We start from the raw sequence: 111,370 nt of genomic DNA on the forward strand, positions 1-111,370 counted from the left end.
TTGCGGCCCATAGAGGAGGGCCAGTTTCTCTGCCTGGCCCCCTCCTGCCTCCGTTTTCCTCCAGTCCAGGGTCACTCCTCGGGAACCTCCCCCATACACATTGATGTTGATTTGTGCTTTCAGGGGCCACCCAGGAAGCCAGGTCCCTCCCTGTGCTGTAGCATTTCATCCAAGCCTGGAGGTGGCCAGGCAAGCTGCTGACCCAGAGAGGAAGGAGAGTCCAGGGCACCTGGCTGAGCCTGTCCCAGCAGCAGACGCACTGACCTCTCTTCCTCACAATCACGGTCTCCAGGGTCCTCCTTGGGGGCATCTGTACCCCACCCCCACCCCTCCAGGCCATGTGGAGCTCGCCCTGGACACCTCCTCAGAGAAGCCCTCGCCAACAGCCACGCCGCCACATCCATCCACCCAAACAGGAGTGGGCAGAGGTCAGGGAGAGCCACTCAGCCTGCAGGCCCCACAGCACATTCAATATCTCCTTGACTGATTATGCTGTGACACCTTCTGAAATGTGAATCCCACACGCTGGCTGCAGCCAACCTTTGTGATACTTTCTGCTGAAAACACAGCTGTCTAGCAGAGCAGTATGCCTGTCCACCCCGCAAAGCCTGCCCTGTCCCCACAGCACTGGGGAGTCAGTGACGGCCGCTCCTTCCTCAGACACTGGTTCAACTGTCCTCTGCCCAGGTATGGGTGAGCTGGCCCCAGAGCCCTACCTGTGCCCTACCTCAGCCCTATGTGAGTGTTACCTGGGCCCTACCTGAGTCCCCCTACCTGGGCCCCACCTCAGCCCTATGTGAGTGCTACCTGGGCCCTACCTGAGTCCCCCTACCTGGGCCCCGCCTCAGCCCTACATGAGTGCTACCTGGGCCCTACCTGAGTCCCCCTACCTGGGCCCTACCTCAGCCCTACATGAGTACTACCTGGGCCCTACCTGAGTCCCCCTACCCGGGCCTACCTCAGCCCTATGTGAGCGCTACCTCGGCCCTACCCGAGTCCCCCTACCTGGGCCCTACCTGAGCCCCCCTACCTAGGCCCTACCTGAGCCCCCTTACCTAGGCCCTACCTGGGCCCTACCTGGGCCCTACCTCAGCCCTATGTGAGCACTACCTCGGCCCTACCCGAGTCCCCCCACCTAGGCCCTACCTGAGCCCTAACTGGGCCCTACCTGAGCCCTACCTGAGTCCTATCTGAGTCCTACCTGGACCCTACCTGAGTCCCCCACCTGGGCCCTACCTGAGCCCTAACTGGGCCTTATCTGAGCCCTACCTGAGACCTACCTGTGTTCCCCTACCTGAACCCTACCTGAGACCTACCTGAGTTCTCCTACCTGAGTCCTACCAGAGTCCTACCTGGGCCCTACCTGAGTCCCCCTACATGGGCCCTACCTAAGTCCCCCTACCGAGGCCCTACCTGAGCCCTACCTGAGTTCCCCTGCCTGAGCCCTACCTGAGCCCTTCTGAGCTGGGTACACTGCTTGCCCCTCCCTGGCCTGCTGTCCTGCTCCAGCTGTAAGGCTGCCCCTGGAGACCACATCTCTTGCTCCCTCACCCTTGAGCTTCCAGCTGTGATGGCCCCATGCCCTCCCTGTCCACCTGCTTCCTCCACCTCAGCCCCTCCTTAGCCACACTCCCTCATGTGACGCCAACTCCCTGCCCTCCCTTGACCCTCAGATGAGGGGTGGTCACAGCCTGTGCAGCTCTGAGTGCCCTGGAAATCGACCCTTCACATCTGGGTCCACAGGGCCGGATGCCTAACAAGTGTCAGGCTCCAGAGAGATGAGGTCCACCCAGCCACCTTCAAGGAGTTCCAGCGCAGAGGGCGAGGAAGGCACTAAGAGGAAACAGTCCACAAATGACACCTTGCACTCTGGGGTGAAGATGGGGGCCTGAGGGAGACCAGGGGGTGGTACTCAGGGTGGGGGCCAGGCAGAGGGTCCAGACAGACGGTGGGGAGGGAGCAGACAGGGAGGCGGGGCTGGGATGCAGGTGTCTCCCCAGCGCAGCCAGAAGCTGTTGGAGGGAAGCATTGAGAGCGAGGTGTGTTTCTGTGTGCCACGTGGATTGTGGGCAGGTGGGGGGCTCCAGTGTTCAGGCGAGAGGAGGGTCCCAGCCCAGGGGTGGCAGGGGGGTGAGGCCACCTGGGGGACTGCACTGCAGAGGGGAGCAGACAGGCTCAGATGGTCTGGGGTTGGTGGAGGGAGTGGGAGACAGTGAGAGATGATGTCCATCCTGGCCAGTGTCGTGGAGACAGAAGTCCCAGGCCAGCGGGGAGGAAAGGGCAGGAGGCCTGGGGCCCAGCCAGGCCTTGGGGCAGAGGTGCCGGAAATCAGTGGAGAGAGCCTTGGAGAGCCCCATGCCCCCTCCTCATCAGGGCCTGGTGCCCAGAACAGAGTGGGAGCCTCTGAGGCTCAAAACCAAGAGCAGGGCAGCCACTGGCCCAGAATCATCTGGAAGCCTGTAACACAAACACTGCTGATGGAGGTGGGGGCGAGGCTTTATAGTCATGGGGGGCTTCCCAGGAGTTTAGACACCTGCCCCCTCACCAGGATCCCCTGAGTTCCCACCACCTAGACTATGGGGCCTGAGGCCAGCGTTTTGGACAAGCCAGAAAGGCACCTCGTGTGAGCTCGCGCTGGGGTCTGGAGACCCTGGTGGGTGTCCCCCACATCTGATAGCTAACTATGGGTGTGCTTCTGCCCCCATCAAATGACAGGTGGGCCAATGCCTGTGAGGGTCCCTTTCACAAGAGACTGGGCGTTGTCAGGCCGGTGAGTGAGCCCCAGACCTCTGCGCAGCACCTCGGACAGCTCCCTGCCGGCCGGCCGCCGCCAGCAGGACGCCCCGCCCACCACAGAGCAGGGCGCGGGGTGCGGGCTGCGCCGTCTGGGGTCCTGGCTCCCCCTCCCGCCCCTTGGGGTCCATCAGGTTCTCTCCCTGGGAGGAGTCAGGTTCAGCCAGCGTCCTCAGGAGTGGCTCGACCAGGAGGAAGAAAGCCACCAGCAGCCTTCACTACGGAGGCCCCACCCTAGTCCTCTCGAAATTCGAAATTCGAAGACCACCCTATTGGCCCATTTTGGGCATCTCCTTCCCCCTTGCCTTCCTCCAAGTTCTGGTGGAAACCAGGAGCTCATAGATGAGGTAGGGCCCTTCAAACTGGGAGAAAGTGGGGCTCTGAACAGAGCTTCACAGGACTGTCTTACTTCAAAAGTGTGCATTTTCATTAAAATGTTACTTTTACAAATGAAACAGCTGCTGTATTCTGTCCCTCCCTATATTCTCTCACAGGCTCCAGGAGGCATGGCTGCTAGTGTCCCCATTTCTCAGATGAGGATACTGAGGCCCAAGGGGCTCAGGAGCCCTTGGCAAGAAGGAGCAAAGTGGGACTCACCCAGGCCAGTCTCCTTCTGAAACCCACTCTCAGGCCATGAGGCAGGCCCTGGCTGTGTGTGGACCCCAGTAAAGAGGACCGAGGCCGTCCCAGGGAGAAACTCAGCCCAGCCCATACTGACCCACTTTTGGAGCCACGCCCCTCAGAGGCAGCCAAATTATGGGGGGGGGCAGTGAAGAGCATCTGGGGGGGCAGGGGGGCAAGGCCATCCCTGCAGAAAGGAGCCTGAAGGAGCAAAAGGTATCAGGAGGGTAAGAAGAGAGACAATGCAGGGGCAAAGGGTGGGGAGGGGCAGGGAGGAGGCAGGGAGGGGCAGGCAGGGGCGGGGAGGGGAAGGGACAGGGGAGGGGAGGGAGGAGGAAGGGTGGGGAGGGAAAGGATGGGGTGGGGCGCGGGGAGGGGCAGGGAGGAGCGAGGCCCTGCCACTCCTGTCAGAGGGGCTTAGGGAGGACCAGACAGTCCATGGCAGTGTCCTCACCTCAGCCCCCGGACTCCTGCCTAGCACTCCTTGCTCTGCCCTCAAGTCCCCCACTGGAAATACCCTCTCTCCCTGCCGCCCGGTCTGAGTCTCAGGCTCATATCTGCCTCCTTGGTCACTGAAGGGAGCCTGGGGGGCCTTTGGGGCCCCAGAGGCTCTTGCTCCTGTCTGGGGGACAGGAAAGCTTGCCATTTACTCAGTCCTTTTCGGCAAGGCCAACTCGCAAGCAAGGTGAATAACATCGGAGAGTTTCCTAAGGGGCACCTTCCAACAACACAGGTGGGAGCAGGACACCCAGGGACAGAACAGCATCCTGGAGCTCATGGAATTGAGGCTGTCACCCCACCAGGACAGAGGAATGTGTCTAAGAAGTGGCTGCCTGGAAGGAGCAGCAGCCATCAGTCAAGGACATGGCACCCTGCGAGGAGGGTGTGGGGTGAACACCACCTCACTCTCCCCTCCCCCCTCAGATCTGCTAGTGCCTCCCACAGCCAAGCCAGCTGGGAGCCAGAGGCATGGAGCCCACAGGTGCAGCACACGGCAGCCGCCCAGAGCCCAGAGCAGAGAGGGCGAGACAGCTGCACACTGGAGAAGAAATAGCAAGCCTTAGCAGTCATTCACACCTCAGTGAGAATTAGTGTCTAAGACACTTTCCAAAGGAAGATACAGGGAGAAAAGAAGGCTTGGAGAGACAATGAAAGACAGGGCTTGCACAGAGTGGTCCCAGTGATGGCCAAGGGTGACAGCGACCATCGCACATGCTCAAGTGGACATGCCCATTCTTTGCCTCTGCTCCTGCCCAGTGGGGACATTCAGCTCCATCTCCCTCCTTGCAGGCCCCAAGGTGGGCTCTTGAGCAGCACAGAATGACAGCATGCTCTCCTTTGTCCAGCCTGAGATGCCTCCAATAACAGAGACAAAGGCCCCGGGGAACCCCCGGGTCAGCCCACGCCACTCTACCTCTGGTCACCACCATGGCTGACTCCAGGCAGACCTTCCACCAAGCAAGCTCTTGGTGGGAAACAGTAGAAGTTCAGACGTCAGAAGTCAGGAGGTGAAAGCCAGTGCTTGATACAAGCCTTCTGTGCGGAAACCACAAGACCCCCGGGGCCTGGAGACCCTGCAGCCACCAGGTCCCTGAACCTCCATGTCCCCACACCACCGGGCCACAGAGACCTAGCTGCTGCTCTCCCTGACATCACACCTCTTTCAGTCCCTCTTATGGCAGCCGTCTGTCTTTTAAAGGTATCTTTATCTGGGACTTTAACCCCGCGAGGAACACAGCTAAAGCCAAGCAGCTGGACTCGACTCCCGCACGTCCGTGGCCGCTGAAGGTTTTGACGTGAAGACAAACTGGTGCTACCGAACCCGTTCTCCTTACCCCTCTGAGTGGACAGTCCCCACAGGACCCGGGGACACCCCTATCGAGTCAAGCCCGGGCCCACCAGCACCACGTTCCTGCCTGCAGCCTCCCGCTCTCCTCCCAGAGCCCCCAGGCACCCAGCACAGGCTCGCTGTCTGTCCTCCCCCCAGCAGCAACAGCAGATGCCGCCAGCACAGCCTGGCACCACACGCCGCACAAGTCCCAGACTCTCGTGCCCCTCCCTGGGGTCCACACTGGTCAGACAGGAGGGGTTGATTTTCCTGGGGCCCACTGTCCTGCTCAGCTGCCAGGACACAGGGCTTGTCCCTGCCTGCACTCCCCAGGCCTGGGTCCCTGGAAGGCACAGAGGGGTGTCTCCTTGGGGCAACGGCCTGTGGTGGAGGTTCCAGATATTTGTCCCAGCATGGGACACCCCTATGACATTTGATTTACAGGGTGGGGGCACCCCTGAAGAGGAAGGCAGGAAAGTGCTCTTGTCTCTAAGAGCAGACAAGTCTGAGAAGCCCTGGGCCCTCCTGTGGACCCCCCAGGGACACCCCTTTCCTGCTGGAATCCTCTTGAGAAGCAAACGGCAGATGCCCTGGAGGAAGGTGTGGGCTGGGGAGGAAAAGGGAACCAGAGACTCTCAGAGGTGGAGGCAGGTCTAGGGAACAGAGACGGGGCAGAAGGAAGGAGATGTGGGTAGGGGGAGGGAGAGGAGGGGGAGGGAGAGGAGTGGGAGGGAGAGACGGTGGTGCAGAGACGAGCCAGAACCGAGAAGGGAAGTGTCAGCAACACACAGATCTGTGGGAGAGAGAAATTTGGAGACGGAGAAAAGGAAAGAACAGCCTAGAGGCAGAGGGACAGCTACACCAGGACAAGGGGCAGGGACCTGAACTCGAGGGGGAGAGCCGGGCCTGGCAGGAGGCCACTCTGGTTGCTCACCCTGGTCTTGGCCGCTATGACCAAGGCTGCCAAAGGCCAGGATCTGGCCCCATCAGCCCAGCCAAGGAGGGTCCTGCCCCTCCCTCCCCAAGCCAAGCCATTTCTCGGGACACCCCATCTTCCAGGATCTGCGTCTGGGTCGGCTCAGGCCCCATTGCCACTATGGTGGGACTCTCTCGCTGGGGGCCTGTGCACTGGAGCCTCTGAGAAGCAAGGGAGGAGGAGGCAGCCCTGGGGCCCTGGAGCAGCCACCCCCACCCCCACCTCTGGCTGCAGAGCCCGTCCTGCCTCTGTGATGGGGGGCACTGCTGAAAGGGCTGAGGAAGTGGGGGGCTGTCTGAGGGCCAGGGACCCTGTTCCCCCTGGAAGGGCAGGCTGGCCCCCAGAGGGAAGCCGCCCCTCCTCACCCGCCCTCCTGGGTGGGCAGCCAGAAGCCTGCTCCTCCACCAGGTTGTAAGCCGAGGAGGCAGGGACACCACAGAGCTCGCACCCCATGCAGACTTGGGGACAAAGCGCCTTGGACCTGGGGCCGGGCCAGCCTCACTCCACCTCCACCCTGCCTGGCTCAGGAGATCAATAGCTAGCTGGGGGCCAGGGTTCCATGGAGGGAGACCCCAGGGCCAAGGGGGTCCCTGCCCCCAGCTCTGCAAGGCACAGGATCCAGAAGGAAAGCTCCTCTAAATGGGGTGCTCACCCACAGGGTCCTGCACGCCTGGCTGGGCACACCACCCTGGGAGCTGGGCCTCCACCGCTGAGCAGGAGGGGCTTTCACTGCTCAGTGCTGGCAGGTAGGCTCTGCACCCTGGAGGAAGCCCAGGGCGACCAGCCCCCAGAGCCTGCTCCCACTCCTGCTCCTGCTCCGGCCTCCTCGGTGCTCTATGGAAGGAGTGGTGGGGGCAGGCTCTGGCCTCCACCTGCTCAGAGGTAATTTGCTGACACCAAGACTCCTAGGTGGGGCCAGCAGGGGTCAGCCTGGGTCCCCTCTCCACAACACACCCTCTGGGACCTCAACCGGGCCTGGAGGCAATGGGGGGCTGCTCCAAAGCCAGGACCTAGTCCTGTGGAGGGGGGAGGCTGGCCCTGGGGCAGGGGCTGGGAGGCTGGTGGGGGAGGGCAGCTGATTGTGGTTCTGCTTCCTGGCTGGGTGGTGAAGGAGCCGCCTGGAACCTCGGGAGGCCAGGCGCCTGGGAACAAAAGCTTGTTCCCGCCACTGGCCAGGCACGTGCAGGCGGCCCTTGCTCCAGCCCCGCCTGGGATGGTGCACCAGCCTCAGTGCTCCCTGCCCACCCTACCCAAAGTGTCACTCACCTGGCCTCCTGCAGCGACCCCCCAAGTGCCTGCAGCCCAGCAGCTCCGCTGCCCTCAGGTCCAATGACTAGGACGGGGAGGAGTTGCACCTCTGTGGCTGCTGGCCCTTGGTCCATCTGTCCCTCCTGTGAGGCTGGGCCAGGGCCAGGGAGGAGGGAGCAGGGGGCGGGGGGGGGGGGGGGGGGGGCGGCCGGAAAGGGGCTGCGGCCTCATTTGCATGCTGGGGCCCCTAGCCCCTGAGCAGCTCCCGCCCATTGTGCGCCACTCCAGCTCACAGTTGCTGCCTTTGTGCTGGCCGGCTCTGGCCCCCAGCACTCAGGCACTCAGGCGTGGTGGGGGTCCAGGCCCCCCACCTGCTTCAAAGGGCAAGAGAAGGGACTCCCTCTCAGCATTGGGCCCCATCCAGACCTGAGCCCAAGGGACAGGCAGGAAGGGCCTCTGAGCTTGGCGGAAGGTTTTCCGTGTACTCCCACCCCCCAGTCATGCAGGGGGAAGCACCAGGCAGAGCGTGCCCACGAGGAGGGGCCTGCAGCTGGGTTGGGCAGGCCCTCCCCTCTGGGCATCAGGCACCTGCTCTGCCTCTGCAGCATGGCCCTGCTGTGGGAGGAACAGGGAGGTCCACCCTGCTGGGAGGGGAAGGTTCTGGGTGCTCCCCTTAGGGGAGATGTTTGGAATCACTGGTCTCTGGTGGGAGGGGACCGAGGCCTTGTGAAGAGCAGGTCTGCAGGGGGTCCTCTGAGCTCCCTGGACCACCCAAGCCAGCCCTTGGAAGCTGTGGACCAGTTTGAGGCTACAGGGAACCCAGAGCAGGGGTTGGGCCCGGAGCCCCTGTGCCCAGGACAGCAAACTGTCCCCTCCTCCCTGAGGCTGGATGCCCTCAGCTTCCCGCTCCCCAGACAAACCTGTGTTGCAGGGCCCCTGCCCTGCCCTCCTGCCTCCCCACCTTCTGCGGGTCAAAAGACCCCATCCCCCATTCCTTCCCCACCTTGGAAGGAAGGCAGGGTCAAGGGTTGAGAGGGTGAGCCAGCTGTTCCCAGATGTGGCCACGGCCACGCCCCCTTCTGAAGGAATGACAGACCTCGTGCCCAGGAGCAGCTGCAGTGTGAGGAGGAGGCAGGAGCAGGAAGGGAGGAGATTCTTCACCGTTTCTGTGGGTTTGTTTAATCCCACGCTATTCGCAGGCTTTCACGGTGGCGGAGGGGAGGGAAAGGGGAGGGGGTCTCCTGCGTCCCTCCCTTCCTCCTCCCTCCCCCACCCCGCGAAGCCACCTGACCCGTCTCCAAGTTGTCGGGCCGTGGTGCGCAGGGCCTTTGTGCGCACGGAGGCAGCCGCCTGGAACCTGGAGCCCTGAGCGGCCTGGCTGCGCAGCCTCCCCACGCCCTTCACTCCGAGCGGGGAGTCCCCTGCCCCCATCTGCGGAGCTGGCAAATAAATAAACCCTCAAACAAATTCTCGTGTGCTGGGGAGGAGCGGCGGTGTGGGCAGCGCTGGAGAGAAGGCTCGGGTGCAGCGAGGCTGGGCCCACGGTGCGGGGCGACTGGAGCACAACCTGAGCCGGGCCTGCCAGCAGTAAGTTGACTCTTATGAAACCTTCAGAGGCTCCCAGGCCACCAAGAAGGTCCCCAGTGGGCTGAGGCAGAAGGGCGGACGGGGCGGAGGCTGGAGGTAGGCTCTCTTTCCCACCGGGCACCCCGGTTGACTCCACCCCCACGCCCAGGGCAGCTCTTCCTCCCTCGGGCCAGGGTGGGGGCTGCCAGTCACTGGGAATGCAAGGGGTGAGCCTCGGACCCCATCGGTGCTCAGGACTCGGAGAGGTAAAAATGGCAAGAGGAAATGCCCTCAGGCTGCCCTGGGGATGGCAAAAAGCAAAGGGGCGCAACCAGGCTGCCTGCGATGCTTGTGCAGAGGCCTCCGTGGTGGAGCAAGTCAGAGGGGAGGGGGCGCAAGGGTTGGGACAGGTCTGAGGGGCAGCACCCTCCCCCAGCCCTGGGGGAGCCAGCCCTGGGGGAGGAAAGGGGACTCGGAAAAGGTTTAGCATCTGTAAACCTGAGGATCCGTGCCCCCTAGAATGCAAACAAGCTCTAGGGAGCTGGAGGCCGGAGCCGCCAAGAACCCATCCAGGAAGCCAAGGGTGGGGGCAGGCATCTACCCTCCCGGCCCCACCTGGGCCTCAACTCTTCCTGGGAGAGGACGGACGAAAAGTCTGGAGGCAAGGCCGGAGAAGTCGAGACGGGTTCAGGGTTCAGCTTTAACACCATGGACAGCGGATCCCACTGCTGTGGGGAGCAGCATCAGGCTGAGGGTGGGTGTCCAGCGCCACAGGGCCGGCAGAGGCAGAGGGAGACGCAGTCTCTGATGAAGCTGAAACTGCCAGCTGCCCAGCGTCCTTCACTGTCCACCCCGGCCAGTGAGAGCGCCCGTCGCGAGCTGTGAGCCCCAAAGGTCTGGGGAGGTTTCCTGAGTGTGATGCACTGGGGGTATGCGTGGGGGGGTGGGTGCGTGCCTGCCTTGGGAGAGAGAAGGGTCGGTAAAGGGTGAAGGAATGAGGGCCAGCCCAAACGGTCAGGCTGAAGCTGCACCGAGGGGGAGGGGCAACCTGGCTGGTGGAGGACAAGCAGGTTTGGGGCAGAGCCACCCTGAGTCCCAACACCCTTCCCAGTTGGCTCTCCTTGCCCCGCAGTGCTGGAGAGGCTGAGAGGGAAGGAAGCAGGATGGCACACCCAGGGCAGTGGGGTCAGTAGGTTCTGCTCTAAGGCAGATGGCGCAGGGGCTGGGCTGGCCTGGAGGGAAGGAGAGGGGCAGAGGCCTGCGGCCCACCCTAGGCCTGCAGCTCCCGCACGCTCTGCACCGCAACAAAGACCCATGGGGGAGGCATGAGGCGGTGTGACTTAGGAAAGCCGCTGATCCTTGGCCCTAGAGAGACAGATCAGGGTCAGCCCTCCGAAGGACCCTAAGGGGAGGGCACTCGCCCCGCAGTCAGCCCATGAGGTGTCTGTCGCCTGCGCTTCCGTGGTCTCTGGGGGCAAGAACTCCCCCCGCCTCGCCCCAGTCAGGACACAGTGAGAAAAGGGAGCCGTCTTTGACGAGGGGTCGCTGTCTCTCTCCTCCGCATAACCACCCAGCAAGGCCTGTGCCCCGTGGGCGCTGTGCTCCCTCCGCAAGTCCCTTCCCTTCCTCCGGGGGCTGGAGGGGCTGCTGGGAAATGACGGCGGGAACCTGCGGTGAAGGTCTGAGTTCAGAGGAGCGTCTGCGGGCGCGGCTGGCTGTGTGCGGTCGAGGCGTGGCTGGTGGGTGTCAGTGTGTGCCCAGAGCGGCTGTGGCCGGCGGGCTGCAGGAGGAGCACCCGCGTGGGCGCGGGCGGGGTTGGAGCGTGTGAGAGAGAGAGGTGTTTCCTTGGTCATCCGTGTGGCCACAGGGCGCCGGGCACGGTCCAGGATGCTCGAGGGCGGCGTCCATGTAAGCAGAGGAGCGCGCGGGGCGGGACGCGGCGTGTGCGCGGGAGGCACCGGGCGCGCAGTGCGTGTGTGCGCGTGTGCGCGGCGCGCGTGCCCCGCAGTTCTCAAGGACACCTCGGGGAGGCGGCGGCGGAGCTGGGGCCGGTGACGTCACCGCGCGCCCCAGTGATAATCGCCGGGTGCCCGAGCCGAGCGCGGATACGCGCGGAGGCAGCTGCTGCAGGCGCGGGGACAGTCGTGCCCGTTTCGGTCCGGGGGAGCAGGAGCTGGGCGCCCCGCAGCTGACCCCGCGGACGCTCGGCTCCCAGCCGGCCCGCGGTGCTCCGGAACTTGCCCGGCACCTTTGGCGACGTCCCCGCGCCCTCCTCCCCCAGGCAGCGGCGTGTGGGGCCCGCGGGCACCGAGGAGAAGGCGGGAACGGGCAACGCTGGGGAGCGGAGGCGGAGACGGCGGCGGCCGAGGAGCGGCAGGCGTCGGCGGCAGCTCCCGCCCGGGACGGGTAACTGCGCTCGGGGCCGGGCCGGGGCGAATCCAGTGAGCGGCCTCTCCGGGTCTCGCCGTCTTTCTCCCCGCCAACAGCTCGAACCTTCTCGCCGGGCCCCGGCGCGCGGGGTGGGCGAGCTCGCTGGGCTGTAAAAAGAGACTGGTTTCATCTCTGAGCATCGAGATTCTTTCTTTTAACCGCATCCGTAGCGCACTCGTGGGTCCGGCGGGGAGGGGAGCGCAGCGCGGGGAGGGCGGCGGCGGAGAAGCTCGCGCTGGCCTGTCGGAGCGGGCTCTGCACCTCTCGCGGCCCGCGGGAGGCAGCTAGGCGCGCACACGCTCGCTCGCCTCCTCGCCGCGATTCCGCGGGGCGCCAGTCACCCAGGACGCCCCGAGGGGCTTGCTTGGGGCCCCCTCCCTGCTGCGGAAGGGGGAGAAGAGTGGGCTCCTCAGAGTTGGGGGCGGATCCGGGCTGGAGTCCGAGGAAGCACCGTCGGCGTGGCGCAGCGCCCCCGCCCGCCCGCCCCGCGGCGAAGACGCCGGAGCGTTCGCGCCCTTTGGGCGAGGACCCCACGCGAGCCGGAGCCGCGGCCCCGACCCCGGCCCGGCCGCTCGCCACCCGCCGCAGCCCTGAGGGCCCCTCTACGTGTTCACAGCGGACCTTGATTTAATGTCTATACAATTAAGGCACGCGGTGAATGCCAAGAGAGGCGCCTCCGCCGCTCCTTTCTCATGGAAATGGCCCGCGAGCCCGGCCGGCGCGGCGCCCCTCCCGCGGGAGGAAGGCGAGCCCGGCCCCCGGCGGCCCCTCGCGCCGCGGACAAATCCGACGAACAATGAGCCCGCCCAGAGGGCGGCCCAGCTGCCGGGCCGGGGACCTGGCCGCGGGACACAAAGGGGCCCGCATGTCTCGGGAGTCGCGGGGCGGGTGGAGGCGACCGAGGGGGAAGCCTGCGGCCCGGACGAAGCTGCGGCCACCCGGCCATAGCCCTCGGCCACGTGCGCCCGCAGCACGGAGCGCCAAAGAGCCCAGAGGGTGGCGGGGACCGAGAGGGCATCCGAGGGAGCGCGGGGGCCGGGAGACAAAGGGAGGGTCCGCGGGGAGCGGCGGAGTGGGGGGTGGGAGCCGGCGGGGGGTGGGGGTGCGCCACGCGCCGGGGAATCGGCAGCCGCGGGGGCTCGGTTTGGGGAGGTCCGGCCACCCCGCGGGCGGGTCGGGGCGCTGTCCGCGGTGCTGGCGGCGGGGCGGCCCCTCGGGACAGGAGCCACGGGCGCGGGGCCACCTGCGTCCCGAGGGCCACTCGCCCCAACTGGCAGGCGCTCTGGGCAGTTGCCATGGCAACGAGGGAGGGGGTGGGGTAGGGTCTGAGGTCATTGCAAAGTCTCCCTGCTCAGTCCCCGCGGCGGTGGGGTGGGGGGTGGCCCTTACTGAGCTCCTGGACCTGCCCCCGGGCCTCGAGGAGGAGGAGACTCGAAATGGGGGCGGGGGGAGGGGACACGTCTACACCTGCGTCCAGGGTCCAAACAAGGACAGGTGGATGCGCCGGACCGCAGCCCGCTCCAAACCTCACTCTAGACTGTGTGGGACCCAGGCACGTGAGGCTCTGCAGCCCAGGGGGAGGATGGCAGTCCCTCCCCCACCATCTGCAGCCGCAGTGACACCCACTCAGGTTTGCTGCAGGCATTTTTTTTCTGTCCTCAGGAGCCAGCGCCACCTGCTGGCACCCTGGCCCAAGCTGGGCCGCCACCTCCTCCTGCCTCCCTTCACCAGCCAGGCTCCCCTATCCCCGGGCTCCCCTACCAGCAACAGCGCCTTGGGTCACTCAGCTGCAGGGCTGTGCTGCTCAGGCCGATACAGTGACGGTCAGTGGGGGAGGTGACCACATGTGCCCCCTCCCCCCAGCAAGTCCCTGACCCGGGCTCTGCAGCTGCCAGTCTTTCTTCTTAACTGGGGTGAGGATGAGCCCCTCTGGCGCCGGGCTCCAAGCCTGGGCAAGGGCCTTGGTCTCCCCCAGATTCTCCCAGCCCCGAGGGCCTAGGAGAGAGCAGCAAACAGGACAAAAGGAGCCACTAGGGTTTCAGGCCCTGGCCCCTGCACCCCACTCCCTCCTGCAGCTGCAGGGCAGGGAGCCTACCTCCCATCCTCTCCCAGCTCGGGCCTGCAGTCCCTCCCTGTGACGCATGCTGCAGGCACACACAGAAGCCAGGGGCCTCCGTCTTCCCACCCCTACCCTGAACCGGGGTCACTGCAGAGCCCGAGGCCAGAGTCCTCCAAACCCCCTAGCCCCTGGAGGACAGGGAAGTGCCAGGTGGCTCCAGCGAGGCCCCGCCTGACCACGGCGGCAGAGCTGGCCCCACAGCACTGACCTTGGGCTTCGCAGCCCCTTCTCCTTCCCTCCTCCATGAGGAATGCAGACGGCACGCTCCGGGACACCTCTGGTCCTGGGGGGAAGGGCCCCAGGGCCACTCCAGGACAGCACTCAAGGGACTGGGGAGTCAGCCTGGGTCCGGTGTCCCCGCTGGACATGGGCGGAGTGTGGCCCTGTCCAGCCTCAGCCTTCTCGGGGCTGCTCAGATCCTCCCTGACCTGGCAGTGCAGACCTTGCCCCGAGGGAGGTGCTCCCCTGGCTCTCTGGACGACGATGGGGCCGGGCGCTGTGCTTGCCCACCTCCCTTTCCTGGGGACCTTGTCCTGACCAGAATGCACCCTGAGTGGTCAGCCAGGCGGGGGCGGAGGGGTCACCTAGAGCTGAGGGCTGGCCCTCGGAACCTTCCCTGGGCTAGCTGGCATCTGGTAGGCTCACCCAGGAAGAAATTGGGGAGCTCCGTCCTCCTAAAACCTCCCCTAAGGAGGTCAGTGCACCTGCGCCTCAGGCCCCTGGGTGGTCTGCAGCTCTGAGAGTTCTCAGGGCCGCCACTGGGCAGCCTCAGACGCTGTCGCAGTGCAGGGAGGACCACGTGCCGCAGGACAGAGCCCAGACCTCGGCACTGAGCCCAGATCCTGCACTCTGCACCCAACACAGCCCTCAGTGTCCACGCTCAGCCTCCCCCTCCTCACATGCTGCCACACGTCCTCACACACAGTTACATGCTGTCACACGCTCCCACGCATACCCATGCTCACACAGCCCACTAAACCCACGCCAGCGGAAGAGCTGGGCCCCTGCCTAGTGCTAACGGCCCCAGCTCCTGGCCAGGCCCGACCCACAGGACACTCCCTGCAGAGGTGCTGGGGAGTCATCCTCAGCAAGCTTGGGCAAGTGCTCAGAACATCCTCCGAGGCAGGGTTGGCACCAGCCCCAGAGTGAGGCAAGTGAGGGGACAGGAGCAGAGGCGAGGGACCCCTGCTTGGCCTGCCCAAGGATCCGGCCCTGCGGAGAAGACTTCTCTGCTCTGAGTAAAATCTAAACCACCAAGGTTGGTGCTGCCTGCCCCCAGCCTCCTCCAAAACTCCTCCAGACCTGCCAGCACCGGCCCGCCCCCACGCAGCAGCAGAGAGGGAGGTGCTGCAGGGCCAGGCCGTGGTCAGCGGGGCTGGGGCAGCCACTCCCCTCACACTCCTGGTCCCCTCGGCCCTGCTCTGACCTCACCTCCTAGTCAGGGCCCCCTCAGTCCAGGCTGTGGCCAGGCCTCTGGCCAGTGTGGAGATTGGAGCTGGGCTCTCCAGGCTGCCTGCCCCCGGCTACCTCCAGCCTGGCCCATAAGCCTGGACACTAGTGGTGGGTGACCCCAGAGAGCACAGACCCTCAGCCCCAGGCACACACCCTGGAGCCTCCACAGGGGCCTCTTGGGCAGGCCAGGAAGAGCGCGCCACCCTCGGGAAAGCAGGAGCTCCCCTCGCACGCGGGCCCTGGCGCTGCATATCCGCACCTGCCTGGACTCTGGCCCACCATCCTTCTCAGCATCGTGTTCCCGGTGGACCTTGTCTTCTCCTCTGCACAAACAGAAGAACAAAATCCATGTGTCTCCTAGGGGTGGACGAGAGGCTGCTCCAGGGAGCCGAGCAGGGCATGTCTTAGGAGGAGAAAGGAAAGGACTCATTTGCATGGCCAGGCGTCACCCCTCCCACCTACGTTCCTACCACCATCCTCGCCATCCTCATCCCGGACAGGCACAGACCACCCCGGCTCCCCTGTGGGGAGTCAGCAGCAGCCAAGACAAGAATGGCCACAAAGATGGGCACACACCTGCCCTTGCCAGGTCTACACTCCACCCCAGCTGGCCAGGCTGATCCCCAAATCCTCCCCACCCAAGGAGCGCCCAGCAGGAAGGCAGGGGCTGGGGAACAGGAGCCGGAAGTGCTCAGAAGAGGCCCTCACAGGCCATTTCTGCAGATTCTCTGATAGGGTGGGCCACTAAAAGCCCAGGGTAGCTGAGCCCCCTCCCCTGGCCAGGGGCCAGAAATGGAGCGAGATGGAGACGCACAGCCCCTGGGTAGGTAGCAAGGCTCTGCTCACAGAGGCCAGGCCTCATCTCAGGTCCTCAGCTATGTGCAGCAGGCCGTTTCAGGCTGTGCCAGAGACCTGTGGGCCCCCCCTTGCCCAGCTCCTCACCTCAGGGGACACACTGCCTCCTGGCAGGGCTTGACCTCAAGGTCACCCCTCAGCAGGGGACACCACTCTGGCCCCAGAGTCCAGTGGACTCAGCATTTCAGCCTGGCCCCAGGGCAGTGCCTCCATACAAGTTTATGCCAGGAGCTCTAGAACTCGGGGGGCACCTGGATTGTCACTGGGTGTTGCTACAGACCCTCGTGCTGAGAGCCCCAAGCCAGGACAAGGACCCGTGACCAGCCCAGGGACGTCTAGCCCTGTGAGCAGAGTCTGCACCCCACAGGAATGGATGGCCAACAAGATGAGGCTTGGGACACTCTCAGCCCCAGGCTGTGCCCTGTTACAGCTCTAAAAGTACAGTCAACACTCGGCAGTGGGCATGGTGTCTGTAGGGTCAGGACAGGGCTGCTCCGTGAAGCACATGCACCAAGCTCAGGTAGAAGCTGCAAGTCCAGCCAGGCAGCACAGACCCCCATTCAGGTGCATGCAGGATGCTGCATGCCTCACCCCATGGAGACTTGGAACTGCAGGCCCACGCCCACCACATGAGGCTGTCTCGGAGCCGCTGCAGGATTCTGCACCTCGACAGGCCCGGGAGGGACCTCCAGCACTGCACGGGCAGCAGAGGCCAGCCCTGAAGGCCATCTGCATGCACGCGATGGCAGAGGCAGCCCCCTCCCCACTGGGAGAGAGCCCCCTGCCCCAGCACCTCAGACCAGGGGAGCAAGGACCCCCAGACCCACATGGGGTGAGGCCCCCGCACACCTGGATGCTCTCCATTCATTCCTTCAACACACATTTCCGAGCCCTTCGTAGGGGCTGGGCCACAAATCCTGCCAAAATCTGGGCAACCCTGCAGGGCATGGAACCCTGATGGGCAGGGAGAGTACAGGGTTCCTGCACTCCTCCCAGGAACCCTGCTGGACCTGAGTCTAGGACAGAGCAGGAGCATCTTCATGACAGCAGGCAGGAAGTCTCAGGCCTTACCCAATTCTTTCACCTCTCTGTACCTCTGTTTCTTCTTCTGTGGCTGGAGAGTAAGCTCAGACATGTTCACTCAGTAAACGTGAGCAGTTATCGTCACCATCAGCACCATCATCTCTACCATCATCACCATCATCGTCATCTCCACCATCCTCACCATCACCATCATCACCTCTATCATCTCCATTATCATCATCAACCTCAAGATGGGGCCACTCAAACTCCCTCTAGCTGGTCCTGTTTTCACTTCTTTGAAGCAATGAGGGTAGGCCAGCAGAATGAAGAGGATGCAGACCCCCTGGAACTATGGCCACCCAAAGGTCACTCAAAAGACCCATGTGTTCCTAGGAGGGTGACCGCATGCTAAGGACACAGGAGAGGTAGTGATGGGGTGGGACAAAGAGCTGAGAGTTGAGTGGTAAAGTGTGGGGCACTTAGTGACAGACACTGGGTGTGTGACACTCAGGTCCCCAAGCCCCTGGGAAGACAGCTCTCCTCATGCTACGGAGGCCCCTAGCCATCACTGCCCAAGCAGCCTCAGCTGATCTTTAGGCAGTCTCCAATGTCCCTTACCCACAGTCCTCCAAAATGACAGGGGAAGAACTCTGTCTTGGCACACAGATCGCATCTCCCCAAGCACGTCACACTCAGAGGAGAGCAGGACCCCTAGGGCAAGCAGTCCTGCCTCCCGGCTTAGAAGGCATGGTGCCATCCCTCTCAGAGCCCACCTACCAAAGACTGGAGAGTGTCCCAAGAGCCCCTAGAAAGGCCTGTTTCCAGCCAAACCCCACTTCCCTCACTGGCAGAGCACTGAGGAGGTGCTCTTCCCCTGTACCCAGAAGGAGGAGAAGGCAGGATTGCCCCCAAGGGTCCTTGTTTCTCTTGGACCATTATTATCTTTACAACTGCCAGTGTTACCAGGGCCCGTGTGCGTGTGTGTGTGCGTGTGTTCATGTACGTTTGTGCATACATGTGTACATGGGTTGCATGTGTGCACACAATTGGGTGTTTCTGTATGCTCACGTGTGCATCTGTGCATTTATATGTATGTCAGTGTGCCTGTGCATGTGTGTGTGCATGCACAGAGCACAGAGGGCAGCTGGAGAGGAGAGAAGAACCAGCAACCCCTAGACCTCTGGACTCCCAGCCACTCCAAGCTCCAACTGGAAGGTTCTTCTCCACTCGCCCTGCCCCTCTCCAAACAGCCCTTCCGGCCTCAGCTTGATGTCCACCTTCTGGAGGCTTCCCTGACCACTCCAAGGGCAAGTGTTCCCAGGGCACAGCTCTCCTTGGGGTCATTTCCTTATACCACCTACTCCCTGAAGCTGCCCCAACCTGGAGTCCCTCACTAGCCACCAGGGCTGGTGACCGGCCAGGAGAGGCCGGACCAGAACACATCCCATCAGCTGGGGCTGCTCAAGATCTGCCTTCCTCTCCAGCCAGGTTCTGCCCGCCAGGCGGCGCCCCTCCACAGCCAGTGGGCAGAAAAACTGGACAGAGGCAAGAGCAGAGCTGGCTGCACAGCATGCCCCACCTGGGACCCCAGGCCACTGGGTGTGCACAGGAGCAGGGCCAGCCCCGAGCTTCACTGCCCCCACCCCCGAGCTGCCCTGGAGTCAAGGGATCTACAGGGGACCGTCCCAGTGAGGCTGGGTGGGCCATTTGTCTTCTGGCGGCACCCACATTTACTCCCACCCTCCAGCGCCCCTGGCCTCTGTGCAGCCAGGATCCTGAGCCCCAGGAAGTTCCCCAGAAGGCTGGGGCCCTGCCCCTGGCTCTCGAAGGCAGGCACAGATGCGGAGCCTGCTTGGGGTAGGGCCATGGCTAAAGGAAGGAGCAGCTCTCAGCGGGCAGCTCAGGCACAGCCCCCCAGCCTCTGGCCTCCTCGCCCACTGCCCTGACCATATCCCTCTCAGACCACGCTCCCGTGCCCTCACCCACTCCCAACCTCCAGATGCAGATGCCCGGCTGCCTACTGCTCTCCTGTTGCTTGCAGCCCAGTGCCCTGTCCCCCCGACCTTCCCTTCCCGCCCAGGTATGGGCTCACCCTCCCGGCCCACTGTCCCAGTGCCTAAGCTGCTCCCCCAACCCCCACTCCCGGCTGCCCCTGCCCCGACTCTGGCCCTGCCTCAGGCTCTCAGCAGCCCTGCAGCCTGGCTCCTCCCACATCCTCCCCTTCTCGGGGAGGCCTACCCCGAGCACTGTCCACACCAGCCTTGTCCTTCCTCTCCAGAGATCCTGCAGCAGCAGGCTGCTGTCTGCTCACCCTCAGAATGAGCCCTGTGACCCGTGGGGGTCCTCACCCCCCAGCTGGCCCTGTGGCCCTCAGTGGCAAGGACTGTGTCACCAAGCCCTGTGCCCTTGAAAGCAGACAGTGAGCCGAACCTCAGAGGCTGACTGATTTCCAGGTTCTAGTGACTTTAGGGCTTGGGGGGCTGTGAGAGGCCCTTTGGGTCCCGCTTGAAGGAACAAATCTGCACCGAGTGGTGACAGGACTCACACGGCTGCACCAGGAGCAAACCTGGGCAGGTAGGAACCCAGACATCAGTGCTGTGGAGGGGAGAAGGGCAAAAGATGACATCCAGCCAAGCAAGAAGAGGCAGGCCACAGGAACTGGCCACTCACTGGCCAGCCCGTGAGTTGTGGCTGGAAATCGGCCTCTGACGGGATCGTCCTACGGTGCAGGCATGAGGCACAGAGACCCCGTCCTACCAGGGCCACATCAGAACCTCCACCAGCAGCTGTTCTAACACCTGGGTGCAGTGGTGCTAGCCCCCATGGTGGGGTGCAGATGGCAGCTGGCACTCGGGACACCACTCAGAGGACCGGCCTCCCCAGAGCTGGCAGTCAGTCTCACAGCAAGCAAGGAGACCACCTTGGTTGACCCCCGCAGTGGGAGTGGCCTTGTGGTGCCCGGGCCGCCCAAAGAAGCAGTGACCTGCTGAGCGTCCAGGACGGACGAAAGGGGTGTGTTTCTGGTGTCACCACCTCTGCCTCCAGGCCCGGCCCCAGGACCCCTGACCCTCCTCTGCCGGTGGGCACACCCTCCCTCTTTGTATGGCCCAGGGATTAAACCCGCATCCATGGGCCACTGCCCAGGGTTTCTCCGGCCACAAAGACATGCTCATGGTGCACTGCCCTGGGACAGCAATCACCAGCTATCCTCGATATCCTCCACCTCCAGCAGAGGCCATCAAGAAGCCAGCCACCCAGTGGACCCCGCAGGAAGGGGCAGGAGGGGGTGGCATCAACCCTGGGGCCTCCCCACCAGGCCTGTGAGGAGGTGGGGGAGGGGAGGTCAGTGGAGCATGGACCTTGAGGTTTCCTCAAGACACAGGGTGAGCGGCTGGGCTGAGAAGCCTCCCTCTGCCCCTAAATGCATAAAGGACATTGTCATGTTAATGACCAAACTGGAATCAGATGGCTCGTTGGTAAGTGTCACCATCGTGTCACATTCACTGAAGAGCCTGATGCGCTGTGATCAAATACACGCCAGGGTGTCTGCGTGAGAGATCCACGGCAGACCTCAAATGGTGCAGAAAACACACACACACATGCACACACATATGTAACATGCACACACGCACATGCACACGTGCACACACAGTAAGCAAATGGGGCAAAATTTTAACAAAAGCAAATCTAGAAAAAGGTATTCTCCGTACTATTCTTATTCTTCCAGCTTTTCTGTAAATTTGACACTATTTCCAAATTAAAAGTTTGAGAACAAGGACTGTGCCCTCCTCACCAGCCCCCCTCCTAACCCCCCCCACAACGTGCCTCTGTAGAGCTTCTCCTGACCTCAGGCCAAGCACGCCTCTCCAGGGAACCCAGGACCTCTCCAGAGCGGGGATGTCCACACCGAGTGCAGAGGCTTTGGCTCCCCACCTCCCGGTGCCTCAGCCCCGTCCCCAGGGTGTGCCAGGGCGCCCAAGACAGTCAGGCGGGAGTGAGGCCTCCCCACCGTGGAGCAGCACCCCCCAGGGACCTGGATGTTCTTGGAGCTCATGAAGCCCACCCTCCTGACCTCTCTACCTAGACTGAGAAAAGGTGCCTGCTCCCTTCTCAGGCTCCCACCAAGACACAGTGCCAAGCTGGCCATGCCTGCCAACCCCTCCCGCCAGCCCCTACAGATGCCCATGCCCATCACTAACCCAATCCAAGCAGACTGACAGTTTGGACAGAAGAGACGGCGTCGGGTCTCCTCCTGCCCGACACCTGGGAGGTGGGAGGGCCACTGTCTGGGCTGGATGCCGGACCCAGGACAGATCTCGCCCAGAAGCACTGCGCCCTGGACCTCCATGGTGGCTAAGTCAAGGCCTGGGGAGAGCAGCTCTCCCCTCAACCTACAGAAAGCCCCACATTTCCGAGGCAGTGAAGCAGGGCTGAGGTGACGTGGTGCCCCTGTCCTCATAACAGGGGCCACCCACTGTCCCCTCATCTCCCTCCCCCTCACAGACTCCCAGGGTGCAGAGGGCAGAAATCGCCTCCCAGGTCGTCAGGCGGCAACAGCCCAGAACTGTCCATGGTGAGTGGTTGTGCCATTCCCTACCTGGAGGAGGTTCTCCTGCAGCCTCCCGGCTCCTGCACCCACACCGAGCCAGCACGGCCCTCAGGGCTCCTGCGTTCTACGTCTGTCAGGACGGGTGGCCTGCACCTGGCAGGAATGTCCTCTACCCAGGAGCATGGCACTTGGGTGCTTGGGTCCACCCTTGCATAGGACAACAGCCTCTGGCACCTCTTCGGAGCCTTTCTGCTTACAGCTGCCATGCTGAGCTCCTGAGGCCTCAGAGCCGAGGAGCTGGGGTCAGTCTCACACTGGTAGCACTTGGCATCTGTGTCTGAGTGCCCCGGATGTTGCCCGTGTGCCTGGAGCTCTGGCTAGCTGTTGACAGAGGTTGGTCATCCTTTGATTCCGGGTTGACTGGACATTAGGGGGCGTGACCACAGACACCCCTGTAGGTGATCCAGAGTGCGGTCGTGGGAGGCCTCGTGACCCTGCCAGAGCCAGAGGACTTCAGATTTGTTCTGAGACCTGGACACCTGGTGCCACCACAGGTGCCAACAGGTTAGGGCACCTCTCTGGTCACTCCTGGAGCCGCCCTTCAGGAAGGCCACCTCTCAGAGGTGAAGCCTGGTCCAGCGCTGGCTCTCCCCACTTGAGCAGGAGGCCCTCTGTGCCTGCCGCAGGAAGGAGGCGTCTCAACAGTCACCTCCCAGCGTGCGGCCACTCTCCCTGTCGCGTCTGGACCTGGACCCTCTCCCCAGGGTCCTTTCCAATACAGATGAACTCTGAGAGAAGACACTCCACTGGGTGTTCCTTTAGCTCAAAAAATTTCACCACGTGACTCTCAGTAGAATTACTATAGAAAAATACGATGCAGGATGATTCAAATACCTTTTCTAACACACTGGTTTCAGGAAAAAAAACTGAACACGCAAATCTCAAAAGCAACTCCAGGCTGCAGAAGGAGCAGTTGCACGGGGCAGGTGCACGGAGAGCGGGAAGGGAAGCAGTGAGTTATCCACACACGGCTGGAAAGGCCCAGGCAGACTCCACTGGCAGCCCGCATAGCTCACCAGAACAGGCACGTGGAGCACGCCGCTCTCTGCTGAGGGCCAGGGAACCAGGCTAGTGGCCTGGTCACGGGCCCGGGTCACAGCTGCCCTCGTCCTATCAGAGGAAAGAGGAGTTCCTCAATCCTAGACAGTGGGGAGCCTGTGGGAGCAGATCCCAGCCGAGGGAGAAGCCCCAGGAGCCTCAGCCAGCATTCTCCACACGCTTCTCTCACCGGATAGCTCAACGCCTGGCGCAGAACAGCTGCCTGCAAACCCAGCCAGGGATGCAAGGGCAGCCCACAAGGAGGCTGTTTGCACAACTACAATCAGACCCTCCAAGGAAACTTCTAGAGCCAGAGGGACCTCAAAAAGCACGTCAGACTAACAGAACTCATTATGGAACTAAGAATCCTAACACGGCGTGCTTCGGGTGGGACAGAGGGAAGAGGGAAGAAGGCTGACGCTTTTGGATTTCTGGGGGAAATAATAACAAGCAGCCCTTTAGAAGCAAAGCCTGACACCTGTTAACATTCTGTGAAGTCCCTCTGGTTCTTCCACACCACAACCTAGTCCTCCCTTCCTCACATGCGCTTGGTTCCTTGAGACCAGGCACAGGAGTGCCAGGATGCAAGTAAGGCAGCCCGACTCTGCTCTGAGTTGGCAGGACTGGGAGGACGCATTCAGAGTAGGTGACATTTAACGACTGGGTACAGAGGCCAGTCAGTAACTGATCCCATTGGACAAAATGAGCCGCTGTCCCAGCCTCTGCTCCTTGGTAACGGGCACATGGCCCTTCCCCTCCGCCCCCCATGAAAGCCCTCACCCTGTTGTTCTGACTCACTGAGAGGTGGGACATCCTCTGTATCGTGCACTGCCTCTCAGTGTATGGCTCAGCCGATCATTACAAGCCAGGAATCAATTAGCTCCCAAGGGAGCCCAGAGACCACACACGTGTCAGAAAACTGGCAAACAGGAGGGAATGAACACTCGGGGGCTAAAACGCACTTCCCAAAACAAAATCACAGCAGCCATTTTGAGTAAATGTGGAGCTACATTTTCACCAGCAGAATACCCACCAGAGGGAGGACAAACATCCCTTTGACCTGTTGGAGTATAGGGCATTTTCCTGTTTGTTTTGGCATTTCCTCATACCAAGGCCATGTTCTGGAAGGTGCCTGGGACAGTGCATGAGGGCATCTCCTGGGATGATGCTCATGTTCTATATCTTTATCTGCACCTCAGACTTGTCAAAACTCCGCAGGTGTACACTCAAGGTTTGTGCATGTTTGTAAATTCTACCTCCAAGGGAAAACAAGCCATGAACAAACATTAAACTCTTACTGAATGCACATGGAACTGCTTGGAGGGAGTGTACTGGTCTCTGCAGTGTGAGATAAAATGGACTGAAGAATGGATGGAGGAAGGAGACGGGGGAGAGAGCAAGTCAGGAGCCGGCAGTGCTGGAATCTGGGTGGTAGATGTAAGCCGCTCACAGAATTCTTGCAACTTCGCTGTCTGAAAAGGCCTAAAATGTTGGGGACTATAAATTCTGAGTTATCTAACAGGATTCCTCTAGATAAAAGTTCCTCTATCTTTTCCAGACTATAGCAAGGGGTGAGTGAAGTCACACTATAATATACAGTCTGAGGGCATTGTTGGCTCCCCTGCAGCAGAGACAAGAGGGAGAACCTCAGAGGCTAAGAAACACACTGGTGCTTTTGGACAGTGGCCCTTTAACTGGTTCTACAGTTAAAAACATTAACCTATAAGATAGGGCTGAAGAATGAAACGACACCAGACTTGCTAAATACGTCTTGTTTATTAAGGCTTGTATTCTCCTAGAGGAAAAGTTATCCCATGTCTTCCGTGACTCCACACAGGCAGTAACAGTTCAGAGGAAGAGACACGTTCTAAATACAAGTCTAAGTAATACAGCTTAAACTTTAACTCAGAGGGTCTTTTGGAGTAAATAGTTTTCAGAAGGTATCTGCTCTCTAAACAGTAAGATCCTCTACAATGGGCACGTGCAGATTTGGTGTGCGAGAGCGACAGGCATGAGCACCATTTTCATGCTTAAACTCAGACTCCAGGTGGTGGCGAGTTCTTCAACGGTCCCTCATTCCACAAAACATGACAGCAAATTCAGTTTCTAAAAGGTTTTTTGTTTGTTTTTTGCTTTTTTTTTACCCATTCAACAGGAAAAGGAAATTAGACACACACGGTGAAATTTACAATCGGTGGCATCATCCATCGCACTGTCTGTACTATCAGATCCTACATTAAAGCTCACATTATTGGTATAAAAACTTAAAACGGCATTAGGATTCTCAAGTGAAGGAAAAGGGGGAATTAAAATGATCTGCACACAACAAGGGACACCTGAACACTGACCCCACGCCCTGCGCAGGCTGGGTCCTGTCATCATCCCACCGGATCAAAGGGCAGAGCAGTGAGAGATGAAGCGGCCGCTCTGGATGCTGAGACTGCAGGAGACACGTTCCAAGGAAACAGCATGTTCACCAAATTTGAAACACTAAAATTCTTCTGTCTAGTAGAAAAATCAAACTGGTAGGGTAGCATTTTAGATAACAGATAATAAAAATGGCAAACCAGCCAAACAAGGTGATCCTCAACCTGTTGATTTCAGCATTTTGAAGAGAAGTATTTTAACAGATATGCTACATGACAAAACGACTCATGGTTTATGTTCACTGTAAAGCAAAAAAGGGTGAGAAATGAGAAGTCTCACATAAGGATGTTAAATGACAATATAAGAACATAATTTCTGCCAAAATAAAAACAAAAACTTTGGGATGATTTAGGTTTTTTGTTTTGCTTTTTTTTGTTTGTAAGGATACTATATTTCACATTAGGTCAGTCTGAGTGACAAGCTGACAAAACATACTCCTTTATTAGTGAGTTCTACAATACTATAATACACAGAAAAATACAATGAGTGCAGATCCGTCTGGGCAGAAATGAACTAGAGGTGAAGATGTGCTCGCCGAGCCTGCGCAGGAGGACAGTGCACAGGAGGACAGCTGGGGCCGACGCCAGGAGACAGCACCAAGCACACTGTTCTGAAACTGTTTCTCAGTCAAATGTTAGAACATATAAGAAACTGGTTTGTCCTTATTGTTTGTTTCGATTCTGTCGTTCCTGTAAAAACAAAGAGAAAAAAACTGTAACATGTTGAGTGAACGTGCCTCACAAACTCCCTCAAAGTGAGGTCCCAGGCCGCCCTGTGGGCTGTGGCCGTAGATTTGGACCCCTGCTCCCCAGAGACCGGCCACGCCAGCACGTAGTACTTCCCTCTACCACAGCAGCTCCCAGCTTCAGGGTCTTGGCCACACAGGTCGGCCTCTGACAACCGCCTATTCGCAGCATCCACCTATTTTTAGGCTGGGCTCCTCTGGCCAGGTTTGTTTCCGATCATAAAAAGAACCATCTTTCCCAGAGTATGTCTGACAAGCCTGTGACTCACAGCTGATAATCTCCCCCTGAGTCTGCCTACCTGGCCTCTCACTAGTCGAGTCAGAAGGCATTTCAGTCTTTCTTTACAATGCTGCAACTGAATTCAGCTCGAGACACGGAAACGTCAGTTGTAGAAGGAGCCACACACTGATGAGCATCTCCCTGCACATGCAGCCTCAGCCTACCTGTTTCTACCAAGACGTAGTAAAGGACACCGCCATGCAGGGCTGGTCGATGGCACAATTCCCAAACGGACCAGATTACTAGAGATTTAAAGCATAAGATAACAAATTGAACCCCTCTCTTTTGCTAAAAATGGACTGAATGTGTCTTCTGGTTAATAAAACACACCAGCTCCCTCCCCCAGATCACCCAGGGCAAGGTGCTCCTCCGAAGCACCTATGGTGCTTTTTAAACGGGGCTCCCCATCCTGAAAAAGCTCCAGGGCATCTGGATCAACAAGCTGTGTAGACAGCCACTACTCTGAGCAACATCATCTCTTCCTTACCCCGAGTTCAAAAGCTGGAAAAATTAAGAACTCCGCATTTTGCATTCTCTTAAAAAAAATCACAGGTCCTACTCCTCCCAGAGAGGAGATGCTAATCTTTCCTGAGTTCCAAATGGCTGCTGCTGACGCAACTCAGATGTGGACAGCCGCCCGGCGCCTGGGCTCCCTTCAGCCATTATAAATAACTACTAAGTTCACCACATGCTCTTTAAAAAAATACTATTACTCATGAAACTGTTAAATACTCTCTTCTCAAAAAACAAACCAACTTAAGAAAGGAAGTACAGCTCATTCTTCAGAGCAAACATCCCAGGAAAGGCTGGTTCTTCACATTCTCCCTTTACCCGGTTTTCCGCTGAGCCACGTGTGTCTGTGCAGAGGATGCTGGGCCGCGGCCGGGGCCAGGGCTGAGGCGGCATGAGGAACTCCCCCACTTGACTCTCACTGTCATTCAAAACCTGCACTATTTTAAGCACCCGAAGGAGAGACTATTGCCAGATTAAAACCCACAACCTTAAGGACCTGGTCTGACACGGCTGCTGCTAAGTTAGTGCCTCCTGAGGGAATCAGCACATTCTCAGACTGACAGTGAGGCACATGGCAGTACAGCCATCCTGCAAAATGTCAACCACATTTTACTTTCTAAACACTGACATACTTTTACACTGATCACTTGAAAACAATGGAGTCCAACTCTATAAAGGATAAACCGAAGGTGTGTGTGCTCCCAGGCATCTTGGGAGAGTCTCCCATGCAAGCCGCCCGGGCAGCCTCCCCAGCGAGCTCAAGTTTGTAAAGGAGTCCCTTCCTGACCTCAGCTCTGCACACTTCACTCCTAATACACCAGATCCCTCCCTGCAAATGCTGAGGGAGAAAATACTAGAAACCCCAAGATCCAGATTCCGATTCCTGAATGAACTGACAACCACGGAGCCCAGAGCACTCTGGCGGAAGTTTCTGGGGCCCAGGCCAAGAACCACCTACACTCCTCGCCACAGCCCAGTGCACTCGAAGGAGATCCGAAATCCTAGCGGAACATTAACAAGTCAGTGTTCTTACCTGTCACTTGCAATAACAAGAATTAACATAACCCTGATACATAAGGGCCAAAGGCTTTTCAGATGGCTAACCCGTGGTTTGGGAGTCTGTCCTATGACGCTTGGCCTCACCTCCAGAGCACTCCTCGAGAGGGCAGGAGCAGTGCCCAGAAAAGCATCACAGGAAAGCTCAACTGCAGCTGTTCTGGGAGAACTTCAAAGCTTTTTGAGCTCCCTGGAGGAAGAGCGTGCAGAGCCGAGGGCCCCATGGGTCTGACATGGGCAGGGGCCCCATGGACACCACCACCCGGAGACTCACTTCCCAAAGCCAAACAGCTAACACGGCCACCTAAGGACCTAGTTGCTACAATGCAAGTTTTAGGACACTACAACCTTAACACCAACCAGGTTAGGTGCAGAGATTTATCCTTAAGCTCGTGATAACCTTCGGAACCCAGTGAGCTTAGGAAAAGACCCAGGTATTACTGTACTTAAGAGCAACGACAGACACACACACACACAGCCAGCGACCAGCTTAAAGTCAACTGAAGACCTCAAGTTTCATGACCAATTATCTCTGTTCCAGCCCTGTAAATTCAGCAATTATTTTATTTTATACCTAAGAGAGCTAAAATATAGAATTTCAGTAACTGGAATAAACGACAAGCCCTTCTCTTTTCCACATAAAAGTTAAAGAGAGACAAACTGTTTTCACAGTTGTGCAAACCCTAAGTTGTCACAGTCTATGTAACTTTCATAACTGTTCATAATACTGTGCATTATCTCTGTGCTCCATCTACATGCCTTTCTGCTAAAAATGCTTCAGGACATCTGAAGCTCACAGATGAGTAATGCTATTATTTAATACAGAGGACTGACAAAGCATTAAAAACCCATCTATTATCAACTGACACTTCAGGAAGGGAAGGACATTTTAATACCAAAAGAGCAGGAGAAAATCTCAGGTTGAATTCTCTCGAACCAAGCAGCTTTACAAAGTACATTATACTGTCCTTATTTTTCCCACTTCTGGGCCAGCTTATGGGCACTGGAGCCCCATTCTACAGAGCAGACAGATTCACTCCAGTCTCTGGGAAGCTCTCTGTGGTTTAACAGGAAATTAGGACCCTCTCAAGAGACCAGACTCAAGGTTTTCGCTGTTGGTTCTACGTGCTCATATTTACAGTTACAAAATGTCCGCATTCCAAACCTCCCCCTTCCCCCGGAGCTTCCCACCTGCTGAGGGCAATGCCCTGGGAGGCCCTCGGCGGGTGGGCGCCCCAGCCCCCAGGCCACGGCCTGCAGCTCCAGCAGCCTGGCTTGTCTACCCCAGCGCCATAGGACACTTCTAAATGTTTCTGAGTTGACAAAGACGAGGAAGTACTCTTCTAGGAAAGACCACAATTCACAAAGAAAAAAGAGTAAATTAATTACCCTCAACTTCTTTGAATTTGTGCACTGTGGTCTCATCGTTACGCTTCCTAAAACTTGAAAAGGATCAAAGGCGATGTAGTGATGCCCACTCCAATGTCACCCCTGGTGACCACACTCGGGGAAGCCCAGGTGACACTGCCTGTACCCTCTGTGAGGGGGCCACCCTATCCGCGGCCACTGGGAACTGCGGTCCGGGCCCCAGACAGGGACCACTGGCTTTCGACCGTGGCTCTCGATCCCGGCCAACGCGCCAGTCTCAAGCACATGTCCGGGAAAGGCAGACTCACCTTGCGCACCACTTCCTCCTCCTCCTGGCGCTTCTCATAGTGAGAAAAGTCGTCGAAGATGGAGGTTGTGTGCTTGTAGGAAGCGATGATTTTCAGCACTTGCTTCGCTTTTTCTAAGGGCACCTCCTGGGTGTCCCGGGAGTTTGTGACCGGCTTGTTGTCGTTATTCTCCAGTCTGATGTGCCGCAGCTGGTTATTGGGCACGTCCTTCACAAAAATCCACTTCACGTCAAACTTGCCCTTCCACTTGTCCTGAGACCAGACGCCAGCACTCGTGCCGTAGTCCACAGGCGACTTCATCTCAGCCACCCCGCAGAAGTGCCCGCTCCCATTGACGCTGAAGAGCAGGTAGACAGGCCCCTTGCTGCTCATGGAGCGGAAGGCACCGTCCAGGCGCTTGTTGCCGTGCTCCGTGCTACACCAAATGGAGTACTTAATGGAGCGGTGAATGTCATCCTCGGAGTAGCTCTTTATTATGAACACACGTCCGCTTTTAAGGTTCCAGTCAAACTCTTTAGGATTATAGCTGTGGGCAGCCTTCAGTTTCTCAAGGACGGGGTGGGATTCCACACTCGAGGCAGAATTAGGCTGGGTATTTCCAGGAGAGTTACTATCACCGCCAGTTCCTCCGCTCTGCCCGAACGCCGCGTTTCTGTTGCGAGGGGCGACCCAGCGGGTTTGGGGTGGCTGCTGAGGGCTCTGATACTGTGGCTGGGCCAAAGGGGGAGGCTGAACGGGAAGAGGCTGCACAACCGGCTGGGGCTGTGGGGCAGCCTGGGGGGAAGGCGCCCGCTGGGCAGCTGGGGCCTTGGGCACAGGCCCCTTGTTATCCCACGTGCCAATGTCCATGTTATGCTTTATAGGTGGAGGGGGCAGTGTGCCCCCAATTACAGGTCCACTCTTGGCTTTCATTTTCGGTTGTGGTTTTGCCGGCTTGCTGGCAATGGCAGCCCAAGAGGTTGGCTTTGAAACTGGCATATTTATATTGGTCCCACCATTGCCAGAAAGGACACCAGTCATTGCCACACTGCTGACGACTGACCCTACCGTTTTGACTGCAGAGGTTGTGACATCCCCAATCTTCAGGCCCACCATGCCCTGTTCCAGGCTGTTCATTCCAGGGGCCTTGCTGAGGGTGTCACTGTGAAAGCCCGTCTGCCCGTCCACGATCGTGCCGCCCAGGGAGCTGGGTGGGTAGGTGTAGCTGCTCCCGTAGGCTGAACTCTGAGCCTGCTGCCCCTGAGACCCACTCGTCCCCCAGGCTGAGAAGGCAGGGTTTTCGGGGAAAAAATTAAACCTGTGCTGATAGATGTTGTTCCCCAAGCCCCCAGGCTGCCCAAAAACAGCATCGTGCATAAAATGATGGTCTCCGTTACTGAGCTGTCCGTAGGTGGTGAGGTATGGGATCGGAGGGTCCCCTCCAGTAGACCACGGCGCCTCGTTGAGGGAATAAGGAAATCCAATGGACGGTGGGTAATAACTGGACAGGTAGGGGTCAGCCATGGAGGGGTAACTGTTACTCTGCGGAAACAAGCATGTGATGAGTTAGTTTTCACGACACGGGAATACAATGAAAATGACAACCACCTCCTGCTTAAGTGCAGGGTGATCAGAAACAAGATTTATACAGCACTGGTCATCACGTCCAACAGGAAAGCTAAGATGGCTGAGAACACAGCAAAGTGAGAGAAATTAATAACAAATAAATCCAGGGGGTCATCACCAAACACAAAGCACATCTGCAATGATCCAGACTCAAGCGAAGTGAATGAGCTCAGCCACGCCAGAACTGGCTGGATGGCAACCTACTCAGCAATCCCTTCAAGAAGCCATCCATTTAAAGGAACCCAGGGTGCGGAATGAACCTCTGGTCCCACTGGCAATCATGCTTATGGTGGACATTGACAGCATGGGCAGCACAGTGGAAAATGAGCACAGCTTTAAAGAGGCAGGAAGCTATTTCTAACAGCAAGCTGGGGTGTTCAGGGCTACAGGGTGGTTTGCCCCACAAACTGATTTCAAGCTGATTGCTCACGGACGTCCCACCTCATCAGGAACCCCCTTTTCCACTCTTGACTCACAGGCTTCCATACCACCTGTCAAGAGCCACTTCAGAGGCCCCTTGCACATGCCTTTCCTGACAGCCCACCCCCCCCCACCTCTGAGTCCAAAGGGGTCTTGCTACCTCACATCCCCATGGCATGTGAGCCCCCCATCTCCAGGCTCTAGGAGTAGGCCTCGCAGCGTGGGGGCTCTGGCTGGCTCCACCTCCTTCGCCACGAGTAAGCCTCCCACTCTGCTCTCTGGGCTGGAGGAGCCCTCACTTCAGGCTCCAGCCTCACCTGGGCTCCCTTACTGAGAATACACCTCTCTGTGGTGGCTGGAACCTCAGAGAGAGGGTTTAAAGTGGCTGGACTGCAAGGCAGCAGCACCCGGCAGAGAACACAACTGCAGCAGGGCCTTGTCTAAGGCACCTCCAGAAAGCTGCCCAGGGCGGGAACTGAGTCCCGGGCTCAGGAGTTCTGGGAAGGCGTCTCCTTGCAAAGAGACCTGGGGGTCTGGTCAGAACTGCTACCGTCTGAGGTAACTTAAATGCGCTCCTGGGGAGTGGGAACAGGGTGGGGGGTGCTGAGGAGCAGGAATGTGGGGTGAGGAGGCTTCCCACCCAGGGCAGCTTCTCTGAGAGCAGAAAGGCTGTGAAGACAACCAAGAGTGGGGGCAAACGAGACGTCCTCCAGTCTGGGAGGCCCTTTTCTGATTCCTTCATAGTCCCCATCCTCTCCCTGTCTCCCAGATAACCAGAAAGTTCCACACGGAGAGCAGTGGCTAGAGACCTCCTCCCTGGCTGCAGAGAGTGGCTGGTGTCCTGGGTGCAACCTCTAGTCTCGATACCTGAGAAGGGAACTGGGCTCAAGCAGCCAGGGAGGGTCTGGAAAGCCAGATGACATTGCAGCTGTTTCCCTGGAATGAGATGGGCAGTAACTCTGCGCCCCCCAGAAGACCCAGTGGAGAGCAGGCCGGTCCCTCAGCACATCCCAGCCCAACAAGTGACCACGGGGACAAGGGGGACCCAGCCACCTGGCCACCGGTTTCCACTGCCACATCCTGCCTCCCTGTCCCATCCTAGGATTCTTGGGGCTTCAGGAATCAGATTGCCTTCCTGTTGGCTGCTCCACTAGACAGCAGACTATTCCAGAATCACCTTTTAAAATGCAGAAACAACGCTCCCTACACCAAAAAGTCTTTGACATTCTCAGGGAATTAACAACAAAGACAACAAATGGGTACCATCAATGTTCTCTAAGCATGGGAATGGCTCGAGCTACCTTCCCTTAAAGGATTTCAGTGACTCTGGCCCCTTCAGTGTAACCTCTCCCTCAATTTGCCTCCACCCAATCTGGGCCCTCAGGGCAGCCTCTCCAGTGGGCCAGAGACAGGAGGGAGGGCAAATCAGTGGGAAGTTTGGGCAGAGGACTTGCTCTGCTCTGCAAGGGGCAGCCCCAGGGGCTTAAGCCTCTGACCTTGGTGCCCAACAAGGTTCAAGAGGACAATGGGGATGGTCCTGCCAGAGGGAGGCCAGCCCTCCTTCTCCTGTCAGCTGGTGCACTCTCCTTAGCAAGGCTGTGTTCACATCAAGGCATTCTGCCTCACCCGCAAGGAGGACACATGGGAGAAAAGAAGACCTAAGTGGCTGTGTGGCATTCCAACCACTTGGCCACAAAAACAACCAGAGCAACGGGACGGTGGCCACAGAGCGCTGTGCTCCACACAAGAACCCCCAGGGCCAGCTCCTCACTTTCAACTGACACTTAAGCCTTGATCTTAACAGGACCGAATTTAGGAGATGAGATGACATGCATTATGTTAACCGTTTAACATCCCTCAAAATCCATCTCGAGTACTACTGTTACATGGACAAACCTAGCATCCGAGTAACATGGGCACCACTCTGCGGACGGGCGGTACTCAGCTGCTTCCAGCTAGGACTGCCTGGGGAAAGATGGGGCAACCACGGCATCACCTGGACCTCCACCTCCAGTCACAGGTAAGACCAAGGCCACAGGCGTCTGGGGGAGGCAGGGGCTGGTGGCCTGGCAGTGGCAGCCCTGGGAGGACCTTACCCCTCTCCTCCTGGGATCTGTCAGTGCGGGCAGGTCACTATGAGGTGAGCACTGGGAAAGCTGCAGCTTACTGAAATGTCGTACAACTTAAACACTTAAATCCACACGACAAAAGGAATGGAGACATCTCCCTTCAAGTTCCCAGATGTGCTTTAGGAAGAGCTTCCTCAGAAGTGGCTGCAGGCCTACCAGGGGCTGTCCCCATGTGCACCAGGTCCCACCCCACACTGCCATTCTTGGGGTCCTCCTCAGCACAGGGCTCAGAGTCACCGGAGTCATAACACAGGGAGAGCTGGGCTGTGAACCAGCCCTGCCCAACTCCTCCACACGCTGTCCACCCTCAGTGGGCCACATGGCAGGCTGCGTGTGGTGACCTCGAGTGCAGGGAGCCCGATTTCCATTTTTACCCCGATCTTACTGGCAGCCTATTTCCTACTACATCTGTCATACTTCCTTCAACTCAGAAAGAAAAGCAGCAAATTAATTTGCAAAGCTCTCTGAAATAGTCATTTTGCACAGTAAGAAACCCTGGTGAGGTCACCCCTCTGCGGCTGGGCTGCAGTCTGCACCTCACACCCTCCTTTCTTGTGCTGTGAGGGAAGCGGTTCTGGTCAGCCTGTCGGTCACAGCCTGTTGTGCATGGGGAACTGTTCAGGCCTGAACTCACAGCGCAACTAAAACCAACTTACTTCCAATGTGAACTGCAGTGCAACCCCCAACTGAAGATGCAGAGCCTGGGCTGCCTGTGGAACACAGGGAGCTTCTCAGGACTCTGTCTTCCCTGTACCCTGGGCCGGCAGGCACAGCTCAGCACCCTCACTAAGAACTGCTTTCCAGACCAGAGGCGCTGCAGCCCAAATGCTCCTTGGTGTGGCTCGTGTGACATCAAACAAGCGCCCCAGGTAGTCCCTGTGCAGCCAAGGTGATGACTATGAAAGCTTGCTTACCAGGGATATGGAGGCATAAACCCAAGTGATGAAAATGAATTCTGAGCTCTCTGAGCAGACTAATACCTCTGAGCAGTGAAAGGAGCAGCACAGAGCGAATCCTCTTAAGGACACGGCACTACACCACCCCTGATGAACGCTTGTGCGTGCGAGCCTGCTGATTACAGCCTGCGGCATAACAGAGGGCCTCGGGAGGGCAGGCTCATAGGTCTTCAAGGCAAGATCAGTCCAGTGAGGTTGGAAAAGACATCCCCAAATGCTGGACTCTTAGGGTGCCTCCATGGGACTAAGTTAAAAAGGATCAACAAAGTGAGCGCTGCAAATAAAATCAATGCCAAATGTGAAGTGACCATCATCCCAGGTCATTTTCTTTGAAAAACCAGAGTAAGACACAATAAAGTCATCAATCTATTTAGAATTAAGAGTTTTTCATACTAAAATTTAACCACATAAAAAAAAAAACTCATTCTGAATGATCAGAACCCTTTACTTTAAAGTTGAAATATTTGCTTGCTAATTCGTTTTTGGGAGAAGAAAGGAATCTGAAATTACTCAAATGCTTTAAGTTTCACAAACAATAAAGCGACTCAGCCATTAAAGTGAGTGACCAAGAGAAGGGAGGGAGAAAGCGAAAGGACCCTTCAAAAGCCCAAGGTAAACACAACACTTTTAGAGTATGTTGAGAGGCATTTACTTAAAAAGGGGAAAAAAAAAAAAAGATTAAATGATGTAAAAAGGAAAATGCTGGGGCAATTATGAAAACGGTGACAAAGTGACACAGACTCCTGGGAAACTGGCTCTGAGTCCAGGCCCTCACCACTGTTCCTGGGAGATGCCCTGGGAGATGCAGAGGTAGCTGCCGGCTCTTCACGTGCTCAAGGCTGCGGTTTCAGCCCCTCAGCTGGTGAGGTCATATGCAAGAGCGCAGTTTTTCTAACATCCACAGAATTTCTGCTTTTGTTTCATGCCTCGAGGCTTGTACTTTGAGCAACGTGACAACAAGAAGTATGTTAAGATTCCACTGGGTCTTGCTAGCTGCATTTTGTGATGGCAAGTCCCTACTGAGTGGGCACCATCGCTGTGTTTTAAGGAAGTTCAGTCTCTAGATGCAACTGTAAGAAACCTATGGCAGGCCAATGCCAGTGTTCTTTGCTGACCCCTCAGTTGGCCCCAGGCCCACCAGGACCGCCCAGTGCAGCAATAAGCTATGTGCCGAGTTTCTCCACAGCTCTTTGCACAGAACGGACACCCTGACAAGGCATCAATTTAGCCTGGCTTTTGGCTGGCGGGTGAAAAACCCCAAAGATGACAGAAACACAGGGTGACAGCTGAGCGCAATTTTCAAGACGAGCTGGCCTTTAAACCGAAACATCTCTCGACGCCAGACAGAAGCTCCTTGCAAACAGAGTAAAGAGGTACAAATTTCAACTTAACCACATAAGACAACATTTGAGAAATGGTATACACAAGGTATTCGAAGAGACGGCACTCGAAAGCCCATGGCATCCTAAACTCATAAAACACACCGGTTTTACCGGTCAGCACTTCAAGCGGCTCTGCTCCACGTGGAACGCATTCCTCGTGTCAGAGACCCTGACCAGCAGGCAGCTTTCTGGAAGAACACTTCAGAATAGGCGTAAACGATCAGCACTGGAGCCTGAAACACGAACATTTATAGGTCTTTCTTACAAAGCGGATGCTTCCTATTACACTTTGAACACAACTGAACTATTTAAGAGGAAAAACGAAAGAAGTTTACTTTTATTCCTTTCTGTGCCTGTCAGTTGTGACTGGGCAAAGGGATGAGTCTGGTGACAACTGAGCCCTCCACGTGCAGCCGCAGATGCCCTTGGGGACCTCCCTCAGTGCCCACACCAAACTCAAAGGCTCTGTCCTTGAAACTCTGAGTAGGAACTTCTCTGGGTCATTCAGAAAACAGTGACCCAGGAAAGCAGGAAGGCCCTGAGGGCACAGTCAGGACCGCCAGCCACCAGAGCCACCCAGGGCCCTTACCCAGAACTCTTCACCCAGAGCCCCTCACCCCCCCCATGCTTTCCTTTCCCCCCTCATTCCCAAAAAGCTGACAACTGTGTATTTCGAGTCACAGAGGAAGATCCAGAGCTGCCACACCAGGATCTCCCGGGGTGACCGGGAAGGACCACGCACACCAGAACCGCCCACCCCGAGGGCAAGAGTCCCGCCTGGCACACTACACAAACTAACCTAACGGAAGGGGCTGGAAGGGGCGTGCAGAATGGAGGCCTCACAAAACAGAAAGCCATAGGAGCCTCCGCGCAGCGACTACAAACCACGTCTACGTTAAAAAAACATTTCCACAGGCTGATGGCTCCATCCACCATCCTTTCTGTGGTGATGGCTCACAGGTGTGCATGTGCCCAAGGGACAGTCGCTCAGGAAGCGTCCCACTCAACACATGCAGGTCCCACAGGTCAGCAGCACCTCAGGAAGTACTCAGTGCACTGCCAGACACTGTGCGCTTACTGCTTCCATGCTAATTTACTCACTGGCAGCCTAGCTGGACATCCCGACATGTCCTCAATCTGAGAACTGGGGACCAAAACACAAGAGAGAACCCTCCTAAACAGGAATCTTTGCCAGCAGAGTCCAAATCTAGGAGCAGCAACAATTCCCAGGCCACACTGCACGGTGGCCCACGTGAGGGAACGCGTGACCAGTGCCAGGACAGAAGGAGCCTTGGGGCACGCAGGGGAGAGAAGCACCGCGCCCCGTCAGTCAGGAGCCACAAACTGGCTCCACCTCCCAAACAAGGGCCTCTCTGGTCTTTAGTTTCTTCACTTACAAAACGAAAGGACCAGGGAAGTGAGGACGTGAAAGCTCTCCTGTGTCGCGTTTCCCACACTCTAACATTTGGGCGTTGCTGGAAAACCTGCCCTCAATCAGGAGCAGGAGCTCACGCTCACGCTCACACGCCGGGCTGATTCACCATCATGCAAGGTGAAGGGGCTGTTTAAGGCTGTTCGCTGGCAGCATCAACCGACAACGGTCTTTCCACACGGTTCCCCCTGGACTCCACTGACATCAGATCATCTACTCCATTCTCTGTGAGAAAGATCAGCCCCGAGCTAACGTGAGTACCAATCTTCCCCTACTTTATCCGTGGGACGCCTGCACAGCACGGCTGGTGAGTGGAGCAGGTCCACACCCAGGATCTAAACCTACGAACACCGGGCTGCCGAAGCGGAGCACACAGAAGTTTAACCACTCGGCCACGGGGCCACCCCTTCACCTACTCCATTTTTAAAGAAATCCTCCCGAGTGACACAAAAGCTCCTACTTTATAAAAATATATTTGAAGTGGAGTGAAGCAAACTCCCTTTTTTCGTTAAAATTCAATACACAATACCGCTATATTATTCAAGTCATGTAAGAAAAAACCAGATAGTCAAAAAAATAAGTCCATTTAACGTCCTGCCATCACCTCTGGTGGAAAGGCCATCAGCGAGGCCGGGTCAGCTCTACTCCGCAGCACCTTGTCCTGCCCAGAGGAGGCGCAGAGGTTCAGTGCCCCCTGTACAGGGTCTCCCAGGTCCCTCAGCTTCTCACTTGCCAGAGCAGTAGAAAGAAGGAGAACAGAAAGGTTCTAAGAAACCCTAAGATGCTTTAGAGAAGAACAGATTAGGAAAAAAGGAGGCAGACTAGCTTTACCACCCCCCAGGGAAGCGGCAACGCCTGGTTTCACTCTAGAGCAAACATGCAGAGTGCCTGTTGAGAGGGGTTGAACTGTGCTTGAACCCGAATCCAATGAGCCTCGTGGTTTGAATCAGAGCAGCTCAGTCCCCAGCACACACCTGCCTGGACATTTCTGGTTGTCAGATGGGGGGACAGGGGGTGCAGTTACTAATGGCACCCAGTGGATGAGGGTCAGGAAAGCTGCTAAACATCCTACGACGCACAGGACAGCCACGAAACAAAGAACGTTTCAGTCCAAAAAGCCCATAGTAGCAAGAGAGAGAAACTCTGAAACACCCGAGGAAAACAGCACAGCTGCAACACCCTGTCTCAGATGCCAGCCTCCCAACAATCCTATGAGGAATCACCACCACCTGTTTTACAGAAAAGGAAACTGAGGCACAGAGAGAGCAAGCCAGCTGAGAAAGTGTCACACAGCCAGTGGTGGAGTTAAGATTTGAACTCAAGGCCAGAGTCAGGCTCCAGAGCCCAGCTCCTAGCTGCTCTTCCAGACCACAATTCCAATCGTTCCGAGCTAAAAATAAAGTCACAAATATGGCAGTAGAGGTGTATTAGAAAATTCAACCAAACTAATGCAAAAATACACTTTGAACAATGAACTCACCTGGTTAGATTGTCCAGAAAGGTAGGGCTCAAAGTCATTGTCATGAACCGCGTCCTTCTGATGCAAAGAACCATTTTGTGCTGGAACAAGAAGTTGCAAAACATTAAATTTAAAAAAATTACTTTTAAATATTTTAAGTTTTAATTTGTCACAATTTAATTTAATCATAATCAATTAAGAACCTAAAGTCTATGCCCGCCAATTTCTAGTAAAAACTGCTTTTATTTTAAAGTAGACACAATCAGTATAGAACTGATATTTACACGACTAATCAGAATATCGACGCAAAATCTAGGTTACGTTTTTGGTAAAGATTTAATCATAACTTGGTAAATGTGGACAAAATAAAGGTACAAACACAACGACACGAGGAACTTGTGGCTGGGTTTTGGGGAGGACGATGTGCGCTGGGAAGACCTGTGCCTGCCAATAGAGGGGGGCTCCCCAAGGCAGGACGGCAGCGTGGGGGACAGCGGGCCGGGAAGCTCGGCGCTCAGGGGCCTCCGAGCTCGCCGCCTCCGGCTGCCCACTATCCTCCACTGTCACAGGGCCGGGCCTTCCCCACTCTCAGAACACGGTGAGCCGTCTTCGGCTACACCCGAGTAACACACACGGGTTACAACAGTCCTCCGAGTAAACATGAAGTGTCACCTACGGCTTCTCACAAGAGGGAGTTTTTTGGGTTCACCCCGAGACAACAAGGGCTGCAACCCCCGGGGTGTGGGGCCTGCCCCTCACGCGTGGGCGGACAGGCTGGTCACCAGCCCCGGAGCCTCCTCCCCTTCCCCGCGCAGACCAAGCACGCGGCGGGGGAAGGGCATCGCCCGAACCACCCACTGAGTTACTACTTCTCAAAAGTCCCGTTTCCGACCCGTCAAATCTCCGCAAACATCACAACCCAGGCTTATCTCCAGAAGCCGAGGGAGGAAGTTTCCGCTTCCAGCGGCCGCTTCCTAGACCTTCTCCCCGCCCGGGGGCCGCCGTCCCGGGGCCCCTGCCTCCTCCTCCGCCCCGGGGCCTGCGCGACGCCCCCACTTCACTCACCTTTATTATCCTGTCCTTTTGTTCTCTGCACCGCCGCCGGCCGGGACGCGCGAGCAGACAGACCCGGGGAGAGGGGAGCACAAAGTTAACCACCAGGACGCCTCCCCGGCGGGCGGGCGGGGGCGGCGCCGCCACACGCGACCCCGGCCCTGCCCGCGACCCCGCCCCCCAGCCCCGCGACCCCGGCCCCGTGACCCCGGCCCGCGACCCCGGCCCCGCGACCCCGGCCCGGTCCCTACCTGGGGGTCCACGCTGGTGGCCGACATGCTTCATGAACAGCCCGGCGCGGCGCGGGGCCGGGGCGCCCGGCGGCTCGGGCCTCTCCGCGGCCGGGCCTGTCACCGCGCTCTCGCGGCCCCGGGCCCGCCGCCTCCTCCCCGGGCGCCGGCCGGGCGGCGGCGGCGGCGGCTGCTGGGCGCGCGGGCCGCTCGAGGGCGCGGCGCGGGGGCAGAGCCGAGACGGGACGCACTGACGAGGCGCCGACTCCAATGGCGGCGGCGGCGACGGCGGGGACGAGGCTGCGCGACGTCAGCGCGCGCGGGGCAGGCCGGGAGCGTCGGCGGGCCCACACGCGCCGCGCCTGCGCGCCGCCGCCCGGCGGGACGGATCTCGCGCCCGGGTCCAGGTCTCGCGCGGTGGGGGCGGGGCCGGGGCGAGCCCGGGACGTCACGTGGGCGTGGCCCGCGGCGCCGCAGCGCCGTAGCGTGAAGCGGCGGGCGGGCTGCGGCGGCAGGTGTGCACCTGCTCCGCGGTGCACCTGCCTGGCCTCGCGCCTGCGCCACGGCGGCGGCGGTGATGCTGCAGCCGCGGGTCACAAGGGCGGGCAGGCCCGGGGATCGCGTGCAGGCCCTGGCCGGCCCGGTGTGGGCGCCAACGGCACCCGCGTGCTTATCCCCGACAGGCGAAGAAGCGGAGCAGCCACTCACGCTCAGTGCCCTTCTTTCCCCATTAACCCTTTCTCGGGTCCCCGGTCACCTCGTCAACTAAATCAGGACTCGGCCCTGGTCAGCAGCCTCCTTCCAGAAACCTCCCTCTCTGTGCTTTCTCTGGAGCTGCTTCATCCCCACAAAACCTGCTCGAGTTCTCAGGGCACCTCTTGCTCCCCCTTCCCGCCCCCCCCCCCTCCCCGGAGTAACATTGAAAAGCTTCCTGTGATTCCTATGAGGAGTTTTAAAACCTCTTCTCTTTAAATAAGTCACCGGGTCATTCATTCCGTAAGTGTTAATTGAGCACCTGTTACAAGCCCTGCCTGTGTGGGACACTGGGGGTACAGTCTTGTCCTGTGGAGCTCCCGGTGGCAGGACACCTGCACAGCCTGCACAGTGGCTGGACTGGATCAGCATTCATTGAGCACCCGCTGTGCACCAGAGCCAGGCATGCAGGGTGACAGAGAATGAGCTAGATGCTGCCCGGTGACCTGGTGGGGAGGAAGACAGGGGTAAACACATCACCTTGGATCAGAGCGGAGTCTGTGCCAGGAGGGGTGCTGGCCTGGCCTCGGGAAGGCTCTGAGGCCTGTCCCGAACTGAGGTTCAGGATGGGCAGACGCTCGCCAGCTAGGACCCAGAGCCTGGGCACAGAGGCAGCTGCCCGCACACCGGAAGGGCAACTCCCCACATCTGGGCCTTGCTTGTGTCCACTGCCGAGTGCAGTGCTGAGAAGACAGCTCAGCCTGTGGGAGATGCATGATTTAATAGTAGAGAGCAGACTATTGAGTTAGAAGCCTTTCTGGGTTCCTGGAGCAGCTAAGCCTCCCAGAAGTTAAAGAACTGGTCCAGGCCACAGAGCTAATCCACGGCCAGCTGGAGGACTTGAACCAGCTCCCAGGGCCCAGCAGCCTGCCCCAACCTTGGCGAGCACCCCTCAGCTCTGCCCCCCTGCATGACTTCCGCGAGGGTCCCTGAAGCCCCCCGACCCTCAGATGCTGATCTGCGGCTGGTTGGCTCCCTCCCTGCTTCTCCAGGAGCCACACTTGCAAAGTGTTTTAACTCCACTTTGCCAAGAGCATCTTCTGCCTCAGTAGTGAACCACTGTCTGTCCCCAGAGACAATGCCGGTAGTCCGGGGCCCGGATGTCTCGTGGGTGTGGGAGCAGGACGCGACGCGCCCCGCCTGGTGGCTGATGCAGCAGCAGGGACTGTCGCCCTACAGGGCTGTCCCAACTCAGGTCGTGTCGACCTTGACAATGGGATGATGCAGGCTGCTGCAAAAGCACTCTGTGCTGCTCACATGAGGAGAAGTGCACCTCACTTGGCGACCAAGGGGGCAGCTCCAAGCCCAGGAGGGCCCAGCAGGCCTGGCCCAGTGCTGGCTGAAAATGTAGTGCCTTGTTCAAAAAGCAGGAAGAGGCTTTTTCCTTCCTTCCACTGTCTCTCTCTGGACCTGCCTTTGTGTTTATTATTTGCTATTTAATATCGCACTCCCTCAGGCAGGGGATGCTCACAGTGGAACACAGACCCTCCTAGACACCCTGAGCCCATACCTGCACCTCGCTGCCCCTCCATGTTCACACCCAGGCCCCTGCTGGGGCAAGCGGGGCCGAGATGGCTGGGTGGCCGAGGTCACTGGGCAGGGCATTGGGGAGTGGGCGGCCAAGAATTGGTCCTAGGGGAAGAGGTACAGGGGGGCCCCAGGCCCCCGAGACTTGCCCCATTGTCCTGTTGGATGTCACCTCACAAAACACAAATTCAAAGACAAAAGTGTTGAGAATGTTAGGATGGCGACTGCAGAGCTTTAGACCCTGAGCACCAGCCCATCTGAGTGCATGAGGAATGCCGTGAGGCCAATCCCGGGTCAGGGGCCCCAAGATGCCATAAGGACTCTTCACCAGAAGTTCACAAAGAAGGGGGACCACAGGAGCCACTGTGACCAGAAAAAGAGGGGGCAGCACCAAGGAGGGAGGAGAGGGGTAAATGTGAAAAGGCTGTGCAGAGACACAGCAGGAGCTGCAGGTGGCCCAAAAGAGAGGGGCCTCGATGGCTGGAAAGGTGCTGGGAAGGGCAGGCAGGTGGGGCAGGCGTGAGGGTGAGCAGGACCAGCCCTAGAGAGAGGACTGGCGCCTGCCGGGGCCTGGGAGCCAGTGAGGAGAGTGGTGCTGGACACCACAGCCCTTGTAGATAAGCGGAGCACCTGGGGCCTGGAGCGACTGTCATGGGACCAGGAAGCCTCTCCTGCTGCCCCGATTAGCCACTGGCCTGCTTCTTCTCATGCCAGCATCACCCCATTCTGTAGAGTGACACATCCTGCTATTCTTTCGGGGAGGCCCCCTCAGTCCCTGTGTTTTGAGGGTGGGCCCCTCACCTGGCCTGATCAGAGCCTGTGAGCCCCAGGCAAGGACAGCGGCTGGGTCTCTGGGGATGAGATGCTTCTGGGGACAAGATGCTGCTGTGAGCACAGGAGCTGTCAGCGGCCACCTTGGCCTGGAAACGACGCAGCGAGAGGGCAGACCCAACAAGAGAGAAGTGGGCGGGCCAGCTGAGCCCAAAGCAGTCCACCGCTGTGCTTTCGGTCACATGGACCAACACATTTCATTTTTGCTGAAGCTCTGAGTTTCTGTCATCTGCTACCGAGAGTCCTAAGCGCAACGACGATACATGACCTACAAACCTCAGGCTCAAACTACCCACAGAGGAGGGTATCGGGGGCCCAGGGCGGGTTTGTAAGCCCAGTACTGCTCAGCTAGCACCTCTTGGCCAGCTCCAGGGTCTCCATGACCTGCTCCGTACAGCCCTGCACCTTCATTCACTTCCAGTCCCCACAAGGACCAACACACACGTGTCCCCCTTGCTGTTCCCTCTGCCTGTGACACCCTTCCCCGCTCTCTGCACTGCACACTCAGCTCCTCCTTCGCCTCCTCTCCCAAGCCTCCCCTGAAGGCCCTGGGTAGTCTGTCCCTCCCTCCTGTGGCTCCTCTGAACCTCATGCTCACTGTAGGGGCACTGGGGGCCCAGCCAGGGCATCAGTTGTCTGCAGAACCTATGTCTGACCCAAGCCTGAGACCCCTGCCCCAAACAGTGCTTCCTCATGGGCTTTAAAATCCATGGAATGTGAGGAGAGAGGGGGAGACAGAAAGACAAAGGTTTTGAGCCCCTATAATCTGCTTGCCCTTCAAATTCTGCCTGCATGGAGTTGGGAAATGCAGTACCTGTTTGCCCTTGCAGCCGATAAGGTCTGTTTTCCCTGGAGCATCATGGTTGGTGAGCTCCCTGATCTAGCCCTTCCTGAAGCTGAACCCAACACTACTCTGGATCCCTAGCTGAGATCTGGGGCCAAAGATGGGACCTCTCAAGTTTCCGGTTGGTGCACAGACAGCAGGGCCAGCTTTGGACGTCCAGCCGGTGGGCATCCTGGGCTCAGCAGGGCTGTGAGACCAGAAGGCTGCTGCTCACCCTCCCTCCTCCCTCTTTAAGCCCCACGCCATGACCTGGGTCCACGCCCCAGCCTCCTGGCTCAGCTTTGAGGGGGACCAGGGATGGGGAAGGGGCAGGAAGGAGTTAGGCTCAGCTGTGCTGAATCATCTTCGAGGAGAAGCCAGTTGTCCTGCTCAGGCCTGGGGCCACATGCCCCAGGAAATAATCTGATTTAACAATCCTGGGGCTGGCCCCGTGGCCGAGTGGTTAAGTTCGCGTGCTCCGCTGCAGGTGGCCCAGTGTTTCGTTGGTTTGAATCCTGGGCGCAGACAGCACAGCTCATCAAACCACGCTGAAGCAGCGTCCCATATGCCACAACTAGAAGGACCCGCAACGAAGAATATACAACTATGTACCGGGGGGCTTTGGGGAGAAAAAGGAAAAAAAATAAAATCTTTAAAAAAAAAAACCAATCCCGAGGGGATGCAGGCTGGGCCACCCTGATGCTGTGGTCCAGACGGCTGCACTCAGCCCACAGCCAGGTTAAGGTCCAGGGGTCCAGCCGTAGCCTGTGGGAAGCCCACAGTGGGCCCATGTGCCCCCTGCTGGCCTCTTGTGGCTCTGCCTGCCACTCTCTTCAGCCCCCCAGCCAGCCAGAGCACACACGCCAGGAGACTGGGAGTCCACAGGCTGCACGGCACCCAGCAGGGGTGCCCACAGCCATTGTCCCGACAAGCTGGGCCCCACTACAGTGGTGGGAAGGAGCTCTCCGTTTGGATGGTCCCATGCAACCCCAGCCGGTTCTGAGTCTCGCAGGGAGAGTGGGGATCTGGTCCAGATCCACAGCAAATTGCGTGGGTCCCGTCTGTCAGGCTGCCCTGGAGGTCTCTCTCCCACCATCTCTCATCTGGCATCGTCTTACCAGGGAGATTTCATGGTAAAGACTCACAGCGCCCCCGAGGTTGTGGAGGTGAGCCATCCAAGGCATTCACAGAAACTGACATGCGACATTAAGTAAGAAAAACGGGTAAACAGAGCGAGTCTGGAAGGAAACACAGAGCAGCGACAGCCAACCGCTCAGTGGGGAGAGGCTGGTGCTTTCTTCAGATTCTTATTTTGAAATAACTATAGATTCACAGAGAGTTGCAAAGAAACGTACGGGGCTGGTCACCCCTCCCGATGGTGACATGTCGCATGGAACGGGGCAAGGTCAGATCCCGGAACTGGCCCTGGGGGTGCCCCAGAGCTGGTTCAGATGGTGACTTGTCTTCTCTATGTTCTGGGTATTCTCAAAATTTCCAGAATAAGCATGTTATTTAAGCTCCTTACTTCTATTTACTTAATTATATAAGCAACACATGGGTAATTTCTTGTCTCTAGAATTTCTAAAGGTGGCTGCAGACGAGCAGAGGCCGAGGCCGGTCCTCCTCCGAGGTGACCACTGCCCTTCAGGGTGATCCTCCCCACCCCGCTCTCCACGCAGCTACACGCGGACGTGCTGGAGGAACACCTGCTCCGGGGTGTGGAGGGGAGGGCGCCCGCCCAGCTCGGGCACAGACCCCCTTCCAGGGAGTCCGACCTCAGATTCCACCTCAGGGGCTCAGCTTCTCTGCCCACCCCCACCCGTGGGCGAGAGTACGCTTCCTTCCTTCCCTTTGTAATAAGCAAAACAAGGCATGTTTGGAATTTCCGGAAGTGAGGGACACTGCTTCTCCACTCCCAGCCCCAAAGCAGTGGCATCTGAGGGAACAGCCACAGAGGCGCCGCCCAGGGACCCTCATCCTCCTCCCTGTCCATCCAAGGGTCGGGGTGGAGCAGGGGCAGAGGGTTGATCCCGGAGGAAACCTCCCAAAAGGGCCCTGAGGGTGGGCACACTTGCTGTTTGCTGAAGTGGCCACAGATCACCAGTATTTCTGTGACCTGGACGCTGTGCTGACTGGGGAACCGGGGCCGAGAGCAGGTGACAGCCCAGATATCCTGAGACCAACATGTCGGGAAGTCCCATCTGGGGTCTAGCCTCCTGCACTAGCCCCCACCCCTCCCACACCCCCTGAGCTGTCCAGGTGCCCCTCCTCAGTTGCCCCCCAGGCCCTGGCCTCAGACCCGGGAGCCCAGGAGTGGGCAAAGCAGGGTGCAAAGGGGCTGCTGCTTGCTGCCTGGCTTCCCAGCCACACCCTTCACTGGGATTTCCTGCTGGAAACCAGGCGGCTTCAGGCCTCGGATAGGAGAGGGTTTCTGGGACTCCCTGGGACTCTAGCAACATCAGGGTTGAGCAGCCGGTGCAGCCAGGATGGTTATGGCACCCCCTGGAGGGCAAGGCAGCAACCCTGGCTCCCGGGGAGTGAGGCTCAGGTGTGGGCTGGTATGTAGGAGCCTGGGCTCTTGGCTGCTCCATCTGTGCCGGGTTCACATAGCTCCAAGCAGGAGGTGAGTGAGGGCAGCTGGGGCCGACGCCGGGCCAGCGGGCGGGTGGGGGTGCTCCAGGCTCGGGTGAGGACCCCCTTCTACCCAGCTCCTCTTTGTGACCCTCGCTGTGGCACAGCCCACCCTGCCCACCTGGCCCTGGCCATGGTCTCATGGCCAACCCTGGGCAGTTAGCCGCCTCCAGCCCCCACCGTGAGCAAGGGGCCTGCACAGCGAGTAAGGGTCCTCTTTTTAATCTTGATGATCTTGTTTTCAAAGGCTGACGAGTTGAGAGCAGGCACGTGCCCACACCTGGACGAGAACAGCAAGGAAGAGGTGTTGGGGTGAGAGAGGGTGTGGGGCCTCAGCGGGGGGATGAGCCACCTCTGCTCAGGGGAAGTTGGGGAGGGTTGCACTCCTGGGGGGCTATGGGGAGGGCAGGGGCCCCGCAGTCCACCCAGTCGTCCTCTCCATCTCTTCCGCACCAGATCCTCTGCGTCCCTGGGCTCCGGCTCTGCCCACCCGGGAGCTCCAGTTTCCCTGGGTTACAGCCCACCACCTGTGTTCCCTAACTATTGGGGGCGCTGGGACCTCTGTGCTTGGTTGGTCGAGACCACATTGCTGTGAACACATGTGAGGGAAGCCCGTCCAGAGAAGGGGTGCTCCCCATGTGGCCAGCAGCTTTGACCTGGGCCTGGAGCACGTGCAGTCCTGAACCCCAGCCCCCGCCCCAGACCAGGAGCCAGGGCCCCCCCAGGCTGACCAGGCCCCGTAGCAGGGAGGTTGTCCCAGAGCCGGGCCTGGGGAGGGGAGCTGGCTCTGAGGCAGAGCCTGGTGGCACCCCAGGGCAGGTGATGGCAGCAATGGTCTGGTCGCCCCTGAGCAGCAGGACTAGCCTGATGCAGCAGGTACAAGTAGTTGGAATTTCTGACTCTCCCCAAATGTCCCTGGTGTCTAGGTCACTGCAGCCTCAGGATTCTAATTCAAACAGGAAAACTGACCTCACAATGTGTGGCTTCACCCTCCTAGCCTACTCCCCAAATCCTCCAAGGCCACGGGAGGTGGGGGGGTGACAGAGGCGAGCTCAGGCCAAGCACCTACCCCAGAATCTCAGGAAGGGCGTGGGCCCATCTGTCCCCCAATCTTTGTGACCTGAGGACAAGAGCTGCTCACAGACCTGCTGCTCAGGCCAGGCTGGGCACAGGGATGTCTTAAGCCCCTTTGGGCTTCAGGGTTCCAAGCAGGAGACCATCTAGATCAAGGGCTCCAGGGCCTGGGCCTAGCCCTTCACTAGGCACCCCTGCATCCTGGGCCACCCCAGGTCATCCCTATAAGAGGGGGTGGCCCTCCCCTCCCGGTGGCACTAACTGCATAGTTCAGATCACCTGGGACTTTCTGCTTCCAGAGGCTGTGCCTGGCGCCAGGCCAAGAAACTGAGAGCTGACAGCATGTAGACTGCTCCTGTCCACACACCACCATCGCCACCACCCCTCCCCCCCACCACTGAGGTCCTGGAGCCAGCCCCAGCCCCAGCCGTAGCCCTCGCCGCCTGGGGCGGGGTCTCTGTGCTCCTGCCCCTCCCCCTTTGTCCTGCCCCTGTGGAGCGGAGGGAGACCTGCAGCCCCCACCACCATGGCCCCTGCCAGGGAGCCCCGTGACACATCCCCACTGCAGAGAACATGTGACATCAGCTGCCACACTGGCCCCTTCCAGAAAGTGGCGGGCCCCAGCAGCCCTCCCGGCCGCTCCCCAACCTGGGGCATCTGGGGGGCAGGACCATGCCTGCCCTCATCTCCCAATTGTTGGAGGCGAAGGCCACCACTGTCCCCAGGCAGGGCCCAGGGGCCAGAAGCCCCGAGGCGAGCTGGCTGGGCACATTCCAGGACTGGCCATCCGGGGGCCCATCACTGACACAGAACTGGTCAGGACTGGTGGTTGCTCCATGGGGCCTGAGGACAAGGCTAAGTGCTGGTGCCGCGGCCTGGAGCTGAGCCACCAGGCAGCTGGTGGCAGCCCCATGCAGGGGCACCATAGACCCCACTGTCTGTGTGGCTGCATCCTGGGCCAGGACACTGGCAGAGCCCTGTCCTGGGGAGGCCGGGACCACGTGGACGGGCAGATCTTGGGCCAGCTGCACCCCCTGGCAGAGGAAGAGGAGGAGGGAGCAGGGGCCGTGGCCGCCCCATCCACAAGGCCTGCCTTCCCCAGGATGGGCTCTGAGGAGCTACGGCTGGCCTCCTTCTGTCACTGGCCGCTGACCGCCGTAGTACGACCCGAGCTGCTAGCTGCCGCTGGCTTCTTCCACACCGGTGAGCCCTGGGGACCTGGGGACCGTTAGGGACCCTTCTGGACTGGGGCTTTCCCTTCTCTGTAGACCCCATCCCCCACAGCAGGAGGGTCCAGGCCTAATGAAGAGGGGTTGGGGGTCCCACAGCCCAGGAGTCTCTCCTAAGCATGTGCTTCAGATGGTGACAAGTGCGCCCGGGGAGGGGCTAGAACAACACAGGACAGATGTACCCTGGGGGCAGGTGAGTGGCTGGGGCAGTTGGAGCCAAGAGGAGGAACTAGAGGGGTGTAGAGTGTCTGCGGGGCCCCTGGGGGTCCAGGGACAGGCTCTCAGAGGTCTGGGGTGGGATGTGCCTGTAGCAGCCCCCGATCTGCAGTCTCTGCACCAAATGACAAAAATATTCATGGTGGGGTGAGGTGAAGGTGAGGGCCGCAAGGGGGTGGCGTGGAGACAAGGGGCCCCCATCCTCAAAGGGAGACATGAGCCTGGCAACAGACAGTCCCCCTTCTCTCGATCACTGGGAATCTGTTCTGGGGAGGTGACATCTCAGGTGGAGGTGATGGGGGTACTTGGTCCCCCCATGCCCCACCACCGCCCACCTGCCTTTTTGTGAATGACACAAATGCCCTCTACTCCTTTCACAAACGTCCTCCTCAGGCCTGGCAGGTGCCCCAGGCATCATAATCCTATTTTTCCTTTGAGAAAACCAGGATGCATGTGAAACCCGAGGGGAACACAGGCCAAAGGGTGTGGCTGAGGCCAGTGGGAGCCCCTCCTCGGCTCACGAGCCACCCCAGGTGGCCCCCGCCCCAGAAGAATGGCCATCTGGGAGCCCCTGCCCCCAGCCTTGGGGACACATCTGGCCCAGTGGGCGGGGGGCTCCTGGCTGTGCCGAGGGGCCATGCGTGGGCAAGGCCCGCATCTTTGCTCTCCCCAGGCTGGCAGGACAAGGTGAGGTGCTTCTTCTGCCATGGGGGTCTGCAGAGCTGGGAGCGAGGGGATGACCCCTGGACTGAGCACGCCAAGTGGTTCCCCAGGTAAGGGTCCTGCCGGCAGTCTTGGGGTTGTGCGCAGAGGCCGGGGCTGGGCACAGGCCAGCTTTCCCGACCCCAGCCCCGGGCGGCAAGTCTCGGGGATGAGGCCTCTCTGGGGCAGCACTTTTGCCGTTGCTTCCTTGATGCTCAACAGGGGTGGCTTCCAAAACAGCCTTCCCAGCAAATGCTCACCACTCAGGCTCCCCGGACCCCACCCTCTGCAGGGCCCTGTGGCGGAGCAGAAGGCACTCCCTGGCCTGAGCGGCTCCCCAGGGCTTGAACTTGACAGTGAGGGGCCTGGGCAGCCCAAGCCCACTGCCCTCAGGCTTCTGAACTTGGTTTCTTCAGATGTGAATTCCTGCTCCAGACAAAAGGGAGGGACTTCGTCTGCAGGGTGCAGGAGTCTTGTTGCCACCAGCTCAGCTCCTGGGTGAGTCCCGCCCCTCCTTAGGGCTACGGGGTTGGGGGCCAAGGGTCCCTCCCCTCCCCACCCCACCCCTGCCGCTCTGTCTACTCAAGACACCGGTGTTCTCTGGCTCCTTCCAGGATCAATTGGAAGAACCAGAAGACGCTGCCCCCTCAGGTGAGCCATGACATGTGGCCTGTGCCCTACTTCCTGGGCACCTGCAGCCTGCACTGTGGCCAGTGGGTATGCCCTCTGCTGGACAGCAGGAAGAGTGAAGGCTGCCCAGCCAGGCATGAGGGTGCTGCCTGGGCTTGCTTCATGGAGGGCTGCGTGCAGGCACTGCGGTGTGTCCAGGGCTCTGGGTGAGGCCGAAGCAGTCCCCTGCTACCACTGAGCAGCCACCATGAGTATGGCCAATCCCGGGTAGGGCAATGAGAGCGTGGAGAGGAGAGGTGGGCTTTGCTGGCCCCAAAGCCAACCTGGTTGCAGTCACGAGGCCACAGAGGGGCCGAGCTCTGCTCTATGCCCGTGCTAGGCCTCTGGGGCAGGGTCCGAGGGGCTACCAGGGCTCCAGGGTCCAGATTCGGCTCTTCTATCCAATCCTGGAGCAAGTGACTTTTGCTCTTGGAGCTTCAGTGCCCTGAGCTGTGAAATGGGATGGTGCCTGCCCCATTTGTGATTAAACAGGGTCCACGGGACACTGTGGGAGCAGCGCCTGGTACTGGAGCATCCATAGTGGCTTTGTGACAGGTTTACCACCTTTCCTCCTGTGGTGGCACCTCTGAACAAGGCTCTGGGGACACGGCCTCTCTGCTGAGAGGGTCTGAGCCTCCACTGCACCTCAGTGGAACACAGCCCCACTCAGACACTGATGGAGCGGCCATGACGGCCAGCTCAGGGCACTGAAGCTCAGACAGCAGACGTCCTCGTGTTAAGGGGGCCCTGGTGATGGCCAGGGTGGCGGGCCGTCTGCCTCTCTCCTGTGGCCCTGAGGCCCCAGCTGCTCCCTGCCCTTGGTCCTGCGCCCCTCACCCTGCCTTGCAGACACTAGGGACGGCCAGGAGTGGTCTGCATGGGGCTAGTGCCCAGCAGTGCGGGCCATGCTCCAAACGGCACCTGGTGGTGCCGGCCAGTGTGTCCAAATCGCAGCTGGTGGCCAACCTGCCCCAGGAAGAGGACGGGGCCAGGTGGGGGCAGAGGCACCTCCACCTCCCAGGACAACCCCCTCCCACTTCTCCTTGCTAATCCCCTCTGAGCACGGCCCTCCCTCACTGCCCCCAGAGTGCCTGGCAGGCAGCGTCCATGGCCACTGCAGGAGGGGCTGGATGGGCAGTGTCCTGGCAAGGAGGTGGGCTCTGGGGGTCCTAGTATGCTGTGGAGGGAGCAGGAGGAAAGGGGCTGGGAGCATGGGCTGGATCTTCCACCTCTCCTGCCAGAACTGGATCCTGCCCTTGGCCAGCCCAGTCTCTGGGCCCAGCCTCACTTTCCCCTGGGGCCTAGGCCAAGAGTCTATTCCTAACTGCCCACAGCTCCTGTCCACCGGGGTCCTGACCCACCCATGCCCAGAAGAGAGGCCCAGTCAGGTGCTAGGGAGCCAGGTGAGGGTGGGGACCCACCAGGGGGCGGGCACAGCTCTCCTGTACCCTGAGGTGGGAGGGGTGGCTCTTCTGGGCTGGCTCCAGCCCCCCTCCCCCATCAGCCCAGCACAGAGGGTGGAGGTCAAGGTGTGGGGATGGCGTCACAGGCCCACCCCCTCGGAGGAAGCTGGTAAAGCCCAGGCCCAGAGGGTACTGGTGGGTCCTTGAGCCCCCAGGAGCCCAGAATGTGGAGGAGCAGCTGCAGCGCCTGCGGGAGGAGCGGACCTGCAAGGTGTGCCTGGACCGAGCCGTGTCAGTCGTCTTCGTGCCCTGCGGCCACCTGGTCTGTGCTGAGTGTGCGCCCAACCTGCAGCTCTGCCCCATCTGCAGGGCCCCCATCGACAGCTGCGTGCGCACCTTCCTGTCCTAGGCCAGGTGAGCATTTGGCCACAGAGCTACCTACATGCAGGTCTCAGCCTGGCCTGACTCAGGCATTTCCCCACGTGGGCCTCGGAGATGTCAGAATGGGCCTGGACAGTGGCGCCAAGCACACCCTGTTCTCCTTGATCCTGATACTGGGGACGCGGGCGTTGCAGGGAGCACGAACGGCAGGAGGCAGCGCCCCTTGCTTCTCCCCCTCCCTGGTTCTGGCCAACACTGCTAATCACCCACCACCTTCCCTTGATGCTTTGTCCCTTGCTCTGAGTCCTCAGCACTGAACCCTGGGTGGCCACGACCATCTGCCTGGGTGCATTAAACCACACCTGCTGGGCACATCTCCACTTGGATTTCCCTCGTGGTCAGAGGGGACAATGCCTCCTGTCCAGCTGGCTGTACAGGGCCACAGCCAGGCCAAGGATAGAACGGCTTTGGAGACATGTGGGGACACGACGCCCCTGTCACAGGAAGGGCCTGGGCCTGCCCGAGGGCAATCTTAACCTGGCAGCCAAGGCCCGGAGGAAACATGGGTGGGGAGGGTGCAGGAACCTTTGATTGTCATGGAAGGTGGGGAGGGAGCCATGGCCTCCTCAGGGCTCTCAAATGCCCAGAGATCTCCTCAGGAATCTTCTAGGGGTGGAAGAGGCAGGGAAAGGAACTCCCTGGGGGCTGAGGGTCCCACCCGCCCAGCCAGGAGGACAAGCCCACTGTGAGCTGCTGACTCATCCATCTTCTCCCCTCCAGGTGTTGTGAGCCCTGGCACCCTGTCCCTCAGACCACACCATGGGCCTGTGGAGGACCACTGAGCTGGCGTCCAGCACTGGCCAGCCCCAACTCCCGGACCACAGCCCAGGGTGGAGGAAGGGCTGCGGAGGCCAGGCCTGGGGGGTGGGGGTGGTTTTACCTACTTTAGCTGCTTTTGAAGAGTTGCAATAAAGTGGTGGGTTTTCCCCGGATGGCCCACAGCAGCCTCTGTCCTGGAACCACCAGCCCCTCCCACCGTCCTGCTCCAAATGGTCCCAGCTGCACCCCCCCCCCCCACCAGCAGGGCAGCATCTGCCCACCAGGCCCATTGCAGGCCATTCTTCCAAAGCCTCCCTCAGTTTGAGGGCACCCCTGTTCCTTGTTCTTCTCTTTTAAGTGTTTTAAGGACTCTTCAAGTCCTTCCAAGACTAAACTCGTGATCATCCACTAAGCCCCTGGTGGCCCGCAGGGCAGCGTTCCTTTTTATCATCGACTTGTGGGTACCTTGGGGATGCTGTAGGGCCTAAGATCCCCTTCCATGATGGTGTCACCGGCCTGTGACAAGGAAGCACCTCGCCTACAGGTGGAAGGGCCCCCACCCCTGGTGAAGCCCAGGCCCCCACCCCAGGCTCCTTCAGTCGCCGTACCTGGCGCAGGGTGGGGGGCTTTGCCTGGGACAGACTCGCCACCGGCCAGTGTACACAGTGTTTAATTGGGGACCCCGCCACTCACGGGGGGCACCGTGGGCTCACACTGACCTTCGTGGTAGGGTCATGCGTTCTCTGTCTCTCAGTCCCCATGGCGAGCCGCTCCCCACAGCAGCAGTGTGCGCAGGAAGGGGCTCCTGGATAACAGTCCCAGGACTGCTGCAGGTGGAGCCTGATCCTGGTGCTGATGGAAACCGGGGATGCAGTTTTCTTTTGTGTCTTGTCTTTTTTCAGAAAAAGGGAACTGCAAACTCTCCTGAAGTTGCAGCTGTCCCTGCCTGGTGTCTACTCACTTGGCACTGGGGCAGGTGCTCTGACCACTTGCAGGGCCCTGGGGGCAGGGAGGCTGTGAGTCTCCTGGCTGCCTGCAGTGGGTCATGGAGGCTGGAGGTCGCAGGAGTGGGATCGGTGCTTCTTCACTTACGCAGGCCTGTGGGGGTGAGGCAAGGGGTGGATGGAGGTCAGAGAACCCCTGAGGAGCAGCTCCCAGCCAGGGGAGGAAGGCTCGGGCAGTCAGCGGTCAGTGGGGGCTGCTGTGCCCTCTTCCCCTGGGGAGCTTGAAATGCAATTGGGACAAAATCCAAGAAGAGGAGAGCTTCCTGGCCTTTGGCAAAGGGGTCGGGGGTGAGGGGCTGGGCTTCTGGAAGGCCCGGCCCAGGCCTCAGGCTCCTTGCCAGGCAGGCCAGGCCTTGCTCCTGCAGAGCTGGCTCTGGCCGCTCTGCGGGGTGCAGGCAGGGGCCAGGGCGTGGAGCTCAGCGCTCACCCTGGGTCATTCTGGCCCTCAGCCTCCATAGCTGGAGGGAAAGCCCCAGAGGCCTGCCCAGCCTGGCAGGCCTTTCAAAGTGGGCCCTGGACGTCAACTGTCATGTACCCTGCCCAGCACGTGGGCCTGCGTGAGGCTGCTCCCGTCACAGGAGCTGGATGCCCTCTACCTCTGATGGCCCTTGGCCATGATGGGCCTTCACTTCCAGGGTAGATGGTCTGGGGTCCCCAAGAGGGCCAGGGTCCCCAGGGGATGGCTGCAGGTGTGGCCCTGAAAGGCAGGCTGGTCTCTGAGGGCCTGGGCAGGACAGAGGAGGCACAGCTCTACCGAGAGAAGGACCACAGCCGCCTCTTCTGAGCCCAAATTTCAGGATTGTGTGTGGGGCAGGACTGGTGGCAAAAGCTGCTCCGGAGCAGCCCAGGCCCAGGGTGTGTGGGGCTGTGGATGCTGCTCTCCAGGAGGGAAGAAGTCTGCTCCTCCAAAGACAGCAAACTGACACCCCAACTTGCCCACCACAGTGAGACCCCTGGAGAATTTCCATGTCCCCTCCTGGGAGGTGGCCTTTTGGTGCCCCATCAGCCCCCTGGCACAAAACCTGCTTAGACGCAACTCCGCAGACCTGCTGGCTCAGAGTTCCAGGGAGTGGGGGCCAAACTCCAGGGGCTCTGTGCCCCCATACCCTGCCCAGAGCCAGCAAGGAGCAGATCTCTGAAAAGTGGGGGATGGATGGATGGATGGATGGATGGAGGATGGACAGACAGACAGACAGATGGATGCCTGGTGAGGCTTCCCCACAGAGAGGAACTTCATGGCTGTGCTAACCCAACTGGCCAGGCCCAGCCGGGGGCAGGCCCTGCCGGCCATACTTACAAGTAAGCCTGCTTGAACAAGAGGCTGGAAGGCTTTTCATGGACATGGTAGAGAGGAAATGGATCAAATCCACCAATGAAATCAACTGAAAGAAATTGAGATCCAAATAAAACAAAACCCAGACAATGGAAAAGATGACAGAATGGAGAACACGCCCACCACAGACCCTCCTGCACTGATGGGGGGACCGGATGAGCCTGGGGAAGGATGGACACAGGGCACAGGGATGCAGTGATGGGAGGACGGGGCAAGCTGAGGGGCCCCTGGGAGGATGGATACTGGGCACAGTGATGGGGGGACAGGGGCGAGCCAGGGGGAGGGTGGACAGTGATGCAGTGATGGGGGGACAGGGGCGAGCCGCGGGGAGGGTGGATACTGGGCACAGTGATGGGGGGACAGTGGGCACAGTGATGGGGGGGCAGGGGTGAGCCAGGGGAGGGTGGACAGTGGGCACAGTGATGGGGGGACAGGGGCGAGCCGCGGGGAGGGTGGACAGTGGGCACAGTGATGGGGGGACAGGGGCGAGTCGTGGGAGGGTGGACAGTGGGCACAGTGATGGGGGGACAGGGGCGAGTCGTGGGAGGGTGGACAGTGGGCACAGTGATGGGGGGACAGGGGCGAGTCGTGGGAGGGTGGACAGTGGGCACAGTGATGGGGGGACAGGGGCGAGTCGTGGGAGGGTGGACAGTGGGCACAGTGATGGGGGGACAGGGGCGAGTCGTGGGAGGGTGGACAGTGGGCACAGTGATGGGGGGACAGGGGCGAGTCGTGGGAGGGTGGACAGTGGGCACAGTGATGGGGGCACAGGGGCGAGTCGTGGGGAGGGTGGACAGTGGGCACAGTGATGGGGGGACAGGGGCGAGTCGTGGGAGGGTGGACAGTGGGCACAGTGATGGGGGGACAGGGGCGAGTCGTGGGGAGGGTGGACAGTGGGCACAGTGATGGGGGGACAGGGGCGAGTCGTGGGAGGGTGGACAGTGGGTACAGTGATGGGGGGACAGGGGCGAGCCGGGGGGAGGGTGGACAGTGGGCACAGTGATGGGGGGACAGAGGCGAGTCGTGGGAGGGTGGACAGTGGGCACAGGGATGCAGTGATGGGAGGACAAAGGTGAGCTGGGAGCCCCAGGGGAGGGCAGACACCGCCCAGACCTGGAGACAGCTCTCTTTGGATGATAAATAGTGTGAGCGGCTTCCAGGTGAAAGGTTTCAGTGGACACTCTCAGCAGGGGGATGTGGTCTGGGGAAACCGAGCAGGGACGTGACAGCCAATCCTCGGAGCCTGTTGAGGGGCTGCGCCAGGCCTGCCAGGCTCTCCTGGTCATTGCCCCCATCATGTTCACAAACGTCAATCGCCTGCCCTTGAAGCTGTGTCTGCACCAGTAGTGAGCGGCACAGGCTTGCCGGGCAAAGCCGGTGCGTCTCTGACTCCAGGGCTGGCTCCCCTCCCAAAACGCCTCCGTGTAATCGACACACGAGCTCTGTTTTGTGTCCTCCCAGCCAGCTGTGGTCTGAGTGATGATTTGGCGGTCGCGCAGCACAAGGGCTGAGGGGGCTGGCGGCTGGTCCTTGAGTGAGCCTGGTCTCTGAAGGACACATGGACCACCCAGCCCATGGCCACCTGACTCCTGGGAACAGAGGCTCTCAATTCTGATTCCAACTCCAGAGAAGGTTCTGTCCACAGAAGCTGTGCGCCCCCGGGTGTGCCCAGCCCCTGCCCACCCTGGCTCTGCTCTTCTCTTTGGGGTCTTCCCATGAGACCATGTCGGAGCTGGGGCACGTCGGGGCCAGCGAGGGCACCTAAGTGTTGATGCTGCTGATCAGAGGAAAGTCAAAAGGGGCTTCCACGTGGAGGAAAAGTGAGAAGCTGCTCAGATGGGCCCAAGCCAGTCCTGAGGGCTGGTGGGATGCCCAGGGCCAGCAGGCCCAGCTCTCAGTGCAAGGAGGGGAGCGGTCTGTTCCTCTGCAGGCCTGAGGACTCAGCCTTCCACCTGCAGCAGCTGTGGGGGTGATGGGGGGGGGCTGGCCCCCCAGCACAGAAGCCCTTGGACCTGGGGGGCTAGGGGGTAAGCTGACCCTTGGTACCCACAGCCCAGGACCCCTCCTCATCTCTTCTTAGGGGGCTGGGCCCCAATGGGCATGGGGGCCCATCTAAGAGGTGAGGTCTCAGGCTGAAGCCACAACAGGCAGGAGCAAATGAAGCCTCCCCCTCTGTGGCCAGCCCTCTGCTTCCCTCTCCCTCCCCCACTGCCTGGCGGGGCCTGGCCAGGTCACTACCAGGCTCCTGTGGGAGGCTGGCGGCCGCACACTTACAGCTATCTTCCTCCTCGGTGAAAATGCTGATCACATAGCAGGCACAGACAAAGCCCACGAGCTGAAAGACACGGAGAGGCCAGGGTGAGGACGCCAGGCAATCTCCAGGAGCATCACTGTGGGACGTGGGACAGAGGCCCCTAACCACGAGGCCACAGCCTCTCCTGGGCCTCAGTTTCCTCTTCTGTAAAAGAACAAGGAGAGCTGATCTGCCCGGCCTCTTTAGCTCTGAAGTTCCAGATTGCATCACTTGTGGGCGAGGGGGCGACGTAAGTGAAGGCGTCAAAGGGGTGAGGACTGGCCAAGGGACAAGTCAGTCAGGAAGATGACCAAGCCCCTGCTTTAACAGGGGAATGGAATGCAGAGAGACGCCCTCGGAGACAGGCGACCACAGCCTGGATGGAGCCCCAGGCTGACCCCCTACCCCCTCAGTTGTGGCCAGTCATCCCCCGGGCCTCTGGTCTTAAGCAGCCAACCACGAGGTTTCTCCTCCTTGGGGAGGGAGCCCTCTACACGCAGCCACAGCTGGAGAGGTTCGAGCCAGCCAAGCTGCATGGTTCGGAAGAAAGTGCAGGAGAGATGGACTAAGGTCGCAGCTCAGGGGGTAATTCTGGGCAGAGTGGACGGGGCTGCTGCCCTGCGGGACCTGGGCAGAGGCTCCTCAGCCAGGCTCATGAGGATGCTCAGACTTCAGGGGAAAGAGGGCAGGCCCACATTAAAGCCCACACACATGCCCATGCTGGGGCACCAGGGCCACTGTGAGAGAAAGGGCTCCAGCTGAGATGGGGTGGGGCTGGCGCTGCCCACTGCCCTGCCCCTCTACACTCACAAGACCCGGGCGATACTAATGGTGGGCTGAGTTACTCTCAAGCGTAGCGTTTACCGCCATCAAAACTGCATCCTCCTTAAAGAGAATGAATGGGACCTGCCCTGACGCAGCTGGGCTGAGAGACGACGCGCACAGTGGCCCTGGAGCCGAGCTGCTCCTTTTAACATGACAGCAAAATGCATCTTGATGCCACAGGGGCAGCTCCTGGGGTTCCCAGGGAAGCCCACAGCCCTGAGTGCTCGCAGGGCCCCTGGAGGGGCTGCCCCACCCCAGCTCATCTAGGAGGCTCTGCAGAGGAAGCAAATTCAGCCTCTTCCACAGAAGCTGGAAGCCTGAGAGGCAGCCCAGAACTGCAAGGTCATGCCCTCCGGCCTCTGAGTCCAGACCTGCACCCTCTGGGGCATCACCACTTGTTCCTGGAGCACCTCCCATACCAAGCATGGTCTGGGCCGCCAGGACGTAGCACAGAGTGAGGTTCCACTGGTGGTGGGTCGGAGGAGCTCCACCTGCCCCCGTAGACCCTCCCTCCACATTCTTGACCTTGCACAGTGTGGACAGTGTCCACAGGCTCCCATGCCCTCCAACTTGGGTTAGCCAAGGGGAGCCCAGCAGGAGATGGGAGGGAGGAGGAGAAGCAGGGCAGCATCCCCCAGCCCCTTCTCTGCAGGGCTGCCTCCCAGCACGGAGCAGGGACGGGGGAAAGGGTGGCCGCAGCTCCACAGAACTCTGCCCGGGTATCCTAACTCCTCCCTTCAGGCCAGGCTGGCAACACCGCTGTGGCTATGCACCCCTGGGGAGTGGGGTACCCAATGTGGTCCCAACAGGGCACCCACACTTAGAACAGCCCCTTCACCAGCCCCCGGGAGTTAGCCTAATCTGAGTGCACCACCTCTGTCTTGCTGGGACCATGACTGGTCAGGGAATAAACAAAGATTTCATAGGGGCTCCTGCTGTGGAGGAACTATGGCAGGTCTTCTGGGAGAGGGCAGGGAGTGGGGGGGTCTCTCTGTGAGGCAACCCAGGAAGGGGTGAGAAACACCAGCAAGGGGAGGCAGCCGGTGGCACGGTTTCTGGAGCAAGGGGCCAAGGGAAGGAAAGAGCTTCCAGCATCATTCCCAGGCCTGACTAGGCCGCCATCAGCAGTGGTGAGGCCTCAGGGGGGTTACTTAACCTGGAACGGGCTCAAGAGTCCGCTTGACACCATGATGCACATCAAAGGAGTAGAGAGACCACATGGGGACGGCACTGGCACAGAGGAGAGCAGGAAAAGCTCAGGCTCTGTGCCCCTTGCTCGGGAAGCCCGGGTCCTTCAGGGCGGCAGGCCAGGGACTCCTCCGTGCCCACTTGGGCAGCCCTGCCTCCTCGCTATTGAAACAAACTTAAAAAGCCTTCCCAAAGGCTTCTCCTGTCCCCACTCTCTGGCTCCCCCCCAAAACACACACACACACACACACACACACACACACACACACACACACACGCGCGCGCGCAGGAGTCGAGCCCGGGAGCTGGCCGTGGTGCTGAACGCCTCCGCAGCCCTCCTCTTCCTCAGGCGGGGTCCTGGGGGAGGACACCCCACGCCCACACCTCTGCCTTCCCACCGCCCCTCCTGGCCATCCTCCGGGTTCCCACCCAGATCCTCCACGAAGCTCTCCAGACGTCCCCAGGGCCTGCAGTCGCTGCTCCCCCAGCACCAGTCATACTGCCTCCTCTGGCTGGCCGTCTCCTGGCCACCCGACTGCACAGGGATGGCCAAGGGTCTGCTTCTCCTAGACACTCCAAGCAAACAGCAGAGGGGTGGCTCCCAGCAAGGCAAAGGAGCAGGGCTGACTGGTCTTTAGAAACCTACATTTCCTTAGAGAAATCCCACCCCTGTCGTGAAGGAGAAAAGCAAAGGAGAGGCCCCTCCTGTCTATCCCATCGACGTGCAGAACTCTCCCCCTCCAGCAGCGCCCCACCAGCAGCACATCACAGATGCCCCCCGAGAATCTCCATTTGTCCATCTCCAGTTTGCTTTCTGTCATCTCTCCACAAATTCCGTAAGAGACTTCAGAAGCTTGGTGTATCCTGGGCAAGTGGGTCCTTTCTCCTTTCAAGGAATACACCTGGGTTCTCACGTGGTTTCAGGTAACCCGGGCCCTCACTTTGCCTCAGTGAGGGAGCTTGGGAGGGAAAGAGAGGGTGCCAGCACCAGAGGGAAGGGCAGCACCCCAAATGCCCCCAAGTCTGGGTTGCTGTAGGAAAATCAACAAGAGCAGGAGAGGAGGGCACCCTGGAAGTTTGCCAGGCCACCTGAACTGTCACAGTTTCTCACCAGGGATGTCCCTAGATTTGGAATTCAGTTTCCGCCGTCAGCTGCTGACTGCAGAATCTCCATCCTCTAAGCCCAATATCCACCTGGACATGTTGGTGTTGACCACTGAGAGCACCAGGAGAGGCAGGAGCCTCTGGACCTGGCCAGTTCCCTCCAGTGGCCACACCAGACAAGACCAAGCACAGCACACATCCTCGTGGTGCCTGTGAAACCACTGCCAAACTGAGCACTTTCTGCCCCTACCTGCTTTTCCCGTCGAGTCCTCCCACCCACACTTTGAGGAAGGTACTGTTACCTTCCCACTTTACAGAAGAGGAAGCTGAGGCACAGAGAGGTTGAGTGGCTCACTGAGGGAGCACAGTGGGAAAGTGGCATCACTGGGACCCACGTCCTCATTGCTGTCCAGGGCTGGAGAACCCATGGCCAGGCTGCACCTGGTTGTGTGATGCCAGCCTCCCCTGGGCACAGGCTCCAAAGTCCCCTGCAAGGCTGCTCCTTGCTGAGAGGCCTTAGGTTCTGTGGGCTTTCTGCGACCGCACGGGCTCAGGGAGAGTGGTGCAGGTGGGCAGGACACAAGGAGATGGCCCCCCAGGACAATCGTGTCAGGAGACGTATGCCGCTTGTCCTCCAGGGCCACCAAAGCCCACAGTGGGGCCTCCCACTGGCCTGACTTGGCCCATCACCGTTCACCATGCAAGCATGACAGGCAGCTTCAGAAAGGGCCTGGATCACCCCTGTGGGGACAGTGTTTTGCCACTTCAGTCCTCCAGGGGCTGGAACCCACACGTAGAATCTTGATGGTTGTTCAGCTGCTGCTGTGGGTTGAATTGTGTCCTCAGATATATGTCCATGTCTTGAACCCCAGAACGGATGAATGTGACCTCACTGGAAACAAGGTCTTTGTAGATGTGATGGAATTAAGACAAGGCCATACTGGACTAGGGTGGATCCTAAGTCCAATGACTGGTGTAATTCAAGGAAAAGGAGACAGAAATTTGACATAGAAATACACACAAAGGAGACAGCCATCAGGACACAGAGGCAGAGATCTGGGTGAGACATCTACATGTAGACGACGCCAACAGCTGCCAGCAGCATCAGGAGCATGGGGGGGCCTGGGATAAATCCTTGCTCAGAGCCCCAGAAGGAACCAGCCCTGGGACACATTGATTTTGGACTTCTGGCCTCCAGAACTGAGAGAATAAACTTCTGTTGTTGCAAGCCACCCCATGGGGTTCTTTGTTACAGTGGCCCTGGGAGACTTATTCGGTTGTAAAGCCAGAATTCTGCCTGGGCTGGCTCAGGGCACACCAAGACGCTCCTTGCTCATGCAGCCCTGCCACACATGGGGCAGTAGTCACCCTGCTCAGAGAGGAGCCCGGCGTGGGGATCTCCAGCCCAAAGGGCACCTCTCCCCACATAGAACAAAGCCCCTCGGTGTGGCCAGGGCAAGGCCCTGTGGCTGCCCTTTGGAAATGCTTGATGACTCCATCTTTCCTCATGGACCTCCAGGCTGTCAGGACCACCTCTGAGTTCACAGAGTTTCTTCGTGGTCAATCCACAATCCCCGACCTCTGACCCACTGCTCGAATCCAGACACGTCTCCTGACACTTGGGTCCCCTGATAAGGCACACCCCTGGAAGGACGAACTCCCTGCGAGACCCCCAGCTGAAAGGCAGCCCAGGGTAGGACATCCTCCCTGTAGCAGGCTCCACCCCTGGCGAGTGACATCACGACACACTCCAGACTGCCATGGACCATGAAAGTCTGGTGACAAAACTCAGCCCTGCTGCTGGACCTGGGGTGGCCTGCTCAGGTCGACGCCTGGGGAACGGACACACATTCAGTCTGGGCCCCGGAGCAGGCTCTGCGGGACGCAGCTGGAGGCTTTGAGAGCAAGGAGGTGTCTGGAGATTTGTGAGATGAGGGTTTCCCCTGGTGCCAGCTTTGAGGGGATCTGGGGAGGGAGGCATGCTTCAAACACACCCCATCACGAGGGGCCCAGGTGTCTTTCTGGAACAAGGAGGCCACGCACCCATGGTCAAGGCCACCCTGGGCTCTGCTGACCAGGCAGTGGTGTGTCCCAGACCCGCCAAGCCCCAGAGAGGGTGTGGTACAGGTGCCCCCCACCTCCTGTCTCTGAACGAGGCTTGTGCCCACACTCCTGCCGCAGCCTCATCCAGATTCTAGCTCCTTGCAGCTGGCTGTGTGGTCTTAGGTCAAACCTCCACATTCCCCTTCTTAAAGTGGGGCCACAATTCCTCCCCTCCCTGGGGGAGATGATGGAAAGAAAGAGCGGCAGCCAAGAGCTCTGGGTCTCCCTAGAACTCAAATCCAGGGACCCTGGGCCTTGGCAAAAGATGGGAATCTCGGCCTGTCTGTGTTGACAGAACAGTGAGAGGAGCCTCTGCTCCTGCAGAAGCCCCCCAGCCACCCCCCTGGCCCTGCCTCCACGTTCATGCCCTGTGCAGTGATCCCTACACTGAGCAGGGCTGGCCTGCATGGACACTGAGACTGCAGCAATGATGGAGTGTGACGTCCAAGGCCAGGTCAAAGGGCACTGCAGTCGACTCTCCCTCCCTCTTGGATGGCCGCCCTGGGGGACCAGCCACCATGTTGAGAGGATGCCCACACAGCCCTGAAGGGGGTTCATGTGGTAAGAAACTAAGGCCTCCCGCCGAGGGCCACCGAGCCCTAGTGTGGCCTTCAGACGACCGGAGCCTCAGCCAACGTCCTGACTGCAGCCTCATGAACCATCTTGAGCCAGGACCCACCATTTAAGCCACTCCCAGATTCCTGACCTCGGAAACTGAGACAAAGCTGTATTGTTTCAAGCCACGACATTTTGGGAAACTTTGTTACACAGCAGTAGACAGCTGCTACAGCTACCAACCAGCTCCATGGCCTTGAGCACGTCCCCCTCACTGTGCTTTGGTTTCCTCACTGACACGTTGGGGGCACGAGGGAGGTAACGAGAGGACAAGTGAGATCAATCATGCCATGTGTGGACACAGTGTCCCCCACACAGGGCCCAGGTTTGAAGCTAACTCTGTCTAGGTCGCAGAAGGGAAACTGAGGCTTGGAGAGGTGACCAGTTTATTGCTAAAGTCACCCAGGCTGCCACCCTAGTCCCCAGGAAAGTCACCCTCCATGGCCCAGCAGGGGTGAGGTGTCAGGCATTCACTCAGCCCCGGAGCCCTGCAGACCCTTGTGCCCACTCCCAGCCCCTTATGTTAAATCGCTCCTCTTCTCTGAGGCTGCAGATAAAATACAGAATGCCCAGTTAAATCTGAGATTCAGATACCTGGCAGATCATCTTAGTCTAAGTATGTCCTGACGTGGCATGGAACACACTCACACTTGTCGCATATCTCAAACTCAAGTTTGACTGGGCGTCTGCACCCTGCTCTCGACACACAGGAGCAGAAAGGCTGCATGCAGGCCAGACTCGACTCCGCCTCCCTCTGCAGGTCCCTCTGCCTCCCAGGAGGTCAGGGGGAAGCTCTCGAGGTTCCTCCCCTGGCCCCACTTCCCCAGGGATAGGAGGGGACGGCAGGAGCCTTCATCTGGATCCCCCCTCATAGAGGGCCCCACTGTCCCCAGCCAGGCCCACAGCATCACAAGAACCTTCCAGCTCTGTCCCCTCGTTTCATCCTCACGTGGACCCTGGGGTTGGAGCTGATCCTTGGCCCATCTCACAGAGTGGGACACTGAGGCTCAGGTGGCCCAGGCCACACAGGTGAGGGTGGCAGTGTGATTCCTTACCTCTCGGTCAGGGATGGGGGTGAAGATGGGCATCCTGCCCAGGCAGAGGACAGCGGGTCCCGCCGCATGCAGGAAAGGCCTGAGACCTGGTCCCCCAGCATGTTAAGCACCCCCGACACCCCCATCACCCCTCCCCCACACTCACCGCCACCAGGATCTGCAGGGCGCTGTGCAGGGCCTCCACGTAGCCGTGCTCCAGGGCGCAGCCATCACCCGGCACCGGGGCCTGGCTGTCTAGGAGCCCCAGGCTGGCCGCCGGCTCCTCACGCACACAGCCCAGGCCATGCTCACGCCACCAGGAGTGGTGGTGGGAGAGGTTGAAGGTCAGGAGCTCACTGTCCTGGGGGTGAGGGGTGGGACCAGGTTAGAACCAGAGACGCTGCCAGCCCCCACCCAGCGCAGCCCAACGTGGGCTCCCTGGGAAGGGTGAGGGGTGACCTGCCCTCCCGCCTCCCCTGCCCCCGGCCTCCTGGGCTCCAGCCTCCTGGGCTCCAGCTGTGGGGGGCAGGGGCACCAAGGCCCTCCCAGCTGCTCCCCTACAGCGAAGGCCTCGCTCTGCTTGTGCTGGGCCCTCGTCTCACACCCCTCCTCTAGGAAGGCCTCCTTGCCCTAGGTCAGACCCCTAGGGAGTGCTCTCAAGGTACCCTGGGCCCCCCTTCACGTCTCACCAACACTGCCATTTTAGTCGTGTTTGAACTGATGTCTGTCTCCCCCGCTGCTGCCCCAGATGTGGCCCCACAAAGCAGGGTCCAGTCTGCCCCACCACCCACACGTGCCAGGCACCTGGGTCAAACCCCACCCCAACTCCTGGCTCTTAAGACCTATCTCTGAGCTTCGTGCAAGGATGAAACAAAACACTATGCCCAAAGTGCCCCAAACCGTGCAGCTCAGACAGAATTTCTTCACCAAGGACACTCCCAGAGGAACGCGGCTTGGATGTGGTCCCAACCCCTCCCTGCCGGAGGGGCCAGCGGACTTCACTGGCATTTGGAAGAGCAGAGTGGCCCAGAGGACAGGGCAGGAAGGCAGCGTCTGCTCTGCCTGGCTGGCGCAGGGCCCCCTTGCTGGCATTCCCACCTGCACACCTCTGCTAGGGCTGGTCTCTCTGCTCCCTGGCTCCCCGCCCTGCCTCTCCTTCCAGGCGCTGACCAGGCTCTGAAGCGCCCTCCTCCAAGAAGCCTTCCCTGGTGCATCTCATGCCCCCGGCTAGAGGCCGCTTGTCCGCCAATGCCCACAGCCCCTCATCCATCCATCAGTTCACTGGCCTTTCCCCAAACATTTACAGAGTCACTACTGTGGGCCGGCACTGCTTTGGATGTCAAGGACCGAGCCATGAGCAGACCCAGCCCCTACCTCCGTGGAGTGAACAAGCAAACGTGTCCAGTTCCCAAGGTGGCCCGACCACAACTCCCTCCGTTGTGTGAAACCCTCAACTTTACTCACCTTCGAGAGGCCCCCCACTTCCAGGTAGAAGCAGATGATGAAAACGTTCCAGGTGACCCAGACGGCCGCCCACACAGCATACTAGGGAGAGGAGACAGCGGGGCAGGGAAGGTGAGCCCAGCTCTTTGCGGGGAGGGGCCCAACCCGCTTCTGCCCGGTGCCCTCAGGAGACTTGAGCGAGGCCTCTGCGGGGGCTCTGCCCCGAGGCTGCGCCCGGGACACTCCATTCGGAGGGTGACTTCCCTCAGCCCACTGGGACAGGTCTCAGCCAGGGAGCTTCCCGCGCCGTGCCAAGAGGGTGACCAGGCTCCCGCTCCCGTGGCAGGAATGCCCGGGAGATGGGCCCACGGGCACAGCCAGCCTCAGGGCACACTTTACTTGCTCACTGCCCCAGCCAGAGATGCCTGTGGCTCGTCCAAGGTGGGCAAATGATGAGCAAGAGCATGAGTGGCCTGAACTCCCAAGTGCCCCCAAAAACCACCCCAGAAGAATGCCCCGTGCGCTGCCCGCGGGGAGCAGAGGCCTGCAGCAGTGCCTGCTCTGTGGGTCCCGCTGGCACACAGCCACACTCGGTATCACCAGTGCTCGGGCTTATCTGGGCCATGGCAGAGCTGAGCGCCTCCTGCAGAGACTAGCCCAAAGGCCTGAAACATCCACTTCCCGGCCCCCTGCAGGAAAACTTGCCACAAACCCCAGTCTAGACCAGCTGTTTCAATCAGCACTGAATGAAAGTGCTACTCTGATCAGAGCAGAACTTTCTGCTCCTTGTTTGAGCATCTCCAGAGGCAGGACGGCTGCGTGCAGGGGCACGGGCCAGGGCATGTTGGAGTCAATCATGGCTTGGGCCCCTGGGCACGGGCTCTGTGCCTCAGTTTCCCAAAAGCATCCCCGAAGCCACAATTTCCAGCTGAGAATTCTAAGTGCCCGGGTTGTGGAAAGGTTGGAGCTTGGAAGTCTGGGAAGACGATGTGGGGCTGAAATCCTGGCCTTTCTGGGGTGTTCTGGTGGTTTTTAGCACAACGTGCTGCTGGAGGCCCCCTTGTTGGTCATCCCAGCTAGCGCACCTGTGGGAGGGGGACTGGAGCACAGTGGACTCACCACCACAACGTAGCGAGGCCGGTACTGGATAGTGCCGAAGAGCCCCAGGATGACCACGACGATGTGGATGAAGGTGGCCAGGATGGGTGCCCACTGGTAGCCCAGGAAGTCGAACACCTGCCGCTCCAGGGCGGTGACCTAGGAGCAGGGGGGTGAGGGGCGGACACCTGCTGCTCCAGGGCGGCGGTGACCTAGGATCAGGGGGGTGAGGGGCAGTGGAACCCAGAGGGAGGCCCAGGCCCACCTCTCCTGCCTCATCACCCCACTGAGGGCCACTGAGGTCTCGGCTCTTCCAGTAAAAGTGTGCAGTGAGTCCGACGAGCCCTGAAACCTCCCCACGGGGTGTTCCTTCTGTCCTGAAGGGCCCTCTTTGAGTAAGCACCCCCGTCCTCAGTTTCCTCATCTGGAGAATGGGAACATGGGGCTGCTGTGACTCACGGGGTTCTAAGGCCAACAGCAGGAACAGGGCAGGAAGCTCGAGCTGAGACACGCAGCTCTCGGGGTGGTGGGGGCGAGGGTGCTCCCCACTTCCAGGGCATTCTCACCCGCCAGCTCTGCAGGCACCAGCCCAGCAGGTGCAGCCAACAGGACCAATGGAAGGGAGTCAGACATCTGGGAACTTGATGTTTCATCCTCAAGGGAGATGGACTGGCTCTGGGCACAGTCCTGGCTCCAGAGAGCACTCAGTTGTTCATTCATTCATTCGTTCATTCATTCATGCCATCTGCGGGCCAGCCCATCACATGTGCTGGTGTTGACAACGCACCAGGAGAAAATACAGCCAGATCTGTGGCATCCCACCTTCCTGTCCATGCTCAGGACAAGGAAGGCGCGTCCTGCGAGGGCTGGAAGGGGCTGCCACATCCTGAAAGGACAGCCGCAGAGAAGGGACAGCATCCTAGCGGCCCCGTGGATGCCCTCCACAATTTCCCTGCAGGCCCACTGTGTGCCCAGGGCTCCTGGCGCTGGGAGAGCTGTGGACGCGGAAGAGCTTTCCTGACCCAGAGGGATGGCTGGTGTGCGGCCTGGGGGGGTGTCCGCTGAGCCCTGGCTGGGGGAAGGCTCTGAAAGGCGAGGAGAGAGCAAAGCCCTCCAAGCAGGCACCCACCTGGCCACTAGAGGGAGAAACGATGGTCTTCTCACAGCCAGTGGCCAGGTCGCTGCACAGCCCTCCCAGCACTGGAAGGGCTGAAACCATAGGGGGCAGAGCAGGGGCAGAGCAGGGAGGGTGGGATCAGGGGACCAGGGCAGCTGTCATCTCCTACAGGGACCCCCGGTACTGTGATTGCGGATGGAGCCTGGCAGCCTGGGCCTCCGTGGATTTCCCCGTGGTCACCAGGCCTGCTGGCCACAGATGCCCCGACCTCGCCCAGAGCATTTGGCCCTCACCCCACCCAGGCTCCACTCCCCGGCAGCCTGGAGCCCTCGAGGGACAGACCAGCCCCCAGAACAGCTGCTGTGGGTGCATCCTGGGCACTGCCTGGCCACTGTGCATGGCCCCAAGGTGGGGGCAGCTATTTCCAGGAGGTCGGGGCAGGGGGACATTCCAAGCATGTCCTGCAGGGGGCTGGGGTCTGCCCTAGGAGACAGCTGGGAGTGGGGAGTGGGGAGCAGGGCTGGCCCACAAGCGTGGCACTCTGAGCCACTTTCCCTCTTGTCACAGCGTGTCCCACCCCCAGGTCTGCCATGGGTTTTTCCAGGCGAGTCTCCTGAGGCCGGCGACTTTGGCCAGGCAGCGATAGGCTTGTCCTCTCCAGTGACCAAGGAGAACCAGGGCCAGCGACCCCCTTTGTCTCCCAGTGTGCCCTCCACGACCAGCGAGAGTGCCAGGTCCTGCTGTTTGCTCCACGATGAACAAACTCTGTTACCGGCAGCCGTCTGAAACACTCCGCAGAGAAAGGGGCAAGTTCTGGAGCGATGCGCAGCACCGTGGTTGTTACTGGGACGGCCTGGGTCAGCTGTCTGAGCCCCCGGCAGGCAGCTGGGACCCTGGGCATGGCCCATCCATTACAGGAATCCTCCCCTGCTCCCTCCAGGCTGAGGCAGATAGTGTGGGGCTGCAGCCTCCCTGACCACAGGCCCTGTGTCCTTCGTCGCCAAGGTCCTGAACCGTGGGGGGCATCCCTGGGGGAGGGGGCGTTCTTGCTTGGTGGCCTTTCAAGAAGGGGGCAGAGGTCGGAGGGCGCTAACAGGCCAGGAATGGGGACAGGGGTCTGGTTCAGTGCCATGGACACACAGTGGGACACACAGAGACCCAGCTGCCCATGAGACAGCTGTGTCCTCACCAGCCAGACTTTGCCTTCACGGCGCCACCACTGTGGCTGTGTGCTCACCGCTGGTCTGTCTGTCTGTCCCTCTCTGACAATGTCCGCAAGCCCCTGCCTCGGGGAGCACTCCAGCCCCCTTCCTCGTCCCCAGAGCCCATCCGGGAGAGGCTGGGGTCCACCTCTGTCCAGCTTTCCAGGTCTGAAGATCCCACTTGTCCTGGGCTTGCTGCCCCTCGCTCTTAGAAGGTCCCCCCCAGGACCTCCAGGTCAGTTTGGGGCAGCCAGTCCTGTCCTTGGAGGCCAGCTGCACAGCTACCACCCTCCCCTGGCTGTGGGGAACTCTGGACACTCCTGACTGCTTGACCTCTGCCCGACCTTCACCCCTAGGGCCCAGTGCCTGGCACACAGTAGGTGTTCCACAAACACAAGTGCAACAAACAGAAACTGCTCCAGAAGCTGGACAGCAGGGTGCCAGGGCCCCTTGGGGATTCCCCGGTGCCCCCGTCGGGCAGCGGCCACGTCAGGGCAAGCCTGAGACAGGGCTCAGGTGCACATTGTGGGTTACGAGCCCCTGCTCATCCGACGTCCCACCACGAAAAATAACCCTTAATTGCAACCCTGACAAACACCCCCTACATGCAAGGAGAGCCCCTAGATTGCATACTGGGGAGGCTGGAGGGGCTCCTAACCGGAGACCCTTCACGTCTGTTCTCACAGTCCCCGCTGGCCAGTGGCTCGGTGGACAGAGAGCTGCCCTGAGACCTTGGCCAGCTGTTTACACAGAGAAAGGGAGAGACCGTGAGCAACCCTCTGGGTGAGCAGATATGCTCCGGCCAAGGCGAGAGTTCTGGCCACAAGAGCTGGATTAACCAAGACGGGTCTGAGCCTGGGGGCAATGGGGGGTGCCCCAGCTAGCCGTGGCTGCGTAAGAAGCTACCACGAACCTTGGGGCTTTTAACAACATCTGTGTATTATCCCATGACCCCTGCAGGTCAGGGGTCCAGGCAGAGCTTAGCTGACTCCTCTGCTCGGATTCTCACCAGACTGAGATCAAGGGGTCAGCAGGACCAAGGTCTCAGTGGAGTCTCCTGATGGCGAGAAGGCCCGAGCTCACCACACGGGCTGCAATGGGCGTTTGGAGTGATGAAGCCCCAGGACAGCTCCTCTGATGAGGCCTCCACACGCCCCTCCCCGCATGCTGTCCTGCTCCCACGTTGTGCCCCGCGCCACAAGGGGGACCACAGAGTTGCTGTGACACCAGGAAGGCGCAGCCGGGGGCTTGGTGGGCAGTCCCCTCACCATCTGCTCCTCATAAAGCAACAGTTCTATTTGGAGAGAAAACCCAACATCTCCCCCAGAAGGTCTGACCCCACGCCCACTGGGAAAGACCCTCCCTCACTCCTCTTCCTGTCAGAGACCCCTCCATGCTGGAGTCTGGACCCGCGTTCCTAGGTCCCACCCTGAGTCCTTGGCATCTGGGCTTCAGTTCAAGGCTGGGTCAGAGGGACAGAGAAGCTCCCCAGGACCCCCGCACAGGCCGGGCCAGTGGCACGTGCCCACCTGGAGGGCCACCTCTGCCTTGATGAGACTCAGATCAGCCCCACATCGAGGGAGTGTCAGGATCGGTGAGCACTCTGGACCGTCACAGCTTGAAAATGAAGGATCTCAGCGCAGAACCGTGGATGTCACCGAGAACTACACACAGAACGGAGCGAACATGCCACTGACATCTCCCACAGGAACTCCTAGTGACACTTCACCCTGAAGGGTCCTGGGGAGCTGCCTTGCCATCACCTCAAACACGGGGAATAAAAGGAAGCGTCGGGCCCAGAGGTCTTTCTCCTTCTGCCGTCTGAACCATGAGGGGAGGGGATGATGCTGCTGCAGAAGAATTACAGCTCAGAGGCTGAACAAGAACTAAAGAATCATCCCAGGCAAGGACCCCACGGGGAGGGGCACCAGAACCCCTGCAGGCAGGACCCCACGGGCAGGGGCACCAGAACCCCTGCAGGCAGGACGCCCGCAGCGGCTGCAGATCACAGCCCAGATGCAGACCTTGCTGCAGCTGGATTCAGTTTCAGGGGATGAGGACAAGCAGAAATTAAGCCCCCTCCCTAGTCTGCCTTTGGCTGTGGCCAAGAAGCCTGTTCCCCACAGGATGGGGCGCCAGCAGCCTCCCAGGCCTTTGGGGACATGGTTCCCTCACCCTGTGCCCTTGAGACAAAGTTTGAGCCCCTCACACGGGGCGGGGGTCAGACCTCCCAGGCCTCTCACTGCCATCGCACCAGGTGGGGGCAAAGCTCTGGGAGAGTGGGAGAGGAGGAGGGGAGCGGGAGGGAGGGAGGAGCCCAAGCATGAAGGGCCTACACTGTGGTGGGCAGTCCGGGGGCTAGCAAGAAGAGAAATGCACATCCACATGCACAAACACACACACATGCACACGCGCCGTCCTCATGGGCAGAGCTAGCCAACAGCATCTGTTCTAGACACAGAATGAAATTATGCTCTGAGCCCCAGACTTCCCCTGGGTGCCCAGAAGACCCTCACCAACCGGTAGGGATGCCTGTCCTGCCTAAGCCCTGAGCGCTATGCACAGAGGTGGTGGCGGAGTGAGGACAGCCCCCAAGACCCCTCTTCACCCGCTGCCTCGCATCATCTGCCACTAGGCACTGCCCTGTGAGGCCCAGGCTCAGGGTTCAGACTGGACGTGTGTCCTTGATAAGGGATCTCTAAGGCTGAGGGGGGCTTCCACCCTCCGCTCCCAGAAGAGACCCTGCAGCCCGGGCAGAGTGGCCACCATGGCACAGTGGCGTGGGGGGGGGGGGCGTCTTTTTCATTTCTAAGCCATGGCACTGAAAGGCTCAGTGCTCTGTGGTCCTGTGGCCACAGTCAGGAGGCCAGAGGGGATGAGCGATTTAGCTCCGGTGGCAGCTGCCCCACACGTCTCACTGAGCTCTGGCTCCCCTCTCGTCACTGTGCTGGGGCACAGCCTGGGAAACCGCAGCAGCACACGCTGGCTGGCCCCGCTGGCTCCCAGTAGACAAAGTTCACGCTATTCTTTGGGGAGAAAGCTCCCAGAAGAGATGCTAGGGCCTTCATCCCATGGCTTGGTAACAGAAAGCTCTCATGCTTGTCAAAAAGAGAAAAGAAAAGCCACAGGACTCCCCCCATGCTTCCTCCTCGGCTCCCCACCCCGCACGCAGTGACCAGAGCCGCAGGTGGTGTCAGACCTCTTCCTGCTCTGCTGCCCCTCCACCCGGCCGAGAGGGACGGGTGGACAGCCAGGACAAAAGCCTTTCCAAACTCCCTGCTGCACTTCAGCCGCAGCCTGGCCAGCTGCCCGGGGACAGTCCCGGCCCTCGGGCTCGTGTGGCTGAGACTGAGAGTTTTCGAGGAGCCCTCTGTCCAGGGAAACCCTGCTGCCCTCAAGTGAAGATAACACTTCCCTCTTGGCTGCAGCCAAGTCCTAGGGGCCTGCAGGGGCACCCATCTGTGCACTGTCCACCACAGAGGCTAAACCGTCTGACCCCCGAGCCGGGAGGCCACACCCCTCACCCAGCACATTTATTTCTCCTGCCCCGAGTTCCAGCCCATCTGACAACTGCGAGTGCATCCCACACACCAAACTCAACACATCGAAACCAAAGCCATGGCACCCCAAAAGCAGCTCTGCTTCCTGAGGCCCAGACACCACCGCCAGCTGCCAGTCGCCACACTGCAAACCTCTCCGTCAGCCCGGGCTCCTCGCTGTCCTTCACCCCATCATCCCTTCCTCCCCTTTCTGCTTCCCAACTCCACCCCTGGGAGCCTCCTAAGGGATTCCTACTAGTGGGGGAGCCTCCCGCTGAAGATAGTGACACCACTGCTCCAAAGCTTGCAATAGCTCCCTATTGCCAGTGGAGCAGTCCTGGGGCCTCACAGCCTTTTGTGGGGCCCAGGGCTATCTCTCAGCCTTATCTGTCCAGCACAAACCCTGCAGACCACCCACCTCCCTCCAAGCTCCCCATCACCCATGCCCCTCACGCTTCAGCAGCACCGAGCGCCCCACAGGGAAGCTCTGGCAGTTCCTTCCCCCCGCAGGTGGGACACGCCAGCCCGTGTATCCTGGTCCCCTGCCAGCTCGGCCAGAAGCCCTGCCCCAGGTGGAGGACAGGACACGGACCCTGCACAGCCATGGGCTCAGGAGGACTTTCTACCTAACACTCCTTTGAGGCACCCTTCTTCTTCTCTGGGCCCTCTGGCTTCCCGAGGAGAAAGCACCCTGCCCAGCTGAGCCCAGAAGCACACCCAGTGTAGCATCAGCATAGCAGCATTTCCTTTTTAAGACCAGAGACCCAGGGGCCCATCATCATCTCCCCCCCCCCCCCAGCCCACTGGAGACATTTGTTTAGCCCCCTCCCCCAGAACAGCAGGTCCTGGGATGGGGGAAGACCTGGGGTCCCTGGAGCTCTATCCAAGGGCAGAATGGAAAGTTGGCCAAGGGATGCCCAAGTTCTCTGATAAAGCTCTGCATCCAGGGGGCCCAGCTAATCCCCCCACAAAAGATGCGAAGTGCAGCCCTGGGCACGTGCCCCACCCCCTTCTCCAACCTCCCTCTGGCTCCCCATCTTTCCAGGCCCGGGTGAATAAGGAGGGACCACCTCCTCCAGCTAGGGAGGCAACAGGGGCGGGCAGGGCCGGGCTCACACACCCCAACACACACACTCATTCCCAAACTTACAACCACAAGGGGCTGTCAGGTCTCAGAAACGAACTCCGCGGCTCACTCGGCCCCTGGTGCTGGCTTCGGAAAGGGAGCACACACTCTCACACGTTCTGTGCGCCTACACTCGGGGCCACCCACGCCTTGCGACACGGGTGGACACCGCGCGCAGCAGCGCCCCTTCCAGACGGCGCCGTGCCCACGGGACTTGTTGAGCGCGGGCCAGGCTCCCCCCGCCCCCAGGGACGCCCCGAGCCCGAGGCTGCGAGAGCAGGGTCCACGCGTCCCGCCCGAAGGCTTTTGTTCCGCGCGGGCCCCTTGCAGCCGCTCCCCGGCATCTGTCCTCGCAGCTCAGGAGCCCCCGGTCGGCCCCGGCGCGCGCGCGCACGGAGGGGCCGTCGCTCACAAGGCGCTGGCTCCGCACGCCCCCCGGGGCGAGGGCGAACTTCGGCCACAGAAGGCCCCGGGTCTCAGACGTCCCCTGCCGGGAATCCCCGGGCGCAAACCCAGCGGGCAGGGCTGGGGGCGCGGGACAGCGCCCGGATTCCTCAGTGTGCGGGGACCGCGGGGCCCGAGGAGGCGTCGCCACTCACCAGCTGGAAAGTACAGAGGAAGATGAGCGTGCAGCGGCCGGAGCAGCAGCCCATGGTGTCGGCGCAGCCCGCGGGCGCCGCCTCTGCGGGTCTGAACGCGGAGCCGCCTGCGCCCTGGGCGCATAGAGCCTTGTCCCGCCGCCCCCGGCCCCGCCCGGCAGCCCCAGGCGGGTCCACCGCCCTCGCCCCGCCCCGCAGCCCCGAGTCCCCTGGCCCAGCTCCGCCCACTCCGAGTAGCAGCTGCGCCGCGTCTCTCTCCCCGCCCCCCACACGCTGCCTCTGGGGGCTTCCCGCCAGTTGGGGTTGGAGCGTGGGACCCCTTCTTAAAGGGGCGATGGTGTGGCTTCTCAGGCGGCTTGGAGCAGCAAGGGGCCACACCGGTGGCCCCAGGACAGTCCCCAAACTGCTTTGATCCCTCCCCATACAGTCCAGGATAACCAACCACAGCTCCCTTCCCCCGGGGAAAACCTCCTGCCAGGCACCATTGTGCCTGCCCCTGGCCTTAGGTGTGCCACCCCCCCCCCCCCCCCCCGCCCCCATCAACCTCCTTCCTATGGGGCCGGGTGCACACCAGGTTCCCAAGGCATTCTGGACCCAGGTCAAGAGCTCAGAGGCCTCCCTCCGGGGGATGAGGACCCAGGGGTAGGAGGAGAGGCCAGCTAGCCTACCAGGAGCCCACCTGCCGAAGAATGTGGGGTTACCTGCAGGCCAGTTGTGCTCTGACTGTGACAGGGCCAGGGCAGGGTCAGGCTGGGGGACCCTGGGGAGACCCTGAGGTTGCAGGCAGCCTGGAGGCATGGGTTGTGCTGTGCTGGAGGGAACTTGGGGAGGCCCCGCTGTGCAAAGGTGGGGAGGTGGGACTGAGCAAGGTGTGGGGCAGATGGCAGAGGGGAGGCAGGTGAGGTGAGGCCCAGAGGCTTTGCACACGGGCTGAACTGGACTCCATCCCACTGGTCATAGCGGGCCACTGGGGTTCTAGAGTAGAGTGAGCCATGATCACACTTGCCCTTGATCAGGAAGTGGATCTCGTGCTGGGAGACAGGAGATGGTCATGGTCAGGGCCTGGAAAAGGGCAGGACCTGAACAAAGGGGTGCATGGGAGTCGGGGGAGGAGGGTCCACGCCAGGTGACAACACAGGCAGCACTTCTGCTTCTGGCACAGTCCAGCCCGTGGCACTTCCACCTGGGGCTTTTGCTCTTGGTTCTAGCAGTCCAGGGCCAGAGGGTCCCACCCCACTGTGATGGCAGTGACAGTGATGGGAACGGCCTTCCGTGGCTGAACAGCACCACCAGGCAAGGGGCACTTGCAGAGGGCTCACTGGACATCAACTCCTTGGAGCTCCGGCCACCCTGTTATCACCAGCCCCCTTCACAGAGGAGGGAGCTGAGGTCAGTTTCCCACAGCGACCTCATTCCTGACCCCACTCATGTGATTTTACAAACTACCAAGAGTTTTTGCCTACTTGACGTTGGTTGACTGTCCCACAGTCCCTCGAAGTGGTCAGGGCAAAGGTTATCAGTCCATTTAGCAGAAGAGCAAGGTCAAGTTCTCCTAAGGTCTTCAGTGAACTTGGGAGGAAGCCACCCCAGACCCCTAACCCAGGCTCTATTGGGGACCGCAGCTCCCAGACCCCAGCCAGCAAGAAAGGTTTGGCGAGTGAGGGGGTCCTCAGCCTGTTTGCTGATGGGAGCAAGGGAGGGAGCATGCAGTGTAGGGCATAGAGGGGGCCCTGGAGACCACTCAGGACAGCCTTGGGGGCGCTGGGCTAGGGGAGCAGAGGGGGCCTCTAAGCCCCTGAGTGTGAGGTCCAGTTCCTGATGGTGACTCAGCAGGCCTGGGGTGGGGGCTGTGGGGCTCTACAGAGACAAGGCCTCACGTGGGAAGCTTGGGCTCACTGCCCAACGTCTTGACCTTCTTTGCAAGTCTTGACCTTCAGAACGGGCTGAATGAAGATGGTGGAACTTCCTACGAGGATGGTTGTGAAAAATTATTCAGTGAAAAGAACAGGAGGCAAAATACTACTTCAATGGGGTCTCAACAGCAGCATCCTGGATATGTGGGACCGGTGACTCTCTGCTATGGGGGGTCCTGTGCCCTGTGGAGGCATCCCTGGGCTCTTCCCACTAAATGCCAGTGGCAGCCCACCAGTCATGACAATCAAAAATGTTTCCAGACATAGACAAATGTCCCCTGGGACAGCCCCTCGTTTTGTACAGTGTGGTCTCAATTTTATCAAAAGGAAAGAGCTGTGTAGACTCCTGGGTGGCATAGGTCAAGGGGGTGGGATGGCAGCTCCAGTCACCAGGCGACACCGTGAACGCCCTTGGGTTCCTTGACCACTCTGGGAATGTCTCCCCTGGGTACCTTCACCCCCTATGCCAGGATGCGTGGATGATGGTGTCGCTGCACTGTCTACACACAGAAGATGGACAGCCCAAGGCCCACGCAGGAGACAGACTAAACTGCTATAGTTCCCAGTGCTCACCTGGAAAGGGAAGTGTGAATCTAAACCATGTGAGATACCACTTCGCACCCCCTAGGATGGCTGGGATCTGAGAGACAGACAGGAGCAGGTGTTGGCACAGACGTGGAGAAACCAGAACCCTCACACGCAGCTGCTGGGGTGTGAAATGGTGCCACCACCGTGGAAACGGGCTGTCAGATCCTCAAGAGGTTGAGTATACAGTCACCATAGGACCTGGCAATTCTACTCCCAGTATAGACGCCCAAAAATGAAAACGCTCAAACAAAAACTTGCACACAAATGTTTATAGCAGTATTGTTTATAATAGCCCAAAGTGAAAACAACCCAAGTGTCCTGAATGGATGAAGAGATTGTTTAAAATGTGCTATATCTGCAGAATGGAACATTATGCAGCTATGAAAAGGAACCAAGCACTGATGGATGCCACACTGTGGATGGACTTGAAATATCACGCTAAGTGAAATAAGTCATGGGAGGCTGTCTGCTCTTCCTCTTGAAAGCAAATGCCCGGTGAGCCTTGAGCAGTTAGCCTCCGCTTGCTGACAGCACTGAGTATCAGAGTTGGTGGCCATCCTGGGTGTCACCTGTCCCAGAAGTGGAGAGGTCAGGGGTCAACCAGAGCAGCTCGGATGTTGACCTCAGATGTGTGGGGCTTTGCAGAGGATGGATGGCATCCATACACCTGCACCCCACCTGCCCTGGGACATGCACAATGCTGTGGCCAGGTAGAGGGACCCCTGGGGTGTAGAGCACCCATTTTACAGATAACAAGGCTATGACTCTCCCAAGTCACACTGTGGGAAGCACAGAGCAGTGCTGGGACCCAGCCTCCTCTAGGCAGTGAGATTTTACATAACACCTCATTTCACATTCCTTCTAGCTGAGTATTATGGTTCTCGAAAGCTGAATGCTGCCAATCTCCATTTCGCATCAACTCCCAGATGGCAAGACACCAATCAGAGCTTCTTCCCCCTCACAGGAACCGGATTTGGGGCAGCAGGAACCTGCAGCATCGTGAGTCACAGCCAGAGAACAGAGGTGGGCTGTCTCCAGGCCCCTCACAGACCATCCAGGGCCTGGGGGAACGGAGAGGAGCCTCACCCCTGGGCAAGGATGCCTCAGTCGTCAAAGAGGCTGGGAATGTCACACGGCCCACGGGCTTACAGGGACAGCAGATGGCGCAGAACCCTGCCCTGGGGTCTGCGGGACAGAGCTGGGACAACGGGAAACGCCCCTGAATCCAGAGGTGAAAGTGGATGCTCCCGAGCGTATGGGGCCATCCTGCCTGGGGGCAGTTGTGCTTGAGAGTCTGGGCCGGGCCGCAGGGCACCAGAACCCCTTCAGGCCGGGCTTTGTGTTCGTTCTTTTTTCTTCCTTAAACCTCATGTATTAATTTGCTGTGGCAGCTGTAACAATTTACTACAGACTGGGTGGCTTAGACAGCAGAAGTTTATTCTCTCAGTTCTGGAGGCCAGAGGGCTGGAATGGAGGTATTGGCGGGGTCCTGCTCCCTCCGGAGCCTCAAAAGGAGGATCCGTCCTTGACTTCGGCTCTCATGGCTCCAGGTGTCCCTGGCTGGTGGCCGTGTCCCTCCCATCTCTGCCCCCATCTTCACGTGGCTTCTCCTCTGTCTGTCTCTCCCTTGCGTGTCTCTTACAAGGGCATGTGACGGCATTTAGGACTCACCGAGTCATCCGGGATAATCTCATGAGGAGATCCTTAACTCGGTCACGTCTACAAAGACCCTTTTCCCAAAGAAGGCCAGCTTCACAGGTTCCAGGCATTAGGAACCTATCTTTTGGGGGCCACCATCAACTGCTATGCTTGGAGAGGCAGGATTTGGGTTCTGGGGTGCTCTCCTGCAGGGCCCCCGCCCCCAGCAGAAACAACAGGAAAGCCCCCGAGCCGGCCAGGGTGCGGCGTCCGGGGGGCCCGTGTGGGGTCAGCTCACAGCCTTTCCACTGTCAAAACGCCTCCAGGTCCTCACGCACCAAGAGCAGCAGACACGGCCCCGTGCACAGATGTTTTCAGGTGAAGTTGGGAGAGATCTCTAACAAGCAGCAAACACTCCGGGAAAAGTAGAGGCCAATCCCCAGAACTGCCCGAAGAGGACAGCCTGACCCTCCATCCCCACCAGATGAAAGGCAGCTGCCGGCACCACCGCTGACTGTCCTTCCTTTGAGAGCAAACGGCCCTGGCGGTTTCGGTCCCTGCCAAAGAGCCGAGAGGAGCCCCTTTCTGGCCTGGGTCAGCCCAGCAGCCGCCCTGAGGGACGGTCCCACCCCGCGGCGGCTGGGATCTGCCTCCCGCGTGGCGGGGCTTGTGCCCCAAGTCTCAGGCTGCCCAGGCCCTCCCAGGGGGGCTGCACCCCGGATTCTCGGGGCCCATTCCCATTCCCTGGCATATCAGAGTAGACTCAGTCGTGCCCACTTCAAGTCTAGGACCCTTGGAATTCTGGACCCACCCAGACCCAACTACTCCATTTAGCACAGCCCCCACTCCTGACCCCACAGCACACACCGTGTCGCCCTCACCGCTGCTACGCTTCTCTAGTCCAAAGTCCCTGTTCCCCCTGGCCATCTGTTCTCTGAGCAGACACACTCCCATTCTGGGGCCCTCTTTCCAACAGCACCCCGTTTCCTTTTGGGGAGTCACCTTGCCTCATATGGCCTATTCACGGGCCTCCCACGAGGCCACATGGGCTGTGCACACATAACCTCATGGAGAACATGACATCGATGGTGCCCCTGCGCCTGGCAGCGCAGACCCGCTCTTTTTGGGCTGGTCCAGACAAGGGGTGGTACTGGGTTGAACAAGATCAGTCGGTCCTGAGATGACCTGTGGTCCCAATGGCCAGCAGCTCTGGCGTGGGAGCCTGGGAACCGGCTGGTCTGTTGCCTTAGCCTCTTCTCCACGCTCCCTTTGTCCTCCCTATAAATTCCCTGCGAGCTTCGGGTGGCTGCGTGGGCTTCTGTTGCTGGCAACCGCAGATTCTTGAGTGGGGCTCTCTGTCCTTCCTTCAGGGGGTCGCCCTCCCCACGTCTCAGAGTGCCTTGTCCCGCACCCCTCCACTGGCTCTCAGAGCTGCGGCCGCGTAGCTGAAGCACACCTCTCCTCCTGTGGCTCCGACTTCCCGCGGCTCCCATGGGTCCTTGATTGACAAGATCGCAGTGATTTGTATGCAGACATGAGGCATCTCTCCCCAAGTGCTAAGTGTCTGTTAATTTGGGAAGCCCCTCGCGGGCCCACCCCTCCTCATCCCGCCTCCCCTGACTCCTCCTCCAGAGAGGAGCCTGAGCACCAGCACCAGTCTTACGCTCTGCATCCCACCTCCTTCCCCTCCAGCCCCAGGCTGCGGCACCAGGATTCGGAGGGGAACATGACCCCCATCTTCCCCAAGCATTCTCCTGTCTGAGCCTGTTCTCCGGACCTCAAACAAGAGGGCCCCCAGCCTGGGTCGCTCGCGGCTCTGCTGATGGAGGGCAGGAAGCCAAGAGGCACCCTCCGAGTCTGGTGATCCCAGCGCAGCCCGAGCCCACCTGCTCTCCAGCCCTCAGCCTCAGGCAGAGGGGAGCTGCGGATATGAGGGGCTCAAACTTGAGTGGAGGGGGCTTTGCTGAGATGCACGGTGGCCCAGTGGTGGCAGAGCCCTGTGGCCTCCTCCCATGGCCTGGGGCAGGGGTGGGTTCTGGGCCACAAGGACCCATGTGGAGCATGGGTCCCCTGGGCACTGAAAGAGCAGGAGAAGCTCAGAGCCTGGGGTTTTCCCAGTTCATCGTCCACCCCACAGAGTGGCCCCAGCGCTGCACGTCCCCATCCTAACCGTTCCTGGCCCCAGTGCCAATGTCACATTGTAACAGGTCACTGTTGCGAGTGGTAACAATGCCCACAGTTAATAACAGCTGGGCTAACATGGACCCCGAGTCTAGCCCCGGCCCCCCCCCCCCCACCGCCCCAGAGAGAGTGGCTCTCTGCTTTGTCTGTTGCTCTCCCGCAGCCTGCGATCCTCAATGTGATCCTCAATCGTTCCAGGGGAGGAAGCTGAGCCTCAGGGAGGGAAGCGGTGGCCGAGGTCACACAGCTGGGAGAGCAGGACGAGTGAGGGGCCAGGCCCGTGTTACATCTTCAGGCAGCCATCCGCCATCACTAGGGTCGTGCACATTGAAAGGACTGGACAGAAGGCCTCGGGCCACCGGGGGTTCCCGTCCAGGAGCAAACTCAGTGCCACAGGCTGCACAGTGCAGACAGCAGAGACCACCGGTCAGTGCTGGCCGGCGCCACAGATGGAAACAGACACCAAACTGATTCCGTTTACTTTTCTCAGACAAATGACAGACACTCCAGTGCCTCACAAGGGTGCCGGTCAGCAGGGTGGGTTACAGATGAGGCGTTAACCCCAGGAGCCCCCGCTGCAGGCCCTAGAGAGCCCCTGACCCCAGTGTGAGGTGCACAGTGGGAGGAGATGGCTCGCTGCCCTGATGCGGACACAGAGCCCAGCAGGCCAGGCCAGCCCGGAGCTCCCAGAACCCCTGCAGGGGAGCCGAGGGGCTGCAGCCATCCGCGGACCAGTGTCGCAGGTCTCTCTTGGGGCCTCATCGCTACTCTCAGCAATTCAGGGAACAAAGAGGAAAGCCAAGCGGAGGAGGGGCTGCGCCTTCCTTCCTCAGTGCTTGGCTCCTGAAGCAGACGGGAAAAACTGGAGGACAAGGGAAGCTTGTCTGCAGGACTGGGCGCTGGGCTCGGCGGGTCCATCGCAGGTTCTCCCACTCTCTGTCCCTCTCTGTCCCTCTCTCTGACTCTCTGTCTCTGACTCTGTCTGTCTCTGTCTCCGTCTCTCTCTCTGTCTCTCTGTCTCTGTCTCTCTCGATGGAGGCCTCAGTGTGGGGTTACGATTCCCAGATGGCACATGAACGTTGTGTCAAGCTGGTGTTCAGGGAGCACTGGGAAGGACTCAGAAATGACCCCTCCAACTGTGCCCTCCAGTTTGGAAGCACAGGAAATGTCAGCTGACCTTCATTAGTTTTATTTTGCCTGAGGAAGAAACGTCGATGCACCCCACCCCCCCACCCCCCGCGAAGACTCTGCTTCTGTGTCTCTGTGTGGGGTGATCAGTGACAGGGAGGCCCGGGGCCCTCCTGCGCTGAGACGTCACACGAGCAAGGAGCTGTAGCAGTGGGGCCTTCCTTCCCCCATCATCCTCCTGTCATCTAGATTAATTTTACAAGAACCCTTGGAGGGAAGGACCCTCAATGCTCCCATTTTACAGGTGAAGAAACTGAAGCTCAGATGTGTTGAGTGTCTGTCCTGCAGCTAAAAATGGCAGAGGCTGGATGTGACTCCAGGTCTGTGTGACTCCAGCTTGGGGCTCAGGGGCCAGGGGGCGGGAGGCGCCTCTCTCCCTGGCAGCTGGAGGAGAAGCGCAGGGAGCCCGGGAGGAGGGTCTTGGGATAGCCAGCACAGTCAGCGGCTGCCCCCGCAGGCTCCCTGTGTGACGTGATGTCGCAGCCGGCACGTGCCCTGGAGGCAGGAACACAGGATGATAAGCATAGCGTGCTCCACCTGGGCTGCAGGCTCTGGGCCTCCTGGCTGACCAGAAGGGCTCTCAGCCCCAAACTCAATTGGGCTGTGTTTTGTGGTCCTCTCCAGGCCTGATTTCCACCCCACTGGTCAAGCTGGCCTTGGGGTCAGCGCGAGTGAGGTACCCGCTGTTCCCAGTTCTCCTCCTAACCTGTGCCTGTCCCTTCTTAGGCTCCCCATAGGCACCAGCTCCTGTGTCCACCTGAAACCCCAGAGCTCCTTGTCCCGCCTAGGGTGTCGCACAGCCTGTGTGTCAGCTCCGTCACAGATCTCCTGGCCTGTCCCTCCTCTGCATGCCAGCCCCTCGGCCTCCCTGGGTGCCCCAAACTCGACATGTCCACAGCTGGACTCCCAACTCCAACACATCCCCATCCACTTCTCTTCCTTGGTCCTCCCTGCACACACCCCTCCTCCCTTGATCCCAGGCCCAGTTGCCACTCCTTGGACGATCCATCCGTCCACCTGCACCCGTACCTCCTTCCTTTCCAGCAGCCGCCAGCCTTAAGAGAATAGGAGAGACAGGCAGAGCCCTGCCCATCCATTGCAAGCGTCTATACCATGCTGGCTGTCTGCAGCCTGGCTCCATGCTGGGCCCCAGGGACACAGAGGGGAGCCACGAAAACCCCACCTCAGCCTCTGCCACAGGGAAAGCTCGCCTGGTCCCCAGGGAGCGCGGAGGCAGGTGGCACAGTGCAGGTTGTGGCCTGCTTGGTCTCCAGTGTCTTGCCATCTAGCTCCCCAACACCTCAGACTTCTGTTTGGGGGTCCTCATAGTCCTGGGGAACCCACCTCCCCGTGGGGCTCCAGGGCTGGAGCTCAGGGCCCAGAAGCCACCGGTCAGCTTCTGGCCTGTGATTGGCTTAGAAGTAGACACGTGACCAGCGCTAGTCCAATCAGAGTGAATCAGGCTTTTGGCTGGAATATGGTACAAAACCATTTTCTCCCACTGGATGCAAACCAGGGAGCTTGCAGACTTCAGAGCTACATCTTGGGACCTTGGGATGAAAATGGAACCGTAAAGACACAGAAAGAAACCTGGTTCTCGGCAATATTGTTGAGCAGCTGGATCAAGTCTTGCCTGAAAGCAAACTTACTGCTGGACTTTCCGTCACATGAGTCAATAACTTCCCTTTGCTGTTTAAGCCATTTGGGGTAGGATTTGCTGTGCCTAGCAACTAGAATCTGGAAAGATTCTGACTAAGATAGGCATGGGAGGGGCTGAGTCAAGGGTGTGAGGGTCCTTACTGTCATAGCCCAGGATCTGAGCCATCAGGCTTGCAATCTGAGAAGCTGGCCCAGTCTCAACACATTCTTAGCCACGACTCTTTAGACAATGTGACCAAGTGTCATTCAGCACAGCTGCAAGTTCCTTAGTGTTTTAGGATGGGTGATGTCTCAGGACCTTCAGGAACAGTTGCAATTCTGGAGCGATGCACAGCCTCTCAGATCAGCTGGGCCACGTGTCTTGACATCTCTTCCATTTCCTCCTGTCTTGGGCCCCAATTCTTCCTGTGCATCATTCAGAGGCAGTGGCAGGGGTTCAGATGGGTCTGGGGCCAGCCAGGCCCTTCTCCACTTGGGACTGAGTCCCACCACCCAGCAGGTCAGAGGCCAGGAGTGTGGCAGCCCCAGCCTGGGTAGACCTGAGCCAATCCCACGCTCTTCTCTCCAGGTGCAGGACAAAGCCGTTTCTGGAAGGACCTGGAGGTGGAAGGTGTTCGATAGAAGACAAAAAGGTGCAGAGAACAATTGCAGGGTCCTCGGAGGGACGTCCCGTCCACTCACGTGTGCTCGGCTCCGCCGCCGTGAAGGAAGTGAAAACCAAAACAGCAATGACGATGCAGGTGCTTACAGCACAGCAAAGGCAAGCAGCCTGAGGACACCCTGCCAGGACAGGCCGGGAGAAATGGGTGTGCTCACGTCAGGGCAGTTAGTACAAAGGTCTGGGGAACAACTGAGTGGACTCTACCAGCATCCGCCCAGGGCTTCCACTTCTCGAGGTCAACGCTGCAGAAACACTCACGTGAATGCAGAGAGACCACTGCAGACAGATGTCCAGTACAACTGTGATGGTGAGGCAGAATAAAAACAATAAAGATAATAACGATGATAGTAGAACGCCAGTGTCCACTAGGGGGCAGTTAGAGAATTATCATTAGTATCCGCAGTCAGGACGAGCGAGGTTCCGATAGGAAGGCGGACGGACAAGGGAAAGGCGCCTGCAGAGCCAGGTGCTGAATGCCAGGGAAAGCGATGCAGTGTGTATGTTTATGCGAGAAAATCCGTGTGGCGGGGCCACCTCTGGAGGGCCTGTGCTGGACCCGAAGGGCCCTGCACAGCGCCCCGGGCAGCAGGATGCGTCCTTCCAGCCCTGTGAGGCCCCTGCTGGGGCTACCTGTTCACATGGGCTAGTGGGCTCCCCAGGCCTCAGCCTGTCCCGCCCATCATGGCTTGAACCTGCTGTGATCTTGGCGGTCAAGTGGGACGCAGCAGTTGGGCCAAACCAACTTACCGAGAGCCACCTCTGCGTGAGACCCTGTGGGGCACACTGAGTGACAGGGAGAGGTCGAGGATGTGGGCTGGCCTTCCAGCAACTCCCAGACCACAGGGCAGAACAGGGCGGGCTGCAGGGAGGGGCGCCAGAGGAAGGAGCAGCAGGGTTCCCACAGGCGGGGACGGGGGAGGAGGGCATGGAAGAACACGCAGGGGCGCGAGGGCCCGAGTACCAGGACTCGAGAACATGAAGAAAACGAGGGGCAGGGCAGACACCAGACCACAGTCCAAGTTCTCGGGGAGCCTGCAATGCAAGTTCAGGGAATTGGACTCTACTCTGAAGACTGACGATGCTGAGTGGGGGTCTGAGCGGGAAGGAAGAACTCCTGGGTAGGAAACCTTGAGAGGATTATGTATGGATGCAGGAAGGCAAACCCAGGGGCCGGAGGACACCGTGCTTCTGTGTCCCGTAAACCTGGGTCTAGTCCCCGCAGCACCACACACCAGCTGTGTGACCTTGTGTGGTACACTGTACCTCTCTGAGCCTGTGCCTTCTCCGCTTAATGGTTCCCACTCCCAGGGCTGGAAGGGAGAATCACAGAGAAGCAGCCGGGGCCTGCACAGACTAATGGCTTGTGTGACACCAGCTCTTGCACCCAGGAGTGACCCAGGATGGTTTGGGCCCTTTCTGGCTGTGGTTCAGAGTGACCAGATTGAAGCTGGTGACTGAGGGCCAGAGTGATGAAGGAGATGGTTTGGGAGAAACTGCCCTCTGCTGTATCTACCCGCCCCTCCCCCCTGCCTCCGCTAAGAGGGGCCAGCACCTGTCACAGCAAATGGCCACCAAATGCCAGCTCAGATGGCTGGGCCCATCTCAGGTCGGTTCCCTGGAAGCAGGGCTGAGCCGTGACCCCTGTGCATGACCCACTGGGAGGGGTCTCAGGAGAAGGGCCGGTGGGACGCAGGATGGGTCAGGGGAAGCCGAGCAAGGAGGTGGTCCCTGCTGGAGACAGGCCTCAGCCTGATCCCGGGGATGGAGACTCCGGAGCAGGAAGTGGTCTGCCCCACCCACCGACAAGGGGCAGGTCCCCTGTGCCCCCTGCCCTCCACCTGTCAGTCATTGTCTGAGTCCTGGTGGGTGGTGTGGACCTGGAGGAGGGCCACTCTGGAGAAGGGGCGGCTGTGAGCTGTGCATCCCACAGGCCCACACCTGAGGTGGGTGCACCATGGGGGAGGGGATCTGGTAGGCACCGCAGCACCCACTGTGCTCCAGAACCTGGCACGGGGCAGCACTGACCAGCAGGGGCTCCTGCCCCATCTCCCTCGATTCTACATCAAGAAGAGCAAAGGGCCTGGGCTCCACGCTCTGTGCTTTGCTGTGATGCTCACACGCTACCGGGAACAAGTGACAGAAGGTGGGTGATGGGAAGCAAGGAGTGCATGTCCCTTATTTCTCGGGCCTCCCGTCACAAGGCCTGGCACCCAGGAGGGGCACAGTTCTTCCCTCGGATCTGGCTCAAACGTCTGACACGAAGCGTCTGGATCGCCAGACCACGCCAGGCCACGTGGTATTGCCCCACTACCCAGCACTTCCTTCATCACAGCTCCGGTTGTCACTGACGCCCCAGTGCCTGTAGGTACGGGGCACAGGCCCCCGTGTCCCTCTGGTCCCCCCGCACCAGCGCCCAGCAAACAGTAGGTTCAATCTGTATTGGTGGGGCGAACGATTCTGACAGAGGGCCTTCCTCACTCGTCTGCCGGCTGTATTTTCCTTGAAACAGTTCTCAGGAGACAGGGAGGATGAACAGCTGCTCGCAGAACCTGAGGCCTGTCGACCTAAGGTGGGTTTAACTGCTCCCTGGAGGCCAGCAAGGGCCTGCACAACCCAGACGCTCCCTGAACATCTGTAGGAAATACCTCTGGACCATGAGCTGAGGTCAGCCAGTGGCCCCTGAGCTGAGCCCAACACGGGAGCAGTTTTCAAGATGAGCTGAGAGTCCTGAGAGCTATGGTGACATTCAGGGCCAGGTTCCACCTCTCCTGGTGGCCCTGGAGCCCTGGCCAGTTGATGCAATTAGAAAGTCATTTCAAGATGCCCCGTTGGTCCTGCCGTGATGGTGCCTGAGGCTCCTGCCAGGCCAGCAGGCTGGCTGAACCTTTAAATGTAGGCAGTGAGCCGCTGCGTTCCCGGGCGGGGCAGGCACGCTGTCCTGGGGCTGGTGCTGGGAGCACAGGGAGGGTGCAGCCTCACATCGCCACCCCCCACCCCATGCCCAGAGCCAGGTTTCAGAGACATAGTCCCTCAGCAGCGCTTGGAGTGAGGGTGAGGCAGGCACAGCCGTGCGCAGGAACTCGAGCAAGCTGCTGCTGGGGTGTGCCTGCATGTCAGGCCAGGTGACATTCCAGCGAGGCTGACCCCAGAGCCTCTGGATCCTTGTGCATCCTTGTGCTGCTGCCACCAGCTGGGGTGGTCTCTCGGCCTCTCTGAGCCACAAGCCTCTGCAGCTGTGCAAAGCAGACAGTGCAAGATCTGCCTCTCTGGGAAGCTCTGGGTAGCACCTACCCTGGGACATACTTCTAAACCACATCTGTTGTCTCTGTGCAGATGGGGGACCCAGTACAACCAACCTGAGCCTAACAAGCCTTCAGGCACGGACCCATACATGCAATATCCATGCACTCACATGCACAGGCAGACACCAAATGCACAGAAATACACATATGCATGAGCACATGCATCCATGTGTGCTCATGCACAGCACATACTTAGATGCACACCTGCATATGCACACACATGTGCACCTACACGCAAGCACACACAGCAATGCACACATTTGCACGCTGCACACGTGTGCAAACCCAAACACGCTCACAGACATGTCCACTTACTCACATACACACACACAGCCCTCACAGCCCTCACTAGCCCCAGTTGTTTCTTCGGGCTCTGCCACCACTACCGGCAGACGGCTGGACCCCCTGCACCTGGCTGACCATGCTGCAGGGCCCAGACAGGGCGCCAGTGACCGGTGCTCACCACTTCCCGATTTCTCTTTACTGGCATATGTTTGGAATGAACTCGCTATGGTTCTGACTTCAGACTGGTACTGGGTTTCCTGATCGGAAGACATGCCCCCCCCCACCACACGGATGCCCAGCTCCACACACCCTCCTTCTACTCTGAGGAGGACATTGCAGAAGCTGGTTCAATCCTTAGCTCCACTACTTACTGCCTTTTCAACCTTGGGCAAATCACTTATCTGTTCTGGGGCTCAGTTTCTCCATCTGAACAATGAGTTCATATCAGAAAGAGCTTGCATGGTTGTGTGGTTTAAATGAGATCTCTGTCGAGCCCAGGGCCTGACTCCCGGCAAGTGCTCAGGAAGTGTGCACCTCTAGCCTGAAGGGGGAGCTGGAGACATCCTTTCACCGCTGGGGAACCTGAGTCCAGGAAAAAGTAACCATTTGCCCCAGGTCCCATGGCAACCTCACAGGTGACCTGCCTTCCTGCCTGGCTTGCTCACCTTGTGGCCTGGGCTGGCACCAAGAGCCCCCAGCCGTGCAGGGCTATTTGCTCTGAGGCTTTCATTTCATGGCCTCACGTTCCCTTCAGTTTCATTCACATCAAGAACTCCAAGAGCCCCGGGGAGGAAGCCACAAACATGATCACATTACTGTAACTGAAAATTAATGGACTGCCGGTGGTTCGAAAAGAAAAATTATCTAAATATTTTATATGGAGTAATAAAACGTTTTCAATTTGCAGCTGCATGTTCTGCACCATTCACCACTTTATGGCCCAGATTCTGCCGTTGTCAATGAGCATTTTATCCTCTCTGTTACTTGGTCACTGCGTGAGCCCTGAGATCGAAGAGAGAGGCAGAGGCCGCAGCAGATGCTGTGGGTGGCAGGCTTGCCCTGTCCTTGGAAGGGCCACCCCTCTGGGCTTGCCTCTGGGGATGTGGGCCTCATTCTGGGGGTGAACATAGCCCCAGACTTCCCAGAGCCAGAGGTGGAGTAGGGGATTGACATTTTTGCTGTATGATCAGAAAACTGAAAATTCAGCCTCCACTGGTTGTTTGGTCTACCTGGTGCCAAGTTGGCTCTAGCTGTGACCTTTCCAGGAATGCCTTCCCTTTCCCTCTCCTCCTTCTCTACAGCTCCTCCTTCGCAGCCTGCCTCCTCCAAGAAGCCCACTGTAAGTAGTCCAGCACATACTCTCGCTCTTGGGACTTGTGGAGCCTGCACCATCCCAACCACAGGCTCTCGTGCTGATCTACAGTCTCATATTGCCACTTATGTAGACCCTCTTGGAGCCCCGTTCACATCACTTCAGCCCTTGTCATATCTGTGAATGCCAGCGGTTTCTTACTATAAGATATAGTGACTCCTTCCTGAGGATTTCCTCTGGCTGGAGGAGGGTGCTCAAGCCCAGCTGGGCACAGAGCAGGCTGGAAGTGCCGGGAAGTTAAAATCAGCACCCAGGGCAGCTTTCAACTAACAATGGAGGGAAAGGCACATCAAACTGCTTACCACTTTGTACCCACTAGACTGTTTGCAGTAAAAAGACTGACAATACCAAGTGTGGACAAAGATGTGGCACAACTGGAACTCTCACACTGCTGGTAGAAGTATAAAGTGGTACAACCATTTTGAAAGACTTTTTGGCAATTTCATATAAATTCAACATACACCTACCCCATCTCCCAGCAATTTTACTTCTAAGTGATTAAAGAAGAGAGGAAGTATGCCCACAAACAGATTTGTATATGAATTTCAGGGCAGTTTTATTCACAATAGCCAAGACTAAGAGATGACCCCAGTGTCCAAAATGTGAATGGATAAACAAAACAGTATTTTCATTTAATGGAATACTGTTCAGCCATAAAAAGGAATGAAGTGCCGACACACACTACAACATGGATGAATCTGAAAACATGATGCTCTGTGAAAGAAGCCAGACACAAAAGGTCACATATTGTATGATTCCATTTATATGAAATACCTAGGACAGAAACACACAACAACATGGATAGATCTTAAAAACATTATGTTAAGTGAAAGTAGCCATTCAAAAGAGTACAAGGAGCATGATCCTATTTATATGACGTTCCAGAACAGACAAAACTAAGATATGGGGACAAAATGAGAACAGAGGTTACCTCTGACGGAAATGCTCTAGAATTGATTGTGGTGGAGGTTACACTGGGATACCTTTGTCAAAACTCATTGAACTGTACATTTTATTGATTGTACATTGTACCTCGATAAAAATGTTTATACTGGATCATTTGAAAATCATACAGACCCATGAAGAATATGTGGAAAATACAGAAAAGCACGAAGTAAAACCAAAAAGCACTTGCAACGACAGCCGAGGCAATCACTTTAACGGTTTCCTTTCTACAGTCATATTTTCGGGTGTTTGGGATCCTGCTATTCACGCTGCTTTGCAGCGTCTGCCCCGCGTTACTGCTTGCTCCATCTCTCCAGCTGCCGCTCCGCACCCACTCCCCACCCTTCTCCACCTCCTTCTGCACCAATGGGTTCGGACAACAGGAGGCAAAACTAGGAGATCAGAGGGCGACAGGCCAGAGAGGCCAGGGTGTTTGCTGTTGTGGCTTCCCTGCTGGGTCACCTTGGGCTGGCGATGCCCTCAACCAAAGGTGACAGCTCTTGTGGGGCGGCGGCCCTAAGGACCCTGCCCTTCCCGAGTGCGGGAACCTCCCTCTTTCCCTCGGAGCCTATTGACGTCACAGCTCTGCCGCTCCAGCCCCGGCTCTGGCAGGATTCCTGCGGTTTTCCCAAGCCCGCCCCACCTTCCGAATCAGCCCCTCGTAAGCACGCCGTCCTTGAGTCATCCTCAGTGGAGCGGGCCGTCAGTTCTCGTTCAGAGCTGACGACGCGCCGACCGCATCTTCCCGTCCGCCGTCAGCGACGGCGTCGCGGTCCCTCGGACGATCCGCTCCGACACACGTCGCTGGCCCTCCCGCCCTGCCCGGCACAGCAGCGCCGGGGTCTGCAGGCCCCGACCGAGGACGCGGCTCCAGGGCTGTCCGAGCCGGCCGCCTGCTCCCTGCCGCGTCCGCGCAGACAGGGGCCCCCCTCTGCTCCGTCGCGGCCGCTGGGACGCGTCCCCATGGCGACAGGGACGGGGCCGCGCTTCCGGCCAGCAGCAGAGGCGGAAGTCCCGCCCCCCGGCCTCCCGTGATGCCTTGCGAGGTGCAACGTAGCCGGAAGCTGGTGGCGGCAGGGTGGGCGGCCGGCGCGGCCTCGGTGCGGCTGGCGGCGCGCTCCCCTCCAGACCCCGCCCGGACCCCCGCCTGGCGCCGGCGCGCAGGATCGAGTCCGCCAGGTAAGCGCCAGCCGGAGCCCCCGACCTGGAAGCGCCCGCACTGCCCCGCAGCCCCCCGGCCGTCCAGGCCCCTCCCGGGCGGACGCCCCCGAGCCCCCGAGGCCAACCCTACCGCGGGCTCTGGACCCTCCGCGGGTCGCGGCACTGCCCCGCCGCCCCCCGGCCGTCCAGGCGCCTCCCTGGCGGACGCCCCCGAGCCCCCGAGGCCGCCCCCACCGCGGGCTCTGGACCCTCCGCGGGTCGCGGCCCTGCCCGGCCCTTCCCTCGGACCCAGGACCTGGGCGCAGCGCCCAGGCGGCCGATCTGAAGGGCTTCCGCCCCTAGGAGGTGAGGGTCCGTCTGCTCAGAGCCCTGGGCCGGCTCGGCGCTCTCCTCCCCACCCGACATCGGCGGTGGTGGGTGAAGAGGCCAGGAAGGGACTCGAACGTGTCTTTTCAGTTGACGTGGATTTGGGTAGAGCCGTGCTTCGTGTCTGCACCGCTAAACAGTTGCATCACAAACCGCTTCTGGGAAATAGCTGCTCGTTCGGCGCAGGTCCGATCGCGCCGCGGCTCTGTCTGCGATGGCGAAGACGGCAGGAACGCGGCGGGATGGTAGCTCTTGGCGGGTTGTGCGTCCCCTGGCGACCTTGCCCTGCGAGGGTCAGGAATGATCTGTCAGGAGCGAGGGCTGTGCTGGCACACAGCTGCCGGCTGCCTCGGCGGTGTCTGAGACGGAGGTTACTGTTTCTGCCTGTCTCCTGGGTGACATCCCGTGTCATCTCACACGTGGAGGAGGTTCCACCGTGAGGGCCAGTGTTTGCAGACTGACAGGTGGCTCACTTAGGGAACTAGGGAAAAGTGTCCCCATTTGGCTCAACATTTACTGGCTTTGTCCACTTGTAGAAAGAGCTGCATTGTACCATCTTGGTTTCAGGTGTTAAAACAGGAGTTCTTGGATTATTTTACAAGATAACCCATATCTGTGGTTTTGAAAGTTAGGAGGTATTTGTTTTTGTGTGTTATAGTTAGTATTTCTGAGAACTCAAGGATTCTCACATCCAAAACTGGTCACTGAGGGGAGTTCCTTATAAATCCAAGCTGGGTCGTTTATTTTTCAGGGATCTTCCCTGGCGGTTCTGCACACATTCGCTCTGCCTTCCCTTACGCAGTTAGAGATTCAAGAAGCTCACCCCACTTCTGACTCTGTTTGCCTGTGTCCTGTGGGCCGGAGCCTGAGCCTCTGAGGGTCGGCACAGCTCTGTGGAGAGAGCGCAGGGCCTGGTGTGGAGGCCTGTGCGGGGCAGGTGTGCGTCAGCCCTGCGCTCCAGCCCGCACAGGGCGCTCCTGGGGCTGCCATGAGACGAACGTGAGCAAAGGGCTTGGTAAACACAAACCCCCAGACGTCTCTCCAAGGGCGTGTTCCCTGTTTCTGCCTCTCGAGCTGTGGCTGAGCAGGCTGCTCAGCGTGAGGACGGCGTTCTACCTGCATGAGTGGTGCCAGGGCCCAGTACTGGGCAGGATTCTGCACCCAGCTGTTTGCCCTCGAGATCTGGTGGTTTCAGTAGACCCTCTGGCAGCACAGAGAACTGCAGAGCAGAGAGGAGCCTGGGGAAACTCCGGGTTTTGCTTCTGTCAATTACAGAAAGCAAACGTTTATTTCCTGACTTCAGCTAGCTTGAAAGTGGGCCCTGATGAGCATCAGGAGTCGTGGACTCCAGATCGAGCAGGTTTGGTTGTGTGGAGAGGCAGGGCTCCCCTCAGTGAATAACTTATTTCTGCATACTTAAGATTAAAGGGGAAATACACCACAGAGATCCTTCTGGGTTTTTAAAGCTGCATCTCAGTGTAAAGCTCCAACTGCACCTCAGTGGAAAGCTGGTCTCAGCAGTCGCGTTGCGTGCAGCAGCGAGCGGGTAGAGAGGTGGCAGCCTGAAAACATCCAGCAGCAGTCTGCCACTTAGAGTGTTCCAGAGGATCTGAGCTGCCCTGTGAGTTAGAGGGAGCAGCTCACGGGTTCTGTTCACGGGTGAGAGCAGGGCCTCAGAGAGGCCACACCCTCAGTTGTGGGCTGGTGACGGTAGAGGTGGCCCAGAACCCAGGTCCCATCAGAGGTGGCTTGTGCAGGACCAGTGCAGGTAATTTATGTCTGACACTGCTTGGCACCCATCCCCTTCTTCCAGCTTGAGTCTTATATCGATTTTCCTGGTCATGAGTTCAGTGGGGCACCAGTTGAAGTTGAACTTCGCCAAAGCTAGATCTGTCAAGAAGTAAGTGATTTTGGGGCCGGCCCTGTGGCTGAGTGGTTAAGTTCACGCCCTCCACTGCGGCAGCCCAGGGTTTCGCCAGTTTGGATCCTGGGCGCAGACACGGCACCACTCATCAGGCCATGCTGAGGTGGCATCCCACATGCCACAACTAGAAGGACCCACAACTGAAAAATTACACAACTATGTACTGGGGGGGCTTTGGGAGAAAAAGGAAAAATAAAATCTTAAAAAAAAAGGGGGGGGTGATAAATGATTTTTCTCTTCAGCCCGAGCCTGTGGCTGCTGCTCCCCAGCAGTGTCCCTTTGAGGCATGGGGGCAGGTCTCCTGGTCCATAGGGCACTGTCCTTGCCCTGCTGTGACTGTGCCAGCTGTCACTTCATCCCTCGTGATGGCCTCTTGGAGGACCTACCTACAGACCCCCCCGCTGACTTCACACGTCAGTCAGGACCACTTCTGCACCGTGCTGGGGGGGTGGAGGGCAGAGAACTCGAGGCCCGTATCTTCAGAGGCCATCGGCTCAGTCTGGTGTGTCACCCTTTTAGGTGGGAAGTGAGATATAGCTGCCAGTCTTTGCGTGTTTTATAGAGGCCACCCCTTGCTATGAACTTCATTAGAAGACAGGACTTTTTATAAATTGTATGTAATGCTTAAGCAAAGTGGACACCAGTAATTACGTTATTCTTAATTGCATTGCCATTGACCGGGAGCTCCAGACTCCTCTTGATTCTAGAGTGTGGGGAACAGACTCCTTCCGTAAGTGGCTCCTGACACTGCCTGCAGTGAGTAGCGGTGTTGCCCTCCAGCTTCTAAGCAGCTTAGCGGAATTTCTCTGAAACTATGTTTTGTACTGGTTTTTATACTAATTGATTTTCTTGTGAAGTAACCTATTTGTAAATTTTAAAAGTTTTTTTCCTCTTTTCTAGCATCATGGCCAGCCCGAGAACCAGGAAAGTTCTTAAAGAAGTAAGAGTGCAAGATGAAAACAATGTGAGCTTCTGCTTTCCTTTGATGCCTCTGTTAGGGTTAGCAGCCTCTCGGAAGTTGCCTACAGCCTCAGAGCCCTCCCTCCCTGTCGCTGTTGGTCCCACAGCTGTCCTCTCCTCTGCACCCTCTTGGGGCCACCCATTGGGTCTCGGGGTCCCCGAGCCCTGCCCTGAGCCGCCTGGGTGAGCCACACGTGGCCCTCTTTGCAGGTGTGTTTTGAGTGTGGTGCGTTCAACCCTCAATGGGTGAGTGTGACCTACGGCATCTGGATCTGCCTGGAGTGCTCGGGCAAACACCGAGGGCTCGGGGTGCACCTCAGGTCAGTACCCTCTGCTCAGGGCAGCAGACGTGCTCCTGCCCCTCAGGCTCCGTGGGCATCCTAAGCCATAGTCAGGGGCCTGCCGTCAGGAGCCAGGTGGCAGAAAAGCGCGGGCCACCTCACACGCCGTGTGCTCAGGTGTCAAGGCCAGGCCCTCCTGACACAGGAAGCACATGCTCCTGATTCACAGCGTGGCTGGGGTCGGGGCTCTTGGATACCTGGTACCCGATCATCACAGTCATCCTCTGGTTTCCAGCTTCGTGCGCTCTGTTACTATGGACAAGTGGAAGGACATTGAGCTCGAGAAGATGAAGGCCGGAGGGAATGCAAAGTTCCGAGAGTTCCTGGAGTCTCAGGAGGACTACGACCCTTGCTGGTCCCTGCAGGATAAGTACAGCAGCAGGGCCGCCGCCCTCTTCAGGGACAAGGTGAGGACAGGCAGCCAGCAGGGGCCAGGCTGCTCTGTCCATTGGCGGCCTTAGTGGTTCCAGGAGTTGGGGTTCTTCTGTGGGCTCTGCCACCATGGAGGCTATGTGCAGTCCCCGTACAGACAGTTGTGTGGCCCTGTCCTGTCCAGGCAAGGGGAAGCAGGTGCCTGTCGTTGGCAGGGGTGGAGGACGAGCCTTCCTCCCCAACATTTGGGACAGTGTCACGTCCAAGTGCCTTTTTACATCTTGGGTAAAACTCCTGAGAACACAGCACCTGCTGGTGCCGTCATTTGAGGGACAGAGGGGTGGGTCCCAGGCGTTTGGGGTTGGAGCCGCTGACCAAGAGCTCACCGGCACTGCTGTTCACCACAGCCAGAGTGAGACCCAGCCTCAGTGATCACTCGTGGCAGAGACCCCAGCCCACAGCCACCGAGGCTGGAGGGGCTGCATGCAGGGTGCGTGAGAGTGTGCTAGAGTGGACAGCGTCTGTGGCTGCCCCGCACAGTTCTGGGCTCTCTAACCCGTGTCCCCTTGGCAGGTAGCCACTCTGGCCGAAGGTAGAGAATGGTCTCTGGAGTCATCGCCTGCCCAGAACTGGACTCCACCCCAGCCCAAGACGCTGCCGTCCACCGCCCACCGGTAGCTCTCCGCTGGCCCGCTAGTCGGGCTCTGTGCTGTTCTCAGCCTGGCTCTGATCTTAGTTATAGCTCAGGATCCCCGGGGTGTCGTGGTATTGGTTCTAATTTTGAGCTGTTCCCAGAAATCAGTGGGAAAAACAACTTTATAGGTTGCTGAAACAATAACAAGTTTTCAGTAAAAATTCAACCAATAAAGACACATCTAAAACAGAACATATTATCTGCCCGCTTCTCAGATGTTAGCCCAGTGCAGGTCCTTCCAGACACGTACCGCTGATGCATGCAGCTCTGTGAGACGTGGCCTGGCTGGGGTTGCCACCTCCCCAGAGCATAGGCACACTGTGGGCGAGCTGATCCCCACGGTGAGTGTCCTCTGTCCTCGCACATTGGAGGCTGGTGTTCTGGGGTGACCACTCAGAGAAGGCTCCTCGTCTATGCCAGGGGTACCCAGCGGCCCTCCCTTTGTCCCCCTGCTCCCCTTGCATTTTGTGTCAAGGTGTCCTTGTTGGAAGGTCTCCAGACCAGTACCATGTGCTTGTTCTGGCCTCGGTCCTCCCAGCCTCTCCAGGGCCTCCGTGCTGGCACAAGCAGGCAAGGAGCCGCTGTGAGGCTTGGTGCCTCTGCATGCTTCTTGCTGGTGTCAGCTGCCGGGCCTGAGCCCCCTGCCAGACAGAGCTGGAGGCTGGCCTGCCGGGAGCTTTGTTCTCAGAGGAGCCCAGGGGTGACCAGGTGGATGAGACAAGCACTTCCCCGAGACCCGCCTGGTTCCCGCAGGCGTCTCCCCTTCCCCGTCCTTTGGCCTCACCAACTGTTGACTCTGATTTCAGAGCCTCTGGCCAGCCGCAGAACTCAACCTCCTCTTCAGACAAGGCTTTTGAAGACTGGCTGAACGACGACCTCGGCTCCTACCAAGGGTAAGGCCTCGAGGTCGGCGGGGGGCTTGGGAGGACGTGGGGGCTGCACTCTGGGCAGACTCGACCGTGGAGGGTGTCGGGGGGGCCTCAGGAGGGCGTGGGGGGGTACTCTGGGCAGACCTGGACTTGGAGGGTTGTGTGGGGCGGGGCTTAAGAGGATGTGCTGGGTGCAGGGTCAGCGTGTTTGCAGGCCTGCGTGCCTCAGCCCTGGGCCAGCCCAGGTTTGAAGAGGGGTCGTAAGTCGAGAGAAACGCTAACATTTAGAAGGAAGAGAGAATGCATTTTCTTTGAATCTCTCTGGCCTGTGAATGTGTTTTTGTCCCTCGAGCCATCAGATTAAACTGTTTTGGTGCTTTTTGCTGTTACTCTGGTTGTTGGCTTTGTGTCTTGCTGGGGCTCCTCTGGCTAGACGCAGCAGGAGGGTGTAAAGAGCGGAGGAAGGCCTGCCTCCTGTGTGCGGCTGGACCATGGGCAGCACAGCGTCCTGTGCGAGGGGGAGTCGCTACGGCCTTCAGAGGGCCCCTCGGGGCGGCTGGCCATCCACGCCTCTGTCCTGGGCTCTGGGCACCTCCCACACCCGTGGCTTTTAGCTGCTGCTTGTGTTTCCATCAGGGCCACGGAGAACCGCTACGTGGGGTTTGGGAACACAGTGCCGCCTCCGAAGAGAGAAGACGACTTCCTCAACAGTGCCATGTCGTCCCTGTACTCGGTGAGGGCACACAGGTCCTGAGGGGGTGTGTGTGTGTATCCGTGCGTGTGTGCATGTGCGTGTGTCCCATGCCAACCCCCAGGGGCCTCCCAGCGTCGCAGACAGGCTGGGCCCAGTGGGGCAGTGCTGGGCTGCTCTAGGAAAGCGTGCTGCTTGTTCTGGTTGAGGCCCCTCTCCCTCTCTTTCACTGAAACTATATGTGGCTCCCATTATTCAGATCCCATGTGTGTTCAGTCGTCTGCCCGCTTTGGTTACAAGTATGTCTTTCAAATTTATTGAGGGGCGTATCCTCTAAAGCACTAAAGTTCTGCCTGGAAGCTGCCTGGCCGCCCTCTCCTGGGAGAGCACTGGGCACAGCCAGCAGCTGATCCTGCCTTGCCTCCTGGCTGATTCTCAGTGCCGCTCTTAGCCAGCTCCTGAGGACGAGATTCCAGGGGCAGAGGCGAAGTGCTTGGCGGTAGCACGGGCCCTGGCGCCCTTTGGGGATGGTGCCCTTGGCTACGCGTGCACATCCCTACCTGCGTCGCCGCTCCAGTCAAACCATCATTTTCCAAGCAGACTTTCTGTTTCTTTAGAATGCTTTTTATTCATCGCAGCATCATCCGTGACCCCGAGAAGCGCAGACCGCCTGAGGGTCTGCCTGGGGAGGGGGTCAGGTGACAGCTGGTGTGTCGTCTGGGTGCTGTGTGTGTAGAGGCGAGGAGGGCTCTTGTGCTAGTAGGGTGGGTCTCCCGCAGTCCGAGTCAGCAAGGAGGTGCAGAAGAGGGGCGTGCGTGTGAGAGGTGACACTGCACTGCGCATGCCGCATGTGCGGGGAGGAGACTGGGAGGAAGCAGTCACGTCTCCGGGCCGTGGACTCAGGTCCTGACTTAGGTGTGATGGGAGGTCCTCTTTCACCCCTGTACGTTTATTGTTCCAAAGATGAATGAACTTCTCGCTCAAAAATTGTTGAAAACTCTCTTTACCCCTGAGGCGCCCCGGGCTGGCTCTCCGGAGCTCCAGGTCTTGGGCAGCTGGAACAAGCCAGCTGGAGCCCTGGAACCTGAGGTTGCACCCTCACAGTCGTTGAATCTTCTCCAGGGAAAAAAGGCAAATCTTTAGTTTGAAACCTTCTGTGTGGGAGTTTATTTTAAAACAGTCCCCACCCCCGTGGAGGAATGTAGTCTTTTCACGTCCCCACGTCCCCATCCAGGAATGTAGTCTTTCCACGTCCCCACGCCCCCATCCAGGAAGGTAGTCTTTCACGTCCCCACGTCCCCCTGCTGTGGATCTTTAATTCTTAGTGAAGGACTGAACGGGACTGTCTCCCATGGTGAGGTCTGTCTCTTTTCCTTTGGAGGAAGAAGCGACGTTGGGTTTAAACGAGACGTTCATGGCTCTAAATAGCTTTAATTGATTTTGGAGGCTTAGGAGAACACAGCCTCACACTTAGAAGAGAATGGGTTGCAGTGACCCGTAACCAGCCTCACAGTCTTGTGTGTCTGGAGTGGGCACCAGCATGGCACTGGACTCCTGACCCCTCAGAGGGGAGGCGGGAGGGTGGAGGGCAGCAGGAGGAGCAGGCCCAGGCTTGAGATGGAGGCTCTGGGGCTGGGGCCAGCGGTCCCACCCTGTGGTCCAGGCCTGGCTCTTCCGAGTCCCTCCTGTTGGGGGCCGAGGATGGTCCTGATGGGGTGGTGGTGCAGGGACGGGTGCATGGTGTCCAGGCGTGCCTGTTGCAGGAATGCTCACTCTGTGTGGAGAGTGGATCTGTGAGCTGCTGTAGGGCCCTCTGCGGGCATCCAGACCCTCCTTTGCCAGGTGACGGCGCAGCAGGTCAGAAAGGCCCCTCCCTGGGCAGCGGCATGTGGAGCCTTGACATGGCTTCTCTGTTCTTCCTTTCAGGGCTGGAGCAGTTTCACCATGGGAGCGAGCAAGTTTGCTTCAGCAGCTAAGGAGGGCGTGAGTAGCTCATCCCAACATGCCACCAGGCCCCGTGGGACCCACCAGGCTGTGCTGGCTGGTATCTGGGAGCAGGAGAAGGGTCTTGAAGGGTCTCTGACCAAGGGGTGGTGGGTGTTCAGAGGCCATGAGCCTTCCCTCCCGTGTTCAGGGCTGCACGCCCACCTGTGCCAAGGGACTCTTGGTTTCTGGCCCTTCGAGCTGCCCTCAGCCAGAGCTCCCAGGGTCATGGAGGAGCCTCAAGGCCGCGTAGAGGGTCTCTGCTTTCATAGCGGGTTTCATAGTTTGTCTGTGTGTCAGAGGCTCAGCAGGCTCTAGAAGAAAGAGGCGCTGTGTTGAGCTGGGGGCAGAACGTGACCCGGACTTGCCCTCCCTGCAGTGTTGACCGGGCCCCCACTTAGGCCGAGTGAAGCAGGTGGTGGCCCTGTGGCCCCTTGAGTCTCTCCTGGGTGCTGGGTCTCCAGAGCAGAGTTCTTTCTCTCTCACCCTTGCCTGTTCAGCCCGAGGCCAGGGGAGGATTTGGGGGTTTTGTCAGGACAGACAGTGGAGAGTGGGAACATACCTGGCCTCCTGGCAGCAACCTGGACAAGTGCCAGGCGGAAAGGAACAGCCAGAAACTGTATGGGGATGTCAGCCTGGAGGGAGACAGCCTGCAGGGGAGACCGCAAGCCGGCCGTGTGGCCATGGTTGTGAGAGGAAGGTGAGAGAAGAGGGGGAGCCCAGAGCAGGGACAGGAGGCTGCCTGGTGAGTGACCCAGAGCAGACAGACCCTGAAGGTCAGGACAGGAGCCTTCTGAGGGCTGGAGCCAGGGAGCCGTGGGCCAGCCGGGTGCCTGCAGCCGCCCCCACGTCCAGCGGAAACCACCGAGTTGGCTCTGGGCTGGAGTAAAGCCTCAGGGAACATTTCTCAGGGGCACCCCTGGGCCTGCCCCCACCCCCCTCAGGCCGTGCAGGGTGGAGGGGAGGCCCAGAGAGGTTTGGCAGCCCGGCCCTGGGAGGAGCCTGGTGCTGAGGGGCTCAGCTGCCGTGGCACTGCTGTCGTGTGGTCCCCTACCACGTGGCCTCTGCTGGCTTTCTCTGGAGCCTGGTCTCTGAAGGAGGGTGTGGCTGGGGTGTCCATGCACCTTCAAGCTGGAATATCACGGCCAGGCATTTTTCTTCTTCAGTTGTTATAAAGGTGACTGGGGTGCCAGGTAGAGACGAGCAGCGTGACTGGCCTGTTGAGCACCAAGTGGGAGGTGGTGTGGGCACGGTCGTGAGAAAGCCCAGTGAAGACGGGGTTGGGTGGCCACCTCTGCGCTGGTGGTTTACAGGGCCCCCACTGCTCAGGGTGGGGAAGTTGGAGTTGGGCCGGCTTGCCGGCCCTGGGTGCTGCACGGGTGCTCTCGTCCGGTGGCCTCCCTCCAGCGGGGACCTGGTGCTGTGGGCAGCTTTGCCGGGCCCCTCGGAGCTGCTGCAGGGTGAGCGCTGGTGCCTCGCGGCCGTCGGGACCCAGACCTGGGACTGAGTGTCTGAGCCCCGTGGAAATACAGCTTGGTGGCCAGAGTCAGGACGGTTGATCACAAGGCGTTGTCTTTGCTTTTCCTTTCAGGCCACAAAATTTGGATCCCAAGCAAGTCAAAAGGTAACAGAGGAAGCTTCCGCACCCCGTGTTCTGTTAAAACTCCCAGCGAGATGTCCCGTTGGTGTCTGGACCCTGCCTGGTCTGCCCTCCGTGGGCTGTGTGCTCGGGAGGGACATGGCCGTGTGCAGCCTGGACTTGGACCGGCCTGTGCGTGTGCACCCGTCCCCCAAGCTCGCACATCAGTGGGCGTCACCTCAGGTGCCCATGGGCTTAGCAGGTGGCGTAGGAGGCTGTACCTGCCTAGGGTCTGCTCCCGCTGTCCATTGCAGCCTGTGAAGGAGCAGGCAGGCACACTGTGGGTGGGACGAGGGCTCTGTGTTGTGTGTGTGGCAGCCGCAGGCGGGCTGAGCCGGCCCAGTGCCCTCCATCCTGGTCAGTGCTGCTCTCAGAGGTGGCTGGCTCAGGCCTTGGTGTTTGTTGTTTCTTCAAATCCTGGTCAGTCGCCAAGCAGTCCCCACGTGGTGCCAGACCCTGGGCCGGCCCGTCCTCCTGGCGCTGGGCGTCAGTGCTCACGTGGAGGCTATCCCGGCCACTCGAGCCCTGCCCTCACCCCCAGGGAGGGAGCTGGGTTCTCCAGGGGCTCGGAGCACTGCCCATCTGTGGCGACATTTCACCCAACCCCACTCAGGAGCCTCTTCTTTGCTTTTATCTCTGAGCCCCCATTTCAGCTCCTGAATCACGCATGCCCCCTCCTGCGGTTCTGGAAAGTGGTCAGGTGGGAGTGGAAGGTGGTCAGGTTCAGTAGCCGTGAATGGGCTCCAGGGTCGTTTTTGGGGACCCCTGTTGGGGCGATGCTGTGAGAAACAAGACACTGGTCAAGCGTGCCGAGATGCTTCTGGGTTGTTGTGAGATGCTGCTCCTACCGCCTTGCTTTTTCTCTCTCTCTTTCCCCCAACCCGTCTCCCTATGCCGTCTGGGTAAAGTTTTGGGGTCCCAAGCAGCAGCCGGAGCTGGTAAGGCCCCGCGTCTGCTCTTGCGCGTGTCTCTGCTCGGTGCGTGCTTTGCTCTGTGGCGTCCCGCCTGCCGTGGCCTGTCTTGTGTCAGCGCTTTTGTGTGCGCACACTCAGCGCCTCTCACCGGCTGTCCACGGTGCTCAGGGATCCGAGTCTCGGGCAGGAGACACAGGATCCGGCGCCCGGGGGTGCTGCTCCTCCAGGGGCACTGATGGGCCCGGGGCACCTGGGCTACTTGGTGTGATTTTCACTTTGTTTTAATTATCTTGAGCCACATAATCTGAAGGAGTTTTATCCCAGTGGGAGGTCCTGACACCCATGTGGTGAGCCCGTCTCACTGTCCCATGCTGCCCCCCACCTGAGCACTGTGCCAGCCTTGGTTGGTCCCCCAGCTCTGTCCCCGTCCCTCCAAGCTAGCTCCTTGCAGGCCTGCTGGAGGCTGGTGGGGCCTGAACCACTCCAAGGACTGAGGATGCACCCGTCTGCATCCTGGGGCGCCATGTGACCTGCTGTCAGCACCTGGCTGTCCTTACGCCAGACCACCTGGGATCTGACGGGAAGCTCCTGGAGGTGGCCGCCAGGCAGGGCAGACTCCCGGGGGCTTGCTGCCATCCCCAGACCCCTTTTTGTGAGCACATATGCCAGGGGCAGCTGTCTCCAGCCTCCGTGCAGCCAGGCTGCCCAGACACTTCTGTGCAGCCACCTCAGGTGCCGCAGCCGCTGCAGGAGCCTGGGGTGTCCCGTGTGCTGCCCACCCTCCGCTGCCTTCCCTCTGTTGGCACAGCTTGTGGCCGCTGCGCCAGTGCATGTGCTGGGAGGAGCGTGCCGCACGAGGAGCTCACGTGACTTCCCTCTCATCGCATCCTTCCTTCAAACAGGCTTCCGAGTTGGGCCACAGTCTAAACGAGAGCGTCCTGAGACCCGCCCAGGAGAAGGTGAGGCGGCCCCCGCCAGGGGCTGAGTGCTCCACTGGGTGTTCCTCGTGCCTCCCCAGGTGGCCCCCGTTTCCGGGCGCAGCTGAGCTCAGGTGCTTTTGTTCAGAGGCTCTGACTCCCACGGGCTCCCTGTGTTCCCGCAGGCTCCCATCCCGGCCTCAGCGAGGCCTGGCCTTGCACTCTGCTCCTCGGGGTGGGGGGTCCTCTCCTCCCACAGGGCTGGTTGGGACCCGGCCCTCCCTAGCACGCCCGCTACAGTGCACAGAGTGCTCAGACTGGACAGGACAGGCTCTTGAGGGGCGGGGGCCTTTGGGATCAGTGCCAGCCTGTCCTCTGAGGGTTGTGGGTGAGGCAGAGAACACCGGGAGAAGATGCTGCGTTAGACCAGCCCAGGCGCTGGCTGTCGTTGGCCCTGACTCCTCTCAGTTCTGGGGTGACAGGTTCCTGTGACACAGCTGCTGCCGCGACCCTTCTCAGCCTGCATGTCCTCTCAGGGTTGGGCTGCTGTGGGGCTTCTGGCCTCAGCTAACACTGCTGTTTCAATCCTTGTAGGTGAAGGAGGGAAAGATTTTTGATGATGTGTCCAGTGGGGTCTCTCAGTTGGCGTCTAAGGTAGGGCAGGCCCCGCTTGACGTGCGGGCGCAGCTGGAAGCCAGTCTCCATATTCCAGGGCCCCTGGAACCGAGAGCAGGCAGGGGCCTGGGGGCTTCATGCCCCAGTCACTTCTGTGGCCCGGCATCCTCTGAGACGTGAGGAGGGTCAGGTAGATGCTCTGGTGCCGACAGCTGGAGGAATATGGAAACAGCTTGACGAGGGCCTGTCACAGCCACTAACCTGTCGCTTCTTTTCCTTTTGCCCTGTCTTGCTGCCGCTGATCTCTCCCTGGTGAGTGCTGGCCTCTCAGTGTGCTTGGGAACGGCCCGCCGTCTCTGCCTTAAAGCCGGGGCTGGGGTGTGCATGTCACCCTGCTCCCAGTGCGAGGCTCTCTGGGTGGGAGGAGGCCCGCGGGGACTCCGTGTGCCTGCCGGGAGCTTCACTCGCAACTCGCCTCATTCGGGTTGAGCTCCTGAGGGCTGCAGCCTCACTTCCACATGGGTGCCTGCCCACCCCAGCAGACCCTGCTGGAGGCAGGGTGCCTGGGCCCTGCTGTGTCGCGTTTCCAAGCTTCACTAGGCCTCAGCAGGATGCCGTGGGCGTGCTCGGGTCAACCGCCACTGAGCTGCCTCCTCCCGTCTCCTTGCAGGTCCAGGGAGTTGGCAGTAGGGGATGGCGGGATGTGACCACTTTTTTTTCTGGGAGAGCGGAGGACCCCTCGGACAGGTATGCCAGGCCCCCTGTCCTGACGTGGGCCTCCCTTCCCCAGGCTCTTCCTGCGGGGTCTCTGGGAGGCAGTTGCCTGGGGGACAGGTGTATCATGCCCCAAGGGTTCAGGGGTCATAGTGCAAAAGCCCTGAGGCCTCTAGAGGTGCAGAGAGGACGGCTGGTGTCTTTTCCTCTTCCACTTTGACCCTGGCAGGAACTCCCACTGCCCAGGGCTGGGGGGCAGCCAGCTCTGAGCCCACTGTCTCCTGGAATCTGGGCAAGTGGGGCGGTGTCTGCTCTTAGGGCTGGTGCTGGCCCTTTCTGCTGGAAGCGCCATTGGCTGGCTTTCTCCTTCTCTGACCCCACAGGTGGGACCCTGGGGATGTGATGGGGAGACGGCCGCAGGCTGGGTGTGGAGCAGTGGCCTCTGGGGCTGGCCGTGGTGGGCACTGGGATACGTCTCCATGCTTGTGGCAGAGTGCCACGCCACCCTTTCCGACATGATGTCTGGCATTTTAAATGGTGTGACTGCAGCTCTGGCGGGCTCAGCTCAGCTCAGGGGCTCTCTGAGGGCAGCCTGCATCCCCAGCTGATTCTCTCAGCAGTGTGGATGAGGCCCAAGAGCGCTGGGTTTGTTTTTCTTCCTTAATGGTTGCAGAAAACCGATGTTTTATGTTTTCCTTCAGACATTCTCTATTTTGGGTGGGACTGATGGAGTGTGGGTCTGGTGGCAGGAGGCCTGTTTGACTCTTTCCAGCAGGTCCATGCCCTCAGCTCCATGGCGGAGCTGCGCTGAGGCCTGGTTCCTCTGCCCTAGAACAGGAAGAACAACTCCCAGACCCTGAGAGGCCTGGCCGAGCGCTCTGGGCCTGGGGTTGTGGAGCTGGGGGCCTCAGGTCTGAGCTCTCTCTCGGGAGATGCTGATGCAGAGCAAAGGCCCGGTGGCTCGGGAGGCACTGCCCCGTTGGTCTCCTGGTTTTGTGAGGCAGCTGTTCAGAGTCCCCCTCTCTTTTCAAGACCCCCGGAGGGCCAGAGCTACCAGAACAGTGGTGGGGACAACTGCCAGAACAGCTCCATCGACCAGAGCTTCTGGGAGACCTTCGGGAGTGCCGACCCCTCCAGGGCGCACAGGTCCCCGAGCAGCGACAGCTGGACGTGCGCTGACGCCTCGGCCGAGAAGAGGAGCTCGGACAGCTGGGACGTGTGGGGCTCAGGCTCCGCATCCAACAACAAGAACAGCGACCACAGCGACGGTGGGGAGGCCTGGGCGGGTGGCGGGGAGAGCAGAGCCAAGACCGCCAAGAAGGTGGCGCCGCCACCAACAGCGCTGGTGGACGAGGGCTGGGACAACCAGGACTGGTAGGCCCTTCGCGCCCCAGCCCCTGGGGCCCCCGTCTTGTCTGCACTTTGCCCTCCTCCAGCCTCATCTGTTTGACCCAAGAGGCAGCAGCGGTGTGTGAAGACAGCCCCTCGGGCGGGGCCCTGGGGCCCATGCTGCCTGCCGAGTGGGAGCAGGCGCTCACGTCACGGGGCAGAGGCCATCCTGTGTCTTGCATCTGTGTCCCTGCTCTCCTGGGATTCTGGGGTAGCTCTTGGGCCCTGGGGCCAGGCCCCATTGAGGGCCGGACCCCTGCTGCTGCGGGAGGACGTACGTGCTCACTAATAAACCCCGCAGCCGCGGTGTCAGGAATGAGAGTGCATTCTGGAAGGGGCTTTGACTCCGTGTTCCCTCTGGTTCTCTTTCTCTTTGAGGAAGACGCCTGGGGTTTTAGAGATGGAGATAGAGCAGCACCAGAGCTTGCACCACTGTTTGCCCCGCCCTGGAACCCCGCCCCCACCAGCCTGTGCCCTCTGCATGCTGGGAAGCTGGCTGTGACTCACCCAGGGGCTCTCCCTCATCCGCCCGTCCAGTCCTGCATAAGCGGCCGCACGCACAACCCAGTGGGCTCCACCTCACACTGGACACCTGAGCCTGTTGGCAGTGCTTCAACTCAGCCGTGCCTGTCGGAGCTGATGGTGGCACCTGCCAGGGATGCCCGTGCAGCTCAGAAACGTGGAAATAAGATTCCAGTGTGGTTAGGAAGGAAGGAAGGCCCTGAGTGCCCTCCAAGCCCGAGTCAGTCCCCAACCAGGTCTGGGGGGCCGTACTGGCAGGGTACGCTCATTGAGGAGCAGTGTGGGGCCTTTGCCCAGGCAGGGGCCTCTGCCATGCCGCTCCGGTGTGTCTGCCTGTTGGTGTTTTGAGGTGTGTGCCAGTAAACCAGTAGTCCCCGTGATGCCAAGTCTTTCTGGCAGTGGGAGTGTGGGGGGAGTTTGCATCAGGCCGGTCACCACCACTCCTGTCCTTGCTGGCATTTAGCTGCCACACAGCACTGTCCTTCCTCTGCTGGCCCTCTGTTCTTGCACTGTTGGGGGGAGCTCACCATCCACCCAGAGCCCACTTGGCTGTGAGCCACCGCTGCTGGCCACCCCTCCCTGTGGTCGACCCAGCATGTGACAAGGCCATGGTCAGTTTTCTGTCCCCGCACCCACTTTTGCTGACCCTTGTGGCACCGTCAGCCAAGTTTTGACTGGGCATTGTATGTACCTGTGGCCTCCTGTATGGTTTATTTGTGTGGGACGTGCCTGTTCCCTGCCCTGGGCTGGTGGCCGCTGTTCCGTGGACAGGCCCCTCTCCCCACATGGGTGCCCGCCCTCAGATGGCCGTGTAGCCCAGGAGCAGCCAGGTCACAGCGTGTGTTGGTCTGCAGCACAACCCTGAGCCAGAAGTGACAGATGGGCCTGCATGGGACAGCCCTGCACCACAGCTCTCCTTTTAGGAGGGCGCCCCCAGAGGGGAGCGGATGCCTGGTGCAGAGCACTTGTGCCTTTGGTGGCCACTTGAGGGTCTCGGTCGTTGGACCAGCAGCCTGCTGCACTTGGGTCTGAGGTCAGAGATCAGGTCTAGGGTGATGAGAAGCCCCAGGTCAGACCAAGAGCCAAACCCACAGTTAGTCCGCCAGCTGGGGACCAAGGGTTGTGGAGTGCAGGTGCTCAGGAGAGCTGAGCCAGAGGTGAGGGTGCTCACCAGCCGACGTTTTCTCCCTGGAGCGGGGACTCTGAATGTGGCCGCTGCAGGCCTTCTGCCTGGGGTCAGCGCCCAGCAGGACGAGGATGTGCGGTCCCATGTTTCTGTACCAGGGCTGCCTGTCAGGGTGGAAGCTCACACGGGTCTTCTGCTCTCAGCTCTGGAGGCTTCCGTGGCGTTGGGGCAGTTTTCTCTTGTCCCTTCGGGCCCAAGAGGCCACATTAAGTTGGGAGTCTGTCTGCATGGGAGCCCCCTCCCATGCCAAGTGCAGTGATTACAAGGACTGTGTTCCGAGTTCTTAGGCTCGTGCCCATAGCGCGTCTGCTCTCCACGTCTGCTTCTGGAATGCTCGGATGTGGTGGTCAGAGACCACTCACCAGCAAAGGACAGACACCCTTGCTCTGCAGGTGCTGTCCGAGGTGGGGCCCAGGACAGGTGCGAGGACTTCTCTCTGCTGCGTTGCGTGCATGGGCCTGAGTGTCCAGTTCCCCCTCCTGCACAGGGACGTGTGTCACAATAAAGTGTGTGGGAACACAGATGGTTTGGCGAGCCCCTGAGGAGCCGTTTCCAGCCTGGGTGCGGGTGGGGGGCAGGCCAGGTGCCCATGGAGCTCCCATGGGTGCAGGCCAGGCGCTCGCAGGGAGAGCAGAAAGGTCTCAGTGGGCATCTGCCTGGGACCTGGGGCTGGGCAGTGACTCCTTGATGGGTGGGCCAGCAGAGAGGCTCACCTGGGCCTGGGTGGAGACACCCCAGCCCCCGTGTGTGGGGCCACCAGCAGGCTGCCTGGGCTCTGTGCCCTCCACCTGAGCCTACATCCTGAAGCCACCTGCTGGAGGAAAGGTGGCCGGGAGAGGCAAGTGGGGGTTGTCCTGCCTGGGCAGTGTGGGGCGGGTGAGCTGAGGCTGGACAGGTGAAGGCAGTGGTCCTGAGTAGGGAGGCAGGTCCAGGTTGGGTGTGGCCCCGGTGGGAAGGCAGGTCCTGGAGTCTATTGGCTGAATCTCAGTTGGTCCCACCCACCTGTGCTTGCCAGCCGGGCCTCTGCCTCGGGCCAGCTGGGTAGGAGAATAGACCATGGACCATGAGGCTGCCGTCCCGCCCAGGCTCCAGCTCCAGGAGGCCGGGCTGATCTGTGACCAGCATGTTTACCACCAGTTCAGGCCTATCAGCCAGTCTCTACCATCTGTGTGCCCCAGGCTCCTTGGCTAAGGTACCAGGACTGACCTTGCCCAGCTTCACATCCCATTTTGGAATGGGGGTGATGTGAGCCGGCCAGGATGCTGGCTGCTGTGTCGCTTTGGGAAGGATGACAGGACTCTTGCTGAGCAAGAGGCAGCACCTGGCTCTGACCTGTCCTTTCTCAAGCTGGGCCCCTGGGCAGCTTGGGCCCCAGCACTGCTAGGTGGTCTTGGAGGCTGTGGGGGCGTCACGGGCATCAAGTGCCTTCTGGGTGCAGGGGCCCTGGGCACATGGATGAGGAGCTGATGGGGCCCAGCCAAGAGCACCGAGGACCTGACTGGCTTGCATCTGTGGAGGGCGGCGCCTCAGTGATGTGTGTGAGTGCACACACGTGCCCGGAGTGGCTGTGAGCCTGAATGGACACACGTATCCGCTGTGTGAGTGTGGGAGTCCACCAGACCAGGCGCCCTCTGCTGGCCACAGCTCGGGTCTGTAGGGCCCAATGGCTCGGCTGGGGCACAGGTACCAGGACGCCCAGCAGTCAGCGTCCACCAGCTCTGCAGCATCTTAGCGTCCAGGCTCCAGACCTCAGGCTCGGGCGGCTCTCGGGACACGGCAAGTGGAGAAGCTCCTTTTGCCCCGGGGTCCTCATGGGGCAGAGGGTCTGAGGCCCTTTCCCTCCACAGGAGCGCCACCTGCCAGGGCGAGTGCTGGCTCAGACACAGGCAGGACAGGGGAAGGAGGGGCACTCCAAGGGGCCTGGGACCTGGACCTCCACCAGCAACGTTCCCAGCCCTCAAGGTGGTGGACTGGATGCAGGGGCAAAGTGGTGGAACAGGCTGGATCCTGCAGCCTGCCCTATGGGGGAGGCGGCTGGGGACAAGAGCTCCTGCGGGAGTCCAGGAAGGAAGGACCACCCCCCAGCAACATCCAGCCCCACCTTCTCAGCCCACCGACCCCTCCCAGCCTCCAGTGAATGGGATATCTGGACTACGACCTGCACTGCCCGCCAGCAGCTGGAGGTCCTGTGCAGTGCCCGCCTCCCCAGGAGTGCTTCTGCCTCAGGAAGCTGCCCCAGAGCAGGGCCAGAGGGGCCCCAGCAGCCTCTTGGGCAGGAGCGGGTACCCAAGGGTCTGGTGGGGGCAGGGGCAGGAGGGGGTCTGAGTCAGGGTCAGTAGACCCAGGGGCAGGTCCGGGGTGGGGGCAGGTCTCTGTCGAGGTTGGGCAGGTCCTGGGGTCTGGTTGTGGTGGGTGCCCCCTCCCAAGCACCGTTCCCCAGGGCCAGCCAGTGGGAGCCTTGTTGGCCAGGCCGTGGAGCTCTCAGGGTGGGCTGGGGGGACACAGGGAGGGGCCGGGCTTGGCTGACCTTTGCAGGCTGGGGAGGATTGTGGGAAAGTGACCACCACAGAGGAGACTTATGGTGGGGGTCAGTGAGGGTGTGGACCTGGGCATTGGAGACCACTGGACAGGCCCGGACGGCTTGGGTTTGGGGTTCTGGGCCCTGGGGGTGGTGCTGAAGGAGGGGGGTGGTGGAGGCTGGTATGGTCCACGTGCTATTCCAGGTTGCCCCCTCAGGCTGCCAGGGACCGCCCCCCCCAGTGCCCATCACCCACAGCTTGGCACCCATGGCCACACGTGGTGGGCTTTGTCCCTGAAGTACCATCCCCATGAGTCTGTCTTTGGGACAGACCCTGTGGGTGAGGGATGAAGGTGTTTGGTCAGTACTGTACCTCCCCCCGCCCCAATCCCTGGTGAGATCCCCACCCCACAGTGTGGTGGGGTCTTTCACACTGGGATCTCTGTGCCCCTGACTCCCGGGCTGCAGACAGGAAGGGTGGAGAGCCAAGTGGGGGAGGAGGCTGAGGGGTGGACCATGGGTGGGCTGGGGCAGTGACGTCGAGGAAAGGGGCCCTCATAAGCTCCTGCCTCCTTGTGGCTGCAGCAGGACCAGAGTGAACTGGAGCTGGCAGGGATCGAGGGACGCTGCCCTTGGACAGGAGCAGGTTGGTGACTCTCCAGGAGGCTGGGTGGACATGGAGGGGCCACCAGGTCTGGGCAGATGCCATGGAGAGGTCTGTTCACAGCCATGACCTCTGTGTGCTGGCAGGAGTCCCTCTGAGTCAGGCCAGTTTTCTAGGTAGGGGAGGGGTCTGGCTTCAGAATGTGGATCAGGAGGGTCTAGGATCTGGGGTGCCCGGATAACCCATCCATCGCCCTCCAGCTCCTCCACAGCCCTGGGACCTCCACGAGCTCAGCAGTCAGGCAACAGACCTGTCCTGGCCACCACCTGCTCCAGGTGTGCTGGGTTGAGGGTGGCCGGGGACCTGGGCGCCTGCGCTGCGTGTCCCCTCTGCACTGTCAGCGGAGGCTCAGAGGCAGCCCCCAGGCAGTGTGCAGCTTGGAGTGGGAGGGGCTCCCTCAGAGGGTTCTCCCAGGACCCCAACCCACCTCCTCGGGCCTCCCCCTCCCCACTGAGAGGCCAGCTCTGAGGCCAGTCCTTAGCTGGAACAGCTCCTCCTGGGGCCAGCAGAGGGGCACCTGTGCCACCCCTGAGGGGTTCTTCTCAAACTGAGGTCTCAGTCCCAGCTCTGATGCTGCTGGCAGGGCCTGCCCCCACC

The 111,370-nt window shown here is 59.7% G+C and overlaps 4 protein-coding genes and 1 long non-coding RNA gene across 26 annotated transcripts; 3 read left to right on the plus strand and 2 right to left on the minus strand.

Moving 5' to 3' along the window:
• Positions 1 to 10,012: 10,012 nt before the first annotated feature.
• Positions 10,013 to 11,598, plus strand: LOC138920183 (uncharacterized). The gene is made up of 2 exons (XR_011430936.1): positions 10,013 to 10,940; positions 11,314 to 11,598. It is a non-coding gene; the product is annotated as an uncharacterized lncRNA (long non-coding RNA).
• A 12,717-nt stretch (positions 11,599 to 24,315) lies between these two features.
• On the minus strand, positions 24,316 to 40,202 carry YTHDF1 (YTH N6-methyladenosine RNA binding protein F1). Of its 2 annotated transcripts, XM_023626903.2 has the most exons (6): positions 39,943 to 40,202; positions 39,704 to 39,728; positions 38,660 to 38,739; positions 29,256 to 30,776; positions 28,771 to 28,922; positions 24,316 to 25,674 (listed from the first exon to the last, which is right to left on the minus strand). In XM_023626903.2, the coding sequence occupies exons 1-6, from the start codon at positions 39,967 to 39,969 to the stop codon at positions 25,620 to 25,622; spliced, it is 1,860 nt and encodes a 619-aa protein (XP_023482671.1). In that variant the 5' UTR covers positions 39,970 to 40,202; the 3' UTR covers positions 24,316 to 25,619. The 2 variants fall into 2 exon arrangements, with proteins under 2 accessions (XP_023482671.1, XP_023482672.1); XM_023626904.2 differs by lacking the exon at positions 28,771 to 28,922.
• An 8,194-nt stretch (positions 40,203 to 48,396) lies between these two features.
• Positions 48,397 to 53,082, plus strand: BIRC7 (baculoviral IAP repeat containing 7). The gene is made up of 8 exons (XM_001915109.2): positions 48,397 to 48,763; positions 49,679 to 49,778; positions 50,124 to 50,205; positions 50,322 to 50,358; positions 51,264 to 51,272; positions 51,711 to 51,779; positions 51,995 to 52,193; positions 52,941 to 53,082. The coding sequence occupies exons 1-7, from the start codon at positions 48,397 to 48,399 to the stop codon at positions 52,186 to 52,188; spliced, it is 858 nt and encodes a 285-aa protein (XP_001915144.1). The 3' UTR covers positions 52,189 to 52,193; positions 52,941 to 53,082.
• A 556-nt stretch (positions 53,083 to 53,638) lies between these two features.
• NKAIN4 (sodium/potassium transporting ATPase interacting 4) lies at positions 53,639 to 74,753 on the minus strand. Its single transcript, XM_070247203.1, has 6 exons — positions 74,603 to 74,753; positions 67,041 to 67,178; positions 65,943 to 66,023; positions 64,645 to 64,839; positions 57,591 to 57,651; positions 53,639 to 54,077 (listed from the first exon to the last, which is right to left on the minus strand). The coding sequence occupies exons 1-6, from the start codon at positions 74,654 to 74,656 to the stop codon at positions 54,064 to 54,066; spliced, it is 543 nt and encodes a 180-aa protein (XP_070103304.1). The 5' UTR covers positions 74,657 to 74,753; the 3' UTR covers positions 53,639 to 54,063.
• Positions 74,754 to 90,907: 16,154 nt separating this feature from the next.
• Positions 90,908 to 106,204, plus strand: ARFGAP1 (ADP ribosylation factor GTPase activating protein 1). 21 transcript variants are annotated; one of them, XM_023626907.2, is made up of 14 exons: positions 90,998 to 91,513; positions 94,686 to 94,725; positions 94,956 to 95,065; positions 95,322 to 95,493; positions 96,032 to 96,132; positions 96,959 to 97,045; positions 97,658 to 97,754; positions 99,639 to 99,695; positions 101,287 to 101,319; positions 102,243 to 102,272; positions 103,151 to 103,207; positions 103,760 to 103,819; positions 104,451 to 104,527; positions 105,527 to 106,204. In XM_023626907.2, the coding sequence occupies exons 2-14, from the start codon at positions 94,690 to 94,692 to the stop codon at positions 105,870 to 105,872; spliced, it is 1,263 nt and encodes a 420-aa protein (XP_023482675.1). In that variant the 5' UTR covers positions 90,998 to 91,513; positions 94,686 to 94,689; the 3' UTR covers positions 105,873 to 106,204. The 21 variants fall into 21 exon arrangements, with proteins under 21 accessions (XP_023482679.1, XP_023482677.1, XP_070104047.1 ...); XM_023626905.2 differs by having other exon boundaries at positions 91,024 to 91,513; positions 94,686 to 94,749; XM_023626906.2 differs by having other exon boundaries at positions 91,024 to 91,513; positions 94,686 to 94,749; positions 104,457 to 104,527.
• The last annotated feature ends 5,166 nt before the right edge of the window (positions 106,205 to 111,370 follow it).

Source organism: Equus caballus, chromosome 22 (assembly GCF_041296265.1).
Source record: "Equus caballus isolate H_3958 breed thoroughbred chromosome 22, TB-T2T, whole genome shotgun sequence".
NCBI classification, from domain to species: Eukaryota; Metazoa; Chordata; class Mammalia; order Perissodactyla; family Equidae; genus Equus; species Equus caballus.

Bases quoted from the DNA above. Each gene is read 5' to 3' on its own strand.
- YTHDF1 (XM_023626903.2), bottom strand. From the start codon at position 39,969: ATGTCGGCCACCAGCGTGGACCCCCAG. The intron at 39,729-39,942 runs GTAGGGACCGGG...GCGGCGGTGCAG, and splicing joins CCACCAGCGTGGACCCCCAG to AGAACAAAAGGACAGGATAA. The intron at 38,740-39,703 runs GTGAGTGAAGTG...TTCTTGTTCCAG, and splicing joins AAAAGGACAGGATAATAAAG to CACAAAATGGTTCTTTGCAT.
- BIRC7 (XM_001915109.2), top strand. From the start codon at position 48,397: ATGGGGCCTGAGGACAAGGCTAAGTGCTGGTGCCGCGGCCTGGAGCTG. The intron at 48,764-49,678 runs GTGAGCCCTGGG...TGCTCTCCCCAG, and splicing joins CGCTGGCTTCTTCCACACCG to GCTGGCAGGACAAGGTGAGG. The intron at 49,779-50,123 runs GTAAGGGTCCTG...TGGTTTCTTCAG, and splicing joins CACGCCAAGTGGTTCCCCAG to ATGTGAATTCCTGCTCCAGA.
- NKAIN4 (XM_070247203.1), bottom strand. From the start codon at position 74,656: ATGGGCTGCTGCTCCGGCCGCTGCACGCTCATCTTCCTCTGTACTTTC. The intron at 66,024-67,040 runs GTGAGTCCACTG...TCCTCTCCCTAG, and splicing joins GGCCTCGCTACGTTGTGGTG to TATGCTGTGTGGGCGGCCGT. The intron at 57,652-64,644 runs GTGAGTGTGGGG...CGTGTCTTTCAG, and splicing joins CCCTGCAGATCCTGGTGGCG to CTCGTGGGCTTTGTCTGTGC.
- ARFGAP1 (XM_023626905.2), top strand. From the start codon at position 94,690: ATGGCCAGCCCGAGAACCAGGAAAGTTCTTAAAGAAGTAAGAGTGCAA. The intron at 96,133-96,958 runs GTAGCTCTCCGC...CTCTGATTTCAG, and splicing joins CTGCCGTCCACCGCCCACCG to AGCCTCTGGCCAGCCGCAGA. The intron at 97,046-97,657 runs GTAAGGCCTCGA...TGTTTCCATCAG, and splicing joins GACCTCGGCTCCTACCAAGG to GGCCACGGAGAACCGCTACG.